At 40.1% G+C, this 144,179-nt stretch overlaps 1 protein-coding gene across 2 annotated transcripts; it reads right to left on the bottom strand.

Moving 5' to 3' along the window:
- Positions 1-41,409: 41,409 nt before the first annotated feature.
- Positions 41,410-141,663, bottom strand: FLRT2 (fibronectin leucine rich transmembrane protein 2). 2 transcript variants are annotated; one of them, XM_044232488.1, is made up of 2 exons: positions 141,329-141,663; positions 41,410-50,107 (listed from the first exon to the last, which is right to left on the bottom strand). In XM_044232488.1, exon 2 carries the CDS (start codon positions 49,675-49,677, stop codon positions 47,695-47,697), a length of 1,983 nt encoding a protein of 660 aa, XP_044088423.1. In that variant the 5' UTR covers positions 49,678-50,107; positions 141,329-141,663; the 3' UTR covers positions 41,410-47,694. The 2 variants fall into 2 exon arrangements, with proteins under 2 accessions (XP_044088423.1, XP_044088422.1); XM_044232487.1 differs by lacking the exon at positions 141,329-141,663 and adding an exon at positions 137,920-138,138.
- Between the last annotated feature and the right edge of the window lie 2,516 nt (positions 141,664-144,179).

The following is a 144,179-nucleotide window of genomic DNA, read 5'->3' as shown; positions in this document are numbered from 1 at the left end:
AGCATGAGCAGGGGGAGGGGCAGAGGGACAAGAAGACTGTGTTGAACATGGATCCCACCCCCTGGGGCTCAATCGAGATGCTGAGATCAGGACCTGAGCCTGAGTCAGACATTTCACTGACTGGGAAACCCAGGCACTCTAGCATTACATGTCGGTAGTCGTTATTATCATTGCAGGCTCATCAGCCCTTTCAAAAGCTCTTCAAAATTCAGGATATTTTTGACTCTTCAAAAGTCATTTGGCCAACATTTGCTAAAAGAATAAATCTCAAGTATTCTCTCTCTTTCACACACACACACACACACACACACACACACAGGAAACTACATAAAGGGATAGATATGTTAAGTTGATTGTGGTAATCCCTTCACGATTTATTTGTATATTAAATCATCACACTGTACACCTTAAATTAAAGAAAGCTTACTGGCATCCCAGGGCAAAAAAGAAAAATTAAGTATAGCTCATTATTAGAGTTACTGGGGTCTGGGAGAGCATCTCATTATTGGTTTTTTTTTTTTTTTTAAGATTTTATTTATTTATTCATTTATTTGACAGAGAGAGAGATCACAAGTAGGCAGAGAGGCAGGCAGAGAGAGAGGAGGAAGCAGGCTCCCTGCTGAGAAGAGAGCCCGATGCGGGGCTGGATCCCAGGACTCTGAGATCATGATCTGAGCAGAAGGCAGTGGCTTAACCCACTGAGCCACCCAGGCGCCCCACAACTCATTATTAAACATAGTAATACTTTAAAGTAAATGGGCAAGCAGTCCCATTAAGTGGAATAACGACGATCTCTTGCTTCATGACAGTTTAGGACAGGTTTGCTCACAACTGAATTACAAAAACTTTTCATCTCAATCAGCTTCTCAGATTTTGAATTGCTAATGAGATATCTGTGTTAGACGCCATTCCTTCTTGGAAAGTCCAGGCAGATTCCATTTTTAAAGACCATTTTTGGAATATCTTAATGCACTGTGCACTGGGTACTGTGTGAGATCTGTTCATCAAGTTGTATGAGCACTGGGAAAGCAAAAAAAAAAAAGTAATGTGGACTTTATCAAAATTAAAAATATTTGCATATCAAAAGCCATTATCAAGAAAGTGAAAAGGCAGCCCCTATGATGGGAGAAAATCATTGCAATCATATATCTGATAGGAAATCTAGTATCGAGAATATACAAACAGTGGAAGCTCCAAGAGCTTGAAACCTGTGGAAAATATTTGTTTGGGTCCCTACTCAAATCCTGAGTTGCCACTATGAGGTTATAATTAAAAACAATAAAAATTAAAAGAAGGGGAGAAAAAAAAAGAAATGCTTCAGAAGAGATGTCTTTAAAGCTCATAATTTTGAAATGTCTCGTGCCCCTCTGTTCTGTTTGCTTCAGTTCGGGAACATACAGTGTTCATCTAACAACAGTGGAAATCTCCTCCACGGTGACAGGCAGCCCTGCTTGTGTTTTCACAGATCTTCATTTTAACATCACGCCCCACTCCGTTTTTTCTGGCTTTTTGTGTCTATCGGATATATAAAGCATTTCCAAATCGCCTTTGAAGGAAGCAGTTTGACATGCTAAATTAAACAGAGCTCCAGAGACATTTGTTTTAGGCAGCAAAACAAACTCAACTAGACAAAAAAAATGCCGAGCCCATCAGATCTGAAACCATATTTCTACTTGTCTGCGTGTTAAACGGCAATAATGTAAATGAATGCGAATCGCTTGGCGAGCTGTGAGAAAATAAGCTGCAAATTACAAAGCTGGCAAGTGAATGTTGGAATTGGTGGAATGTGATGATAACGCAATGGGTGGGGACCTGAGCCTTCATTAGAGATTCTCATTTCTCACTCATTTCATTTCCAGTTATAAAGTCCAGTGAAATGGATCTTGGTAATTGCAAAGTTGATTGCTGCCTCCGTTTAGGGGAAATGAATACTGCTTTACTTTTCCCCTTTCTCTTTCTATCTTCTCTCTCTCCTGCTCTTTTGTTACATCCATGGGATTTTCGGAGAGCTTTCCCAAACTATTGAGAGGATTAAACTCTTTAGTAGTTTTGACATTTCTATGGCCTGTGGGCACCAGTGCAATTTTCCCTTTTAAAAATGAGATGTGATAGCATCACCAGATGACAAACCAGAGCTGAAGTCTTGGTACCCAGGATATCTCACAACTCTTCTGCCTGCCAAGAAAAGAAAGAAAACAAAGAAAATCTCTACTTGTTGAAGTAAGGGCTCTATAAGGAAAAGAGAGACAAGAAGTTTACGGGATATTACTGGTGACAGAACATTGACTACAAAAACTTTCATGTCAAAGGTGTTCATTTAACTGCATTCAAAGCTCTTCTTAAATCAAATTTATTACAATTTGATAAACACTCTAAGTAGATTCTGTGTGATGGATTGTCCAGTGGCCAGTTTTTCAAATTAAACAAAGAGCAGCATTTGTGTTAAATGTTGACATCTGTTTTCTGTTGTGCTCCTAAAGTATGCTTAGAGTTGACTGGTTTATGGAAACCAAGGTACTCCTTGTTTTCAAGAGAATGGCCATATTTCAAAATGGCTGGCATGGCTCCTTTAAGGGGTATTGGAGGCAATGACGGGGTGTAAGTAAGGTAAAGGGATGTGCATAATTGTGTTTGGGGATGATATTTGTGTATTTTCAGGTGAATGTAGGTGAAACCTTAGAGTCATTACGATAGACTCTCTGCTTGGTGCATTCCATCTCTCCTGGTCACATTCCACTTTGTCTATGGGATTTGATCTTAAGTTTAAGAAAAGAAAAGCAAAATTTCAGGATGAGTGTTTACTGTCACAACTCCAGTGGGTTGGACAAGAGAATTTGAGCCTTGTTAATTATAGTGATCAGGTTTAGGGACAGCAAAGCTCAGTAGACTGTGTCTAACTTCATAGACAAGAATGAGTCTTACCTGTTTTGGTTTGCTCAAGATTAGGGGACTGTAGCCCCTGAGATTTTTCTCTTTGTCTCCTTGTAGCAACCTTCTGATTATGAAAAATAAGTCACAAGGAACACCCAACTTATACAACTTATACAGCGTTAGGCAAATTCCATTTTTCTCAAACTCTGAGCATCTATAATACTACAGTGTGATGATGAATTTATATGTCAACCTGACTGGACTATGGGATGTCCAGACATTTGGCTGAACATTTTTCTGAATATATCAGTGAGATATTTCTGGCAGAGATTAACTGAGTAAAGTAGATTATTCTCCTTAATGTAGGTGAACCTCATCCAATCAATTGAAGATCTAAACAAAACAAAAAGGCTGAACTCCTCCTGCCTTACTGTTGGGCTAGAGCATTGGTTGTTTTCTGCCTTCAGACTTGAACCAAAACACTGGCGCTTGATGGGTCTCAAGTCTGCTAACATTTGCAATGGAATTTATACCATCAGCTCTCCTGGTTCTCAGGTCCTTTGATTTGGACTGGATCTACAGCATTGGCTCTCCAGTTTACTGATAGCAGATCCTGGGACTTCTCAGCCTACACAACCATTTATTTACAATAAATATTTCTCAATAGATAGATAGATCTATCTCTCTCTCTCTCTATATATATATATAGAGAGAGAAATACATATATACTATTTATATATATACACTCGTGTATATATACACACACATAATCATGTAAATGTGAGCTTCTCATAGTACTGGGAGAGGATACCTAGAGAATATATTTTTACTTTTTTTTTTTCAAAATAGAAAACTGAATGCTCATTATGAATTTGTAAAACAATTTTTCTTTCCTTTTTTTTGTTTTTTGTTTGTTTGTTTTTGGTTTGAACAAGTACTCTAGCACCAGCAGAGATTTTCCTAAAGGGAAATGTTTTGATACACGATCATAGTAAAAATCACCACTGTTGAATATTCACTGTGTGCTTGGAATTATACTGAGATTCACACAAACTTTTTTTTTTTTAAACTTGTTCATAAACTTGTAGATGATGAGGAATTGAGGTCTGAAGTCACTCAGCAAATGGCTCATAGTCATTCATTCAGTGGTTAAAACAACATTCACATGGGTCTACTCGATACTGCACAACCCTGGCACTAGTAGAAAAATAGTGAAAGGAAGTAGCAGGGGATGTCACCTCCGATTGGAGCCAGGACAAAAAGAGCAGTAGTCAGCATGTGTTTGTCAACCACACTACTTAGCACTTTGCTTATCTCCTTATCTTATCATTTCTTTCTCCTCTATGCACACAAGATGCCACTTAGCTCTCTGATCTCCATTACCCCTACAAACTCATAGATAGAAACATGAAACTCAAGCCAAAACAAATTATAAGACTCTTCTCTTTGCGAAATGAAAATGAAAAGAAATGGAAATACCACATAGATACTTAAAAATAAGTCATTTAAAACACATATCAGATTTGGTAATATCCTCTGCTCCTGAATTTAATTTAAGACTAGGGAAAGGGGAAAATAGAAACTAGCCAAGTAATTTTACAGTATCAAAGTTTATTTTCCATTCTTATAGATAATTTGCCTGATTTGTAAAATAAAGACTTTGAGTAAGATCATTTCTAATGTTTCCAGGTTTAACACTGCTTGTTTATATACTCCTCTATTTTCCCACAAGCTTCCAGTGCTTTCATAGACTCAAATTCTCCCTTCTATACTCATTTCTAAAGTGAGTTCTGTCCAACCTTTAACAGTGAGATTTACGAAGTCCTTCTAGACAAATTTAAAGGACCTTCCTTAGCCCCATCTTCTTGAGTACCATGTAATAGTTGCACTGTGGATTATCTGACACCATATGGAGAGAGGTATTTTTATGCCTTTGTGTACTTTTCCAGTGAAAGTTCCCATAGCTTTCATAAGAATCTCAATGAATCAAATTTTGTGGCAACAAAAGATCCTTTAAATAATGTAATACTTGTTAAAAAAATTAAAAATGGGAGTCAGTGGAGACCACTGTCAAAGCAGTTCTGTGAAATATTTGATGGAACATATGCAATAGCACAGAGGACCGTAAAGGAAGGGAAGGATAACCGAAGGGCGAGAAATCAGAGAGGAAGATGAACCATGAAAGACTATGGACCCGGGAAAACAAACTGAGGGAGGGGGTTAGAGGATGGGGTAACAGGTGATGGACATTAAGGAGGGCATGAGTTGTGATGAGCACTGGGTGTTATACACAACTAATGAATCACTGAACATTATATCAAAAAATAATGATGTACTCTATAGTGGCTAACTGAACATTTAAAAAAAAGGATATTTAGCTTCTTGTAAAGAAAAAAAAAAGAAACCTATTACAAAATGACTTGAAAAATTCAAGAAAATGAATGAAGTGTGAACATCTGATGTAGTTCATACCTTTCAGAATGAGGTTTCTCTCTTTTTAATCACCTTTATTTTTATGATCAGTCTCAGTAATTTGGTACTTATATTCAGAATAGTCATCTGGAAGGATGTGTAATAGTAATTCATTTAATTCTATCATTGTACAGAATGCTTATCTGGTTTATCCAAGCTGATACAGAGAGTTGTGGCAGATCAGAGCCTTGAACTTGGCTTTCCAGACCCTTACATGTAAACTTTTTCATCATATCATATTGCTTTTTAATGCTTCACACATGGACTTATTTGTTTTTCTCCCAAACCTGAGAGTGAACTTAATATGACACAATTATGAAGAGAATTGGTTTTGACTTACAGGGCCTGAATCTGAGAAACTTTAATTTCTTCCTCTATAAAGTAGAGCTAATTATCACATTCACCTTGATGTGCTTTTGACGTGAGGATGCACTTTAAATGCTTTAGAAGGGTACAGTCTATAGGAAAATTCCATAAATGTTGGTGTCATTGTTATTATGACATTTGCATTGCTCTGAACAGTGTAATATGGTATCCTGGTCAAGAACGAGGGCTTTGAGATTAAAGAGCTGAGTTCCGGGGCACCTGGGTGGCTCAGTGGGTTAAGCCTCTGCCTTCAGCTCAGGTCATGATCTCAGGGTCTTGGGATCGAGCCATGCATCGGGCTCTCTGCTCAGCGGGGAGCCTGCTTCCCCCACTCTGTGTCTGTCTCTCTGCCTACCTATGATCTCTCTCTCTGTCAAATAAATCTTTAAAAAAAAAAAAAAAGAGGCAAGTACAAACCAGGTGTCATTCCTTTCAAGGTATGAAAATGCAGGCAAGACTTATTATCTTTACAGGAATAAAACCTATAGAACAAGAGTAAGTTAATGTTTCTAGTACTTACCATACTCATTACTACCACATTCTCACCCACGCCTGCCATGACTGTGTCATTCTGCATTTAATGTCTACCTTTTCCCTGATCTCCACAGTCACTAGCAAGAGCTGATTTGCATGTCAGACCTTGTCTCTCTCCTAAATCTCTGCAAGTAACTGCTGATTTGGTACTAACACTGCTTCTCAGGTGCAAGCCGCACATTGCCGTATCCTTTACGAATAAGCTTTTCACAAACAAAAGTAGCAAGTGCCAAATGCTTCGCGATGACAGGATACAAGGAAGCTGAGCCAAGGGAGGTGCGAAATGGGATGAGAGATAAGCTTTGCTACTGAGGATTTGAAAGTCCTCTGAGTAACACAGTCTCCATTTCTATTACTCTTCTCCTGGCCAAAATATTTTTCATCACCAGAATGATGCCAACAATCCCACAGTTGAAAGCATGAGGTCATATGGTACCGTCGTCATAAATCCACATAATTCTCACAGTACACTCTGCATATAGAGAAGAATGTGTCAGTGAAACATAGTGGTAGCTCATGGAGACCCTTCTGAAAGGAATATTTTGCAAGTATGAGAACAGCCAAGTGAAAAAGAAATCAGAAATACCCCTTATTTGATTTCATAGCGGTAAGAACTCATCTTTACAATGTCCCATTCTAGATCCTGGCAGTAACTAGCCAGTTTAACCCTGATCAACAGTTCCATGAGGTAAGTGCTATTCTTAGTCCATTTTCCAGATAAGAAATTTGAGCCGAGGACAGGTTAAGAGATTTGTCAATGCCAGTAAGTGACAGAGTCAGGTTTTCTCCCTAGTGCACATCCTGGTCTCCTGAGACTAGGCTCCACCCACTCCCCCATGTGTGCTCTATACCATAGTTCACTGTAAAAGTCAGGCGACCATTTGCATCTGGTAGCTCTCCTCATTGGCTGATTTTTGATATGTCTTCTCTGAAAAAAAATACTGAATTTCACTATCCAGGTCAAAGTCCCTCAGAAAATATCCATCTTGAAGCTGACACCAGTACTGCACTGAGTTGCTGGAGTAAGATTGAGACAACACATCTATTGAAAATAAGTCCCAGATTCCCTTTGCTTTCCTAACTCCTTAACTTTCAGACAATATGTTCAAGACTCTCAAAATTCCTCCAAGAGAGCAAAAGGAATCAAAGAACTAAATCATGGGGAAAAAATTGCTTGAGCACTTTGACTTAAGGAAAAAAAAAAAAAAAGAAAAAAGCTTTCAAATTCATTTTCTGGACTTGAGAACTTAAAATTCTTTCCCAATCAGCACCACATCTAATAAAACAAAATCAGTGTTACCCCCAGAAAAGCTCATTACCTTTCTTTCTTTGACATGCCAGGAGGGATCTTTCTTCCTCATGCCAGCTGTTTCAGAAGCCTGGGGCCTGTTTCACCTCTAGGGACATTAGCTTTAACCTTTCAATCTCTTTGATTTAATCATATAATCATGTAATTAAATTCCAATAGTCAAGTTTCAAGGGCAGGGAGGCAAAGTCTGGGCAGCTCCATTTAGCCCAAGCAGATGGCAGATACTGCTTCTGGAAGAGCGTGCTCGGATTGCGTGTGGCTAGTATTTATGTTGAGTTCTCGTTAAACACATGGAACAAAAACGTAGAGTCAATCTGCTTAAAGAATGAAAGCCTCTTCACCTGCTTCCGTGAGATAAGGTACAATGTATTTTTAATGTACACTTTTATCTCTCCTTGGCAGCAAAGATGGTTTCCACGTGATAGCCAAACCATAAGGTAAGCAAAGCTAATGGGTCTGATTTGTAGACAGCATATGGACCCCTAGGTTCAAATTAATGCATTCTTTTTTTCTTCTGTTGCCTAAAGCTTTTCAAATGTTGAGGAAGAGCTTTCAGGATTGAGTTTAGACGCTCCTTCAATTTGTTTAACTGTTGTTAATAGCCAGGTGTTATTTCAACATCTGGTTGAAGTCTGTTTTATGATTTTACCAAGAAGACATCAACAACATTGCCAGCCTTGTTACATGAACATGTGTTGGCGAGGCTAGAGTAAAATGTGGTTGTCTGCAAATTGATATAAACTGTTCAAAGAAGGTGATTACATGAAAAAAAAAAACTTAGAAGTATTCATACCTTTGCCTAATTTTCCCAATTATATGAAGTGTGCAAGCATGAAGATGTTCATGTCACCTTAAATATAATACTGAGAAAATTAATCTGAGTATCTTTCATTGGACCACTGATTAAATAACTGTTAGTACATCAGTAAGATGAAATATTCTGTTCAAAAAGTAATTTTATAAATATAAATTGCTCAAATAGGATTCAAAGCTGTCTAAATTGGATTATTCCAATTTTATTTTTTTAAAGAAGAATATATACACATATATGAAAATGGTGACATTAAGTAGCTCTGCTAGTGAGAATATGGGTTATGCTTATTTTATACTTCATGTGTTTTTTAGATTTTCCACAGTTAACATACATTACAATTACGTAGAGAAAGTTATTTATAAATCAACACATGGCATTTTCATAGCTGTCTCAAATCTATCCTATTATTCACAGAAAGATCACAAACAAAAGAGCTGGTCTCCATTTCAATCACTGCACCAGAAACTCAGCTGGTCAATATTTGGCACAAACACAAATGTCAAGGTGCTTTTGTCAACCAGCTTTTATTTTAATGTCTCTTGCATAAAGTGATATTATTCTGATTGTCATCAAATGACTTTGAAATATAAGGTACATGACACCAGATCAGTTCATGTAAAAAACATCGGTATGAGATAAGCAGTAAAATTTTAAAATTATATATTCTTAGTATTATTAAAAACAAAGGCACAGTCTCTTTGTAATTCACTTTAAAAGAAAAAATCGGCATAATTTCTCTGTTTTCTTCATTCATTTCTTAGCCTGCTACTCAGCTCAGACCTGATGATGTCTCTCTAATAACAACACGCAGAGGAGGGTTCATACACATGGACTTAAACTCAAAATGTCCCCACAACACAGGCGAAGAATGGCACTTAGAAGAGCACGAAAGTGAAGTGACTCAAAGCAACTCTGTAACTGAGCTCTTAATAGGGTCCATATTAAGAGCTCATTCATCAGCGGATGAATGTGATCCATATCACAGGGCAGCTTCCCTCCAAGGTGGCTTTGGTGAGGGGAATACAGTATACCTGGATCTCACTTTCTTTCATGTGTTTCTAGGAAAAGGCAGTGAGTCTGAGTAGCACTGTGAAGAATACTAATAGGTCCCCTAGCAGAAGCAGTTTTAGCTTGGCTGGAGATTTCCCTTAAATCTCTAAAAGTCACAGTTACATTGAGATTCTGGAGATCACTTGCTAGGAAGTTTGGTTTAAAGGACTTAATGGAGCATCCTTAGTGACTCAACCTAGAACCTCCGGAGATTCTTCACCCAGGCATGACTAGCCAAATGGCACTCTATTGATGCCACCAGAAGATTTGTCATCTAGGATGACCAAGTTGGTACCTCTCCAAGCTACATCGGTTCCTTAGAAAAACTATCCCATGTAGAGGGTTGCTTTTTAAATTTTTTTTCCTTCAACTTTGCTTGACACATTGCATTTGTATATATGACTCTGGTAATCTCTTCAGCCTAATTATGCAAACCCTCAACTGGATTACCAGTTGAAAATATTTGGGAGGGGCTATTTGTGTTTGTGTTTGTTTTATTTAAATGTGTTTTGAGTTGCCTCATTATAAATGTCTGGAACTTCTTTGCTGACTTCCTTGATGTAGGTTAATACCATTACCCTAGCCATTGTGCATTAGCTGACTTGGGCTCAAACCTTGACTTGCTCTTAATTGTTCTCATGTGGTTAATGGAGACTTCTATTCAAGGCACGGAATATGACATTCTTCAAGAAGACCAAATCAAAGGGATGAAAGTTCCACAACTCAGAGGTAAATGATTTTAGGGTGTTATTATATCCATTCATGATTGAAAAATACTTAGGTCTCTTTTCTTTCCTTGACTAAAAGGAGGGGGGAAATTTGTAAAACAAAAAGTGACCAAGTAAAGCAAATACACTGATAACTTCTAAGTTTTTGTAAATCGCTAAAAGGATTTTTATACTTATTAGTTTAGCTGTATACTCATTTTGAGAAACTTAATTTGATATAACTTAGCAGAAACAAAAAGCCAAAGGTTCAGATTTCACAATTGGTTCATTAATAGAGGAAAATTATGTTTAAGTTGTCGCCTAATAAAATACACAATCTCTTTCTCAGTTGTGTGAAAGTTTTATATTTTTCTGGGGGATTTTTAGTCAAAAAAATCAAGATACCTTTTTTGTTTACTTATCTGATGAAAAGCACAGCAAGAAGGAAATTCTTAGAAAATACTTTCTGTAGTAACAAGCAAAAAGGAAACCCCTTTCAAAATGGAAAATGCACATTGCTTCTAAAAGAAAACTTGCTATGTTTGTGGTTCTTTGATGAAAAGGAAGCATGTCAGGAAATAAAAGTCTTTCCCAAACAGAAAAACAGTTGCTTCATAGGAACATTGGGGTGCAGGTGCCCCTTTAGATCACTACAGAACCAAGATGTCCATCAGCAGATGAATGGATAAAGAAGATGTGGTGGGATGCCTGGGTGGCTCAATCAGATAAGTGTCTGTCCCATGATCCTGGGGTCCTGGGATCAAGCCCCGCAACAGGCTCTCTGCTCAGCGAGGAGTCTGCTTCTTCCTCTCCGTCTGCCACTCCTCCTGCTTGTGCTCTTTCTATCTCAAATAAATAAATCTTTAAAAAAAAAGGAGTGGTGTATGTATATTTATGTGTACATATATATGCACACATACATACAGTGGAATGGTACTCAGCCATCAGAAAGAATGAATACTTACCATTTAATTTACATCAGTGTGGATGGAGCTGGACGGTATTATGCTGAATGAAATAAGTTTATCACCAGAATGTTTATGACCAGAAAGACAATCATCTGCAGAATATGTAGAACATCACAGAATATCATAGGGGAAGGGAGAGAACTGAATGAGAAGAAATCAGAGAGGGAGACAGACCAAGAAAGACTCCTAACTCTGGGAAACAAACTGAGGGTTGCTGGAAGGGAGGTTACTGAGGGAGATGGGGTAATGGGTGATGACCATTAAGGAGGAAATGTGATGTGATGAGTACTAGGTGTCATATGCGACTGATAAATTATTGAACACTACATCTGAAACTAATGATGTACTATATGTTGGCTAATTAAATTTAAATTTAAAAAATAATATAAAAAAAAGAAAAACAGCTGCTCCTTAGTGTAAATAGATGCTCCCATCTATCAGAGCATCTAACAGTGAGTTATTTAAACATTCTCTAAATATCAGCATGAATCATTAAAACATCTTCTGAGCTAATAAGGTCATTAAAAGCAGAATTATAATTGACTTCAAATAATATGTTTGTAACAGAATTTTCAGTAACCTCAAACATACTTCTAATATCACTTTATTTTGCTTCATGTCTAAGAAATATTTGATATTCTTTGTTCACTGCTTTACTTATAAACAGTTCATTTAAGGAGACTTATCTAATTGAAATGATTTTCTTGGTATTGTTTGGAAGCCCCTATATAATATAGAAGCCTTTTTTCAGATGCACATGTGAGCTCCCAGTCCTGGTGGCAAACCACATGTAAGTAGGCAGGTGATGAAGGGCAGTAACATGTTTGAAATTCCTCTTATTTTTCAGGGGAAATAAGAAAATATTGATTAAATTGGACTTTAAGTCAAATAGGCATGCTGAGATTGTCAAGAAGCCACTTGAAAGAAATAAAAATAGAACATGCATCTTCCAAATCAGTTGTGGGGGGGAAACCTCCTAAGAGACAGTTTAAGCACTGGAGATAGGAAGCCTTAAAATAAGAGAAAAAAAAAAAAAATCACACCACCAACAAGAAAATACCGCCAAAATAAAGCTGGTATAACTATACTAACAACAAAACAGAGTTTAAGGCAAAAAAGTAAAATGTCCCTCTGAGAAATTGAATGAGCCATACATATTTATAAAAGGAAGAGCTTACCAAAAACACAGAACTTTCGAAAATCTACCTATTTAATAACAGAGTCATATATAACACTATTGAAGAAACTGAAACACTCACAATCATTTAATACATCACCCCAATAACTGATAGAACAAGCTGGTAAAAATGAGATAATCTTAGTTCAATATAATATAGTTACACAGAATTTTGTAAACAACTATCAGGGAAAAAACATTCATTTCAAGCAATAACCAAATTTTACTAAGCCATAAAACAAATCAAAACAGATACCAAGGAAAAGATACTTTTCAGGCCATATTCTCTGACTTAAATGAAGATAGTGCAGAGTAAGTCATAGATATCTATCCATAAAACAAAAAACAAAGACAAATTGGAGACATACCAAATAATTTTTGGATAAAAGAAGTTATATCAATTGGGTTCTGGAGTTAAGACGATGGAGGAATAGGAGGCTGAGATGACATTAGGTCCCAGGAGTTTAGTTAGATAGTTATCAAACCATTCCGAACATTCCAAAGAGAAGAAAAACAGCAATTCTAGAAACAGGAAATCAACCATTTTCTGAAAGGTAGGATATGCAGAGAAGTGAATCCAAAGTGACAGAAAGATAGACAGTGGGGGGATAGACAGTCCTGGCAAGTGGCAGAGCAACAGAGCACAAAATCAGAACTATTAAAAGTCTCATCCACTGAGGAACATCACTCCAGAGGCTAAGCAGAGGTGGAGCCCTTGCAGGGACAGCATGGTCTCAGGTCCCACGGGGTCACAGAAGGATCAGGTTTCTTTGAGTGTAGCAGAGCTCACAGGTATTAGAGCAGGAAAGCTGGCTACAGAGACAGAGCCAAGGAGTGAGCTCTCAGCTCAGGGTTAGGTTACCTTAAACTGTGATCTGTGGCATAATCAGACCACTGGTCTTTGAGCAGGGATCCCATAAGTGGCAGATCTGGGAGAAGACCAGAGTGGCAAGAATCTGCTTGGACTATTTGCCAGAGACAGAAATGCTTGATCACAGGCTGGGTGAGTTCAGAGTGTGGCTAGAGACCAGGGAGGTGGGAGTGACAGGCTGCTTTTCTCTGAGGGCGCACTGAGGAGTGGGGCCCCAAGATCTCAGCTCCTCAGGGCTGGAGATTGGGAGGATGTCATTTTCATTCCCCTTTTCCAGAGCTCTACAGAAAATGTTCACGGAACAAAAGCTCCCAAGAGTGAAACCACACAGATTACTTAGCCCAGACCCTGGCAAAGGTGATGTAATTCCACCTTGAACAAAGACTTGATTCACCTTGAGAATCACTACAAGAGGACCCTCTCCCAGTAGATCAGCAAGAACATTCAGCCAAGACCAAACTCACTGATCAAGAACAGTGGAATTCCAGAGGAGGGGAAAGTAAAGAATGGAACTCATGGCTTTCTCCCCATTATGCTTTAGTCTTGCAAAGTTAACTAAATTTTTTAAATTTTGATCTTTTTTCTTGTTCTAATTTTTTTTAACTTTTACTCTTTCCTCTTTTTACATTTTTAACTAGATTATCTTAACGATGCCTTTCTTAAAAATATATATTTTTTAAAGATTTTATTTATTTATTTGACAGATTGAGATCACAAGTAGGCAGAGAGAGAGAGAAGAGGAAGCAGGCTTCCTGCTGAGCAGAAAACTGGTTGTGGGGCTCGATCCCAGGACCCTGGAATCATGACCCAAGCCAAAGACGGAGGCTTTGACCCACTAAGCCACCCCAGCATCTCCTCAAAAATATTTTTGAACCTTCATTATTATAGTCATTTTTAATCCTTCATTGTACCTAACTTTATTTTTTATATACATATAGGGTTTTTTCTTCTAAAAAATTTTGGGATACAACTTCTTCTAATAGATCAAAATATACCCTAAATCTAGCACAGGGCTTTGTTCTAGTCTCCAGCATGAGCAAATTCTCTCCACTTTCTTTTTCTTTCTTTTCCCAACCAACTTATCTTACCAACTCTTTTTTTAGAATTTTTAAAAAATTTTTATCTTTATAGTCATATTCCATCCCTTCATCATGTTTACCCTTATTTTTGTATATATTCTGTGCGCATGTGTGTGTGTGTGTGTATATATATATATATATATATATATGTATATTTTCTTCTTTTCTTAAAAATTTTGGGAGGTAGTTTCTTCTAAGAGATCAAAATACACCCAAAATCAAGTCAGTGGCTCTGTTCTATTCACCAAACATATATATATAAAAAACCTTATTTTTACCCCCTTTCTTCTCCTCACAATTTGGGGTCTCTTCTAATTTGGTTAATGCACATTTTTGGGTTCTTTTTTGACACCCTTTTAGTATTTTATTCTCTCTTTCATATATCCTTATCTGGATGAAATGACAAAGCGGAAAAACTCACCACAAAAAAACAAAAAACAAAAAACAGAAAAACAAGAAGCAGTACCAAAGGCTAGGGACCTAATCAATATGGACATTATTAATATGTCAGATCTAGAGTTAAGAATGATGATTCTCAAGGTGCTAGCTAGACTCGAAAAAGGCATGGAAAATATTAGAGAAACACTCTCTGGAGAAATAAAAGCCCTTTCTGGAGAAAAAAAAGAAATCTAACCAAGCTGAAATCAAAAAAGCTATTAATGAGGTGCAATCAAAATTAGAGGCTCTTACTGCTAGGATAAATGAGGAGAAAAGAGAATTAGTCATATAGAAGACTGAATGACAGAGGATAAAGAAGCTGAACAAAAGAGAGACAAACAACTACTGGACCACTAGGGGAGAATTCGAGAGATAAGTGATACCATAAGATGAAACAATGTTAGAATAGTTGGGATTCCAGAAGAAGAAGAAAGAGAGAGGGGTCAGAAGGTATATTGGAGAGAATTATTGTAGAGAATTTCCCTAAAATGGCAAAGGGAACAAGCATCAAAATCCAGGAGGTGCATAGAACCCTCCTCAAAATCAAAAAGAGTAGGTCCACACCCCGTCATATAATAGTAAAACTTACAAGTCTTAGTGACAAAGAGAAAATCCTGAAAGCAGCTTGGGACAAGAAGTCTGTAACATAAAATGGTAAAAATATTAGATTGGCAGCAGACTTGGCATGCCAGAAAAAACTGGCATGATATATTCAGAGCACTAAATGAGAAAAACATGCAGCCAAGAATACTTTAACCAGCTAGGCTATCATTGAAAATAGAAGGAGAGATAAAAAGCTTCCAGGACAAACAAAAACTAAAAGAATTTGTAAACACCAAACCAGCTCTATAGGAAATACTGAAAGGGGTGCTCTAAGCAAAAAGAGAGCCTAAAAGTAGTACAACAGAAAGAAACAGAGACAATATACAGTAACAGTCACTTTACAGGCAATGCAATGGCACTAAATTCATCTCTGTCAATAGTTACCTTGAATGTAAATGGGCTAAATGCCCCAATCAAAAGACACAGGGTATCAGAATGGATTAAAAACAACAACAACAACAACAACAAAAACATCAATATGCTGTCTACAAGAAACTCATTTTAAACCTAAAGACACCTCCAGATTTAAAGTGAAGGGGTGGAAAACAATTTTGCCATGCTAAAAGACATCAAAAGAAAGGTGGGGTGGCAATCCTTATATCAGATAATTTAGATTTTAAACCAAAGACTATAATAAGCAAAGAGGAAGGACACTATATCATACTCAAAGTGTCTGTCCAACAAGAAGATCTAACAATTTTAAATATCTATGCCCCTAACATGGGAGCAGCAAACTATATAAACTAATTAATAACAAAATCAAGGAAACACATCGACAATAATACAATAATGGTAGGGGACTTTAATACCCCCCTCACTGAAATGGACAGATCATCCAAGCAAAAGATCAACAAGGAAATAAAGGCCTTAAATGACACACTGGACCAGATGGACATCACAGGTATATTCAGAACATTCCATCCCAAAGCAACAGAATACACATTCTTCTCTAGTGCACATGGCACATTCTCCAGAATAGATCACATCCTGGGTCACAAATCAGGTCTCAACTAGTACCAAAAGATTGGGATCATTCCCTGCATATTTTCAGACCACAATGCCCTGATGCTAGAACTCAGTCACTTAGACTGATGTATTTGGAGGCTAAATGACTGAGTTCATTTAGCCTCCAAATACATGAAGGCTAAAGAACATCCTACTGAAGAATGAATGTGTCAACCAGGAAATTAAAGAAGAAATCATTTGTTTGGAAACAAATGATAATGAAAACACAATGGTTCAAAATTTGTGGGACACAGCAAAGGCAGAGAGGAAAAATATCGCGATACAAACCTTTCTCAAGAAACAAGAAAGGTCTCAAATACACAACCTAATCCTACAACTAAAGGATCTGGAGAAAGAACAGCAAAGAAAGCCTAAGCCCAGCAGAAGAAGAGAAATAATAAAGATCAGAGCAGAAATCAATGAAACAGAAACAACAACAACAACAACAAAAACAATAGAACAAATCAATGAAACTAGGAACTGGTTCTTTGAAAGAATTAATCAGATTGATAAACCCCTGGCCAGACTTATCAAAAAGAAAAGAGAAAGGACCCAAATTAATAAAATCATGAATGAAAGAGGGGAGATCTCAACCAACACCAAAAAAATACAAACAATTATAAGAACATATTATGAGCAATTATACACCCGCAAATTTGACAATCTGGAAGAAATGGATGCATTCTTAGAGACCTATAGACTACCAAAACTGAACCAGGAAGAAATAGAAAATGTGAACAGACCCATAACCAATAAGGAGATTGAAACAGTCATCAAAAATCTCCCAAAAGACAAGAGCCCAGGGCCAGGTGGCTTCCCAGGGGAATTCTACCAAGCATTTAAAGAATTAATTCTTATTCTCCTGAAGCTGTTCCAAAAAACAGAACTGGAAGAAAAATGTCCAAACTCATTTTATAAGGCCAGCATCACCTTGATCCCAAAACCAGACAAAGATGCCACCAAAAAGGAGAATTACAGACCAATATCCCTGATGAAGATGGATGCAAAAATTCTCACCAAAATATGCACCAATAGGATCCAACAGTACATTAAAAGGATTATTCACCATGACCAAATGGGATTTAATACTGGGCTGCAAGGTTGTTTTAACATCCACAAATCAATCAATGTGATAAAACACAATACGAGAAAGAACAAGAACTATATGATACTCTCAGTAGACACTGAAAAAGCATTTGACAAAGTACAGCATCCTTTCTTGATCAAAACTCTTCACAGTATATAGATGGAGGGTACATACCTCAATCTCATCAACCCATCTATGAAAAACCCACAGTGAATATCACCCTCAATGGGGAAAAAGTGAGACCTTTTCCCCTAAGGTCAGGAACATGGCAGAGATGTCCACAATCATCACTGCTATTCAACATAGTACCAAAAGTCCTAGTCTCAGCAATCATACAACAAAAAGAAATAAAAGGCATCCAAATTGGCAAAGAAGTCAAACTCTCACTCTTTGCAGATGATATGATACTTTATGTGGAAAACCCAAGACTCCATTTTCCAAAATTACTAGAACTCATACAGGAATTCAGTAAAATGTCAGGATGTAAAATCAATGCACAGAAATCAGTTCCATTTCTGTACACAAACAGCAAGACAGAGGAAAGATAAATTAAGGAGTCAATCCTGTTTATAATTGCACCCAAAACCATAAGATACCTAGGAAAAAAACTAATGAAAGAGACAAGGAATATGTACTCAGAGAACTATAACATACTCATGAAAGAAATTGAGGAAGACACAAAGAAATAGAAAAACGTTCCATGCTCATGGATCAGAAGAACAAATTGTGAAAATGTCTATGCTACCTAAAGGAATCTACACATTTAATGCAATCCTTATCAATATACCACCAACTTTTTTCAAAGAAATGGAACAAACAATCTTAAAATTTATATGGAACCAGAAAAGTCCCTGAATAGCCAGAGGAATGTTGAAATAGAAAACCAAAGTTGGTAGCATCACAATTCCAGACTTCAAGCTCTATTTCAAAGCTGTCATCATCAAGACAGTACGGTGCTGGCACAAAAACAGAAACATAGATCAATGGAACAGAATAGAAAGCCCAGAAATAGACCCCCTATGGTCAACTAATCTTCGACAAAGCAGGAAAGAATGTCCAATGGAAAAAAGGCAGTCTCTTCAACAAATGATTTTGGGAAAATTGGATAACCACATGCAGAAAAATGAAACTGGACCATTTCCTTACACCACACACAAAAATAGACTCAAAATGGATGAAGAACCTCAATGTGAGAAAGGAATCCATCAAAATCCTTGAGGAGAACACAGGCAGCAACCTCTTCGACCTCACCCACAGCAACTTCTTCCTAAAAACATTGCCAAAGACAAGGGAAGTAAGGGTAAAAAATGAACCATTTGGACTTCCTCAAAATCAAAAGCTTTTGCACAGCAAAGAAAACAGTCAACAAAACCAAAAGACAACTGACAGAATGGGAGAAGATATTTGCAAATGACATATCAGATAGTTGGCTAGTATCCAAAATCTTTATTTATCAAACTCAACACCCAAAGAACAAATAATGCAATCAAGAAATGGGCAGAGGACATGAACAGACATTTCTGCAAAGAAGACATCCAGATGGCCAACAGACGCATGAAAAAGTGCTCCACATCACTCCGCATCAGATAAATACAAACCAAAACCACAATGAGATAGCACCTCACACCAGTCAGAATGGCTAAAATTAACAAGTCAGGAAATGACAGATGCTGGCGAGGATGCGGAGAAAGGGGAACCCTCCTACACTGTTGGTGGGGATGCAAGCTGTTGCAACCACTCTGGAAAACAGCATAGAGGTTTCTCAAATAATTGAAAATAGAGCTACCCTATGACCCAACAATTACACTACTGGATATTTACCCTAAAGATACAAATGAAGTGATCTAAAGGGGCAAGTGCACCCGAATGTTTATAGCAGCAATGTCCACTATAGCCAAATTATGGAAAGAACCTAGCTGTCCATCAACAGATGAATGGATAAAGAAGAAGTGGTATATACACACACTCACACTGGAATACTATGCAGTCATCAGAAGAAAGAAAATCTTGCCATTTGCAATGACGTGGATGGAACTAGAGAGTATTATGCCAAGCAAAGTAAGTCAATCAGAGAAAGACAATTATCATATGATCTCCCTGATCTGAAGAATTTGAGAAGCAGTGTGGGGGGTTTTAGAGAAGGCAAGGAAAAAAATTGAAACAAAATGGGATCAGGAGGGAGACAAACCAGAAGAGACTCATAATCTCACAAAACAAACTGAGGGTTCCTGGGGTGTAGGGAGAGGGTGGTTGGGTTATGGACATAGGGGAGGGTATGTGCTATGGTGAATGCTGTGAAATGTGTAAACCTGGAGATTCACAGACCTGTACCCCTGGGGCTAATGATACATTGTATGTTAATAAAAAATTAAAAAAAATAAAAAAGAAGATATCGCAATTGAATTAGAAAAATTTAGAGCTAAACATAAAATTAAAATTACACACTAAAAATTTGGAGAGGTAGCTAAATTAGTACTTAGAAAGTACTTAGAAAATACTAACCTCACTTAGTCTTGGGGTTCCTTGGGTGACTCAGTTGGTTAAATGACTGACTGCATTTAGGCTCAGGTCATGAGATTGAGCCTCAAGTTTGGCTCTGTGCTGAGTGCAGTCTGCTAAAGTTTCTCTCTCCCTCTTCTTTGGCTGTCTGCTCCTCCCCTCATCACACACACTCTCTCTCTTAAATAAATAAGTAAATACATCTATTTAAAAAAAAAGAAATTTCTATCTTATATTAAAGAACACAAAATATAAAATTATTGCAGGAAACATAACAAGCTAACAACTACTAGTCAGCATATATAGAGGACTTGAACCAATTAGGAAAAAAAATGAACAAAATTTCCTGACTGATTAAAAAAAAATTAATGAAAAGAAGCTTAAGTGAAAATTCAAACCAGAATGACACTCTCTCCATTCCTAAGATAGACAAACATTTAAATGTTTTATGATAGGAAATAGAAAGGATGTGGAAATGAGAACTGTTTAACTGGTGGTAATTAAAATTTTTACAAACACTTAGGAGAACAATTTGGTAATATCTAGTACCGTCACAAATGAAAATTGAGTCTTCAATCTAGCGATTTAAAACTTAGATATATATGATCAAGGAATTCCAGTATATGCCTAAGGTATTAAAAGAATGTTCAATGAACAAGATTTTATAATCCCCCAAAACATAAAACGGCTTAAAAGTTCATCAACATTCTAAAGTAAAATCTGAATTCTTATATATTTCTGAAATGATATATTTATATGACAGAATATCAAAGTGTATTGAGAATGAGTGAATGAAAACAACATAGGGACATTTCACAAATGTTATATGAATACAACAGTGCAGAATGATTCATAGAGTTTGAAATCCTTTATTTATAAATTTAAACTATGTCAAATGGCACTATATACAGTGTATTGATTCATGTGAACATAGTAAATATTTGAGAAAGGAAAAGAGACTAGTCTGATAGGTAAGATGCATGAAATCTTCAATTGCATTTGTGATTTTTTTAATAAATAAAAGATCTGAAGCAAATGTAGAATAATATTAAGATCAGACAAAGGCAATTGATGGGTACATGACTGTTCCTACTATCCCTCTCTTTATTTTCCTGTGTGGTTAAATAACAATAATTTTCCAATAAAAATAAAATAATCATAAATAATGAAATAACAGAGCAACAAATTTTATAATCAACTAACACAGAAATCCTACATTCTTCCTCAGAATATGAGAAAGTTTCTATATATGTATAGGGTGTATATTTTTAAAAAAGGAACTCAATGCCTTTGCCCAAAATGAGGTTTCTTCTCTTGAAATTGTTGACAAAATTCCAATAAAGACAACTGAAGAATTCAAAGACAACACAAAATATCAATGATACAAAATTCATTAAATTTTATAGTAATGAAAAATATAGATACTATCCAAAATTCCATTTTGATAGAATTCATCATAAAATCTTTTACCTAAAACTATTATGATAGAAACAAAATCCTGGTTTTGTTCCTCAGTTTCTTGTCGTCAGGATCAATCTGACACCATCCTTGCACATTATTCAAAAAACTTAATCCAATATATTTTGTGCCACTGCTAACAAATGTGGTTAAAGAGTTCCTCTGACAAAACATTTTGTACAATTTTGAGTTAAGTTCTGCCTCGAGACATACATATCTATCTTGGTTCCTGATTATCTTCTTGTTTTTCAAATTATTAAAGCACATAAACTGAAAGACCAATGAATGCAAATAGGAGTTATAGCATCTGCAACAGATTTTGTTATCAGCTTCAGGCTAGTTCTTTCAATGAGCTATTAAATCATCAAAATTTGGGTCAAGTGATTTCTGCTCAAATAAATTGTTACCCAAAATAAATATGTTGAGCTTTCTGGAGGAAACTGTAGAATAGAAAATTAATAATTAGCACATTTTCAAATTCTTAACATCATGCCAAAATGAATACATTTACAGTTAGGATTCTGGAACCAGACTTCAAGGCAATCTTACGTCCCATTGAAGCACCACATGTGGTGATGAGAACAATACCAAAATTCCCTCAGAGATATGAATTTTTGTCCACATTAGTTATGGAGCACTGTCTGTGAACAAAATACTCTACATAGGTGCTATGAGCCAAAGAAACTAGTCAGTTATAAGATAGAAATACAAATTCTGTACCTGCTAAAATCTATGCATTCAAAAATTTGTTTTATTTTTTTATTTTTTTTTCTGATAAGTGCTACTTTAATTACTATTAGTTTTCAAAGATTCTGCCATTTTTTTTGTTTCTTCTTTTTTTTATTAATTATTTTTATTAACATATAATGTATTATTTGCCCCAGGGGTACAGGTTTGTGAATTGTCAGGCTTACACACTTCATAGCACTCACCATATCACATACCCTCCCCAATGTCCATATCACAGCACTCACAATACCACATACTCTCCCCAACCACTCTCTCCACAGGCCCCCTCTCCCAGCAAACCTCAGTTTGTTTTGTGAAATTAGGAGTCTCTTATGGTTTGTCTCCCTCTCAATCCCATCTTGTTTCATTTTTTCCTTTCCTACCCCTTTATCCTCCACTCTTCCTCTCAAATTCCTCATATCAGGGAGATCATATGATAATTGTCTTTCTCTTATTGACGTATTTCGCTCAGCATAGCTCTAGTTCCACCCACATCATTGCAAATGGCAAGATTTCATTTCTTTTGATGGCTGCATAGTATTCCATTGTATATATATACCATATCTTCTTTATCCATTTATTTGTTGATAAACATCTTGACATCAGGGAAATACAAATCAAAACCACAATGAGATAGCACCTCCCACCAGTCAGAATGGCTAAAATTAACAAGTCAGGAAATGACAGATGCTGGCGAGGATGCGGAGAAAGGGGAACCCTCCTACACTGTTGGTGGGGATGCAAGCTGTTGCAACCACTCTGGAAAACAGCATGGAGGTTTCTCAAATAATTGAAAATAGAGCTACCCTATGACCCAACAATTGCACTACTGGGTATTTACCCTAAAGATTGAAATGCAGTGATCCAAAGGGGCATGTGCACCTGAATGTTTATAGCAGGAATGTCCACAATAGCCAACCTAAGGAAAGTATCAAGGTTTTTGTTGTTGTTGTTTGTTGTTGTTGTTTTAGGTCTTATTATGTGTGATAGTCTCTCTCATTGAGTCAACCTTTAGAGAGTTTCCTCTGAATCTTTGTTTCAATGAAGCCTCATCCTTGAGCCTTGTCATTGAGCCTGCCTAGCCCACTTGTAGCAAGCATACTGCTAATTCAAGTTTGTGAGAATCTTCCACACTTGATATGTGATTACCTTGACCTGCCTATAGCAGGAATCCTAAATCTGTTTAATTAGATACACCTGCTATGGACATTTCCTCTTAGTAACTGCCTATCACTGACACTTCATTGCCATCCTTTGCTATATTCACAACTCCTGTCCTTGCTCTATTCACAACTGAGGCCAGTTCTACACTGAGATTTCTGTCCCTTTGTTGCAATAGTTCCTAAATAAAATCTGTTTTTACAAATTTGCTATCTGCTGCTTCAGGTTCTCTTTACAATGTGAAGCATTGTGCTAAGTTCTGAGCAAAACAACGGCTGTCCCTATTTTCATGGATCTTGCAATTAAATGGGAGATGGGTGTGAAACACATATTAACAGAGACAGATGACCACTTAAAGCTAGTGTCCTTAATGTAGTTCTGGGGGCAGTTAAGGAGCCAGACAGAACTTAATATTGATATCTAGTCAGAGGTACAGTTCAATAAATAAAACCTACCCTAGTATTTAGACAAGAAAGGAAATTAAGTACGTAGGAAATTGTAGGGAGAATGGTAGAGGAGCAGAGAAAGGGGAATGCCAGTGCAAGTAATGACAGTCAGTTCTATAGTACATCCGAGTGATTATTCTCTGGGAATTAGAGAAACTGCTGCTTGGGCACTACCACTATTCCATCTCAGCTGCTTTGGCAGTCATGTCTCAGTGAACTAGCTAACTGAAACAGCAACATAAGCATGGCCATGGCCTCATATTGCCTTCAAAAATGTTTATCTCATGGCAATACCTAAATCGCCATGGGGGAGGAGGGTCTGGAAATGCCTTTTTAGGTTCATAGCTTCTCTAATACAGGATGGCACCCAGAAGGATATGAGAATGGAAGCTGTGTGCCAATTCACTGTATCCTGTACAGTACACCCTTTGGCAACCCAAGACCCATACTTAAAAAAGAAAAAAAAAAAAAGCAATTTCAACATGCACCTGCTGGTCTTTATACGAATCTTCATACGAATAGGAATATTTATATTTCTCCCCCAATTTCTTTGTCACTGTATCCATAGCTGGTTTTTCATTATCCTTCAGCTCCAGTCATCATCCTAACCTGATAGTCTGTAACTGGAGGACCAAATTACAAACATCACAGTGTGTATAAAATGTTGGGGAAAAGAAAAGAGGCAAAAAGGAAAGTCAGTACATACATAACAAAGCAAGGAAGACAATAGGAATGGTCATGGATTCCTTATTCTGCAATTGGTCCTGAGCTTACAAATGTCTTTGACGATAGCTTTTATCCTCCTCCCATTCCCCTTAATTTTGAGTTCCTCTGTGAGCACTGAAATTGGTCAGAGATTTATGCCCAGTAGAGGAATTAAACCTTCATTGCTGAATCATCTTTATTCTTGGTGGTTCTTCCTATATTGGGTTGTTATAACCTCCCATTTATATTTTGACCAAGAAGTATAGAAGTACTAACAGGTGATCCTATAAAATTTTCTGGGCTCTACATATATATCTCTTTGTCTGTGTAGAAACAACTCTGTTTTTCCTTAATATCCAGGATCAATTGTGCCAGCCAAAGGAGTTAACTTCTTCACCTATTTGTTAAGTGGCATGAAAAGACCAAATTATTCCATTGTAATCTTAAGAGTTCACAGGAATTGCTGGGTGTCATCTTGGACAGGAAGCAATCTTCCTTGAGGGCTAAGATCTATAAACCATCACAGCCCAAGGTCATGTGAATGGAAAGCTGAATATTCTGAGTAGTCTTTAGATGAAAAATAATGTTTCCTCTCTCAGTTCCATCTCTCGGTTTCCAGAATTGTATGAGTTACATATGTTATATTATTATTATATTATTACACAATATTCAATTCTGCTATACAAAACACTAAAAACTCATAAAATATGTTAGTAAGTCGGTAACCTATGAGCCATGTTAAACATAAAGCAAGAATGTTTTGAGTGTGCTGAACATAGATATAAAGGGATGGGAAGACCAAGAGCCACCTAACATTTATAATATGCTAAATATACATGAGGTATCTGAGGCACCATATGTTCTTGACACACTGAATGTACATAAAGAAAATGGGGTACTCAAAATTTATAAAGTTGAGATTTAGCCACACATTAGTGAAACTCCTCCTGAACCCATGTGTTCTGTGTCCCATAACTGCAACAAAATCCATAGGTGTTGGTGCAGTAATTGGCCAGCTATAGCTTTGGCCAAGTGTACATGCTTCTTAGATACAGTATATTGACCCCAGAAACTTCTGTCTGTTAGAGAACTTTCCTTAAGCCTTAAGTGCACTTGCACCTTATTTTAAGAATAGCCCTTTCCCCTTGCTTTCTGCCATGTGTTTTAAGTTGAATTAGCCATGTGAGATTTGGGCATCTTCATTTGGTCTCTGAAACTCCTCTGTGTTCAATGACCTCTAGGACATATTAAGATAATTCCCACACAACTTTTAACTATAAACAAAAAGGTACCATATATTGGTCAGTAATTTAGATCATATTTCTTGTTCTGGAAGACTCGTCCCAGAGCGCCCTTATTCTCCAACAGCGTTTTCTTCCAAGTGGTGCCATAACTGAGTCTTCAATAGTACATTATAATCTTTTAAAAAGCCAGTTGCTTCAGGCAGCTTGTGGCATATGATAACACAAGTATATGCAATTGATTTGAGTCCATTTTTTCAACCTTTGCATTATAAACAAATGCATTGTTCAAAAACAATGTTATATGGGTCACTCAGTTGCTGTCCCATTAAGTAAGTCAACAGATGCAGAGGCATGGTCACAAAAAAGATAAATCTGTATGCAGAATGATTGTCTATTCCAATTTGGATAAATAGTTGCCCTTTCCATAATGGAAGGAATCCAGTGTCATAACCTGTCATCAGATGGATGACTGGCCCCCTAGTGGATGGTGAATTGTGAGAATGTTGATAAGGTCAGCAGCTTGGGTACTCAGCATTGGCTGTATCAAATAATCCATGTTGTTGAATCCATGTCCTAACCTATCTTCTTGCTGTTATAAATTCTTTATTTATGAAACTATTGAGCAAGCAAGGGAAAGTGGCTATTGAAAGTAGCTGCTTAATAGTCACATAATTGGTCACTTTATTCTCATAGTCACATAATTATTGAGAGTTTCTTCAGCTAGGAGTATTTCCTGAAGAGAAGTCATATGGGCATTAATATCCACAGAGATTCTACCAGTTCTGAAAGGTCCTTCCACATATCTCTTTCCCTTTATCTTCTTATTACCAATCCTCCAAATCACATCCATGCTTTGTTTCCACACAAAGGGAGCAAACAGATGTACCACTCAATGATCTGCCCAATTGGAAGATGTCTCTTCTCTATGATTTTTCTGGGCAATAGACATAGATGAAAGAAGTGCCAAAGCAACAACATAAAACTCATTGGTAGGGTAAACAATTGTTCAAGCAACAAATTTGAGCATAGAGCCAATCTTATATATAACATTTCCTCTGTGTATAGGTCTTTTGTTGTCCAAGCTTAGCTTTATAGTTAGTTAATTAAAACAAAACAAAAAAAAATGATGATAATGTTTGCATGGCCACTTGGGGGTCCAGTGGTCCAGTGTTTGGTCTCTCTTAGCATCCATTAACAAAATAGAATCTTTTTCTCAAAATGATAGTAATAAATCAGTCTCAGGAAAAAGGCCTGATTTTGTTTTGGTACTCCAAACGTCTACCTTATTAATCTCCTATTAGATTTGCAAGATTTTCCAAACTACAAACCCATCTGCTTCAAACACTATAGGCATCATTGAATTTGCTGAATCATTATGACCAAATGGCAGAGAGAACAGCTTATACTATATAGCCTGAATAAGCTTGAGAGTCTACTCTTATTCTGGGATAAACTGAAAATTCACAGATGTAGCAATTACTTGATAAAAGTATTGAAACAGCACATCCAAAAATTGTGTATGTTGTTTTCAAACATCCAGGAAGCCCACTAAGAACTGGACCAATTCTTTTGGAAGGGATGTTCAGACATGTCTCACTGAACTTTCAGAAATATGAAAAAGATTGTAGGTCCTAAATTTTCATGGTGCATAGGGTAGTTTCTTCTACCTTCTGGCATGTATGCAAATTACAAAGTTAACTTAGATATATTGTATTCCCAGCTCTCCAATTTTAGTCACCTGATGTCATTAAATAGTAGACCTGTGTAATATCCTCTGGTATGGTGAGAAATCAAGGTCCCTGGAAGTAATTTATGATAGAAATGTTAATTAAGTTGAAAACAAACCACTCCAGTGTTCTTTGCTTATTGAGATAAAACAAGAAGATACTTTATAACTATTTCTAGATCAATAGCTGAATATAAGATGTCACAACTCAGTTGATTTTTTCCAATAGATACCACATCTTTTATTATTATTATTATTATTATTATGTTCAGTTGGCCACTATATAGCAAGTACATCATTAGTTTTGATGTAATGTTCAATGATTCACCCAGTGCTCATCACAACACATGCCCTCCTTAATACCCATCACCCTGTTACCCCCTCCCCCAACTCCCTTCTCCTCTGAAACCCTCAGTTTATTTCCCAGGGTCCATAGATGACCCTCGACAGATGAATGGATAAAGAAGATGTGGTACATATACACAGTGGAATATTACTCAGCCATCAGAAGGGACGAACACCCACCATTTGCATCGATATGCATGGGACTGGAGGGGATTATACTAAATGAGTAAGTCAAGCAGAGACATATGATTATCATATGGTTTCACTCATATGTGGAACATAAGAAATAGCACAGAGGACTGTAGGGAAATGGAGGGAAATCAGAAGGGGGAGAAATCAGAAAGGGAGATGAATCATGAGATACCACATCTTCTACAATAGTAGCTGCTGAAGTCTTCACTTGATTAGATGTACACTGACCTGCTTTTCTCCAAAACATAGCCAACTTCTTCTTGGATGAAAGAAGCAAGTGAAATGGGGATAACATAGAATCACTACCCCTACAACTTAACTCTTGGAATTGGTAAGTGGCTGTGATACTCCAACCTGATTATTAAAGTCAGGCTACCATTTGTCACACCTGGGTCATTTCTTCAGTTGAACAATTTAACAAAAGTTAAGTTGGCTGGATATCTAATTTATTCATGAAGTTATGGTGAGCGATTATCTACTCCTACAGAATGGGTTAAGTCATTTACCTCCTGCTATACTCTTGATGCCTATTATAATCATGCCTATTATAATCATAATCCTATACCTGATAATAAGTGTTGTCATTTGACCTCCCCCACTCCAGGATTCCATCATTCTCACTTAAACATGGAGCCCATTTCAAGGTCAGCATCTGTACCTTCCTCTCTGTCCAAAAGTGATAGCCTCATCAATGTATTGGTAAAAGCTTTAGTGAAGAAAATACCTTGGACTCTCTTAGAAGACAGATTAGAAGTTAAAGAAAGTCAGATGATAAATCACTCCTCTGTTCATATGCCTATAAGTCTCAGATTCTACAATACACCAAGAAATTCCTTGTCTTGCACCTTCACTTGGTGTGAGCCATCATGGAGCCCACACTTCAGGCAACCAATCTCGCTGGCACTTAGAGTCACTCTGGGCTGCTTGGGCAAGCACATTAGATACAAGCTCTGGTGTACACACCCATATTGGGGAATTTTGACCAATGTGTTTTTTATTTTTCCCACCTGGTGAAGCTCCTTTCAAATCCTATTGCCACACACACTCCCCAGTTATTTGCTAATAAAAGCCAACAAATACTTGGCATTTTTTCATATTTTAACCTTTTCACACTTTGGCCTCTACTAAAACCCTGGGACAGGATTCTAATTCTAGGTCCTAGGCAGGAAGGTAATAAGGACAGGCCAAGCAGAGAAATGCCATTCCTTATACACCTCAGGCAAGTTAGTACCCTAAAAAAGGAAGAACCAATTTTCTACAACAGGGATAAGGGGCTGTTAATGGCAAGAAGGTTTAATCAGATTTGGACATTTGGTATCGTCACACTAATCTATATCTACTTAACATTTCCATCTGAATTTTCTGGGTTCTCAGTCTTTCCCAACCAAGGCCTTAACTTTCACAGAGGAGACCTGGTGAGGCTATGATTCAGGCCACATTATAATTCAGCAATAAACAGGATCAGACACCATGTGCTTTTTTTTTTTTTTCCCCAACAGCTGCCCTGCAGCTCCAAGATATAAAAGACTGTGGGAAATAGTCATGGATGCTCCCTGGGCCTCTGACTTGCCTTAAGCAAAGTATTTAAAACCCTGAGTTGTTGATTTCTTTCTCTGCATATTTCAGTCCAGTCAGAAAAAGCTAGCCTACCCCACAATTATTATATTTATATTCTTATCATAAAATTCTATTGAAGAAATCATACAGCTTACCAAAACTTAGACTTCATGGGTATTTAATTCCAAGTACCTCAGGTAATAATTTTAGTAACTGATTTTTTTTTTTTCACTTCAAGCCAAGAATCGCCAATGTTCCATCACACACTAATATAATTGTCTCTCTTATAACCGGGTTAGGCAACCAATACCAAATTTATATCCTTGAATAAATAGACTTGCAGCCAGTTTGGGTACCAAAAACTTCATCCAACAAGAATAAAATGCTAGAGATAGAAAATACTGGAGAGGACTTAATACAAATATTAGGTCTGAACAACATATTATGTGTGCATAATATTTGGACTATTTATAGGTTATTTTATTTAACATCTTCACTACCAACCTTCATTGTAACAAAACCATGGTTTACCAACATTTAGAACAAACACTATTTTTAAATTATTTCTATGTCACCCCATATAAAAACTCTTCCTTCCATTGCCTATTTAAGAGGTGAACTTAAGGGCACCTGGGTGATTCAATCATTTAAGCATCTGCCTTTGGCTCAGGTCAAGATCCCGGTGTCCCAGGATCAAGCCTCACATCGGGGCTCCCTGTTCAGTCTCCCTCTCCTTCTGCCCCTTCCCCTTCCTCTTCTCTCTTCGACTTACTCTCTCTCTCTCTTCAAATAAATTAAAAAATAATAATTATAATAAAAGGTAATTTAACAAAAAATTCTATTGTCTATGGCGGCTGACATTAGCTCCAGAAGAAAAGTAAAAATAGTTAAGTGAGGAGAAGTCTGGGACCACTCACCCCTTACACTGTTGTGTGCAAAGACTTTTTATTGTAGCTGTTATCCAGAAATCAGGGTTCTCCTGCTATTGCCTCTTGACCCCAGGGAAGTTAATGACCAGACACTGGAACCCTATTTGTAGCTACATGGGCGGGCTGCCTCTGTACCTGTGACCCAATATTGATAGGAAGATAGTCTCCACTTCAGGATTGTCTTGAAAACTTTGTGTATGTGCATATAATTGGCAAGCTTAACTGGCATACAGAATCCTACATGCAAAGATGTCCTATACATGTGCCATATTTCTTCCAGAAAAAAAAGAAAAAAAGTTTTATGGAAGGAATTAGGAATCACACCTAGAGCTTTGTCAAAAAAGTTAACTCTTACAGTGTGTACCCCAGCATTCATTACTGCATTTCCTGCTTTTATTTTATCCTTGGAAGTTGTAATACTTTGAAAAGTCCTATCATTAGTTTTCATTTTAGTTTTATTTAGTTTTAGCAGAAATGTATTTTATTGGGATAGCAAGGCACTAGAAGTAAATCATAGACCAAGTGCACCGTGGAGGGATTAGAATATTGCAACCCACATTATAGAAATCTGGATGTAGTACGTGCTTTATATGCATTTAAACTCATTTAGTACTCACACCAAATCTATGAGGAAATTATGGCTACAGTTTAAGCAACTTGACCAAGGTCACATGGTGAGTAAAAAGCTAGGTCAAGATTTCCACCCATGCACTCAGCTATGCTGCAGAAAAGCCTAAGGTAAGTAGGATCTATACTTTGGGAACATTCACACTAATTCTCTCAAACTTTTTTAAAGAATAAGAGGTGGCTTCTAATGACGTGTTTTCTGGGTTGTTTGAGTCATTTGCTGTGTTCCAGTCAAGGGGTTTAAACTTTTTTCAGAGATGCTAGACTCCAACAGAAAAGACAAAGCAAGACCAGTGGGAATCTAGCATATGTATCTAAATACAGTAATATTCACAAAGCATATTTATTAAAAAGTAGGAAATTTATGGCAGCAAATGCTAGTATAATGGCAAAGGTCTTAAAGAGAGAACTCAGTCATCATCATCATCATTATTATTATTAATGAACTCTCCCTCTTCTAATTTGCTTCTATAGAGAAGGTTTTCAATGGCTTTCTCAAAGATGTAAGAAAATAACAAAATAATTCTCGAGGATATCTTATATATTTATCTTATCTATATGCTATATATTTGTTGGTGACTAAACCTTACTTTTTACTTGCCAAGGAAAACTGGGTCAAGGTCTGCATTAAAACCTAGTAATTGCATGATTCTAAAAGTAGTCAGCATGTTGGTCTGGTCATTAATCCACCAAGTACCTCACTGTTCTGATAAAATACACAATTTCGGGAATCCAATGCTCAGATTGGTCATTTCCAGATATTTTTGGCTTCATCTGCAGAACGGCTCACCACAGGCTCATAGCAGAGTCAGCACAGTTAGGTAATTAGACAACAACAATGACCACAAGAAAACCTACTAGTCAAGTAACACAATGTAGTAGAAGGAAGCACCTGGTTTGAAATTCTAAGCCTTATGTTTCAAAGCTTCCAAGCTGCCTCCACCATTCATGGTCAGATCTTCCCTAATTCTTTCAGGGGGCTTCAATTTTCCCTTCTCTGAGATAGATGATACATTTAATGATAGCAAAAGAATCTATAAATATAAATCCTATTAACGAGCACTCTAATCTTAGCCAAAATCAGAAGGGAAAATTCAGCAGCTCTCCAGCATGGTTGAGTCACTCATTCATCGTTGTCATTCTTTGGGCATATTGAAAACTAATGGAAGAAAGTAAAATCAGAAGTCTTAGGATTTCTGGTGGAGTCCAGAATTGTACTTGCATTATAGAAGGTAAATTTCGTGCCCTGAATACCTGATAGCTTTTCATTCTCATCCTCTCTTTGTCCTATGGGCCACCGCTTTTGAGGAAAGCCGCTTATGTTAGAATCATAAACCACTCCAAAAACAGAATTCAGCTCTTTTACTATTGTCAATATTTTGTCAATACAATGAGAAGGTTGCTGTCTAGTTAGCTGCATCTGTCAAGAAGTACTGTGGCTGGAAGAAGGACACCTGACCACAATAAGTGAGAGTCACCCATTTTCCCAGTGTTCAGCCAATGATTAAGAACATTTCCGGGATATTGCAGGTATAGTTGAAATAATCAGATCATGAGAGAATGTTGTTACAGAGTAAAGACTGCCTGCTCTAGAAATTGTTTTCAGTTTACTTTAGTTTTTTTCTGTCCACAGAAAACACTTATTCTAAGGAAACCAGTAACCAAAGGGTCAATGGGACGAATCCCAGCTACAGATTTATTACTGTGGCTATGACTTTTGAACCAGATCTTTTCCCTTTGACTGTAAATTTCCCTGCCTCCTCTCCTTCTGGGAGGTGGATCTGAGGCTTGCTCTCCTGTCTTCTCTGGCTACCTCTCCAAAAAGCCCTTTCCTGGCTACATATCCCTATGGCTCAATGATTGTCTTTTCTGTGCATCCAGCAGACAGACTAGGATTTAGTTACAGTAGACCACCAATCCTTTTGGTTATCTTTTCTTTTTTTTTAACATTTTATTTATTTTCTTATTTGACAGAGAGAGAGTGAGAGAGAGCAAGCATAAGAAGGTAGAGTGGCAGAGGGAGAAGCTAACTCCCCACAGAGCAGGGACCCTGATATGGGGCTTGATCCTAGGATCTGAGCTGAAGGCAGATGCTTAACTGACATAGCCGCCCAGACACCCCAATTGTCTTTTTCTTATACATTTTTTTTCATATGGAGTTGAGAAATTTTGGTTTTTTTTGGCTTTAAAGAATTGAATGTTGAGGCACCTGAGTAGCTCAGATGGTTAGGATTCTGCCTTCCGTTCAGGTCATGGCCTCTGGGTCTGGGAATCCAGTCCCACATGGGTCTCCCTGGTCAGTGGGGAGCCTGCTTCTCCTTCTCCCTCTGTCCCACCCCCCTACTTGTGTGTGTGTGTGTGTGTGTGTGTGTGTGTGTGTGAGTGTGTATAAAAGAATTGAACAATAGCTTTTTTTTTTAACAGCTGGTGTTTTTTTTTAATTTTTATTTTTAAGTTATATTTGGGCTATTTTCTCAGAAATTGGACAATCATCAAAGAAGGGGAAAGGTTAAATATTGATTAGCTAAACGAGGTTTGCCATAAACATGCAGCAAGATTTGGGCCTCGTGTGTAGGTGCTCATGTGTCTCATTCAAATTCTAGAAGTAAACCATCAGGGGTTATGACTTGAAGTTAATTTTATTTCATGTTGTTCAATGAGTAGGGAACACCTTCGGGTTCAGTCTTACACCTTCCTATAATTATAGTCCTACTTCTGGTGAAGTTTAGCCTTGAGCAGAAGTGTGAAGCAGGCTGTGGCAGGTTGGGGTGTCAGGGAAGCAAACTCAGACGGAGATGAGCACGCCCGCATAGACAAGGCTCTTGCAATTGACAGCTGTGAAAGTGGTGAGTGCGGAGGAAGGGCAGGGTGGAGGGGGAAGTGAACCCAAGATGAAATCTCAGCTGAAGCTGAAATTGAACCTGCAGCCCATTTGTGAGCCAAGGTGCCTACCAGTCATCAGGCAAGAGTGGTGGCCTGGGGAAGAGGGTAGAACCTTAGAATCTTAGCGAATACTTTCTCTTCAGCCTCAGGCTCTCTACCAAGAGTACTAGGGCATTTCATAGAATACCAAACATGCAGGCAAAACTTGTTCCCCTTGATGCTGTCCCCAAATTTGGGGACATGGCTGTCCATCCTAATGGCCTGTGCTCTAAACTCTTCCATTTCTCCTTTCTCCAGCCATACTCGACCGTCTTTTGCCCCATCCTCTACTGGTCTTTGCTATATTTGAGTAAGACACATATTCCTAGCCCCCATCATAATGATTAATAAACACTCCACTTCTTGAAAATCGAGGTATCACCTCGCTGTTTCAATGAGGATGCCCGGAATCAAAGGAGAGAAGAAACTCGTGGGCATTTTAAGCAAAGTGGAGGGTGATCGTGCAAAGGGTAAGAGCCACAGGGAATTTAAGCTTTTTGTAAATGACCTGGTTACATGGGTACACATGGTTAACTCCACTGTTAATAATTCTGAAAACTTTGCAGAAGTGTGTGCCCACCAGCTCTCCCACAAATACCTACAGAAGCTCACAAGGAAGCTACTATGTTTTAAAATGTCATTTGAATCAAACAGTACATGAGCATGCCCAAAGTCTGGTGGGACTGGTAGATCCATGCTCAAACCTTGTCACTTACAGGTCACATGAGATAGCATCTCTCTCTCTTTCCGAAAATCTCATGGAAGAACAGACTGTGAGATGTCTGTACTCATTACAGGAGTACAAGAAGCATTTGGTTATCATCCCTGAATGATAGAAAAGAAAAGAGACAGGAAATGACAGGAAGGAATTTGATGGAGTTAACACAGCTAAGCAACCACTATGTACTAGGTGCTGTGATGGTAACATTTTTTTTTTTTTAAGATCTTATTTATTTATGAGAGAGAGAGAGAGAGAGCACACATGAGTGAGGGGAGAGCCAGAGGCAGAAGGAGAGGGACAAGCAGACTCCCTGCTGTGCACAGAGCCTGAGGGTTAGGGGCCTTGATCCCAGGACCCAGAGGTCATGACCTGAGCTGAAATCAAGAGTCAGATGCTTCTCAACGGACTGAGCCACCCAGGTGTCCCTGTGCTGGTAACGTTAAATGAACTCTCATACCAACACTATAGTAGGGGTTTTTATTATACCACTTTCAAGATAAGAAACCAAATATTACAGAGGTCAGTTATTTGGCTAGGGACACAGCTGATAAGTCAATAAGCCAATATTTGAACTCCGAAGTCAATGCCATTTTCACCCTCTCATGTGGCATGGATTCTCGAATAACTTTTAATAAAAGCAGTTCAAATTTCTAGTATTCGGATGGTTAATATTTTGAACTACTTGTTAATTCTTTTGATAGCTTCTTGGTCTAGATTTTTTAATTATTATATTTTCTAAACTAAACCTGATTAACTTATACCCATGCCACAAATAATTTGCATATTTAAGTGTGTTTATTCATATCTCCACAAACATGTTGCTTATTTTTCCCTAAAAAACATCTGCAAAACATATTTTTAAAGTGTTTATGGTTTTGGTTTGGTTTGTGTTGGTTTTTTGTTGTTGTTGCTACTGCTGTTAAAATGTTGGTACTTTTATATAAAATTTTATTGATTGATTGATTTTTTTTTTTCCTTACGTTGGTTTGTTTATTGTTTACTCTTCAGGCTGCACTGACTTTTTAAAACAGACTCACTTTTTAGTAATTATTTCATTAGTGAAAGCTATCTTTGTTAAAATAAATTATTTCAAGAACATGCCTTTGAAAATTTAAACTTCTTTCACTATGCAAAAATAGATAAAATTAACAGCAATGTGCTTTTCCCTCCAGATAACGTCATCTTTGATTTACTTATAAGTTCCTAAACTGCCTGGTAGAATTTTAATGTTTAGAAAAAAAAATACTACTAAATGATTTTGAAATATTTGCTTTGTTAAATTCCTTTTAAAATGGTATGTATTTTGGTCCTTTAGAGAGGTAACATAATCCTTAACTAACTTTTGAAAATGAAATTTTACTAACTTGATTACATTTTATTTGATTCTCTTTATATATTCAACAAGCTTAAAATTTCATAATAAGGACCTAATGAAAGAATGAGATTGTAAAAGAAGTGAATACATAATGATACCTCAATTTGTGTCCCCTGATTCACTTTCTAACTACACAGCTAAAAGCCATTCATTTAAAGCAGCCATTACTAGATTGAAAACTCTGAATTATATAAAAATCTTTAATAGAGCAATGTTTCATTATTAAATTCAGATATATGATGTAATCAATTGAATCTATTACATACTGTTATGGATTCTTAACCACTTTAAGGCCAAATATTAACATCCAGTGCTACCTGGTAAGCAGCAGTTCTATAAATTTATTGAATGTCCTGGAAAGAAGTATTTTCTGATTATTCTAAAAATTCGTTCTTTATTTTTAAGATCATAATTATATCCTTTTTCAAGATTCAAAGATAAGAAGTGGCACAGTCAGTGTTAAAATCTGTTCTATTTCATCAAAAATAAAGCACATTTATCATTCAGCATTTTCCTGGGTATTCTTCTCATAATTTCTTTTCTGTTGAATATTTAAAGTTTAATAGCTATTACATAAAAGGCTTACAAAGATAGAAGATGCACTCAATATTTTAAGAAACAATCTTGCTTTATACAAGTTTTATTGTAGGGAAATCTATCTTTAATAATTTTAATTGAAATAAAGTATTTTATAAATATGTCTACTTAGTAACATAGTATGAACTTCCCTCTTTTGAGGGAAAGATAATTGAGTTAATAAGAATGAGTTTTGTTTCCACTTGCTTCTCTATTCATTTGCAATTTTTCAGCCACAATGAGTTTGAATGAGTCCATCACTGCACCAAACACTTGACATAAGTTATCTTGTTGACTCTGCACAAGTACTGTTTCCCCATTTCACATTTAAGGAGAGTGAGACTTAGAAACATTAAATAATAACACACAGGTACAAAGTGGCAGTTCTTTGTGATTCCATAGCTCTTTTGATAATTGTGCATATTGCTTCCCAAACATACTGAGCTTACTGTCATTGTCACCAATGGGGGCATGCTAGTCTTTATAATAAAGTCAAAGAAACTGGGTGTTTGCATGCTCCCTGTTTTCAATCCTATACGCATCTTCCTAAAATTTATAAAAATGTATAACAAAAATCAGCCCAATTCACCACAGCTGCACTTCATTGAAAATTGACATGGATGAAATAAAATTTAAGTCCAAAAGAACTTAAGAATCAACCAAAGTCTTATGCGCTCCACTAGAAGAAACAAACCAGAGAGATGAATGGTCTTACCCGTGATCCAAGGGAGACCCAAGCCACGTAACCCAACTTTCTGGACATTAACTCCACATATTTGCAGTAAGTACCTGACATTGAGTATGTGTCAGGCCCTGTGCTGGACAATTGCTGTTGAGGTAAGTATCATAGTTACCCCCATGAACAAAAAAGGAAACTGAATCATAAATATGCTCAAGGCCCAAGGTTAGTATGGACTGGAGTAAGGCTAACTCTAGCTCTGGACAGCTTTGAACTCAGACTCAGAGGAATTCCTCCTGTTCAATAATTAGCCCCCATAAAATAGTCTGTATAGAAACTACTGTTCTCTATCAAAGGTGATTGGCTTTCATTGCAAAGCAACTGGTTCCCACTTATTCCAGATATATAGTGGAGTGTGCTGTGTTCCAACTAAGGATGGCCAATATGTAAAATATTTAACAATAGAAAGAGCTGGGCGGGGGGGGCAATCTATCAAAACAGACACCAGATCAAATACAAGAGAAATTGGCTCTAGACCACGGGAATGCCAGTATTGATTTATACCTGTGGAATAACTGCCTTGAAACCCATTAAACTCCGCAGTCAAGAACTAGAAGAGAAAGCATTTTTCCCCCTAGCATCTCACCTCCTGCATTTGTTAAATGAGGAAAGTCTGGATAAAAAGGAAAATAATGCTAATATGGACGCCAGTGACTGCGCTGCTTTGAGACTATCTTGTCTACCACCAGCGGAAAGTGTACAGAAGGAAAATACATGACCTGTCTGAAGAGGACGCATGCATTGGTTACAAAGAGTTAGCAGGGAGTCAACTGGTACATGTTCACATCTGCACTGCAAAACCATTAAAATGTCCTTCCAGTTGGTGTCCTTCCAGTTGGTGTCCTTCCAGCCCCAATAGCAGCCAGCCAAGTGCAGTTGTAGATCGTATGGTTGGCCATAGAGTAAAATGAAATAACACTATACCATTTAACATTATAGTTTCCAGAACAGAAAGTTATTATCTTGAATTTTTTTAATGTTTTAATCTCCCAGTGTTTTCTGAACACTCCATTCTGGAGTGCATTTGATACTTCTGAATAAATTTTCATCAATAATCCCATGCATATGTTTTGAAGATCAGAGAGGAAACATGCTAACTACACTACAAAGAAGTCTATTCTTTTCTCCATTCAATAGTGCTGCTCAGTGGTCCCACCCATCATCAGACAGAGGGCCCGGTATGATGCTGTGCTGCCTGATGGCACCTCCTTTTCCCCAACTTTTCCAGGAAAAAAGAGAGAAAGAAAGAAAGGAAGAAAGAAAGAAAGGAAAGAAGGAAGGAAGGAAGGAAGGAAGGAAGGAAGGAAGGAAGGAAGGAAGAAAGAGATAGATAGATAGATAGGGAAAATGGAAAAAGCCCTGTCAACTTGTATCGATAATGGTTGTACAGTTATGTGGAACTTGGGATGCTAATTTATTCTTTTGAATAGTTGACTCTTACATATAATTCTGATCTTAATACTCACAAAGTTTGGTTTTTTCATAGAAAGTTGGCAATATGTCACCCTGTGCTCGCGAACGACGTTTGTCTGGAAAATACGTGGTGCTCAGTGCTATGTATTCAATGCTTGCCTTAGTCTGAGACTGCCAGCTGCTCTCCAGGCCCGCAGTTCTGACATCCTCCATACATGTTCAAATTCACTGTCTCTATTTCAGGTCAAAGAAACGGATGGCCATAAAGCATAAGCTATTAACAAGGTCAATGGGCAGAGACCGGTTTCCAAAATAAGTCAGCCTGTTTCAGGTGTGAGTTCCTACTAAATACCCCCTCTCCTGCCTCCTTCTTTATGGGGATATCATCTCTAGAAGATAACTATGTCTTCTTGTAACAAATAACTGAGATAATAGTATGTGAACCCCTAAATGATGCATACCATATTTTAGATACAAGATATGACACAGTGAATAATGACTGTCCCGTTTGATATTGCTGATGGAAACAAAAAAATAAAATAAAAAGAGATCTTCTTCTATGTTTTACATGTGAAAAATTCATCCTGACTAGAAAACTGTCAAAGTGTTTTACTTTGACTTTATGTCTACTCATATGTCAGGTACTTCCCATATGATGACATTTTGTGTTAAGACAATTCTTCAAGATATCTCTTTACATTCCTTTCTGAAAGTTAGTTCAGAGCTTTTAGATTGTCTGCAAAATATTAAAAAAAAAGTATGTTCTTCAAATAATTTGAACAGTTCTTTCAGCCTTTCTTGTGGGTGGAGACATATTCTGATTTTCTAATATAGCTTTCAAATCAGACACATGTGTGGTCACCAAATAATCATGAAAGCAATAATTGCTACAGAAATTGCCATGGGTAAACAAGAGTTTTGTTTTGTTTTATTTTTGTGTTTGTTTTTGCTTAGAAAAATGTATGTTTTGTTGATTCTTGTAAAGTATATATTGTGGAATTTGAACAAGGTTAATTATACATTTCCAGTATTTCATAGAACATTCTGGGGCTTTTTAGAAAGGTATCGAGCCATAGAAGATTGACAAGGTAGATATCATTTGAGCAGTTGCTGTTCGGGGATGCCTGAACCCACAGGGAGCCTGCTATCATGGCAGGGTCTCATGTGTTCTACTCTCATTTTACCCAAAAGCATGTACTAAACACCTGCCAAGGTCTGGATACTATACTCAGCACTGGATGACATATAGTAATTGACAGAATGTGTAGTCTGTCCTCAGGGGGGTTGGAGCATAGGCATGAAACAGACCCATGAAAACCATGATGTATAGATGCCATAACTAAAAGTATTTTAAAGTTATGTTAGCTGCACAGAAGTCTCAGATAATTGACAGATATTATTTGAGAAATTTCCCAAAGGTGGGGGCACTTGAATTGTATCTTGAGGAAGAAACAAGTCACTGAGCAAAGGAGAAAGTGCATGTCATAGGATAAAAGGCCTTGAGCAAAACTACGAGAGTCAGGAGTTGGAGATTCCTTAGAGATAGACTCTGTTTCTATCAAATTTGGATCTAGTCTAGAGCACATAATGAACGAGGGGGACACTCTGGCAAGGAATGTCAGAGAGCAATGTATATATGGCACATATGTCATACAAAGAGTTTGAATTCTCCCTTAAAGTCATGGCAATGGAAGATTTTGAAACCAAGACAGTGTCACAGTCAGGCATTCTTTATGGATCTTTGTCCTTTGTCCCACAGTGTGTAGGAAAAATGTAAGTGGACTAGAGACCACAGGAATTGTCTTAGCCATGCCAGAGTGTGGAAACTGAGAGAAGAAAATACATTCGTGAACTCTTACAACTGTTGGAAGTAGAAATGTGCCAGATTATTTAAATGTAAGAGTGTGAGCACTTAAAGAAAGCAAAGAAGTGGGAAAAGCCTAACCCATGTATTGAATGCCAGTAACTTCCAGGGAAGATTTTCAATGATACAAAGTTACTGTCAGCACCAAAACTTACCAGGCCTCAGCAAATATTTGTGGATTGGGAAAAAAAAAAAAATGAAAATAACAAAGGCCCTTATTATCCAAATCACAGAGTTTAGCAGACTCTCAAAAAGCACAATTTTATATTTGGTTAAGAATAGAGTGACCCAATATGGATGTTGATTATGTAAAGTGAAATGACCAGAATCTCCTTAAAGGTGTAATAAATTTTTCATTTAGTTTAGACTTCGTACCAAGAAAATGGGTAAATGGGTTCATCAGTCGGTGTGTGTGCTAAAAAGGCATCTGTTTTAGAGTGTACCATTACAAAGTCTTTACTCTTAACTTTCAGTATAACTAATGAAAACAAAACTCCTATATCCTCTAAAACACAAGTTTTCTATTTGTGCTATTAAAAAAAAATGCGTAAATCCAGAAGCTAGTTTGCTAAGGCCCTAATAGATTCTGACATATGAGCATCTTCAGCAGGATCTACAAAATACTTCGAGCAACCTCTCAAGTATGAAACAAATTCATTACCAAAAATAACCTGACTCAGGTCCTTTTAATAGTTCTTTCAGCTCACCCTGTGGGTTTAGGCATATCTTGATTCCATCTGAAGCTTTCAAATCAGATAAATGTGCAGTCACCCAATAATAACAAGCATAGAATTTCTATTAAAAAAAAAAAAGCAGGGATATGTAACCAATGGCTTTAAAAGACAGATATATTTTAGGTTTTAAGAATGTTCCCTTGATTTGTCATGAACAATAGTTAATATCATCTATGAGTGAAGTCGTGATATCTCCATCATCACAAATTTTAACCATTGACAAAGAAGTTGCCTTGAAGCCTTGTCAGTCTTAAAGCTAGTCAATTTATTAAGAGACAAGAAATAATTAAGAGCCTAAGAGTCACGTTTAGGTTAATTCCGACTCTTGTCATTTTACAGGTTTTGTGATCATGGACCAATCACTATACTTCTCGGGAAACTGAGCTTTACAATCTGAATAATGATGATAATGTACCTTACATGGATAAAGACAAAATGTGACCACATGTATCAAAGCATTCTATATATGGTCTTACATAGGTGATCAACGATTATAAGGTGCCATTATTCTTGTTTTAGATTAGTTTATATTCAGGTGCCCAAAGGAAATTTAAGGTTGCATGTCTAATTACCAAACACAATTCCTAAATGTTCAATCATGTAGTATATGTTTGAAAAGTTAATTCAAATTTCATTCTAATTTTATCAATGCACTATCACTTTGTGTCATCTATTAAACACCAAGATCATCTAATATATACAACTAATGCATCATCAAATTTACCAAGAAGTACATGTATTTCTTTTGTCACCCTAGATACTGTGGTGAGTTGGAGAGAATGCAGTCTCTGAAAATCTGGAAAGTGTTAGTAAATGAGCTTATTGCATGATCTATGAGCTCCTTAGCAGCAGAGTCATATTTTTCTCCAAATCCCCAGAAGGATCTAACATAGTACTCTGTAGAAAGTAGATAAGGAGTAAACACTTTGGATGGACAGATTTCTTTAGGAGCACAGGGAAGTGGAAGATATAGATTTGCCAAAGACTACATTTTATTCCTCTCTGAAAACTCTATACTCACCCAGGTGCCTGGAACAAAGTAGAAGGATCTTAATAACCTTTTCTTTTTCTTTTGGTATGAATTGTATTCCTTGACTAAGGGTCTGATTTTCACAGAGTAAGGTCTGTAATTCTTGGTAAAAGTAACTAGGAGTTGCCTGAACATTACTTGACATAAAATCTCCCAAATGTAATGTGAATCATCTGTTACCACTGTCTTTCATACTTAATTTTCCAACAGAGTCTACAAATAATTAACACTAGTTAACTGAAGTGTCGTGATTTTATTTCCTGATTTAATCTCTGTCAAATACATTATTAGTGAAATGGTCAAGAAGAGTTAGAGAAAGGGCTCTGGCAAACTTTGAGATTAATCTGAGTTGAAGTGGAGCATATGAATAGATACATTTTCATGACTGCTCATTAGAAGTATGTGTACATGAGCTGTAAACAGATCTGAAGTAGAAATGTACCATGAAACTATGTTAAAGAAAATTGACATTTAAAACCAATAGCTTATGTGTTGAAATAGGAAAAAAAAAGATTATTCTGATTGGATAACTACATTGGTATTTATCTCTACCCTAAACAACATGGATTTTACAAATACAAAACAATATGTTTGATGTATGTGTGTATACTAAAAAGATATTCATAGAAACACACAATCTAGTTGGGAAATAGAAAAGAACATGAAGATGTCATAGAAATCCCTCACACAAAAAGGCTCACATGGCCTTAAAAAACACTTCTTTAAGGTAGGAGAAAGGGAAAGATCCTACTACTTTCTTCATCCCTGCCATCCTCCTGCATCATCAGGAAGCATCCCATATTTCTTTTTAACATTAAGAATGCAAGTGTTGGTAGAACCCCAATGAACTTACTCAGATAAACACAATGTGGTTTTCTTTTAAAATAAGCCTTTACTGAATATATCAACAAGGTACTGTATAGTGTGGAGTGAAGTTGATAGTTAACAAAGTGTGTGACATGGTAGGTCTCAGAGGGTGTGTAATGCAGAATCTTCCAGCCTCTTGCAGTCCCTTGTCACACTAAACGTAAACCGGAAGCAAATCAACGTATGGTTCAAACAATAACAAATCACTGGAATTAACTTTCAGTGAATATATACTGGTCCTAGGAGGAACAGACAGTGGCGACAGCTTCACCTTACCTCAAAAAGGTTATAAATCTTACATCCTATGGATATCTTTATAAATGCCTCGGGGTGTGCATTTGTGTGTGTGTGTGTGCACACGCACGTGTGTGTTTCATACTCATTTAAAAATGTCTGTTGCAATGGTCTTGCTTTGTGCTCTTCGGTGAATGTGCCGCTAGAAAAAGGAAAATGAAAACCATAGCACAAGACTCTGATCCATTTCTTACAACAACAGTATCATACATGTACAAATCTTTCTCCCCACAATCTGTGACAAACATCCCCGATGCCAGTAATTGTCTTTTGACCCTGCTGAAGAAATCAGAGAAGGATATAAGCTACAGCTTTCTTCATTAGTATTTTGACTGAAAAAAACAAAAACAAAAACAACAAACAAACAAACAAACAAAAATCAGGCCAGTTTTGACTATGATTAAGAACTAGGAGAGTGTTTTGTTTGTATCTCTTTCCCTTGTATCTCTTTCCCTTCGGGGCACAAAGAAACCGCTTTGCTTTCCCATGAAGCAGGAAAATCATGGGCAAAACCATTCTTCTCATGTTCTAAAGTAAAGTCTTCTTGTTGTAGGTTCAAGAAAAACGCTATACACAAAGAAAGCAACGGAAACGAACCACTTCATGGTCAAAAGTTGCACTGAGCTCTCCAGCTGACGTTCCCCAGACTAGTGCAGCAACTGTTCTGTGTAAGTTGTGTTTGGACTGGGTGTTCTGCTGGCCTCATGCAGAGCAGGTTTTCCACAAAGAGGAAGGAAGTTGTGATCTTGTGAAATGACTAAGACATCATGATCTGCACTCATAGGAAATGGGGACTTAGAATTAGCTACTTCGTTAATAATTTTGCCAGAACTGGTCACATTACAGGTTTTTTGTTTTTGTTTTTGTTTTTACCTCAGGGAACATATCTAATATATTTTCAACAAGCATCCAGATAACTAGAAATTGCATTATTTCTCCTGGGATGGAATGTTTTCCACTTCTTACACAGGGAAACACTTTTTGTCTCTGCCCGTGGTTGTGCATTGCAAAGACTGTTAATGCATTTGAGAGTTTTGTGGGAAGCCCAGAGCCTCTCTCCATTCAAGCATGTCTCCCCAAACAAATAGGTATTAATGACAACCCTGGGTATGAATAACGATCCATAATATCTGTGTGATCATGGCTATATCTTTTCCTTTTAGAATTTCCCCTGCACAGTGACAGTCCCCTAGCTCTGAAAGTGGCTGTGTATTATCTGATCATCTTGTTTGGTCGAACAGCATCAAGCTCTTTACAAGCCAGTCCCTTGTGTTCACGAACTGGGCCTGCACCTTTAACTGTGACTCTTGACTAATCTCAAAATACAAAACAATGACAGCAAAAGAAGCTCGAATACAGAGTAGAACACATTCCTGTGACCGTAAATGCCAGTCAAACCCTAATCCAACACCTCTGGTTGGTTATTCAGCAGTTTTCCTAAGACACATAAGACATTACAAATACAGTGATGTGCTTTCTATCCTGGTATAAGCGAGAGCCCCAGGTATGCCATGACAAATGACACATTGATATGAATTTTAGCAGTCTCTGCCATATTGTGTGCAAGAGCAAAGGGAAGCCTATAACTACATTCTATCTCTTCAGGAACATCTTCTAGCAAAGGAACCACTTCAAGTGACTAGGTCTTCATTGTACCAGTTAAGCCCCAAATAATTTTATGAATCCCATAAGACGTCATAGAAACCTCTCCAACATTGGTCTTCTTGGCCCAAAGCAAAAATGTCTCAGCAGCTAGGGTTATACACACAATAGAAATAAATGAAAATGAGTATTTTGTGGATAAGAGAGAAAAAAACCCTCAAAAGTCCAAGTACCATCATTTGAACACATAGTTTTATCTACACAGCCAAGGGGAAGAGGACAGTGGAAGGGAATTATCCAGGTAAGTACACAAAATCCCATGTCATTGTCCTGCACCGTACATGGCTTACCGTTTACACGGATCACCTTCACAGACTGTCTTGTCCCTTTGCCATGTGGAATTAGGTTTAAAATAGCAACAGCCAAAATTTGCTAGCTAATAGACTAAAAGGGAAACCTAAGCCACTTTAGAATTAATTCAAATTAATTTGTAGCTAATTTCAGCTCAACTGACTGCAGTTTTGATTCTTGCTTCTACAACATTGTAACTTCAGTTATATTTTCTGCTTATTCTGAGGGACAAGGGAGATTAAAACATAGAAGTTGGGGGTACATTATTAAAGAAAATAAAGCTCTTACTATAAAGAAAAACTTGCATAGCATTTTATACCTAAACTCTTACAAAGAAGACACATCACAGTTCTATTTTGTTAAAAGTGAGAGAGAGAGAGAGAGAGAGAAAATGATTGTGACATTAACTTCATAGGTCCCTATAAAAATGGCCAGCGGTAAAGGAAATATGCAACACAGGATGAAATTTGATTTTATAAGGAATTTTCCAAGGGTGTGTGTGTTTTAGATAATGTATGCAATCGATAGCCCTTCTACATCTAAGGGATGAAAAGGAGTAAGTTATACATACTTTGTGAAGATGGGCATTGCTTCAAAAATATCTAGAATTAAACACAGACATCCCTCCCTTCCCTGTGCCCTCTGCTGTATGCCCCACTCTGCCAAGATTAGGGGAACAAGCTCACACTCCCTGACTTGTTCATTTTTCATGTTATCCTGTTAATAAAAGATTGATCATCCCTCCATGATTCCCAAACAAGAGGGACATCCAAGACTGAAAAGGAATAAATGAAATTTCAAAACTGGAACAGGGTCAAAGTCAGTTCAAGGTGGAAACTCAGTATTCCTTTACAAGAAAAAAAAAAAATCATCCAGCTTTGATGTGTCCCCATAGAATTATAAACACTGAAAATTAGTATACATTTTAAAGTGTTAAGTATATATGGATATTTTGTGCAACCAAAACTGTCATCTAAAATTTTCTTTCAAATTTTAAGCAGAGTGGGGAAAAAAATCAAACAAATGTAGCATAAATAGCTAATTACGAAAATATATGTGAGGTGATTGGAAGACAAATTTGCGAGGGGATAAAGGTATTAATTCAAGCTATTTCAACATGATACGTGTTAACACAGTCATTTGATAAAGTACAGCAGAACCGCTCATCACTTGCTTTTGTCTAAATGGTATCAATAGTTTTTAAATAACAAGTTCAGCATATTCCAAATACTAACCTCTTGTTGGTCTAAATATCATGTTGACATAGCTGCAGTGAATCTACCCAAATAATTCTCATTATCAAAAATAATTCCATTCAATATAATTCTTCCCATTATTTTATTAGCCTCTTCTAAAAAAGTATTCTAGAATATATCTCTGTTGAATGTGATTCAGCCTGACATATAATTTGAATAGTAACACTTTTAAAGGGAGTTTTCTTGCTGGAACATCCTACCTGTCCCTGCAGATGACTGAAATCAGACTCAAGTCTCTAACTCTGTTATCATATAGGGTCAGGGAAGCATGAGGAGTGATTTTTAAGCTCCCGGTCAGAAAGCCAACACCCGAGTTTGAAGTTCTTTTCCAAAATGTCTTTTGCTGGGTTCTGACGGGTTGGGTTAACTTATCTTACAGGAACGGGCTTCCTCATGATGCTTTTCTCTATTTCCTGCTTTGGGTCAACTCAGGGTAACTACCTCCTTTCTTCTATTTCAAGATTTTTAACTTCTCTTCCAGACTAGGAAGGGCAGAAATAGCATGAAGGTATCTGGGCCATTTCTTGTTTCCCCCACATCACTTAGCCTACCCTGATGAGCTCTTCTAATCTGCCCTTTCATCTAACCACCGACCGACTGTGAGAAAGGAATTTACTCTGACAGCTTCCACAGCAAAAATGGTTAATGTGCCTCATGAGGAAGAATCACTCCGTCTTTTGCCTTGGCGTTGGGTTCTCCTTGTACAACCCTGTACAGTACTTCAGCGACTATTTTTTTTTTTTTAAGATTTAAAAAGCAAAGAGTTACAAAACTGTTTGTAATTAACTTGAAATAGAAAAGATAGCACTTTTTTTTTTTAAATCCCATTATATAGTACACCGTATAAATTACAGAGTATTCAAATGCACAAATGCATCTGGGTAACATTTATCAAATGTAATTCGCGTGTCTCTAGGCGCACACACGTGTGTGTTCTCGAGAGTCTCACCGTCCGCCTTCCTAGCGCCGGGGCTCTGGCTGTCACGTGTGGCAGTGCTCCAGATCCGGAACGCTGCTGTTGCAGTATCGCATGTTGTTGGGGATGTGGCAGTCTGTGTAATTAATGCCCCCATTCGGGGTGTAAATGGGCTGCAGTCTGAAATCTCCTTTAAGGAGCTGATCGTTATTTAAGGAGACGATCTGAAAGCTGGTTTCGGTCATCTCCAGGATGGAATTGTCCTTCTTGGTGCCGGCCTCGCAATAGTCATCTTTCCGCCGGCCTCGGTTGTACTTCCACTTCTGGGACGTGTAACGCCCCTTTTTGTGCATGTGCCAGCAAAACACGCTGAGCAAGACCACGAGCACGAATATCACTGCCCCCCCGATCAGGCCGGCCAGCAGAAAAGGGGAGCCCATGCTGTGGGAAGTCGTCTGCTCGTGGCTGGAAGCAGTGTTGCTGCCGTTGTTCAAATAGGAGGCGTGGGTGGTGGCCTCAGAACAAATGGTATCTTCCACAGCTCGGTAGTTAAAAGCATCCAGGGGCACCAAACAAATCCGGTAGGTGGATCTGGGCTCCAGGTTCACCAGGCTCAAGTGCTGCTTCTCACCGCTGACGATGCGTTCCTGGACGATGCCGCCCACCAAACTGTGGCCCATTTTCACCCATGTGAGTTTGTATGCCATCACCGTAAAGAGAGAGAGCCAGCTGACTTGAATGGACGTGTCGTTCACAAAATGGATAGAGAGCTGGATCCGTTCAGAAATTGGCGGGGTCGCTCTTTCCCTGCCGTCCCAGTCAGGAATGGTGGGCAGTCGGGAGGTGGTGGGAGTCAGGGGGGTATCGCTTCTGCTGGGGGTTGGGGCAGAGAGGGTGGGGGGCTGAGTCGTTGGAGAGGCTGTACTTGGGGCCGGGGTGAAGACGGGCAGCCCAGGGGTCGTGGTGGGGCACGATAAAAGATTCATATTCAGCTCCCTGACGGCCATCCCCCGGACTTGCTCGGGCCCCTGGCACATGAAACCTCGCACGTTGAGAGATGAAGGGATGTATCTGAGCCATTCCGTGACCCATTTAATGCTGCAGTCACAAAACCAGGGGTTATTCCGAGCAGTGAGCTGCTTCAGGTTGGAGAGGTTATCAAAGACCCCTTGAGTCAACACGCGCAGCTGGTTGTTGGATATATCCAGCCGTTCCAGCTTGCGCAGGTTTGAGAAGGCTGTCAGAGGGATGTGGTTGATCTGGTTGTCCTGCAGGTAGAGCTTGATCAGATGTGTACCTGGGAGATCGGGAGGGGGGTGGGAGAGGGAATTCCGCACGATGGAAAATTCCTTGAGCTTGGTGAGGTGACTGAAGGTGCCCTCAGCAATACCCTTGTTGGTCAGGAGGTTGCCGTCCACGATCAGACGCTCCAAACTCGTGAGGTTCTGAAAGGCCATGTCTGATATGACAGCGATTCGATTTTCATCCACTCTCAGCTCTTGCAAATCCACAGGAAGCCCCACAGGCACACTGCTCAGGTGATTCTTGGATAGAAACAACAGTTTGAGGCTAATAGCCTCCCGGAAGGCCCCGTCCTCCACCCCCACTGTGGATATCGAGTTGTCATCCAAGTGAAGCTCCTCGAGCTTCAAGAGCTGGGCCAGAGCAGCCCGTGAAATGGTCTGAATGTTGTTTTCCTGCAAATGGAGAACTCTGACGTTCTTGGGAAGGTTCATGGGGAATTCATCCAGTTGGTTGCCATAAAGGTAGACCGTGTGCACGGACCGGACGTTGTGCAGTTCTGCAGGAAATCCAGCATTATTAATTTGGTTGTTGTGGAGGTAGAGTACGGTTACGCCCTCCGGGATCCCAAGAGGCACTGAGGTCAAGCTTCGCTCATTACAGTAGACAAAGTTCCTATCGCAGCGGCACACGCTAGGGCAGGCCAAGATTTCTGACACTTGTGAGTAGAGCCCCAAGGAGATAAGAAGCCAAGATTTCAGGAAAAAAGCCCCATGGTTGGGCCACTGTGTGGTCTGTAGGCCCATTTCTGAAGTACAGAAACAAAATACAAGGTGGTAGGGAAACTAAAAAGAGGAGAAAAAAAAAATATATATATATATAGCAAAACCAAAATGATTGGACAGGGTTCTGTTAAAGTCCAGAACTCCAAGTAGAGGAAAAGTCTTGAAGGCCTGTGGTAAAAGAATTCTCCTATGGTCTCTGGTCTTATCAGCCTGTGTTGTCTTCTTTGTTATTGTCCTCCATGTGAAGAAAAAAAAAAAAGAAAGAAAGAAAAAAGAAAAAAAGAAAAAATTCAAGAGGGAGAATTTTCCACACAGGCAATGAGTGAAGCCAAGTTTTCAGCGGTCACCAGGGACCCAGCTGGGCAGGCAGAACTGAAACTCCCTTCTCGTATTGTAGATCAGGTCAGCGTTGATCAGACTCTGAACTTCTTGGTTAAGCTCAATCTGCAATCTGTTGTAGGAAAGCAAAGAGAAAAAAGTCAGCTAAGGTCCTAATGGATGAAAGGCTAATCTGATTCTTTGCCCTTCAAGAGCTGGGACCAAGTGACCAGAGAGGCAGGAGCTGGCTTAAAGTGATGTTTTAAGTAACAGTAATTTGGTTGAAAAGGTATACGAGAAAGGAACATGATTCAATGTTGCCTCTCACACTCAGGGGTCATCCTGTGAAATTTACATCCCCATCAGTACCTTCTCTTACATATCCATTTGCATAACCAAATAGAAAAGAGCAAGGCTCACTGTTGAATCCACTGAATCAATCCTGATGATCACCTACAAATCCAATTGGTCACATCTTGTTTCAAGACAGCACAAGTGACCGAGTAATTAATACAATTTGAGGGCAAAGGCATGAAACCCTTTCTAGTTATAAATAAACAAAGGCAAGACAGGGACTGATGAAGTCCTTTAAAAAGATGTGTCCTTTTGATATGATGCTAAATGAAATAAAGTCAGAGAAAGTAAAATACCATATGATCACTCATATGTATACAGAAATTTAAGAAATAAAATAGATGAACACTGGGGAAGGGAAGGAAAATGAAACAGGAGGAAAATTGAGAGGGAGGCATAACATGAGAAATGCTGAAGTCTAGGAAGCAAACAGGGTTACGGGACAGGAGGTGGCTGGGGTGGTGGAGTAACCGGGCAATGGGCATTAAGGAGGGCACGTAATGGAAAGAACACTGGGTATTATATGCAGTTGATGGATCACTAAATTCTACCTCTGAAACTAATTTAAAAAAAATAAAATAAAATAAAAAGATGTGTCCTTTCGATCTGACACTGTGAGGGAGAGGGATAAAAGTAACACACAGAAGCATGCATGAAGGCAAAGAGAAGATTTCTCTTTTCTTCCCCACTTTTTGCCTCTTTTCATCTTCGCCCTTTTCCAAAATAGTTTACGCTTGAGTTACCAAGGAGAACGACTAGGCTCCAATCCATGATAACGTTTCTATTTATTCCCCCTTTCGGGACCTCCACGTACAGATGCCACATACAGATGAGATACACCCTTCCAACCTCCTTGAGGGCTGCCAAGCTCATGACTGGGAATAAGTTATTTTTCACCTCTACCACGTTCCTCTCATCTGTGAGGGCTTTTTTTTCTACTTTTCAAGAAGGACCTTCAGCAGACTTTGAAATGATAACACACCCAGTTGGGTAAGTAAAGGCAATCCACAGATAGTAATGATGGCCTTCCTGCTCTGTGTGTTCTGTTTTTAGATCAGAGAGGTAAAGCAGTTAATTGAAAGGTGCCAGATTTGATTTCCTTACAAAATAAGCTAACATGACAGGACATGGCAAGCTATGAGTTTCTTAATTCTCACCAACAGACAGAAACTCAAAACAACTTACATCTAGAAGCACAGAGGAACTACTTGAAATTGTTCCCTTAGTTATCTTTAGAAACATAATTTAAAAAAGAAAAAAAAAAAAACACTGTAAATGCTGTTTAAGTGTCAAGGATATTGTAAATTTGTTCCACAACTTTAAAAAAAAAAAAAAAATGCCTCTGGTGACCTGAAACAGCAAAATGCATGTCCTACTATTCAAAGCTTTTAAAGGGAAAGGGGTGGGATAAGGAATGTTTGTCTAGGCAAAAACTGCCTGAGGTATGATACTGCATGTAAAAACCAAACATAATTCAATTTGTTAAGACTTAAAAATATACGTTTCCCACTAGACAGGAGCCATGCCCCCGCGCCAGCAAAAATCTCCCTATCTGCTTAAAGAATAATTTATAATACAAATGGGATAGTACAGGAAAAATGAGTTTAATGTCATCACCCTGATGTCATCCTTAGCTCAGATTTCAAATTTTAAAACCATCTCAGTGTTCCCCAATAGCGTGCTACTCGAAGGTGATCCTGGTCCAGGAATGTGAACTCAAGCTGGGAAGTTGTTGGAAAAGCAGAATCTGCATGTTAGCAAAAACCTAAGATGTGCACCTTAACATCTGAGAGGCATTCCCCTAAACACAGTAACATCTTATTTATTCATTCAAACGTTTTACTTTATTAAATATAAAACAAATGCAAGAGCATGTCAAATAACTCTTAAGGAGGAGTAAAAGCATAAGGCACATTGATCACTTTGGTCCCCAGGAGATAGTCTCAAATGGTATCTTCTACATAAAAGACATCTTGTAGAAGAAGTAGTGCAATGACATACTATACACTTGGCCTCAGCATACCCTTGAAAATGTATGTCTGAGTGACAAGCACTAATGCCCAGTAGAAGCTTAAAAAGTTTTTTTGTAATCAGGGAAGCCCGATTGATACAGCAGGATTTATTTAAGAACAAACATTTTGTTTGGTGCCATTCGCATTTACTCCTCACAGGAGGTAAGAAAGCGAGACCCATAGAACCATAGAACAGAACCTAGCCCAGTTCTGAGTATTCCACAGGAATCTTCGACATGGGATGCCAGCACAGAATAAATAGAATCTCCGAAGAGAGAAAAACAGCTGCTCCAGAGTTCTAAGTTCCTAAGTAGAAAGAATGGATGGTTCTTAACTATGTTTATAGCCAAGTTTTAGAGCCCTGGAAACAAGAACTACTAGTACTTGAGGATGATCGAATTTACTTAGAAAGGTCATCAGGTAACAACCACAAAGCAATAATCACTGGGAGGTAACCAAGTACTTGGGTTTTGGTCCTGGAAACTATCATGTTCCCAAATTATACATTTCCCATTTGTCTGCACCTCGTCTTCTGTACGGAAGGGGAAAAGCTGCACCCCCCTCACCCTTTGCCCCAGGCCTTGCTCTCCTGCTGACAGACTCTACTTAGGAGTGCTTCTTTTGTAATTATGTAAGAGGAGGATGTAGTCCTGAAGAAATCCTCTAATAGGATTACTTCCCACAAACTGTCAGGGTTTATCCACCTTAACAGAAGAAAAGTCCCATCGAGATCACAATAGGTTGATCAGCTATGACAACTTCAGTTCTGAATGAAAACAAACTCTCGGGGTTTTCTTTGAACTTCTTGAGAATTCCACAAAATTACAGCAAATAGCAGATTTGTTGTAATCCTTGCATCAATGACAGCCTATATATGTCTGTCAATATACTGTATCTTTGCATTCTTTACACTTTGCATTCAAATTAATGCAAGTGTAAAATTACAAATATCTAGGCAATAATGACTTGTTTTTCTTTTTTTTTTTCCACTGAAGTAGTCTAAAATTTCCTCTATATTTTCAGGCTAATTCCTATGTAATACTGAGAGCAGAAATGCTTTCAGACCTTAGCTGGAGACTCTATTCTTAAAAGAAAGATGGGACCCAGAGGGAGACAAAGTATAAGAGACAGGAACAAACTGACGGTTGCTGGGGGGTGGGGGCTAGAGATGGGGGGGTTGGGTGATGGACAGTGGGGAGGGTATGTACAATGGTGAGGGCTGTGAATTGTGTAAGACTGATGAATCACAGACCTGTACCCCTGAAGCAAATAAATACATTATATGTTAATTTAAGGAAAAGAAAAAAAGAAAAAGAAAAGGAGGGAAAAAAAGGAAAAAAGAAAGCCTTCTAGTAGAATGGTCAAAAGCATAGCCCCCAGTTCTCATCCCACTCCTGACAAGGAGTAGCCTCAGGATCTTGACCTTTGACACCTTCCTTCCCTCACCTGAAAGATTAGGATAATAAATAGCTCCTAACTCGTATTATTCTTGAGAGAATTAAATAGGATAGTATTTGCAGAAAGCTTTCGTGATGTCTGACACAGGCAAGAACATAATAAATAAATAGAAACTATTATTCTCTTCCTAATTATGATTATTTATGTTGTCCAAAGAGGTAAACTCCAACATGTACTGCAAAATAAAATCACCTTGAACCTGCTAAGTTCTATGGCTTTCCATATACTCCAGAATTTCTCAACCTCAGCACTATTGACATTTTGGGCTGGATAATTCTGTGTGGGGCTGCCATGAACATCCAAAAATGTTTCCAGTCACACTGTCATAACATATGTCCCCTGGGGTGACAAATCATTCCCAGTTACGAACCACTGACCCACAGCATCTTATATCTTAAAAGTGCCTTAGAAGATTAGCATTATTATTCTAATTTTATAGAAAAAATTGAGCATAGATTTCTAATAAACAGAAGCTAAAAATGCTTCTTGTCATGGACACCAAAAAAACCATGAAAATGTAACATGTTTTTCATTTATTTATTCAACCAATATTTCTTGGGCACTAGAATGAGAATACAGACTGAGGCGGAGCTAATGTGGGTTTTGGCTTCACGTGCTTGACTAAAGTCAGTGAGGGGAGAGAAATTAATAAGCAGGGAATTACGGTACGATGTAAAGTATCCCACTCTTGGGGTATCAGAGGATTACGGTACTGCATAAAGAGCTCTAACCTAGTCCCTGGGGTATCAGGAAATGCTGCAGGACAGAGATTGTTTATGTGCTGGTCTGAAGGCTAAAAAGTTGCAAGCAAGGGAAGAGATTCCAGAAGTTCTGTACATGGACCCAAGCTGGTTGTAACAGGAATCAAAAGGTGAAAGCCAGCGCAGCCGAGAAAAGAAATAAAACTTGGACAGCACGTTCTCCCAACTCTGCCTGCTTCTCACTTGTGGAGTCCTCCTTCCAGAAGATAATAAATAAACCCAGGTTTCAAGTTCACTGGCCATTTCCATTTATAAGTCTCTAAATATTGGGAATAAAAGATTTTGCTTACAAGATGAGTTTCAAATATCAAGGGCAAAAATTGTTTTTTGTTTGGTTGGTTCTGTTTCTCCTTTCCTATTTGTTTGAATATTGCACTGAATATGCTTCCTTTCCAGGAGAACTAGAGATTGTGAAGAATGATTTAATGGAAGGTGCTAAGGAAAAACAGGAATTTTCACTGAAAATAGAAAACACAGTTTCCAAAGGTTGAGTATAAATCAACACGGAACAAACGCTCTTTGGAGACTCCAAGAACCTGGCCCTGCCATTCTGTTAAAGCTGACCGTAATGGCAGTAGTTATTCTGGGCTACTTTACTCTAATTTAATTCTTTTCATAGGGACTGAGACTCAAAGCATATAAATCACGTAAAAGCTTTCAGCAAAGTGTTTCCCTCCCAGTGCTGCATAAGAAGATTTTTTTTTGTAATTAATTCCAGGAGCCTGTATTCCAGGAGCGCTTAATAAACTCAGACTATAAAAATCATAGTACAGAAAATAAGAATTGTCAATAAGCACTGCCGATTACATAATATAATGACACCAGGACAAACCCAATAAAACCTTAATGGTCTCAGCATTGGCTGGATTGTGACAAGACAGCCCAGTGCATGAAAGGCTATGAATGAGAAAGCTAACCCAAAGAGGGATTCTCTACAAAAGTTTCCCTGGGTACCTGGGACTTAGCACTTCTGGGTTAGACACTTTGTGCTTAAAATCAGACACACAGGTGCAGAATCCATAGCCCCAACTATACTACAAGTGTCTCTGTTACAATCTGGAAACACTAAAACAATTTATAGATCTTGTGCACATTTCCACATTCCGGAAGATAGGTTATAAATACTGTTCTTACAACAGTCAGGAGAGTTCTATAGTTAGCGGGCCAAGATGTGGGGATTAGCAGAGGAATTTGGGGGAAAATATAACAATAGCCGCCCCTAACTTGAAGCCATTTTTCCATCTCATTCACTGACACTTAACCAAGCCCCTTGAAGTTTCTCATTAGATGAACATTTTTATTTGCTGAAGAAAAGAAGGGAAGAGGGAGAGAAGGAGGAAAAGAGGAAAGGAAGGAAAGGAAACACTTTATATAAATAGTTGACAATTCCCTGGCTCCAGTCAGTCTAGAATTGAAAACATTAAAATTGGACCAAAAAAAAAAAAAAAAAAAAAAAAAAGCTATTCTCCTGGCAAGCATAAAATTCTCTAACACATTTGAAGAGTTGTTCCCACATGGCTTCCAATGCAGTTGGTTCAAATAATAAGTTTAGAACAAGCAACCAATGTTAAAAACTCAAGTGCACAAACTTTGAGGACACATGCGTTACTGTCACTGGCTGTTCTTCACCCGCTCAGAGCTCCCACTGACCAGTTCTCGGTTCCACCAAAATCTTCATATCTGAATGCAAGACTGGGGCTTCATGATGTTTAAACTTGGGGGTGAACAGACACTAATAGAGAAGAATTCTACTGAGATAGGACCAAGAGGACTAAAAAAAAGAAACAAGTATACCGTTCATAAAGGATGGACCCCCTAGAGCCCATATCTATCTATTTTTCAATCCATTTCCAAAGAAGATCGTTCGCTCAATTATACATTCATTCATTTGCTCAAACAAATGTATACTGAGAACCTCACGGTTCAAGCAAGGAAAACAGCTGGTTTCCAAGGCTCTTCTCTCTGATAGGACTTTGCCTTAGCATCTGATTCAGAGATTCTCCAACCCCAAGGGTCATCAAAACCCCTAGGGAAAGATGGTGAAAAAAGGAGGTTTCTAGGTAAATCTACAAATGTTTGGTTTGATAGGTCTTCAAAGAAGGCTGTGCATGTGCCTTTTGTTAATATTCTCCAGAGGGATCTGATGATCAACCACGTTAGGGTTTGACTGCCCAAATACCCACGATAAGGGCATGGAGACAACCAGTTTTTCTCTTTTTCTGGATCAAATTGACTTTGAGAGGTGGAGCAGTAGAGGTGGTGGCCTGGCAAAAGCAAAGGGTTTGGGGTAAGTTACAGTTTGGTTTTGACCTCAGCTCAGCGACTCCTCCAAAGCATGACAATAGGCACTTGACTTAACCTCCCTCTCTTTATTCATCTCAAGAGGGGTAATAAGGCATGCTCACAAAATCCTTGGGAAGACTAGAGATCACACACGTGAAGTAACGAAGAATACCAAGTCGGCCCTCAATAAACTGTGCTGGGCTCTGGCGACAGGTACCCAGACAGTTTTCTGACTTGCCGGTAGTGTTAATCTGGGCGAATCACTTCCCCTCCCTTGTTAACTGATTTGTCAAATGGAGAAGTTGGTAGTATAATTTTCTTACAGTTGTTAGGCTGCAAATCATTTCAAGTATAATCGAACATGTGGAAAACATCCGCTCGTTATGTGTTGGCCATTCCCATTTTTAGCTTTAAAAACCCAGCAGCAATAGCAAAAAGCCTCCTGCTCAGGGAGCTTTTGTTCTGAATTTAGCAGAGAGTTGGTTCTTTTGAATCCATCAAATTTTACTTTCCTCTTCTGTTTACCGATCATAGTTCTTTCCTTTGGAGATATGCACATATAGCTTCCCACCCATGAACGCTGCAAATATGTGGAGACATGTACTGGGTCCCTCAGATGTTCTCCTTTCCTATGTAAATGTCCCATTTCTTTCCTTTGCTTCGGAATCTTAGCAACGCTGATGCCTCCGTTTCTTGATATGTGCTGTCTGGAATGGAAAACAAGACTCATGTGGTGAGACCAGCACCACGTACAGCCTAGCCAACCCGTGGGGAGTACCCACTCCCTGCCAGGCATAGACCCGGTTACTAGAAAGATATCTATGGCGCAGGCTCCATGTTTGAGTATCTATTCACATCAGATCAAATAACTCTGTGCATGAAGCTCTTTATAATTCTAAAAAGCATTTTAATATGTTTCCTTTCTTGTAATCCCACAACAACCCATAGGAGATAGGCATATCAACCTCAAATGAAGTCTACAGAGATGAAGTAGTTTGCTTGAAGCCATATTGATGGAATGAACAGAGGGTGGTATTATAAATTTTCCCCAAGAAAATACTAGCTACTGGCATGATTTTATGAATGGCGTTAGTTATGATGGTATTAAAACCAACATGCACGTTCCTGTAAAAAACAAAAGCCTCTCCCTACTGATTAAATATACAAAACTATCAGTAGCCTGGCATCTGAAGTGAGTAAAACTGCCAAGATGGACTGATGCGTAAATAAAGGGTAATTATCCCAGGGATCCCATTGTCTGTTCTTCCCTGTGACTCCAGGACTCAGCAGGAGTGGGAAACTAAGCTGTGGTTCAGCTGGTGGCCAGCATCAAGGTGCCAAGGAAGGGAGGAGTCTGAAGGACTTGAGGCTACTGATAGGCTGCTACCAAAATGATCAGCAAAGCTTCCTTTTCCACTTGATCTCAAAGAACCCCAAGTTGGCCGCCACCACATTCTACAGCTTGGGAAGGTCTTTAAGTGGGGCCACTGTGGCAAAAGCTGTTGAAGCAGTAAAGCCAGTCACCAATTGCCCAACATATGGACACCTGCTGCATACTAACAGCTTGGGATGAGATGTCGTAGGTATCAAGAATTCCTTGAATTCCAAGGGGGGGGGAAATCTGTAGAAAATGAGATCAGCATTCTAACAGACAATAATTTTAAGGAAGATCTTGCTAGATCTTTTTTTTTTTTTCCTTCTGTAGGGTACTGTTTCTAAACAATCCCATAAGAACACTTGACTCCAGAAAAGTCAAAGATTTCTTCTTCTGTCTTCTGCCCTATGAACCAGACATGCAGTGCTCACTCTGAATACTTGTGTTCCTTTCCACGCTGTCCCCCAGTCTGTCATGCCCCCAAGCATTCACCAAGAGTGGGGAAGAGGAGAATGAGAAGTCATCTTCTTTTCTTCCCTTCTTCCCCCCGACCCCCCCTTTTCTTTTTTTTGAAAGGAAAGCTATGTTGGGACAGGACAAGAGATTGTAGCTCTTAATAATTCACACTGCTCTTAATAATTCAACAGAAGAAATAAGCAAATGACTATAATCACTTTATGCACCCCTAGACTCTGGTGCATTTCCAACTTGAGTTTAAATTCAGCTAAATAGTCAAATACCTATTAAGAGCTAACCACTGCTAGTATGGTGCAATACTCACAGAGCCATGAGAAATAAGTCATTATTATGTCAAATTTGCAAATGATGAGACAACCTTGGAGAAATCCGTGACTTACTCAAGTTCAAACAGTAGCAAATCCTAGCCATAGAATCCCAGGTCAGTTTTTCTGATAAGATTTTAAAAAGAGAGAGAGAGAGAGAAGAAAAGAAAAAAAAGAAAAAGAACAATTTGGTGCTCTTCCCACCACATTTCCCTCCTATCTTATTGGTTTAGGGTATACGACCTCTTATTTCAAAAATCCTTCTGCCCTCTATTCTTTCACCGCATTTTGAATCAAGCAGACAAACCCACTCAATCACAAACTCAGTCTCCCCTGCGCCTGCCCGAGTTTCAGATTCTCACCAGAGAAAGTCACCTAATAGCCCACATGAGATCTACTTTAAATAAGGGATCACTCATCTACAGTGAGGCTGCCCCCCCCATCTAGCAACCGTGTTCTACTTCTCTGAAAAACTCCTCCCTCATTCTCCTCAAAGATGGAGTCAGTCTTCACTCTCCTTATATCACTAACTTCTCTCGCTTTTAGTAGACAACCTGACCTTAATCTGAAGACAGGCAGAAGACATCAGACAGATGTCCCACGTCTTCTCGTTGCCAAACATCTGAGTCCATCTGTGTCTGCACCTACTTTCTTTTCCTTAAAAGCTGACCACTCCATCTCTCCTGTGGGGCCTTACCCTACAGGCCTCTCTAGAATCTATCTCTCTGTGTTCTCCTCCCCTCTGCATGCAAACTCTCTGTCTCAGACTGGATCTATTTCTAAACATTCTCTGGGGGCGACGGGGTGGTTCTGTCAGTTGGGTGCCCGACTCTTGATTTTGGCTCAGGTCATGATCTCAGGGTCATGGGATCGAGCCCTGCCTGCAATTCTGTGCGTAATGCAGGGTCTGCTTGTCCTCTCCCTCTGCACCTCCCCTGCTCGCACTCTATCTCTAAAATAAAATAAATAAAAAAAATTTAAAAAGTCTTTAGTATTTTGCACTTAAAAATAACGCTTCCTCCAGCTGTTGCCCTATTTTTCTCTTGACGTGTAGCCAAACTTCTAGAAAGAATGGGTAGAAACTGAATCTCTGTTGTGTCACCTCCCACCCATCTCCACCACGGCTCTCCACACTGGTTCCTGGCTTTACTTTCACACCAGCATGTCTCACTGACGTCAACAATCAGCCCCAGATTGGTAAATCCAAGGGCTCTTGCCTGCCTCTTTCTTTATCTCATAGCATCATTTAGACCTGCTGTGTGTGCCTTTCCTAAAATGTTCTTATTCTCTGATCGCTATGACATCATAGTCTGCTGAGTTTCCTCCTGCGCCTCCTATCTGCTATTTTTCAGGCTTCCCCTCCTCTATCCAGGTATTCAGTGGGAGTCTAGTAAGCTCAGATCCAGGTGCTGCTCTCCTCTTTCTGTAGGACATGGCGTCCAACCCCAAGTTTAAATTGTCATCTGCACAAGCAAATGAATCATAAACGACAATCTCCATCCTAGCCTGTCCTCTTAGTTCCTCCCCTGTACAGCCAAACGCCCACTTGACTTATTCATTGCAGTGTTTTAAGAGCATTTCTACCTTAGCATTTGCAGTTTCAGATACTTTTTAAGAACCTATGTACTGATTCATAATAAAGCAATAATTTTTTTTTTTTTTTTTGTAAAGATTTCATTTATTTACTTGACGGAGAGAGATCTCAAGTAGGTAGAGAGGCAGGCAGAGGGATCCGGGAAGCAGACTCCCCGCTGAGCAGGGAGCCCCATGCAGGACTCAATCCCAGGACCCTGAGATCATGACTGAGCCCAAGACAGATGCTTCACCATCTGAGCCACCCAGGTGCCCCAAAGCAATGCATTTGATATGGTTATTACCCCCACAGAGAGGAAGAGTACCAAGTTAGGTAGCTTCTCCTAGGCCAATCATCAGATAAGGGACAGGAAAGGACGGAATTTGAATTTATGTATAAGCTTCAGGGTCTTGCTTGTAACCCCTTTCTTGCTTCCCTGTAAACTCTATATGGGCAGAGGTTGGACTGCTTTTGCTCACTCTTGTTTCCCCAGAGCCTACAAAGCAGACACTACATACAAGAAGTGTTTATAGAAAAAAAAATAGATGAATCAAAAAACAACCTTCAGATGATTACTTTGCTTGAAGAGACAGTCTGTTAAAACTCTTTGACATTTCAATCTGAGGTTCCATAAGGAACCATACCCAGCTAATATTTTGGAAAAGGCTTCACAGGTTTTAAGCAACAGGTTTTAACCTATGTGGAGAGATTGAGGTACAGATAGAGAGATGGATGAATAGTTTTTAGATACAAAGAAACTAGATGACCTGAGCAAGGGCATAAAACATAAAACATGCAACTAGAAAATTGTGATTGCTACAGCACTACACTTGTTTTGCAAAATAACTTCAAATTCTGTGCTATTATTGACTGAAATGGGGTCAGTCTGACCCATTATTACAAACTTGGCTTGATGAAGGCACATCTGATCACCCTAGATACATACCCTTTCCGTTCTATGAAGTTCTGACCCGAATTCAGGTAAGTCCTTATGCTCTACTACAGAAACTCTATGTTTCTTTAACAACAACAACAACAACAACAACAAAAAACAAAAAAAAAACACAAAAGAAACAAAACCAACAAAAATCCAAAACAAAAACGACAACAAAAAAATCCAAGTGTTGTGTTTCTTCTCCTATAATGCCAATAGCTTATAAATATTTACACCAATTTCAGAGTGACAGTTCAACTGTGCTTTAATTGCACGGCACTTTACCATTCCTCATAGTTAGAATCCATACAAAATAGGCCGGGAACTTTGAGAGCTATAAGAAAGCTCGTGAAAAAAAATAAATTGAATCCAAAAATATAAACATGACCCATTTTCCCACCAAAATACTGCACCACATATGTAATATGCATAAAGAAACAGAAAATCTTCTTGTCTCCTTCACACGGAGAATACAGATTTCAGGCAGTGATACTGATCAGGCACATGAAATGAAATTACATAGTATGTATTTGCAGGTGAGTTATCTGGTTTTGAGTTTAAAAAATGAAAAATTCATTGCATGAGCCTATTTTGGTATCATAGGGATGGCTCTGAATGCAAATGGTACAAAATATCCTAACTGAATAAACAGGTTTTACAGAGCGCCTCCTCGTCTTCAGAACACCTGTCACGCTGAAGTGTCAGGCTATGTTCAGGAGACTATTTCTGGATTTGAGGCATGAAAGGGAAAAAGAAACAAAAGAAAGATGATGATTTCTTATCCTTGACCTTCTTCTCTCAACGGCATCTCCCCCAGCACGGTCAGATATGGGATAAGATAAAATCAAGCGATTTCCCAGACTGAAAATTAAACCCCATTAGTATTGTCTGGTATAAACTCCACACGACACAAAAAGAATCATTCAAAACAAAATATTAAAAATACACAGCAGATTTTAAAAGCTATCTTTGAAAAACCTACACTAGCAGATTTTCTCATTTGAACGAAATGTTGATGTTTCCCAAACAAAGGAGAATTTAAATGTCGCACAGATCCTGTTACAGGTTTATACACAGTCAGAGCACTCCTTTCATTTATGAACCCTGCAGGCTTCAAACTTGATCCCCAATGCAGAAAGTTTGTATTTTCTTAATTATATGCTGTCAATCAATTTCAATCACTTAATTCTTTGTTTAAAAAAAAATGCTTCCCCCAACCCCTGACGAACACATACACACACACATATACACACACTCATTAGAACATAGTGACTTTTTCTTTCTTTTTATTAAGAAAGCAAACTACAGTCTGACCCAATGCCACCCATGTCCATGTACACAAAGCCGCCACCAGAGGGAGGCATCGCAGCCGAAAGTGGTCTCAGTAACACACACCCACACCCCACCACACACCCCCACACACAACCACACCATGCAAGACCATTTTTTTCCCATCTTTGTCTCAGCTGCTTGATAGTTGTCCAGAAAAGAGTTCCAATCTTCACTTCTAAATAAAATTAAAAACTCAAGTATTAGAAAGTACCATGATGTTTGGGATGATAAAGCAGATTAAAATACTGAGATCGATGAGGGTAGCATACATGTATGAAATAAGAGCAGATTACTCTTTGCTTCATTAGCTACATTCTCATTCTTGACTAAAATATGGGCTCCCCAGACCCTTGGCAGTATCAAGATTGGTCTAACAAGGTCTGTCTTCTAAAGGATTACATCTAAATGGCAGGTCTGCTCTCTGAGACAAAACATTCAAGAAATAGGTCGAGGAAAAATACACATTGAACGGGCAACCACTTAACATGATGTAGTTTCCTCCAAAACCTTTCCTCATCAGGTCCCTGATGCTTAAAATTTTATAATTATAAACCTTTGGTTGCTTTGGTTCCTTTCATTCCTTGGGTTGAGAATGCTACTTTCTCCAGAAATCGAAACATTCTTGACAGACATTCTAATAATGCGTGTATCTGACCTTTTCTTAGAGCTAGTATTTCTCACTCATTCATTCAGCAAACAATTGTTGAGTGGCCCCTTACTGTGTCTGGTATATGGTGGGGTCTTTGTGATGCAAAGATGAGAAAGATAAAGTCCTTAGAGTCAGGAAAGTGACATGTTTAGGAAGTAAGACAGAAAAGGGAAAAAACAAGACAAACAAACAAACAAAAACACAGGAGACAAGAATAATAAAGCCCTGAGCAAGGTCATGAAGGAAATAAAGAAAGAGGACAGAGAATATCAATCACTGTGGATGACAGATGTGGGTTTAGATATGGTGGCCATGGATGACATCTTGGAGAATGGGATTCCCAAAGAATGAAGAGTTGTAATGAATTAGAGACCTGGGACAAGGAAGGACAGTGAGTGGGGAGAGGTCAACTCAACGTCTGAGCGTAGTAAGAGCAGGTGCAAAGGTTCAAGGGAGGAAAAGCCTAACCTCTTCCTGGAACAAGAAAACCAATGTGGGTGGCATCTATTTGTGAGGAGGGAGTGAACAGAGGCCCTCTGATGGGCCTGGTCACACAAAGTCTCATGGCTCTGGCAAGCCATTTGGATTTTATTCTAAGGGCAATGGGAAGCCCAAGATTCAAGGGACTAGAACATGGAGGGTGTGGTGAGAGAAGGTAAAGATGGAAAGCGATAACAGCAAAGAGCTGAAAGAAGTTTTGGGAGAAGGATAAAGTAGAACAGAAAATGTTATTGAGGAGCTTGGAGAGAAAAAGTAAGCTCTGTCCTCGGTCACAATTTTTTCTTTCAATGTCCTGTTTCAGGATAAATAACCCCTACATTTTTCAGTTGTCTCAAATTCTCTTTGGAAAGAGATGAAGTATAAATAATAAATAAAAGAAATAGCTTTGACTAAATAAGAACTTTAAAGACAAAGCGAGGTACCCACGCTGGGTAAAGACAGCCACATAATTAATTAGAAGGGTCTCTCCCCTTCTATCCTGAGTACTGAAGCAAGCCACCCTGGTTAGCATAATGTCCCTTTCGCTGAGAAAGGTACAGACCACCCGCTGTTTCCTAGCAAATAAATTGGTCCCTACTATAAATTATTCTATGTGGTAAGGAAAAGCACTGACTTTTAAATTATTTATTTATTTATTTATTTATTTACTTTTTCCTGCCGCTCTGAAGGCTTGGAAAACAACCTTAAATAATTTGAAAAAAAACAAAAAACAAAAAACAAAAAACAAAAAAACAGCTTTTAGTGGCCCTAGTGGCAAAAATATTTGCCAGTGTTGTCCAGGTTGGGCAGGGCTGCATCATTCCAGAAAGGTTGTTCTGTCTCACCTGAGGGGTTGGACACTGCTGCTTCGATCCTTGCGGTGACAGTGGGCCCCACTCAAGGGGGGCAGGAACCTGGGTATTGTCTGCATCCACCTGAAAGCTCAGATGCTTCTAGACCCAAGTTTGTTTGTTTGTTTGTTTGTTTGCAAGTGGTGAGTTGGTCTTTTGTGGGACTTATGGGGCCAAAAACTGAAGACTTAGGGTCAGGACTTAATGGAGAGATTCTCAGGTGAAATGACAAACTCCGTTAGCTTCCTTTGGCTGCCACTAAGACCTGACCCTAGTATTTCCTCAGAATGTTCTTTCCCCTCTCTTGCTCACTCTTCAGGGAAGTCAGAGTATGAGAACAATCTCAAAATTTGTGGGAGTTCCTTTAACCATGAATGACCACAGTACCACCGTCAGACCTGTGACTTGCACCCTCCTACCAGGTCAAGATGTGCTCTGGGCCAAAGGCCAGGACCACGTGAAGCCTGGATGGCCCCCTCCAGGCTATGCCTTCGAGCACCCAGGTTGCAGAAACCTTGTCCCGTGGCCTGGACTGGCTTCTCAGCGGGGGCGGTCTTCCTGAGGTTACAGCACCTCCAGGTCTGTTTCTCTGGTGCGGGAAGCACCGAGCTGGTGTGTGTGTTATACGTGTGTGTGTGTGTGCATGCGTACGTGGGTGCACACACAAGGCCCCGTGGGGCTCAGGATGGGACCTCTGAGGGAACAGAAGATGCTTGGTACCAGTTCTGTCTATATTGTCCCTTTCCATGCAGAATGTGGTGGAGTTGGGGCACCTGGGTTGTTCAGTGGGTTAAAGCCTCTGCTTTCAGCTCAGGTCCTGATCACAGGACCCTGCCCCTCGGGCTCTCTGCTCAGCGAGGAGCCTTGCCTCCCTTCTCTTTCTGTCTGCCTCTCTGCCTACTTGTGATCTCTGTCTGTTAAATAAATAAAATCTTAAAAAAACAAAAACAGAACAAAACAAAGAATATGGTGCAGTTTGAGAATTCTAAAGTTAAACCTGACTGGCCTTCCAGGACATTCTAAAAGGCAGATCAGTCACATAGGAGAATAGTACACAATTTTTAAGCAATTTGTTAATAAGATTTACAATTTTTGAGAGATTAACTCTGTGGTGGGCCTCTCTGTAACCCTTGAGCAGGGCCCTGCATATGTCTAGGGCTACCTGCTGGCATCAGTGGCTCTCCAGGGGAGAATGGGTCCTGCCTTCAAGGAGGGAGCAACTGAGCATAGTTATTTAAAAAAACACAAATAACCCCATGGGATTTAGTCCCTTTCAGGGTAAAATAAATATAAAAATTTTAAGAAACTTAATAATAACTCACAAGTATTGATGGAATTGCTAATTCAAATTTGGCAAATCAAAGCAAAAATGAAAATCCATTCATTCATTCATCCGTTCACTGTTGAATGTCCACACACCACAGGTAGTGAGTTGTGTCCCACAAAACTCTTTGTTAAAGTCCTAACTTCTCGAACCTCAGAATGTGTCCATATGTGGAGACAAAGTCTTTAAAGAAGTAACTAAGTTAAAATTAGGTCATTAGGGTTGTCCAAATCCCATAGGACTGGTATCTCTCCAAGAAGAGGCGATCAGGGCACAGTTACACAGAGGGGAACCATGTGAAGACACAGGAAGAAGAAGGCCATCCACAAGCTGAGGAGAGAGGCCACAGAATCCTGCTGACATCTCGATTTCAGATGTCCAGCCTCCAGGATTGTGAGAAGATAAATTTCTGTGGTTTGCCCAGTCTGTGGGGTTTAGCTATGACAGCCTGCCCAGTCTGGTGAATAATTCCCTTCAAGGGTTCACAGTCCGGTGGAAAAGAACGATACGCCAGAGTCAGTCATACAATGAGAGGAGTAAGAAGCAGCTCACTCATACCTCACTCTCAGAGCAGGACCGCAAAGCAATTTGTTTGTACACCCCTGGGAAGTCTTCCTTCCAGAACTCCACTCTGCACCGAACTTCAGCTTCAAGGCCTTAAGCTTTCTCAGTCGTGAAGCTAAAATCTTCTTTTCTCAAGTGCCATGGTCACATAACCCCAGCCGTTCCAAGAATCCATCCACTCCCTATTTTTCAGGCCAGCGAATAATGACTTCATACCTTTGACGACAATCCATTAATAAAAAATGAAAACTGCTAGGAGGTTATTAAGAAAAGTATATTATGTAACTCTAATTGCTCGTTCAGGTTCTAAAGGTCCATGATGTGCTTCAAGCCTTTACCCGGTTCTTTGCATCAACACCTTCCAAATCGAAGTGTAAATCTCAGGACGGGCTTCCTCTGGCGGGGCAGAGAGCATGGCTCCCGGGTCAACTTGCCCAGTCTCATACCGAGCCAGCCCCACTCCGAAACAGTGCCCCACAGCCTGGGGTGGAGGAAAGCACAATTACCTGACATACAGTAGATCAGATCATACATTCTCTACAAGGGTAATATCACCCCCAAAGTGGGTAAAAATTGGTTTTTGGGAAAAAACAAAACAAAACAAACTTAGATATTACGATAGTCCGTGGCCTTTCAAATGACCACATGACACAAACGGACATACTGTAGATCGCAGTTCTAAAATGTCACAAGGGAAAGGGAACTTTAGGAAAAGAAAATATCTAGGCAACCTTCTTAAGGAAGCAATAAAAATAAAGTTTGAGAGATACTTGTATAGACTGGAAGTAAGAGTACCAAGCATGGAAGTAAGAAGACTAACAACTAACATGTGCTGAGTGCCATGTAAAACTGGAATGTACAATGCCACATGCTTGAGCTTTGTCAACACCTTTAAGTCTCGCCCCAACCAAAGAAGTAAATATTATTATTATACCGCCATTCTAGTGATGTAGCTATGGAGGCCTTAAGTGTTTAATTTTGTGAAGGTTACACATCTTAGATCTATAGTGGCTGGGATATAGGTAGCAGAAAGCTCCTTACCAGTAGGCCACTTAATAATACACCTAAAAATACTATGCTCTCATTCTCTCACTGACGGTACCAACGGCATACGGGGCATTAGTGGCTTCTTAGATGTTCTTCTCGTACATCTGTACCTGCTCTGGACTTCGGAGTTCTATGCCTACCAAGAGTTCCAAACCATATTATGCTAGTTACACTTCTGTACTTTAATTACACAATTAGAATAAGGATTTTGCAAAACAATATAAGAGAAGTACAAGAAAGGAGTTACTCCTATGAAAACATGGTTGAATGGTTTAGAAAAACTAGTTTTGTTTGTTGGTTTGTTTGTTTTGTTTTTTAATGGCAAGTCAGTTAAAGGTGCCAGCACATTAGGTAAGACAAAAAATGGAGAGAGCAGAATCTTAAGAATCTGTGACTCAGATTATTCTCCTAGATTCTGATTGTTTTATTTCCAATATAAGAAAGGAAACCAGAAATCAGAGTTGCTGCACTTGGGGAAGAAAAGTGTATTAATCCAATCAGGTTCCCCATGAAGATGGAACCCTGGTGCCTACATCAAAAATTGCAAATTAATGTCCACTTAAATAGTTTTGTTTTATGTGTGTACAAGTTATTATTCACTTTTTAATTATTTCTTAAATAAAATGATTTCTTAAATAAAATGAACTAATTGACCCAGTTTTGCCTGTTACAGTTATCTTGTACACTATGGACATTTTCAAAAGCATACTGTCATTCTATCAGCCCGAAAACCTAGAAAAGCTGAAATTTATTACTGAGGCAAAAACTTAAGCAAAACTGAAGAGCACCATACAATGGGAGACAGCTACCACTGCCAAAATAAATAATGCTCTTTATTTCCAACTCAAGTTGTGAGTTCTTGAAAGGCACAATGTAGCTAAAAGAAAACAAAACACTGCACTCCCTAAATGATCTTTCTTTTTTGTTCCTGAATGAACTTTCTTGATGAAAAAAGAAAAGAGAGAAAGAGATGGAAGAGGAAGAGAAGGGAGGAAGGGAGAAAGGAGAGAAAGAAAGAAAGAAAAGAAGGGAAGGAGAGAGGGACAGAGGGATGGAGGGGGAGAGAAAAAGGGGGGGGGAGATAGGACAGACAATTGAAAGGAGGGTATAAATTTAATTAAATCAGATGGAAAGTCTGGGATGTTATTAAAGGAAAAGATGAAGAAGCACATGTAAAGGCTGCCCTACCCAGGCACTTCTGACTACCTGAATTATTTATCAGGTGCACTGCAGTTAGGCTCCAAAGGTCTATGAATTCTTAGTGGTGTTTTTTTGACCTGTAATGATTCTGAACCCTCCGTGTCAAAGCGTCCTGCCTTTGCTAACCAGCACTGACAGCCAGACTGAGGCTGGGAGGGCCACTGTGGTCTTCCCATTCTCTTTCCTAATCCCCCAGGTCCACCGCTCTGCACAGAGGCACAGCAGGAAAGACTAATTTCTTTCGCATTTTCTAAACCCTCTTTGAAGGTATTTCTCTAGCACAGCTCTGAACTGTGGTGATTTAGAGCAATTTAGCTTATCTGCATCTTTTTATTTCCTCTGCCATTAGTCCAATTTCAAAAACAATAAGAACAAAAAGAAATCCTTCTCAGTTTTAAAAACAATCCTTAGGCTTATTTATCTTGCTTATGATTTTTTTTTCCACTTTTGGTGGAGTTTTCCAACTCTCAATTTCTTTATCCACAGCAATTTGTGCAAACAAATGCTGCCCACAGCCACCATTAATCCTTGAAGGGTGACCTACTGTGAATAATAATGTTCAAAAACTCGGGCTTGCTTGTGCAAGGTCAAAAGAAGTCAAAGATATGATCCGAGTCCTTGAAAAGTTCACAAATTGGTTGGGTAAATAAATGTGCACAATAGAAAAGATTACAGGCAACAGAAAAACACGGTGGAAAACACATGAAATAAGGTATAACTAAAGGAAGACCTGGATAAGATTTTGGAGATCCTGATTTTACCCCTACATGTCCCACCAACAGAGGCATGTCACTTAACTCCCCTAGGCATTGTGTCCTACACAACTTTATGGAAGGAGCTGGACTCACTTCTATCTAAGCTCCTTTCCAATGTCAAAATAAATGACAAATTCACACCCCCCCCAAATCGACAACAAAAACTCCACCAAAAAAAAAAAATGGTTCAAAAAAATCAAAACAGTAAAACAGGGTGGTATTAATTTAGGTAAGGTTGCTTTTGAAGTTCTCGAGTTCACAGAAGTAATATTAATGAAAGCAATGATGTGAGCTTGAACAAAAACAGTTTGCTGGAACACAATCAAAATGGTCCCATCAAAAATAGTGGAGGCATTCTTTCTGTTAACCCAGAAATCTGTACAGTGTTAATTTCTGACTTTTTTCACCATTCTAATCCTGGTTCTCAATTACCTGCCAAGATCTGACAAAAAGACAAGAAAAGGAAAAATAAGGAGTGAAACCCTTCATCTACAATCAGAAGTCATTTATCTGGACGTATCATCTCCTCAAGCAGAAGGATTTACTTATCAATGAACAATAAGACAGAGTCATTCTTTATATGCTGGTTTTGAGTTTATCAGTTATTCAGTCAATGCCATTATTCTAGAAAGCATTATGACACAAGCCCCCCCCTTCCCCGTTTAATAATCGATGCCCAGAACCTCAACTTTCATCCTTCCTACAGACTCAAGCAAAGAGGCCTCTATCTACTGTTCTCTGGGGTTTGCCTCAATGGAACGGCTGCAGCAGCTACCAAGTGAGCGAAAGCTAAGTGGAGGGCTCTGTACTAAGTGCCTTCGGGGAATTCAGAAATAAATCAGTTCAAGTCCTTGCCTGCACGTTACTTAAGAGAGAAGAAGGCAAAGAAGATGGATAAATGAATAAATGAAGGCAGAAGGTCATAAAGGCCATAAAAAGGGGGCATCAACAAAATTATATCCAGGCTGGTAAGAAAGAGGGATATTTCCAAATAGCTGAAGGCCTTGGAAGGGAAGTGGCCTTTGAGACTGGCTTTATTTTCAACTCCCCATCTAGTTGTAAAGAAGAAAATCACCTCAAGATCCCCTCAAAATAAACCAAAGAGCGGAGATGATCATTTATCTTGGGTTATGGCATATATATCTTCCAAATGGTTATTAGTTTCATTTTCAACAGGAATGAAGGATCTCCACACAGAATTCTCATACATCAAAGGATATGCCATCCATTTATGACATTGTAGAAACTCATTTCCTAATAAATAAGTTGAAAGATCCATTCCACTACAGGGCAAATGAAGTCATTGATGTGAAGGTATGGCTCTTAGAGCAAAATTACGCTCATCCTTTCCATTTTACTTTCCATAATGATTGCAGCTTTTACGAAATCACAGTCTTCTGCACTGAATGTAGAGCCCCCTTAAGCTACTCTCACTTTGAAAACTCTAACTTGGCTTTGAACAAATCCTGATGAAGACAAAGAGAGCACAGAATGTAATCAATCCTGATTTCTCCAATTTGTTCTCTGAGCTACAGGGTGCTTTAATGAAATCGGAAGTGCCATCTAGCCTTCCACTAGAGGAGCTGGCCTGGGAGAGGAGCCAGAAGCATACCAGGAATGATTCTGCAGCAGTAACTCCAAATCTGAGCACAGGGACTATTCCAAGGTTGTTATAGCAAGATGGTTACTTTGAGAAACTGGAATAAATGTATCATCATTTTAGAAAACAGCTTTGTAGGCTAGAGCAAAGAAAACCAGGTAAGTATATATATATATATTTTTTTTTTCATGTAACAAACATGTAGAATTTTATATGCATTTACAGAGTATGTATGTGTATATATGTGCAAATATATTTATACCCATAAAATACACTTCTCTGCCCTTTCCTAGAAATAAATAATAAATTTATTTACTTATTTATGTATTTATTTATTTTTAAAGATTTATTTATTTTTAGAGAGAGAGCATAAGCAGGAGGGGCAGATGGGGAGGGAGAGAGCATCTCAGGCAAATCCCATGCTAAGCGCAGAGCCTGATGTGGGACTCAATCTCACAACCCTGAGATCATGACCTGAGCAGAAATCAAGAGTCAGACACTTACCCAACTGCATCACGCAGGTGCCCCTAGAAACAAGTATTTCCTGATAAATTTTAGAATACGGTTAAAAAATTCACATCTCTATTGTGAAAAGAGCCTTTCATCCATATAAACCAAGAAGCACAATTTGACATAGACACTAACGTCTTCCACTTGACTTCCAGTAACAACCATTCGTACAGCCTCACATTCAGAACATTCCATGGTGGACTTAAGGACAAGTACATTTCTGAGATACGGGGTAATCCTCCTGCTAGTACTGTTCTTAGCCATTCATATCTCCGGGCTTTACCAACAATCATGACACTTACGAAAGAGATAATATTTGCATCGATCTTGCAATTTTTCATGCACTCCCCTCCATACATCTCCTTTGATCTTCCCATTTCTAGAAGACAAGGCTTACAGTTGGGCCATTTTATAAAGGGCAAAACTGAGGCTCAGGAAGTTCCAGGGATTTCAACCTTATCTAGGTCGTGGGTAGAGGGGCTGGGATTTAAACCTAAGTTTAAACCTAAGTTCTCATGCCAAGGTTAAGCTCTTTCCTCTGGGATGGAAAGATCTTTAGAGCTTTTCTCCCAGGCCGTCCATCCACTGCGGCCATTACGCAGCTGCTGGGGAAGCCTGCGGTCTTCCATTATCTAGAGGCCTGTAGTCTCTCTAGGGAATTGGTGATGTTGGGCATAATTTTAGTCTTGGCAGCCTGGCTATGCTCCAGGACCTCTTTATTAGGATCACGCTGTGTCATTCAAAGTTCAAAGGGGCTTGTAAGCAATGCTGACAAAATGGCTCAACAATGGTCTACAGCCCAGGGAGAGTTCAACCTGGCCCTGATGGTTTTGGCACCGTTAGTCTGCAGACGGTCCTGGGCGACATTCTGTCAGGTGGTCTCTTTCACGTTTCGCTTCCTTTAAATCTCACCGTGTGTCCCTTCAGCAATCAGCCTCTGTCCCTCTCTCTCTTCAGTGCCTTCCTCAGCGGCAGCCTCTGCTTGGCCATGAGTGAAGCTTCTTTCTGAACTTAGCCTGCTGCTCTCCTTCCAACCTCCTCCCCTCCTTTCTGCCTGCCTGAGGACATGGCTTCCCTTTGTTTATATGACTCCATGCTGTTTTTAATAACTAAAATGAGAGTAATACCCATCTTTCTAAATCTGTAAAAGTCTAAGCGACAGCACTCAATTAACAAACGTCTCCTGAGCACTGGGAATGGATAAGGCACCAGGCAGCTTAATGGTAAGACAAAGGCTTGACCTCCAGCTAGATCTTCCTTGATGACAAAGTTGATCAGGTCTTCGTTATTCCAAAACCTCTGTCCCAATACAAGCTCCCACTTTGCCTTTCTCTTTGCATTTATGTAAATTGTATTATCTCTATGTCTTACCCTCTGGTTACCAACATCCGGCTTACACTATTTGAAACTCTCTCTAAAAAGTTCACATTTGGGGGGCACCTGGGTGACTCAGTGGCTTAAGCCTCTGCCTTCTGCTCAGGCCATGATCTCAGGGTCCTGGGATGGAGCCCTGCATCGGGCTCTCTGCTCAGCGGGGATCCTGCTTCCCCCTCTCTCTCTGCCTGCCTGTCTGCCTACTTGTGATCTCTCTCTCTTTCTGTCAAATAAATAAGAAAATCTATTAAAAATAAAAAACAAAAACTTCTTTTAAAAAGTCCACATTATGATTTCCAAATATAAAATCTAATGGTCTGTCTTCCTTCACCTTGATTCTCCACAAGCAATGCTGTGCCTGACCACATTTCCTTTCCCTAAACTCTCCCTTCCGTCAGTTTCTCGGATATCCTGTGAGTCTTCTTTTTACGTTTCTGACCACATCTGTTTCCTCCCAACCCCTCAACGTGGACAGTCCTTATAGTTCTACCCTCATGGACCTTCTCTTCAATATTTGATTAAATGTATAAAGCTGGGTTCCAATCTTCAGCCCAGTTCCAATAGTGATACATCTGAACCGATTTCCAAACCCACAGACACTAGCAGCCATACATCCATCTGGAACTTCAATCTCTCAAGCTCTTCTGACTTCCCTGTTTCAACCAATGACATCAACATCCTCTTAGTTACCCATAGTAATGGCACCCACTCTTTCTACTTCCTCCTAACTTACCACCCACGTGAGATCAATTCTTCCTTCATAATTCCCTCTTCATATATTGGCTGCTACCCCCATAAAGACCTAAACTGCACTTGTCTCCTATCTCCCTGCCCTTGTCTCCCCTCTCTAGCCACTCTCCACTCATATGAATATCTTGAGCATATCCTAGTATTACCTCACTCAAAATTTTACTTCTACTGTTTGCGACGGTTATAGTCATTTAAACTTTTTCAGAGCTGGATGCAGCCTATCTTTTTTATTTGGGTCTTGGGTTGAAATCCCAGATTTGCCACTTTCTGGCTGTGTGACCTTGGGGAAGTTACTTAATCTTACCATGACCTGATTTCCTCACTTGTAAAATATATAGGCTTTTGTTAACTCACTGATAAGGCAGAGAAAAGATAGATGAATGAATGATTAAACTGAATGTCTAAGGTGCAATTTAAGAAGCAAGGATTAAAAAAAAAAGAAGCAGGAATTAATTTTGTTGTAAATGGCATTGTTAGACGTACTTTATAATTCTTAAACATTAATTAACTTTAATTTTGTTAGGCCAACGTAGTACAAAGGGAAACATGTAAGCTTTATAGTCAGAGAAACCAGTGTTCAACTCCTGAATATTCTGATAAGTAGCTATATGACATTGTAAAAATCATTTATCTAAACTGAGTCATGGTTTTCACCCCATAACTAGGGATAATGATATCTACCTTACAGAGTTACTTTAAAAATTAGCAATAGCAATATGGTTTATCTACAGTTGCCACCAGCTTGATGGTGGCTATTAACACTATTCTTGAGCATGGTCTACGGATGAAGCAGCTGGAACATGGCCATCTCTGACACTGGAAAATAATTTTAGCCTACTGAGTCAAGAGTATTTCATGGGGTCAAAAGCTGTTTGCATTGCCATCTGAATTTAAAATAAACAAACAGAAACCCACTTTTCCTGTTCATCCTAGTGCATAGTTGTATACATATGTTGTATATGATTAATTAATGTGTATGATCTATTACTCAACAATATTTTTTAAAGGAAGGCTTTCTGAATAGTAGGAAGAGGTAAATCCATGGATTCCAGAGACTTGGGTCTTTGTCGTAGTGTTGTCACTAACTAGATGCATAGCCTTGAGGGAAGTCATTTAATTTCTCTTCTTGAGTATTAAAACCATAATAGGAAGAAGATTTTTACAACACCTTAAGTCTCTTTCAGCTTGAAAATCCCATGAGTCCCAGGAGTGGAGTGCCACCTGTCGGGTCCAACTGAGAATTAGCTTTGAGATTTAAAGAAATTTCTCAGAGCATCTGAATGTTGCCATCAGAAGCCAAACCCCACAATACATAGACTCAATATGATGTGTCCATGAGGATAACAGACAAGACTTGATTTCCTGAATCTGCGTCTAGAACCTGGGTTCTGATAAGTACGGCTTACACTCTGCAATCTAAATTTTCAATCATTTGAAAATCTAAGGACGTTTATAATTCCAGTAGAATGGCTTAACTCAATTAAAAAAAATGTTTAATTCAAGGATGGATAAATAGAGTCAGACAGACTTGGATGTCCAGACACCCTCTCTGTCATTAATGAGCAGTGGGCAAACATTCAGCAAATCCTTTAATTCCTCTAATCCAAAAATTCCTCAGAAGGTGGGTATAAAGATTAAACGAGGAGATCTATACAAAATCTTTACTTAGTAAATGGCCTGAATGGACTGAGTGCACAATAAATGATAATCATTACTTTCATCATTGGATGTAAGCGGTTTTACATGAACTAACTAGAGTAAAAGAGTTTCGAAGGAGACAACTACAGCGGAACAGTAACAAGTATAGAGTTACCAATGCGAGTCTACAACAGAGGCGATCGAAAGCTTCTTCCCCAACTGCAGAAATTATATTTATGACTGTAAATAAACCAATTTTGTTGGTGTAAAAAATGCCACCAGAGCATATCCTCTCTGCGATCCCACTGAGCTGCAACATCCTATCAGTATATAATTTTAAGCCACACATCTGATGTATAATTCGCTGATATCTTTAGATTTCTGCAGAAGTGGAAGTGAGTGAGCTGTACAGAAGTGTAGCGCCTCCCTCGATCTGTGAACAGACGGGACTTCTCACGAGTTGTTTCAGCTCTGAAATCTCTTGAAAACCAACTGCACTTTATTTCCAGTATTAAGTTTAAACTATGAAAATAGAACAATTTAAGAAAAAGTAACTCCACAGATTTTCGTTATTTAGCTGGGAACGGCAGTCAGTAAAATCTAGTAGAACAAATGAAACAAACTTGGTAATGAAATGGCGAAAAACCGCCATGATGTTTTTCCTCATGAAGAGAGCAAGTATCTCGAAGTGGCTCATCTCATTTACTCACATACTTCTCTCAGTTAATAAGAGACTATGCACCGCGTACTATATACATAAATGTAGTTCATGCCTAAATAGCTAATATTTCTCTTCATCTTTCTTTCACAGCATGAACACATTTTCTCTCATTTTCCAGCTCCTTGAACTACATTTTTCCTTATTATATTTTAATTGACTTTTCATATTAAATTTTGCTTGAAAGGATGATTTGAGTTCAAAGCACCAAAGGAGTCATACCTTTTGAGCAAAGCCTTATGTCATATTTAATTTGATTCAAACTTCGATAGCAAATTCTGGTTTTCTCTTTATTTTTTCATATTAACACAATAACATATAATCAAGGCACAGCTGAAAAAAATACAGAGGGAAGACACAGTTTCTGTCATTCAAACACTCAGATTTCACCTTGACTTCGCTATCAAGAAACTCTATCATTTTTAAATGTTTTCTTGGTTTCTGAGAATCAAATCGTTAAAGCCATATGCTATCTCCCATCTCCGCATTCTCATTACCATTTAGAGTGTGCTTAAAATCAATTGAAAGTCAACATATCACATAACAAGCAAGGCACTGCTAGCGTGTTCTGATCTGTACAGTTGCATGGTAACTGCTCGCATACGAAATATCCAAATTCTCCCAGGTACCATGGTGATAGGCAGAAAGGGTTTAAATACTGAAAATGCTAAAAAAAAAAAAATTAAAAAAATTAAAAAATCTTTCAAACGATGATGCATTCAGCTACTTCAGGGTTTTTAAGTCTAAAATTCTTTTATTTATTTCTGCATTAGAAAAAAAAAAACCTAAAAAAAAATTTTCACATTGAAATCCTTTTTCCACATTAAGAAAAGGAAAGAGAAAGGAAGAAGAAATTACTTAAAAAAAGAAAAAAAAAAAGGTGTCTTGTGTTTGTGTCTAATCTCCTTTGGTCTCTGACTCTACAAGGCAGAGGGGTGACAAACAGCAAATATGCTAGAAAATCACAAAAAGAGAAAACAAAAACAAACTACATGAAAAGGGTGTGTCCAACTATTTTAATATTTATAGAAATGCTGGATTCATCGTAACTTACTTGTGAAGTCGAGGGCTAATGACTCTTTAAGTGACCCTACCCCCACCTCGATCTGTGCAGACAGGTTCTCCATCATACTCCAGATCTGGAAAAGTGGATAGCAAGTGAAAACCCCTACAGGACTTCAGGGAAGCCAGTTCCTGGCCTCTGGGGGAGACACTGTCTTCCTGACCTGTACAGGGAGAGACAGTTTGCTTGTTGGATGCTAATATTTTAAAAGGTCCTTCCTGAAGAGTCAAAAAATGAACTGTAATTTCAGTTTTCAGAGAGACGAAGGCCTACAGCCTGTCTGAAAATGAGCCCAATCCCAAATGCAGAATTCTCAAAGACCCCCCCCCAAGCCTGCCCTTAGGGTATATGTGGAAGTTTACTGTAAGCACCAGACCAAGCAAGGAACACACTCACCTCTCACGAGTCAACTGAACCTTGCTCAACCCTCTTCACAGCACCGAGAGAATGTATATGTAAAGACAGGAAAAAACAGCAAAGCAGAAATGGCCTAGTTTTCCCGCTGGGCCTGTTACTTGATATTAAGAAGTGATCCCCCTATAGAAATAGCTATGGGTTTCATTTCCAGGCCCTTCTGTATTAGGACTTCAAAGAAAATTCTGAATATTAATCCTATTGATGCTCTTTGAACATGGGAGGCACTTATACCTTGGATAAAAGAGGGACATTAATTCCTAAGCTCTTTTCATATAGACTTCAAAGGGTTCTTTCTTCTGTATGTATCTTTGAAATCCATGATTTCTCATAGCTATGTGCATATATACAAACATAAAATAAATAAGCATACACACACACACACACACACACATACTCAAAATGTGTGCCTGCCAGCTACTAAGCATGTTCTTAATGACAAGTGCACCTTCTCAGTCACTTTTTTACATCTCACCACTAATACTCACAAATCACTTGTAGGACATTATGACTAACCCAATTTTGAGATTTAAAAAAAAAAAAAAAAAAACAACAACACTAAATTTAAAACAAATGAAATAATGTGCTCAAATTCACACAGATTATAACCATCAGCCATCAGCTCTTGAATCTAGGATTATGCAACTTCCAAAACCCAGGGTCATTCTGACATATCACACACATCTCCTACTAACTTAGTGTGGGTGTGTATGGAACTATTAAAACAAAACAAAACAGTTTTTTTTTTCAGGACTATATAAAATAAGACAGGAGCTTTGAATCAAAAGTACCAAAATATAAAAGCCTTGTGTATGTTCCTCAAATGGAAATGACAGAGTCTGGGGCAACTGTAAAGGCTGAACTTCTTTCAGAGTACAGGGAGCAAATTCCCTATTTCTTTTTGAGCAAATACCACAGTAAGAGGGATTTAGGGTGTGTGATGAAGGGCTGAGTGGGTGCATTTTATTTTAAGATTCATTTTTTATTTGGGAGAGAGTGTGTGCATGAGAGCTGGGTGTGAAGTTGGGTGGGAGGGGGTGGCAATGCAGAGGGAGAGAGGGAGGAGGAAGGAGAGGGGTTGGTGATGCAGAGGGAGAGGGGGAGGGAGGATCCTTAAGCCGACTAACCACTGACTGCGGAGCTCAACATGGGGCTCCATCCCAGGACCCTGTGATCAGGACCTGAGCCAAAACCAAGAGTCAGAGTTGGACACTTAACCAACTGAGCCACCCAGATACCCTGAAGCACGTACATTTTCAACAGGACATCTGAGCTGAGACTCGTAGGTGGGAGGGAACTGGGCACAGGGATCCCAGGGGAAGCAGTTCAAAAAAGCTCTACTCAGGCAAACATCATACTCAAAAGACACACATGCACATACATTCCACATACAAGACAAATCCCCACTGTTTAGTAATCATGGCCTAGTCCCTCCCCTGAAGCAAACTTAAAATACAGGTGGGACCTGAGCAAGATCCTAGCCAAGACCTGCAGTCTCTCATCCTGGAATTGCGTTTTTAATTCCCTGCTAATGGGTCACTTCCTTTCACAGACTTGCAACTTTCCTTAGGGTCAAGACTCTGCCTGTTGACAGGCTTAGGGTGTGTCTGTGGAATTTCTTCTCTTATTATTTCTTTGCTGTCCCTGTGGGTCAGATGGATAGTTCCAACTGGCCTCTCCTTTCTGCAGATACTTTTCCTGGGCTTTTTCTTATTCTAAATTGGAAGCCAACATCATCCCAATCAAAGGTTCTTTGCCAACTTCATCCCAATCAAAGGTTCTTTACCTTCCTAATCAAGATTAATTTTTATTTTAGACTTGGGGCACCTGGGTAGCTCAGGCGGTTGAGCATATGCCTTCAGCTCAGGTCATGATCTCAGGGCCTGGGATAGAGCCTCACCTTGAGTTCCCTGCCCAGTGGACAGTGTTTCTTCCTCTGGCCCTCCCCCTACTTGTGTTTTCTCTTTCTCTCTCTAATAAAAAAAATAAATAAATAAAATTTTTAAAAGACTAATAAATAAATATCCTTATTTTTGGAGATCTAATGGAAGGAAGCCACGCTAACAGGTACCAGACAGTGGAGCTGAAGGACATTCAGCCTTATGTGTCTCCTCCCCCCTCCCGCCCCCACCACATTTCACATTCTCAACCATAGAAAGAGGCTCATCTTGGTTACATGATGACAGAACTTTGTCTGTGTTTCATGGGGCTGTTGGATTACCTGAGTCTATCAACTGCAATATGAATCTTCTTGACAAAGTAGATTGAGGGACTTGGGTCTAGAGTCAGTTCTCAGAAGACCACAATTTGAGCAGACTTAAAATCACATTACTGTTCAAAATATAAATTTCAGCTCATTGTTTCAGGTAAAAAATAATTATGATCATTCACTTACTATCAGTTAAAACTTTAATCACTTGTTTGCTTCATAGAATTTAAATAATTTTCAAATATTATATACTCCATTTTGACTAACACTGTTTTTAGATAAATTTGGAAACAATTATTAAGAGATACTTGTATCCAACTTTTGTAGCAACATGGACGGGACTGGAAGAGATTATGCTGAGTGAAATCAGTCAAGCAGAGAGAGTCAATTATCATATGGTTTCACTCATTTGTGGAGCATAACCAATAGCATGGAGGACAAGGGGCGTTAGAGAGGAGTAGGGAATTTGGGTAAATTGGAAGGGGAGGTGAACCATGAGAGACTATGGACTCTGAAAAACAGTCTGAGGGGTTTGAAGTGGCAGGGGGGGGTGGGAGGTTGGGGTACCAGGTGGTGGGTATTATAGAGGGCACAGCTTGCATGGAGCACTGGGTGTGGTGAAAAAATAATGAATACTGTTTTTCTGAAAATAAATAAATTGGGGGAAAAAAAAAGAGATACTTGTGATCTTCATATTCTAAATAAGCAGAGAAATGATGAGATCCCTAGGATATAAGGTGAATATGGATGTTATATAAAATATAATTTTTAAAAATCAGAGACTGAGTACCTTTAATGCTTAGAGCCAGGTATAAAGTTATCTCAGTTCCAGGAGGAAAAAAAAAAAATTTAAAAAGGTAACTAAGAGCCATGTAAATAATGCAAAATAATCAAAAGAATAATTAAAGGTGGGGAATGGTATAAAAAGTCCCAAAACTATAAAACATTATTAGTTTCCAAGTAGACTTATAAATATTCAATAATATTCCTTCAATATTTCCAATCCCCAGAAAGTACATGACCTATTTAAAATTCTGATGGCACCTACTGTTTTTGGCTCAACATGTTTCAATCTTATCAAATCAATAGGGTTCCAATTGTATCAAAAAAATCATATGAAAGTTTTGGTAAACCTTAAATTAGCCGATTGGCCATGCAGCCAGGAGATGAGGCGCAAACACAGAGTTTGAATATCATGAAGAAGACACAGCTGTTATCTTCATGGAATTTCAAAATCAATACAGAATAGAGCCACGCAGGCATCACAAAACAAAACCCTTAGAAGTTTCGAGAAAAGTCTAAAAACTCACTAGTTAACCATTTGAAAGCTAGGCTCAAATAAATGGAAACTCAATCTAGATATTTTATATAGACATCTAACCAAAATCACCTTTTCCTCCTTTCTTCTGAAAATCAACGTTCTTAATAAATCCTACTATAAGCCAGTGGCAACTGTACAGGAAAAGAAAATGTTACCCATATCCAGATGTGAATTGACATATAGTATATACAGTAGAAGAAGACATATTTTGTGTATTTCCCATCCACGGATTTGAAAATATTGTGCAAAATATTTATGTAATTTTAAAATATTATGGATTGGCTGCAGAGAAGGCCTGAGCTCGTGGAACTGGCGAAGCAGCATATCCTCCACTTCTAGATCCCCCAGGGCGCTCTGTATGGCATCCTGCAGGAACAGGTGCAGAATTCACGTGGTTAGTTTTTGACGGAGCAAGTTATGCCAATACTTCTTCACACATACCAGACCCCATTTATTCTGAGTTGATGCACTTTTATCACCAAGTGGGAAAGCGTGTGCCAACTCTTCTGACCTGTTAAAGAAGGAAGAAGGGTGGAGGTCACCAGATACCGTGTGTCCCACAATTGGCAGTCTAACTGCTATCAGATGGGGAGAGAATGCGGTCATGTGACCCCTGGGATGATGTAAAAGACAGAGGAAAGGAGGGGCTGTCTCCTTCCTTCTCTAGAGTCATTTCCTTCCCTTTCTCTTCCCTTGTCACAGGGTATATTGATTAACTTTAAGAAATAAGAAAGCCATCTTTATCTTATCACGTGTTTTCTCCTAAAAAAAGAAACTTATAAAAGATTTTTGTTTTCTTCCTGTCCCTATCTATTTTAATGACCCATTTCAGGCAGGGTAAAATCAACTACTATGTAGACAAATATTTAATTTGACACTTAAAAAAATCAATTTGTAATTAACTTTGTTATTTCAATTTAGTGGAGTGAGTCATTCCTTTCTTGACGGTTATATGTGCTTAAAACAACAAGATAAATGTATATTAAATTTATATAGCATTCTCCGTAAACACAATGTCCCTTTATTTCTCACATCCATAAGAGTCAAGGCTTAGCTCAAGAAATATTTATTAAGCAATAAAAATGCTATATATTAAGTAGACAAAACTGAATCTCATTTATAAATTAGGTACTCATGTACACCTGCCACTCAATAAATCAAAAGCAATTAAGAAGAACCATTCAGTTGCTTACTAACCTAGGCATATAAAGATTTGTTTTATTCTCAGCTATTTTATATGCTAATTGGCAAGAACATTTTGATGGCTGTTGTGCAGGCTGAAGGTGATGGGATTTCTGATCACCGAAGCATTTACCTAAGTTACCTTTCAAGTGCTAATAAGAACCCGCTCCCTAACCCACAAAGCAACAGGCAGGGCTGTGGTCCTTCCTCTGCCTGTGCATCTTCAGAATCTCAGAGTTCAGATTCTTCTTCACAGCAGACTTTCTGTGGAGAAGGAATTCCCACAGGACAATGCATTTCAAACACACTTACACGGGAAGAGGGCAAGATATGTGCTCAGCTTCTGTGAAATGAACAGATGATACCAATATCAAGACACCACTGATGTGTCCTTTCATTGCATTTTTTTTTCAAAATGATATTTGTCCAAATCCTCAGTGACTATAAAGTCTGAAAAAGTGTCTAATCCTGAGAAAACTGAATCTAGAAGAATAGGATAGCTGAGGATAGTTTAGCAGAGCCTTGAGTCGCTACCTCCCGGCTTTCTTCAACTTTATATATCAATGGCGGACAATTGGACCATTTCATCTTGAAAATCAATTCCACTGTATAATGATTTGTCTTTCAAAAATTACATTTAGTTTTCAATTAATTGGATGCCTCAGAATTCTTTTCAAAGTGTTTTGCAGCTAACATTGCACCGCTCTCCGAAGTCAACGGTAAGAGGCATTTTGACAGAGGATGGTTCTCATTTTGTCAAAACAACAAAGAGGACACACCACACGGATGATGCAGGGACTTGCTCAGGGCCACCCAGCAATTCATAAGAAACCGTGATTAGACGTCTACTCTGTGAACGCATGACTACTACATCACCCAAGCACATACCAAGCAAAGCGAGTGAGACGAACAATTTAAAAAATGCTCACTGTATGCTTCTTCCTGCGTGCTGCCTTGCGTGTGCGGCTCCTCGGGACTGTAGACCCCTACCCCTTTTTTCACCAGCTACACCCACAAAAAGGAAAGGAAGGTGTTTATCACGGCACTTAACCCATCATTGAGATGAACAAGGAGACATAGTAAACACTTATTAAGGGCCACAACTCCAAGTTCATAAAAAAAGAAAGGGGAGGGGAGCTGAAGCTATGCGCTTTATGAACAGAGAGAAGCAGTACAACAGAGAGCGAAGAGAAGGGGATTAACCCAAGACACTCCCAAGCTGTGCCACATAACCAGGCCATTTTGCTCCCGTCCCATAGAGGATATCTGGCAATGTTGGAGACATTTCCAACAGTCATGATGACTGGGAGCACTGTTCGGTGGGTAGGGTCCGAGGACCCTGCTCAGTCTCCTGCAGGAAGCAGCATCGCACCCCACAACACTGAGCTCCTTAGGTCAAATTGTCGATTACACTGTTGTGAAGAAACCCTGAACTAGTCATAGGACACTGAACAAGATAATGACCTTCTGGAAGCCCAGGTGACCTGATCTGCATAAAGGTAATAATAATGTAAGAGAACCTATCTTGAAAGGTGGTGAAGATGTTGTAAAGACAAAAGGCAAAAGCACTTCATCCAGTTCCTAGAAGGTGGATTGGATTAGAAGTATTTTTCTATTAATTTGTATTAATAACAGTGCTTGCGTCTTTCATTTAATAATGCATGAAGACAGGGGCGCCTGGGTGGCTCAGTGGGTTAAGCCACTGCCTTTGGCTCAGGTCATGATCGCAGGGTCCTGGGATCGAGTCCTGCATCAGACTCTCTGCTCAGCGGGGAGTCTGCTTCCTCCTCTCTCTCTGCCTGCCTCTCTGCCTACATGTGATCTCTCTCTGTCAAATAAATAAACAAATTCTTAAAAAAAAAAAATGCATGAAGACAGAACACCTAAGAGGCCACAAGAGGAATCACTCATTTCAAGTTGTAATAGTATTACAAAATAAAATTCAGCACATAAATAGTCAAATTTGGTTCATTTCAGAATATCTTCATCTAATTCCATCATCAAAAATAAAAAAGGAAGCTAAAATGAAAGCAGTCCCCTAGAAGGTTTCCTCATCATTCACCACACAAGGGTTCCAGAGATCTCACTAAAGGATGATGAAGACAATATAGCCTTGTGGGTAGCGTTTAATCAGGAAAAATTTATGCTAAAAGGAGATATTAAAAATTACTATCATTTTAATATCATCTTTGAAATATGAGCTCTTCTTCCAAGGATGAGTTTTTATTTCAGGCCTTAAAGTGTTTTGATTTCGTTCTTTTGAACTGTCAACTGTGACCACATCCAAAGAGACAGTTTGCATTTGTCTGTTGACCCTGTGGTAGGGTTTGAGGAACAGCAAACTATTCACATTTAAAAGAAAAAACAAAAAATTCTAGTCAAGTCCTTTAATTTGTTGAAATAGAACTTGAAGAGCAAGTTTCAATTAAAATGACCTAAGAATCCAGTATGTTTTTCTGCTTTAGATGGCGAAAGGGGGCCAGAAACCACAAGATTATACATCAAATGAGCAAACAAAACAAATCAGGAAAACCTCGGACAGCAGAAGTCGTTCTTCCACAAGAATTCTTTGGAGCTGTTGGCACACTGGTGTCTGCTGTCGGGGTCAATTAGAGTGACCAAGATGAACTTATTTTTTTTTTTTCTTTCATTCCTTAGCCATCTACAAACCAGATGACCAAGCAGTTTCAAGCTTAACATGTACTTCTGCCTATTTTCTGAAACACTGGAAGAATGTAAATGTGTTTTTATAATATCATTTTGAAAACAGCATAAAACTGAGCTTTCTTATTTGATGGTAAAACCGAAAATTATAACACCTTACCTAAGATGTAACCAAAGGCCCAAAATCGAGTAAGATATTGGAGTGACTGTCCCCTATAGCCAAATTGGGGAATACTGATTCCTGAAGGAAAGCCAACTCCAAAAAAAAAAAAAAAAAAGAAGGAAAGAAAAAAATCTCTTCTATCATTAATATTTACACACTACCTGGGAATTACTTTGATTCACCTCAATTTCATGAGAACCAGCTTATCTTCCTGTGTTGACCTTTTGGATGTGAACTTCACCCTGACTTTGAGAAATATCATGGCCCCATTGTACAGATGACAGGATCATTACTAAATTGATTCCATGTCTACCATGCCCAGAGAATTTGCCTGACCAGTGTTCTAACTTCACCTCTTTAAAAAAAAAAATAAACAAAGACCCCGTTTTATCTTTTACTTTTTACTTTGAAATAAATAGAACAAAACATCATATTTTCAATTCTCAATTTTCAAACTATGGAATAATTGACATGTTAAGTAGAGGTGAGTTTTCTCAGGATTATGAAACACCAATTTGGGACATTGTTTATTTTCTTCTTTAAATTTAAAAAAAAATTTTTTATTTTTTAAAGATTTTTTAAATTTACTTGACAGAGAGAGATCACAAGTAGGCAGAGAGTCAGGCAGAGAGAAGGGGGAAGCAGGATCCCCACTGAGCAGAGAGCCTGATGCAGGGCTCGATCCCAGAACCCTGGGAGCATGACCTGAGCTGAAGGCAGAGGCTTTAACCCACTAAGCCATCCAGGCGCCCCTCTTTTCTTAAAAAAAAAAAAGTCACTTTATTGGGATAAGAAAATGATCCCTCTTAACAAAAGTTAAGTGTATCATACTCTATTATAAACTATCAGTGCAAAGTTATACAGCAGATCTCTGGAACGTATTCATTCTGCAGAATAGAAACTTTATGCCCATTCATTGAGCATTATTTTTGACACCAGAACTGTCAATGAGGTCAGTGAATTTGATAAAAGTTCAAGTTGCATAGCCCCTTGTGGTTGAAGCCTGGTTCCACTGCTCACTGTCTGTGTGACTTGTGGGCAGGTTACTTAACCTCTCTGTGCCTCACTTAGCTCTTCTATAAAAATAATTATATATAAATCATATGTATGTGTGTATATATAAATCATACGCATGTATATATGTGTATTATATAAATGTGTGTGTGACAAGTAGAACCAATGCCAAAGAGGTAAATGATATAAAGGTATTTGCTGTCATTATTGTTGGCTAGCAGCAAAGCTGAAACAAAGATATTCCTAAAGAACATTAAGAAACGTTAATGTACACACAACTGTATTTGTCAGTTATACCTCAGTAAAGTTAGGGGAAGAAAAGAAAAGAAAATGGCAACTGCCCATCCTTGGTTTCTCAGCTCTCCAGGTAAACCTTGTCACAGCTTCCAGGATCCGATGGCATTATCAAATTCCTGACGATTTAAATATATCTAAATCTGAAGAAAATAAAATTCACCCCTCCTTAATCTCAATGAACTTTATTTTGCAGAATCCAGAACTCCAAATACACATTAAGTAAATCATATCTAATAAAATACCCACCACATATACCCTCCTGCATATATAATGCACACACACACACACACACACACACACAACACACACACACAACGATTCTCTGTAGTGAGATTACAACTGCTGGCTATTTTCCTCTTTGACTCTGGATTTCTTTATGTATCTGCAAATCAATTTATCATATTTGCGATCAGAAATAAGTTTTGCGTTTTTTGAAACACAGATAATTTTAGTATTTCTCTTAGAACCAAACACTACTGAGCCCCCTCTGAGTGGGGAAGGCAGGATCAGCACACCGATAATATAAAAACTGGCCTAAAAAATGACAGTCCGGACAAGATGGGATTGGGAGGGAGACAAACAGTAAGTGACTCTTAATCTCACAAAACAAACTGAGGGTTGCTGGGGGGAGGGGGGTTGGGAGAAGGGGGGTGGGGTTATGGACATGGGGGAGGGTATGTGCTTTGGTGAGTGCTGTGAAGTGTGTAAACCTGGCGATTCACAGACCTGTACCCCTGGGGATAAAAATATATTATATGTTTTTAAAAAATAAAAAAATAAAAATTAAAAAAAAAATGACAGTCCGGGATAAACCAAATCTGAGGAAGATTAATAAGAGAAATAAAACCTTTGAACAAGCAGTATTGCTCTTTCAATCCAGAGGGGAGATTCTGGGAGGGATGGCTTCCGAAGGCTGCGGGACAGGGGACACTTACTGAGTGTTGATGACAGATAACTCCACAAGCCTTGTATCTCCTTTCATCTCACCCCTACCTTGCAGGTCGCTATTTAGACCACCGTCTGACAAGTAAGGAAACGGGGGTTCAAGGTCACTGGGCCAGTCCCCAGCCGCAGTAGAAGGCCAACCACATTTCCTGCCTCTAGTTAAATTTCCTTTCACTCCGCCACAGAAGCCTTTGCCTGTCTCTTGCCTTTCCTCAGTCCTCTTCTATCTTTATTCATGGTCTCCCCCGTGGCCCCCACCCCCACTTCCAGCCCACCCCGTCCATGCTTTTTTGGATGATGCCCCATTTGCCATGAAAAGGAACACGGGGCACAAAAGCCTCATATAGCTCCCACACAGAGGGCCTGACGGAGGTAGGGCCGGCGATGCCCGCACACACCAGTCTTCTCACAGACGCGCAGCTGCGGACATGCACACCGACTCTGCGAGGCTCATAAAGCAGCTTTCAGCGCCGCTCCGAAGCCTGTGTGAGCGGGCATCTGCCGCCGGCTCCGGCACAGAGACCGATTCTCTGCTGAACCCCAGCGGGCCTGCCCTGTGAGCCGAGATGCGGCCACAGGAGCCCGGAGAAGAATGTCTTTCCTCTGCGGCTCTGGAGGGCATATTGTCATGTCCCAAAAGACAGGAAGGGAAGAAGGCCCTGCAGGAATGGCAAAGGAAGAAACTCCGAGTCCGACCGTGTCCAGTCACCCAACCTGGGCACTCAACGTCGGCCGCTTTACGCAACTACAGAACGAAGACACCACTCAAAAAGGCCTTTCGTGGCTTTCACTGACCCCACATTTTTCTCATTTATACCTTCCAGCATTTCTTTCCCCTGTCATTTCTTCTGCTAATTATTGAAACAGGGACATGCGCGCAAGGCCCCCGGGTCGATACCATGCAGCCTGGTATGCGCATGCCCCATTCATGAAAGACATTGCCTAGTCCTGTGCAAATACTAACAAACGCTTGCACTTTGTAAGGCAGCCTGAGTTCCCCGGTGCTTAAACAGAGAGGTTGAGATAAGAGAACGATTTAATTATGGAGGCGTCCCTAAATTGGAAGCTCACACGTTCCAGGGAACGGGGAGCCCTTATTCTCAGAGGGATAAATAAATCAATCCCAGTGCAGGGATGAAGACAGTCCAGTGCACGACAGGAGCCAGTCAATACCAAAAAACTAGCTCTAGTCACTGCCTATTCCTTTTAAATATTTTATTTATTTATTTGACAGACAGAGATCACAAGTAGGCAGAGAGGCAGGCAGAGAGAGAGGAGGAAGCAGGCTCCCTGCTGAGTAGAGAGCACCATGCGGGGCTTGATCCCAGGACTCTGAGATCATGACAGCTGAAGGCAGAGGTTTAAGCCACTGAGCCACCCAGGCGCCCCATCACTGCCTATTCTTAAAACATCCACCCGTCTCTCCTCAGATTCTGATCAGCTTAAGAAAGGCCCACTTCCTCTTCCTTCTGTCCTTGGTTTTTCAGGAGGTTCCAGCTTTTGCTCTCTCCAGAGCACGGTAATCAACATGCAGTGCTCATGTTATAAAAAGGAAGTGATATTTTCTTCTTCGCACACAATGTCCTTAAGAAATACCCCTTCCGTGGACCTGGAGTCTGATCTTGATCTCGTCCTGGAGGAGTTCTGGGATAGGCTTGGAGCTTCTCCCTAAAGGGATCCACTGCCTTCTTCTGGGTGTATCTGGAGTTTCCGGAGCTGCTGCCAAACTGGGAATGTTCTGCTCCCCAAATTCATTGCTTTAACCCACATTTTGAATTCTGTTCACGGTGAAGACTACCCACCAGTCACTCAACGGATTCCTTGATTGCTACTATGTGGGGAATCTGCCCATTCAGCTCACCAACAGCGAGGATTCTGAAAGGGTTAAAAGTGTCTCCTTACTTTCCAACTTAACAAAATGCATGGACCTTCTATATTTCTTCTCATTACCTCTGCTTCTTTAAGTATTACAGCGGGGTGTAAACATTATATGAATAAAAAATTAATTTATCACACACAAACAAGTGTCCCTCAAGTATTTATTTTTGGAAATACTGGAGAGGCAGTTTCACTTTCAGGGTCAATCTCCCCACCCCCACCAAGTAATTTTCAGCATCTTGTGGAGACTATCTTTCAAAGGTTTTCTGCATACAGGTGCTAGAGCCCTAACCCTTCATAAGGACAACCTCACTCCTCACATGGGAATTTTCTGTAGGTTCTTTTCTTTCAGAGAGTCATTTTCAATAAGTCATGGGAGGGCAGGAGGATGGTGTGCAGCAAGTTTAGCTGTAACCTCTGAAACTGTGCAGTGAAACAATATACAATTTTTATTCTGAAAAAAATTATATAGAATACTATAGAAATAAATTAAACAATTAAACTATATCTAACATACACAAAACCCTTTAAGACGGTGTTCTTTTCCACAATCACTACTTAGCATCTCTCAAAATTCGGTGCCTTCATTCTGAGTTAATAATAAAAATGGCTAGACTTTACTGACTGCCTTCTTCGCAGGACAAATCAGTGCATGGCTACCTCATGTAACCCTCACAATGACTGCATGCGATCAAACTATTATCCCCATCATACATATCATAGTAATGATTACAGCAACAGTAGCCATGATTTTTTATTGAGTGCTTCACTATGTGCCAGGCGCCTCCCCTCAGATGTCTTTATTTAATCTGTGCAAAAGCATTACAGAGTCAGTTCTCCAGTTATCCCCCATTACACCAATGAAGAAACCGAGCTCACAGTGGTTAAGTCACTGACTCAAGATAAATACTAATAAATGCCAGAATTTCAACCCAGATTGGCCTGATTCAGGACTTCTTAACCATTTTGCTCTACTGTCTCAAACAAGTACGAAGTACAAATGAAAATCAGTGAGTGGGGACGATAAAGATTTCCAAGAATAATTGAGCAAATCATTTCTACCTTTTTCTTAGTTTCCACAACTCAAGCTTTCTATCAATTTCATAAAGGCTCCTAAGTCAAAACAAACCATTACACCCCTCCCCCCACCCTCTCTCACTCTCACACAGGCACATACACACACATCATATAACTGTAAGAGCTTCTTATATCAAAGAGATGCTCATCTAGTTATTGGACAGAATGGTATCAAAACTCCGTTCATTCTGCTTTACCACCAGCCTGTACATCTAAGAGCAGGACGCGGGCATACCTTAAGCCTGGTATATCATACAGGGTATGGGGTGGTAGCTGTTAGGAAGTAAATATCTTCCATTGTTAGGGATGCTATTTCCTATAAATATCCTCTCATTTAAACTTCCTAAGAGTATTCCAGAAGGATTGTTAGTACTATTATTATTATTATTTTAAGATTTCATTTGTGAGAAAGAGCCTGAGCTGGGGTGAGGGGCAAAGGGAGAGGGAGAAGCAGATCTCCTTGAGCAGGAAGCCTGATGTAGGACTTGATCCTAGGACCTGGAGATCACAACCTGAGCCCAAGCCCAACGCTTAACCAACTGCACCACCCAGGTGCCTTCCAGAAGGACCTCTTAGGTATTTTCAGAAAAAATAATGGTCAAATATGCATTTAAAATTAGTTCTTCCTCCAAAGCCTGTGCTCTTTCCACTGATAGACTACACTGACAATACTCTCCATTTGCCGACCCTCTAAAAAAACAAAAACAAAAACAAAACAAAACCAGTCAGGGTAAATGAAGATATCCACAAAAAGAAAACCATACTGCTTACTATAGTGAGACACAAATTAATGCCAGACTGCATGCATGTTCACAGGTACATCTGTCCTCCACAGCCAAGGCTTCATCCCTTCAAAGGCTACAACCCAAGTTGAAATGAAATGACAGAATCGTTTTTGTCACACATCCTATTTGTGGATGACATAATATGAAGAAATAACCCTGCAAAATGACCCCAAATACTGGAACTTTGTTTCCATTCCAGTGAAATGTGGCAAAGGAAATCTGGGCACCATCTTCATGATCCCCATAAATGTGCACACTTTTTTCCCGAATAAAAATTAAAAACTGTATTATTGAAACGGATTTCTATAAATTTAAAAACATTTGATACCATAAAACAAACTTTATCACCACTGCAAAAGGAGAATTTCATCTTTTATTCCAGAGGAAAATGGAAGTCTTCATCCTGGATCAAACCCCAATGCTCACATCACTACTCATCACTATGAATGTCCATGAGGACGAGGGCTTTGAACCAAAGGAAGGGAACAGCCATCAATTTGTTCCGAGAAGTGGAGACGTGGTAGAATTTTCTAAACTGTTTAAACTGGGATTCAATGGCACTGTCAAACTATTGTTTTCCTTCCTTTGACCACTAAATATAGAGGCTGGGCCTCTCTGGGTTAAGCGGCGTCCTATAACTAGCCATGTGAAGCCGTGGGCTTGTCATTCAGAGCACCGCTTGCTCTATTCTAGAATCTTGGAATACTCCATGACTGCTGCTGCCCTGACCATCTCCGAACAAATGGGAAGCTAATTTGCATAAGCCTCATTTCCATTTTATTCATCCTTTGCCCAAATCTAGATCAGATGTTTAATATCATCCCGCTGTGGGAGGTCACAGGAATTTAAAGGGCATTCCTGGTCAAGGATTAGAAAGCATAGGTTCCAGAGTTGAGTTTCTATTTGAAATCCAAAGCTGAAACAAGAGAAAGACTGTTGCAAGACACAGGGTAAGAAAAACAAAAAGACCAACTAAATATATAAGCAGGGAAGAAACCAGAACCATCGCTGTGTTCTTCTCTCCCCACAGATGAGCTAGAAAGCCACCACTGAGGAATGTACACCAGCTACCTAACTTGCATTTCCATATTCAGTCTTTTTTGACTCCCTGATACAGAAGTAAAGAAGGGGTTGGGGGTGGATGGTGCCAACGGGCTGGGGAGGTCAAAAGGCAGATTGTTTTCTCAATGTTAAACATCCTCTACAGGGCAGAAGCAAGACTGAAACATAGCAGTCTCTCGGTTTAACTCTATTTCCTTTACTCAGGGGACCTCCCTTCTGTGGACCCGTTGTGTTCTGACATTGCTCTTCATACAACAGGAACCGGTCCTGATAAGGGTAAGCAAAACCCTCAGGGGCTCACTCAGTGTTTGAGTGACTTCTTCTTGAACATTAAACAGTCCAGAGACAAGCTGTTAAGTGAGATGCAACCTTATTGAGGTTGAGGAGCCCGATTATTGAGGTGTGTGAGTTTGATTCCCAAACATAAATCAGCTTGATGTCACAGTGAACATACACGCATACAACACACACACACACACACACACACACACGCACAGGCACAGACACAGACACAGATGTCTTTCGCAAACACGATCCCATTAGAAGAAGAAACAAAAGTACTTCTGAAAACTCTGCAAAAACCCTGCAACCCCAACAGCACCTTCTCTGGCTCATTAATTCTGGCCTAAATTTGCTACTGTCAGGCAAATCAGGCACACTGTCCAGCAGACACCCACCTGCTATTAGGCTGAATGTGCCTGGCATCTTGACATTCTATTGATTCCGATCCAAGGCTTATGTGAAAAAAAAGCAGCCTCAGAGTCCAAAAGGAATTTTAGCCACAAATACTTTGGGAGAAATCCAAACAAGTAAAAACAGAAAGAAAGACAAGATGCAAATCTGAGTGACAAAACTGAGACAACCCAAGCCGGACTGCTGAGCGTTCAAGGACAAATCTACAAATGACCCAGGAACCCCCTTATGAGAGAGACTTATTTTAGGAAATGCCAATAGCCTGGGCATTAGATGACCACTCCCTCCTCGTCTAGACTATTGGCCTATAGATTCTCAAGGGTATTCATTATTATTCCAATGATATTGCTTTTAAGGATGACCCTGTCAATTCTTGCCTTCTAGATCCCTGTACATTTTCAGTGAAAACATTCTACACTCTAAACACGGTCTTGATAATGACTAAGGATTCAGGTTCTTCAGTTGTTAAAATAAACCAGAAACTACTTAAAGGGCTTTAAAAGACTGTGTCCTTTCGTTTTCAAAACAGGCCTTTGAGCTAAGAGTTTGATTTCCATTTTATAACTAAGGAAGACTGAGGTCCTGAGAGGGAATGCAATTTTTCCTGGTAGCTGGAAAACAAGATACTAGAGAAGAGAGAGCATCAAGATTCATTTATAAATTTTCTGACGTCTCCCAGCCCTTGTCCACGCGCCAAATAACCTAAGTAAAAGGGGTCTATATCTAATTTCCAAATCCTGGCACTGATGACTTAGGTGGCAGCTGCTTGTCACAGTCAACTATGCTTAAACAGGATGGCTCTGGGGGAGTTCTTTAAACCCAGAGCAGCTCTCTCTTACTTTAGCCAAGAAAAGGCATACATTTCAAAATAAAAGCGAATATATATATTTTAAAAAGTAAGAGAGATTGAGAGAGAGAAGAAACCTGTAATCCCACCGAGAAGCATGAATTTCAGCTGGCTCCCAGTCTTCCCCCCGGCCCCCCACGCCCACCAGCCTCTACTTCAAAGACAGCTCTGGGAGGAAGGGGAGCAAGAGATCCATGCAGGCCAGCTGGAAGAAGGACCTCATGCTTAGGGGAGAGTAGAAGAGGAGTGGAGATGCACTGCCCATGTCAGTCATCTCAAAAAAAGAATTCAAAGTGGTTTCCAAAAGCTGATTTCTATCAGGGCTGCCAGGAGGTTCAGAAGATTCAGAGTTTTAAGTGGGAGGGAGGTTACTGGTGCACAGCTATTTCCAAAGCTTTTAGGACAGTTGCCGGTTTTTGAGTGCTGGGCCAACCATCGACATTTCAATGAGACTCGACTTACCCCTGTGACCATGACAAGACGGGAGTATTTTACCCTGCAATACAGCAACTCTGCGTGACTCTTGAGCATTCCTTCTGTGACTTTGTGCGTGTCTGAACTTTGAAGCTATACTCTTTTTTTTTTTTTTTTTTTTTTTTTTTTTTTGTAAAAGAATGCTCCTACATTGAGCTGCATAGAGTAAACACGTGAAATAACCAAGCAGTTCCTTCAAAGGGCTTGTTGCGGTTCCTGATCCCCATCTGCCCTAGTCTGCGGTGGTATCTATTTTTTCCTGCCGGTATCAGGGGTAGGAGGTTCTGCCTGCAAGTCCGGCCAAGGCATCCTTCCTGCCGCTCTGCCTCTGATTTACAAGGTGACTTCTCAGAGACAGCCACTTAGCCACCCCGGCCTGGGTTTATCATCCATCAGTGATCATGGTTACTGCTGCCATTATTATCCAAAATGGTTATAGACTTATAAAGATGTTCTCATCTGATAATAATGTTTGCAATATGCTTTTTACACTGCCTAGTTAACAAAGCGATTTTCGGTCCAGCACAAGTCACAAAAGCTGCTGCTATGGAATGGTCAGCGGCTTTCCGAAGGGTTACTCCTAGAAATGGGGGTGGGGGACGGGGAAGGTGGCAATGTATTAAAAAAATAAAAAAGACTGAGTATCCTTTTGTACATGGTGACAACAAAAAAGGCAGCACCCCAGGCAATCATAAATATATCTGACTCCTTCCTCCTCAACTCAGAGCTTGATAAACTCTCTCCAAAGGCAGTGATTGCCATTAGCCAGTCTGTCCTTGACCTTCTCACTCAAGCCCTATTGACAGCAGAGGAAGTAGAACACACATATTGAAGGCAGAGCCTGGTCCTTGGAGGCTAATAAGCTGACTAATAAAGGGCATACTGCCTAGAAAGCAGAACACTGAAGGGGAGCACGGATGCAGGGAATTAATAAAAATCCGTGCACCTTCTTTGTAATGACAGCAACAGTGGGCTTGTGACTAGAATTCTCTTCTTCCTCATGCACTCACCTCTCTTGAATGTCAACAGGAGTTTAGAAAAAGCACATCAGGAGAAAATGGATTCCTAGGTCATTTATAATGAGCCCTTTCACTTCCTCTCTTCTGTATTTACATATACAGACAAAATATAAAAATGCATTTTAAAAAATCGATTCAGCTTTGTAGTTTTCTACTCCAACAGCAAACGGAGACATCAGAATTATGAGAGCTGATAGCCTTTGAATAATTATTTAAATGGGGTCACCCACAATGGAATCCCACGGGCCTCTGATTTGCCAACCCCAGATGAAAAATGCAAGTGGCAATGCGTTACAAATCGCTCCTCATTTATGGTGAGATTTGAATTTCCATTTTGTGTTTAACAAGAGCGTCCCAGTTCGCTGACAAATGTCCCGAGCTATATTTAGAGGAATAACAATATTTAAGATCAGGGGCAGAGTTGGCTTTTCACTTTTTCTAAACAGAAATACGAACCACTGCTCTTTCTGTGACTTTCAGGTCAAGGATTCAGGTTGGCCCTCAGAATGTCTGCTGCCTTCTGAGCCCAGTGCATCCCTGCTCTTGGGGATCTGGAATGCCTTCGAGGTGAGTGGAGAAGACTCTTCCTCCACTGCAATAGAATAAAACCATCAAGCAAGCAACTGGTTTTAATATGGAGAGCTGTAAATCTGAATGAGTTTGATAACAAAAAAGACAAATGGATTGTTAACTTACCCCCAAAAGGTACAAGCAATTTGTACTGCCATTGCTTTAGGGATTAGATTCTCAGAAATTGGAAAACACAATCTTTGGCTTTCCTTGAAAGAATGCTAGAGGCAATATGCTGATTGTTTTTCAAAGGAGGGAAAGAAGGTGTTGAAAGCTCTTAACAACATGTAAAGTTCTGAGTTTGCAAGCACCAAACACAAAACAATGATAATGTTTTAGCACTTTATAAATGAAAGTCACTCTGTCTACTCTTTGGAGACAGTAAATACTTTCAAAGTACAGCATCCCTGCCTCTAAGCTCAAATACAGGAAAACAGCCAAATACTTTTAAGCATCAGAAGATAACCATGGTGATGAAAATACATAGCTCTTGTCCTGAAAGGAAAATAAGAAAACACATGTAATTAAAATAGCAGTGAATCTGAAAGAAACCCAAAAAAGTACAGTTTTGGTCATGAGTTTCCAAGACTGTCTCTGACAGCCAGAATTTCAAGTTACAGCACAGACTGTCAGGAAAGGAACACCATTTTAGCTCAAGACTGGACATCGGTGAACCCAACGAAAGGGAGATCAGTAATCAGAGAAAGTGCAGACGATAAACAAACAAGGCTGTGCATGATCTGTTAAAGAGTTAGTGCAATAAGCATTCTTTCCAATGCTAGAATACCCCCTCATAAATGCAGTTTTACAGGCAAGAGGGAATTAAGGTTTACTGAACTCCTTAAAAGCTATGTGTCTCCCAGACATCGTGCTAACGTATATGATTTGCTCTAATCTCCTGGATAGCCCAGCCAAGTAGGTAGTATTATCACCTTTTTACAGATGAACAATTTGACCCTAGGAAATGAAGGCGCTGAGCAATGGAAGTAGGGCTAGAAACTGGCTGAGTTGTAACAAAGGCAGCCCCCATTCTGTCTCCCTTGTGCACACAGTCACTGGAGCTGGGCACTGCTGCTATGGTTGGCTTCTGCAATGTCTTTTGCCCCAGGGGAAGGAAGGGTACGAGGACAGTCTGAGGCAGGGTTTTCCATACTTGCAGTAAGCAATGTTGGTTGGGTGTCTTGGGAATCCCAACTGTTCCTCTCCCATATAATCCAGTGGGCTGCCCTCTGCATAGGATTCCTACCGGGGAAGCCCATGTGCCGATCCCAAAACAGAGAACTATTTTCACTTCCTTAGTTCCAACCTAATTTGTACCCAAAAATGGTGAGTCAATTTGGGGACACCCATCTTGTCCTTCTTGAGCTGCAGAAGCCCTTAATCCATTCTAAAACAATGTTTTGAGGAAACGGAGGTACTAGTAGATACTGTTTGAGTTTGAAGAAATATTTATGTAAGAACTTAATCAAATTGTCATCAGCTCCAGAAAATGAGAAATGGGGTTCTAAGTCAAAAAATCACTTGCTCCAAGCACCCATACTCCACTCCAAGGCACCCAGAAGTATCAGAAATATTTACCCGCGGTATAACATTGCACCGTTTCACACAAGAGGACTGTCTAGGATGATCCGGGCGTTCGTTTTGAGATCTCTATGAGATGGCAAAAGCCAGGATCAAAGGTTGGGAATTAACAACTTTTAGGGTGATGATAAGGTTGGGTCCAGCCAGCTGAACTATTTCCTTCACAATTACAAACATCTATTACAGGCTCTGCGCTAGTATCTACTATATTCACAAGACAAGTGTACCCACTAGGTACATTGAAAATCACATCTGAGAACTTTATTAAATAAAAACCAAAGGGAAAGTATTTGCTTACCCAATGACTACAGGCCTTCCCTGTTGAGTCAGTCTATAATCAGGTGGGCAGCCCCCAGAGATCAGTTTCAGTGGAAATGAATCTTAGTGGTGTTGGCAACGACCTGGTCTCCTCTTGAATTATGGCCAATGCCTTTGTAGACTACCGTACCCAGTTATGACCTGGGTAAATTTTTTCCGAAGGAGAGTAAAGAGATGCAATTCAATGACAGTGCAAAACATTCTGTTTGGAAGAATAACTATTTGGGAAGACAACAAATTGGTCAACAGGGAGGTCTTAGGTTCCTCATAAGCCTCACACCAAAATAGAGCTCTGTAATTTAGGAAAAGGTGGTTGTACCCACATGAGAGGCCTTGGAACAAATTTCCACATGAAGTGATGTCTTAATAGGAGCCATGCGGCTAAATTCCTTTGCACTCTAAAAATCCCCTCAATTCGTTAAAGAAATAAAAGTGAACGCAACAGTGGCACAACGCAGCATAAAGGCATGAAAATCAATAAAAGATTAAGAAAGGCATCTTCAAATTTCTTTCTAATATAATGCTTCTCAAAAGGATCAAGATACAAGTTTATAGGCAGTACCAAAGACTCCACAAACCTTTTCGTATCAGGATCCTTTCCGACCTCTCAGGACTGACCGTTGGGAAAGAATCAAGATACCCTTGAATTTCTATAGCCAGAAAGGTTGTCAGATAAAATAAAATAACATAAACAGAGCACAGGACATATGCATGCAAAAAAAAAAAAAAAGGCACTGTTTACTAAGAATTCAAATTTAACTGGGCATCCTATATTTTTATTTATTAAATTTATTAACCTTATTATGATCAAGCAGTCAAGAGCAAATTTTGAATGAACTGCTTTGGAGCTGGTGAATGGTGTAACCAGAGGTCCTTAATCACTAATGCGCTCTGTGGTTTCTTGAGAAGCTCTTTGAAAATGCTGACTCCTGAGACTTTCCTTTACAGATTCGTTCTCCAGTTGGCCAAACAGCGCAATGTTTACCTGCTCCCAGGTGAGCCCTAATACACACACATTTGAGAATGACTGTTTCAACCCAGACTAATACAAAGAAATGAGAAAGACACAACAAGCTTGATTTCTCTGATGGCTGAAGTCACTCTGTTAAGCCTTCGGAGGTACGTCAGATGTCTGAAATCTTATGACAACTTGAGGAACTACCTGAGTGGCTCAGTCGATTAAGCATCTGCTTTCTGCTCAGGTCATGATCCCAGGGTTCTGGGATCGACTCCAGAATTGGCTCCCTGGCCAGCAGGGAGTCTGCTTCTCCCCCTGACCCTCCCCTTCTTGTGCTCTCTCTCTCTAATAAATAAACAAAATCTTAAAAAGGCAGGGTTAACTTGAGAATGTCAAAAGGAGTTCACGGAAACCCAAATATTGCTTAAGAAAATATCATCATGGACCATTTCTTCACTATCCAGATGAAGACACTGAGGAAAAATCACTCACTTTAAATTAGCAATCCAGAAGCACAACCAAGAATAGAATCTCTGATACCTGATGCCAGAATTCACCCCATGCTGTCATCTTTAAACAATTCCTCCTTCCCTCCTTTCTGTAACAGCTGAAAGAGTTGGCACACCCAACAGGAGGAGCTGAGATATTTTTCTATCCTTAGCTAATGTGTAAACTCCTTAGCTACAAAATAACTGTCCAATCACAATAAAACATAAAGAAATCCACATTTGAATCAGAAATTATCTCAACAGATGTAAGCTGTTTCTTCATTGTATCAGTAAATGTTAACATAGCATTAAAAGTGAGTAAAGAAAAAGTTAACTGCACTTCACTGAATAAAAAACTCAATTACTTTTTGCTTCCAAGGATAGTGTGTGTGTGGGTGTGTGTTCATGTGTACACGTGTGTATGTGTGTATGTTCTGTGTCTGTGGTAGGAGTGATGGAGGAAAAAGTGTTTCCTTCTTTTACTATCGGCAGAATTTCTTTCCTGTGATATTCTGCCCATTCGATGTAAGTTCCCAACACCCCTCCACTTACAATGAATGAGATCTTACTTCCCATGGAGGCCATGTTTGACAATTTTAGGTGACTAACAATGGAGTTCAAAATGTCTAAAAACATGACTCAGCCATGAAAGATGTCAACATAGAATCTATGGCTTATCAGTTAGTTGTAAGAGTGGAGAACGGGAAGCTAAAACTGCAGCATGGCCTATATGCGATAGGTGTTCAGTCGAGTGGAAAGTGTTGATAAAAGCTCACTCTTCAGAGTTGCTCAGACCTCGGTTCAAATCCAAGCTCCACCGTGATGACTGTGAGACCTTGGGCGGGTTATTCAAGCCTTCTGAGCCCCTTTACCGTCTGTAAAATGTAAATAACAGCATCTAGCTAAAAAGAAGTCCGTTTTTTAGTTTAAAAATCCCACCATGACCATGAGGCTTAGTTAAATTCATAGGTGTGCCGTACCTACTGCAGGGCCGGGCACATGGCTCACTAAATGGAGAGAATGAGAAGCACAAGTGTGCGTTTCTGTGGGTCCATTGGTTTACCACGTATCTGCTCGTACTGGGGTACAAACCAGCTCTGTGCCTGGCTAAGGGCAGAACCAATGAGCAACGAAAGAATACCGACCTACTCACCCCCTGCAGATAACTGTCTGATAATCAGTTAACCTACACAAGCTCTTCCACCACTGCCAGGAACATCGGACCTGATTAATAAATGCCAATAATACCCCAAATCCCAAGATGTGCTTCCCTGGAACTCCAGGTCTCCGTTAAGGGGGTGACCCATACCTGTGTGAGAAGTTAATGAAAATGACGCCATTTAAATACCATCAAAGGACAACACAGAAGTACAAATGGCAGTTGATGACTGGCTGATGGAGAGTGGGAGACAGGGTGTAACTGATAAGGCCTCGGAGCTCAGGGGAAACGGAACTAAGACAGTTGATGCCGTTGGGGAATTCTTCATGGAAGATAAGCCACTTGAGACTGGCCTGGAAAGACAAGTGGGATTTAGATAAGCAGAGAAGAGGAAAGCCTCGATTTCTGATACAAGTAAAGCTGCAGACAGGAGAAAACGCAGGGCTAAGTGATGACTTATTGGTAGACACTACGTCTTCCACATCATTGGCAGCACTGAATACCAGGCACAAAAGCTGGACCATCGTTATTTACACCTGTGGTGCTCAAGATTTTAGCGTTTGTTCTCAGCACTGCACAATTGTCAGATAATCACAGTGACCATTTTCAAGACCCAAACATATTTGGGGTTGTTTAGGAAAGATTGGCTATAGAGTACACACAATCCTAGTAAACTGACACTAGCACCTTCTTCCCCCAGTCATTTCCATTTTATTGACTACAAAAACAATGCGGTCTCTTGACAAATGGTTTATATCACGGGAAACAGGAGCCATGAAGAACTTTGGCAAACCCAGTCAAGAAGACACTTGATAAGGAAGGTGCTAACTGTATGTTTCAGAGGTCAAATGCAGAGTCAGAAAAGAGCCCCACTATAGTTCTGCCCCAGTGGCTTCACCTCAGCCCACCTTGCTACTCCCTTACCTTGTTACTCGCTTCCCATTCCACCACAGTAGGAAAGTTAATGAAGTACCAGACAAATAATGATCATCTTTGATTCCCCTTTATTTGGCATCCATCTTTGGCATACCCTTTGGACATGTCAGTGGAAGGGACGAGCTTAGAGTTTAGACAAACGATTTCTTCCTTCTTCCACATCAACCAGCCCATCCTCCGGTATACACTCTTCAATGGTCAGTTAAGCACCATTAAATGAAGATGCCATAGCAGGCACTGTCTGGCCCCCTAATAATTTAATATTGTCCCTATCCCATAGCATTCTTTATGCTTATAGTTTGTTAAAGTTTCTGAAACCAATATATAAGTGTGAGAATTTCCATTTTAAAATAAATCATAGAATTAAAAAAAAAATTATAACAGATCCAAATACAGAAAACATTATAGCCAACCCTGAGCTAATACCATTGTGAGTATTAAAATGCTATATACTTCTACGCCTGGGTGGCTCAGTTGGTTGAGCGACTGCTTTCAGCTCTGGAGTCCCGGGATTGAGTCCCACATAGGGCTCCCTGCTAGACAGGGAATCTGCTTCACCCACTGACCTTTCTCCACTCATGCTTTCTGTCTCTCCTCCTCTCTCTCTCACTCAAATAAATAAAGAAAATCTTAAAAAGAAAAAAAAAAAAAAGATGTACACTTCTAGAGAAGAAACATAAGCAGATAGCATCCCATAGTGAAATAAGTCTAGCCATTTTAAACCACTCAGACTTGAGCAAAATAGATGCAAAAAAGCTCTGGATTCCAAGTCTTTAGGATGTCACTAGGGCCCAAGATACACAGCTACCACTTTATGCCACCCAAACAAAATACCACTGACAAACATAAACACTTTCTTAAGAGCTAGGTCTTACAAACACTTGAAGAAACAAGGTTTTAAAATCTAAACTCTTGACTCAGTATAGAGTGCAATGGAAAAAAAACCTTAAAAATTATAATAGAATATATTAAGCTACCAGAGTTGTTTTCAAAGAAATAATGAGAATTTAAGACAAAACACAAACATAAAGAATTCATTAAAACCATACAGTTCACTCTTGGCTCTTTCATTAAGAGTACAAATTAAAGCACAGCTATTTGATGTTTTAAAAAATAATTGACCTCTAAATGTGAATTCATTTAGCTGCTTCCAATGCTGTGGTCAGTTTGAGGTAAGAAAGTACAACAATGAATCGTAATGCCTAAAATGAAAAAGGAGTTGAATTATTGCATGTTCAGTTTTCATACCTACTGAGTTATTTACAATAACCTCACATAGATTCTAATCTGCAGCTGAAATGTGAAACTTAATAAAAACCAAGAGCTTTCACTTTTAATGGTCAATGCAAACTTGGCAAAAGAAAAGAGAACATCTTTAAAGGAGCCAAGGTATAATTTATGTGTCAAAGTGACAACTCTCCCCTCTTGGACGATGGCTGTCAATGCCAGAAGTTAGAGAAGGAATGGTAGAGATAAACAGTCTTATTTGGTGCGAAGGCAGCTTGTCACTTTCCATGCTTGACTTTTTTCTTATGTTGAAAGACCATGTGCCCATTTGGAGAACACCTGTTTGAGGAATACTGTGGTAGGTGAAATGGACATACCAACATCTTAAAAAAACCACTAAGATTTCACTGTCGCATTTAACCAGTGTGATCCCCAAATTGTACTGATGGAAACTTTTAAGAGAAAACATCTTGGTAATGACAGCACTTGCGATTATTTGTATTGCTAATGCAACATCCCTCCAAAAGCACAGAAAAAGAATGCTTTCATAACATCACTTCGAGATTGGTTTTCTGCCATTGGCTCGTCAGTGTTTAGCAAGAGAAATGTATTTTTCAGTAGCTCTGATAAAACCCAAACAAACCATGGTAACCAAAGGGCTTGGGGACAAAATAAACTTCATTTGAAATTCTTAAAACACATTTCCCACTGTGACTGTCTGCAGACTTTTATTAGAACTCTCAAGTGCCTTCACTGTGTCCTGGCTCCTTAGGTCTCTTTGTCTCTAACTTTCCTCCCTAAGGGCCAAGCTGAATGCCTCCAGTGTGGTGTTGGGTGCTGGAAATGATCTCTTGCCCAGGTGTTGTCCTGGCCCTGCCCTGGTTCCATGGTCCCAGCCCAGAGAACTCCACGCTGGGTTCTGCACTACTGGTTGTTTCTTGTGCCGTTTTCTTTTTTTCTTGTCACCTCTGGGAGCTCACATTTCCCCCTCACTCCACCCCAGACTAGAGAAAGGAAGCCTGTACAGAGACTCAGTAGCCTTTACAATAGATGGTCAGCTGCCAAGGATGTGTGCTAATGCCAGAGCTGCTTTGGGCAGGGTTCTTTTCTATCTAGAAATCCCAAAGTCATGCTCAAAGGCAAAACGGTAATCACCAGTACCAGCTAAGGTGGCCTCCTTCTGCCCCAGAGTCTTCACGAGTCTGCTACAAGCCCCAAAGGTCCATCATTATACAGTCCGTCTGTTTCAGCGAAGGAGTGTGGTTGCCAGGAAATTGCTGTTAAAATGTTAACTATTTCTCATGAAAAGGTTTACTGATGAGTTTGTATCATAGCTGCAATTTCAAAGATAAAAGATAGACTGGGCTGCACATCTTTAACAGAATTATGAAGCAGGGAGAGGCGATAAAGATACGCCAGGCACTTTCATACCATGTCTGTTAACCTCTGAAGTCAGTAAAAGCTGTTCCATTTTATAGGCCATGAAACTGGGTTTCGAAAGATTATAAGAGAAAGGTAACTATCCCAAGAAGAACAGGAGAGAGCAACCAAGGTGAGGTTCCACAGGGAAGTGTCCCATTAACGGGAAGGCAGGGGAGGTCGGATTGGGAGCCTGGGTCCCGGGCAATCGCCATGGAAATGAAGGAGAAAAGATAAAGAAACATCAGGAAATCATCACACCGAGAGTGTGAAGCTCAGTCACCATTTTTCTGTGCCCCTCTGCTCTACAGTTGCTTCAAGCATCCCAAACGTGAGCACATTTTGAAAGAAAAGCCCCATTTACATTATATAACGCAAGGAAAGTTAAGTTAATTAGGAAATACACCTAGCAAGGATCGTTATCTCGGTATATTCTTGTCTCACACATGGTCATTAAGGTTTTCCAATCATCTTTTAATTTCAGTGTTCATTCGTACAATAGCACTTTTGATTGCCCAAGCAGGGCACTCCCACCCCCTGAGAACATGAGTGACTTGGCTAGGCCCCAAGAACAAAGCCATGTGCCTTGCCCCACGGGCCCGTGTTCTTCCCCAGCACCGGCTTCTCCCAACTCAACACGGTTCTGTTTTCACTATATCATCTTTATTTGCCCCATTATGAAACAAAGAAGGGGCCAAACTCCCAAGGGCCCAACCCCAAGGAGAACAGGGATGACTAATTTCCAAATAAGTGGGAAGACCTTGCTTTGCGGCTCTCTACAGCCCTTCTGTATCTCACCTGCTGGGGGAGTGTAAACCATGCTGTTCCCAGAAATTAATCATGCTAAGCGCTCCCCTGATCCCTACAGGAAAACAAAATTCACTCATCAAGTTATTTACTTTGTGCAAGGTTCCATTCTAGCCTGTTGCAGAAATCAACTCATTCAACCCCTACAACAACTCCAAGAGTAGGTACTATAATTATCTGCGTTGTACAGGGTAGGATACCAAGGCAGAGTGATAAAGGAACTTGTCCAGTCTCCTACATGAATAACCGGCAGAGCTGAGGTCTGAGTCGAGACAGTCTGGCTCCAGAATTCAAGCTCTTAATCCACACAATATGGCCACAGGGCAAACACACACAGGACATAGAAAGACAGCGCCTGCTTTCCTAGAAAGTGCCACTTAGTCTAATAGGAATGGTATGGAAGGAAGCTCAGAGGTCTAAATCCTTTTGGAGTTTCTATTAGGTCAGGCACCACACAGCGATGGGAAAACTGTGATGTTCACAGCACAGCTGAGGTGCCCACAGAGCTCTGAGTGGACACGTCAGTGTGGCCGCCAAACTAGGATGGTCCTACCAGTTCTGCAAAGCTTGAATCCACAATCCTGCTTGCAATTTATGGATGTATTTGCACACAATTTCCCCAGGCCAGCTGCTTTGAAAAGGGGGAAAAAAAAAAAACCCAAAACCTGAGCATTTTTTATTTAAACAGGTTCCAATAGAGGTATCCTTCCTCCAACTTCCAGAGACACAAGTTGAATCATGAGAAGCTCTGTGTGACCCGTGGAAACTATTGTTATTAATTTTTAGTCATAGCACAAATATTAATACTGCTTGAAAGTCCTGCCCCATATTACGCTTCATCTGGCAGAAATGGACTGTTTTTTTTCATCATGACTAATTCGCAAACGACCAAACTGAAAAGTATTTACACTTGCTTCATTCCTGGGAAGCTGATCCATGGAAGGGATATATTTCCTTTTATTCATGCCAAAGATTTGATAGAACCCAATACTGAGATTATTTTTCAGCCACCAGATGACATTTTCTTTTGCAGCAACTAGGCCAGGAATATAAATCCTGTGTATTCTACCATACATATTTGGATCAACTACTGAATAATACCAAATACTGCATTTTCCAAAACACTTTCACCAAAACAGAAGCAGAAATGTCCACCTTTCTTAAGCAAACACACACACACACACACACACACACACACACACACACACGTACACATTTACAGAGTGGTGAGCATGGCTCCTTTAGGATTAGCCTGAACTTACCAAGTGTTATCTTATGGGTTGAAAAATCAAGATGATCCCTTGGATTCCTTTACAAAGCCATTTTATTCTTGGAGAGCAGAGCCTGATTTCAGTCTCGAATGGAGAAAGAATCTGTTAAATTTATCTCCCAATGACAAATGTTTCTTGTAAATTTCTACAATGAGATCCGGCCGTCATCCACTGAATACCATCTCCCCTGACCCATGCATGCATGGCTCTTCAGGGTACCTCTGTCCACAACACAGACTCTTCCTCCCCTCTAACACATCTAGAACCTATTTTTGGCTCATGTGCCCTCTTTAAGGCCTTCAACCACAGGGAATTAGGTAAGTGCCAATATGAAAGTGCATCTCTCTCCAATTATACCTTCCCTTGTCCTCCGGTCTCCATTGTATGAATAATCAGGATACTTCATCAGAAAACTACTGACACAGTAGCATTTGTAAATTTCCCTCCATTTGTGGTTTTACTACTCTGATTCACCTGGGAGCATGGCCTAGATTTGACAGAGGGCAAAGACCCATCTTTTTTTTTTTTTTTTTTTAAGATTTTATTTATGTATTTGACAGAGAGAGATCACAAGTAGGCAGAGAGGCAGGCAGAGAGAGAGAGAGGAGGAAGCAGGCTCCCTGCTGAGCAGAGAGCCCGATGCGGGACTCGATCCCAGGACCCTGAGATCATGACCTGAGCCGAAGGCAGCGGCTTAACCCACTGAGCCACCCAGGTGCCCCCATCTTTTTTATTCTAATGGTTGGGAATTGAGAAAAATCTTATGAAAGTTTATGCATTTTCCTTATTCATCCTCTACTAAAAGCACTCCACAAGCAGCGAAGTTTCTGTCTGGAGGACTAACAAAGAAAGGACATTTTCCTCCCTAGATATGGCCTGTTGGTTGGCATTTTGTAATAAATTCCATTACAGGTTCTAAACCTTCCCAAGGACCCACGGATTCAATAGGTATGAATACATCAGTGTCATGTCAAGCACATTCTCCCTCATGACTTGCAATGGCTCTTTCAATGTAGGAGTCTTTTTATTTTTAATTCTATTTCCAAGTGTCTTTTAAGCATGACAACCCAAAATAGCAACTTTTTAAGAAGCAAACCACCTATATTTTAAAACCAATAACCCGAGCACAAGAACTCTCAAGCATGTGCATCTTAATACATCCCCATGTATATGGTTCCTGAAATGACTTGAAAATTTTAAAAGTAAAGAAATTTGGTCATTGGTTATGCACATCCTGGAGAGCTGGTAATAATCCTATGAATAAGACCAAGGAACTACTGGGGTTCCCGATGCTATGTAACACTCAGAATAGCTCCATCAAGGTCATTATTTTTACACCCAGCCCATTAAAACAACTGCAGAATCCACTTATCTCATACTCACATTGTAACTTAAAACGAATGTGACAGATTTCTTATGAGAAGAGGAACAGCACACAAGAGATATTATGACAAAAGCTATTTTTATGACTCCATACATACTGGAGGTATTAATATCACTCTTCCTATGCAAAAGCAATATATGACATCCCAGATTACATGTCATTTGGATCAGGAAGATTTTCATTATCCTCAGCCTACTCCTGTACCCCTCAAAAGAAGGAACAGTTTTTTAAAACAGGATTTCATTCATATTTTCCCAAGATCCTTGAAAAGAAAGAAGCAACAGAAATGGCAGTCTGGTTTAAAATAAAACTCTGGGGTGGGGGTGGTGCGGCTGGCTGGTTCAGTCAGTAGAGCATGTGACTCTTGATCTCCAGGCCATGAGTTCAAGCCTCATGGTGGTGTAGAGCTTACTTTAAAAAATGAAAACAAAAACAAAACTCTACGATTTCTATTGCTATGTACCTTGACTGCTGTATATAATATCTTATCAGTTCTGTTTTAACAACTGGTATAGCTTATGACTCCACTACCCTTTTCTTGCTGTCATAGGAATGGTAAGACAGGGATAAGATAAAACTAGGGGTCACATGATTGATTTCTTATCTCTTCCTTATTATGAAATGACCAGTGTATGTTCAATAGCTTCCTTTTTAATATTATATAAATTATGTTCAACCCATCAGTTCAGGAGTTTGAATTCTCTTTAATATTAAGGAAGCAAGAGGTGCCTGGGTAGTTCAGTGGGATAAGCCTCTGCTTTCGGCTCAGGTTATGATCCCAGAGTCCTGGGATCGAGCCCTGCATCGGGCTCTCTGCTCAGAGGGGAGCCTGCTTCCCCCTCTCTCTCTGCCTGCCTCTCTGCCTACTTGGGATCTCTGTCTGTCAAATAAATAAATAAAATCTTAAAAAAACATATTGAGGAAGGAACATTTAAAAATCTCCAATTCCTGATTATATTATAAAATTAAATTGTTTGCTTTTTGGTAAGGCCAGGATCGCATGCGAGAACTAACTCTTGGTTACACAGGAAATATGAGACAGTAAATTAGTGAAACCAAAGGAAATAGATTTAAATTGGGAATTATTATACATACTTCTTATGACAAGACAGGCCACATGAAATACAGCTTAATGTATGAACTACCCTGTAGATGAGAATAATCACCACTACTAGAACTTCCACATGAATAGTACCCTTCAACTTGCAAATCACTTTTAGATACAGTCTCACATCTGATCACTACAAAAAAATCCTTTGAAATCAGCACTATTACAATCCTTACCATATAGATGAAGAAGCTGATCTGTAGGACAATACAGAGCTGCTCAGTTTAAGAACTATTACATTAAATTACATATCATTTGTTTCAATCATGACAGGCAGAGTCATATTTTTCTGTAATAGTGTTACCTATGTCTACGAAAGACATAGAAAATGGTTTTCTATGGTCTACAAAAGACACAGAAAATGACAAAACCCTACTTTCAAATATTTTATTTTTATACTACCTATGAGTCCAGTGGCACACTCAGAATACCAACCCTTTTTGCCAAAGACAAAAATGTCTTCACACAGATCCTCCATAAGTACATTTGGAGTAGCCTTGGTTGGTCCAATGGAGATATAATGATGTAGGCTTCTAATTATCTTAGTATGTTTCTAACTCAGGTGGTTAGTGATGGATATTGTTTGTTGAATTTTTTATTATCCCCTATTTCTCTGAGTTAACCCATTTGTAATAAATGAAGGAAAACAGTGTGAATTTTAACATTACCAAACTGTTACTCACTGTGAGTTCTTAAAAATAAAAAATAAAAAATAAAATCACTAAAGTTTCTAAACGTATCCATCCAACTCAAGGAATACACAGTCGTTGACCAAATAAATTCATGAGACATGGAGAAAAAAATGCCATTTGGCTATAATGTTCTGCATGTACAGGCAGAGAAGAGTAAGTATCCAAGTGCCACTTTGGTTTCCTGCCATGTAAATATTGAAAACAGAGCCACCGAGGTGCCCATACCTGTCCTTCACTTCCTTTGATAAAGATCATCTACAAAGAGTATCAGTGCCCTGACTTCTGGCTATCCATTCAAGTGCCACATGAAGGACTGCTTTTTTAAGGATTTTTTTTTTTTTTGGCTAAGATTTTTACATGTGTCAACACCATCTCCTTTTCAACTACAGTATCTTCATTGACATTTTAAGTCAATTATCATCTGTTAAGTTATGTACAAATAATTGCCAGACACATCCATACTCTCCACCTAGGACATTTCACGTTTTTTGCAAGAGGAGTCCACTCTGTTTTTGTTTATCTTTTCTAAGATCACGTAAATATTGAGGTTTAGAGATTTCAGAAGATCTGAACCAAATCAGTTACAAAAGGTGGGACTTGGGATAGGGTGGCATTCGGTATATCTCCCATTTGTTAAATAGCATAGACTCTCGAGTCAGATGCATTCCAATTTCATCATTTCCTGGTTGTGTGGCCCTGGTGACAAAAGTAACTGCTATGATATCATTTGGGCATGACGATGACAATTCATAATTCTTAAGCCTTCTGTAATGATTCAACTGAGTAGGGCAACAGTGGCTAGAAAACTGTATTTCTCAAAAATTAATACATGCTATAGATGCTTCTGGATGTCTAATTTTATGCAAGAAAAATGGATTTAAAATACATATGTTTATTATTTAGCTCTACATTTAACAGTGTGAAAATAGTCTTAGAAAAGTAAACCAAAAAGTCCTGGCTCCTCTGGTCCACATGGCTTCTCTAGGTCTCCGGGACTCAAGAGCTCTGTCCCTCCACGTAGGGTTGTGTTACAATCCATTGATTTTTCCTCACAGTATAAAATTTCCTTTGTTTAATTTCATTGGGCTGTTTCCCCTGGGTCATTCTGACCAATTATGTTCCTTGTTGTTTATACTGTTCAACCATCAATAGATTACATTTTAAAGAACATGATGTAATCATGTGATGGCATTCTTTCCAGTTATTAAACTATTGTTGCCTGAAGAATGTCCTGAAGAACAGGAAAATAACTGATGCCCGTGACCATCATAATCTTCAAGATAATTATGAAATAGGTTTGAGATCTTTTATCTAGATTAAAAAAAAAAAAAAAAGGGTGCAACAGGGGGTCAAGTTGGTACCAGCTACAACTACCTGATGTTTCATGCCCATCTACTCTCTCCCTTTCTCCACTACTTAAAAACATCTCATCTGATCTTCAGAACAAGTCTATGATGGGGTATTATAAACCTCAATTAACAGAGGAAGAGACCACCCTGCTAGAAAATCAAGTAACCCGCATTAGGTCCTCAAAGCCAAAAAGTGATGAAGACTGCACTCAACCTGGGTCCTCCTGACACCAACTAACTACCAGACATGCTCTCTGGGAAACCCAGGGATCGTTAAATATGTTCAACTTTTTTTTTTTTTTTTTTTACATAACATTCCAAATACTTTGGGTGTGAATTTCAGATATGTCTATGTGAAATGAAATACCCTTTTGAAAAACTGAGTGAGACCTATAGATTTTAAGAAGCTGACCTGGTATTCAGGGAACTTTCACAAGGAAACGATGCCTTTCCAGCCATGAACACTCTTCCCTGTTAGTTGCTCAGACTCTGCCAAACATTCCATTTCAGAAACAACTTGCATTTAGCCCAAGGCTTTACTCATAGTTTTTAAGATGTAAATGTTTTAAAAATAGTGACCTTTAGCACTGATGGCACTTATATTCCCTAGGGGAATAAGTTACCAACTTATCTTGAGACCGGTTTTGTTGGTAGAAGCTTGAGGACAGAAAAATAACAAAAAAGTGATGACCAAAAAAAAAAAAAAAGTGATGACCAAAGTGTCCCATAGAAGTAAAATTGGGGACTTCTGGAATTTTAAGGGCACTAGAGGCAGACAACAGCAAAATCAAAGACAACAATAACAACCACCCCCAAGATTTCATGATTTTACTAAAGTCTGAGGCTGTTTACAGAACTGGGCTACATTATTACATGTTTTAAAATAAGGGACACTTACCATTCTGTTTGGAAGTATTTCTGTTATGACTCTATTTCATCTCGCCCCTACATTAGCATTATAAACCAGGCAGCCATTCTGCAACTTTATTGGTTGTCAGCAGTATCATCTGGTATAAAAACGGATGGAGAATTTCCACACAGGCAAGACTCATGCATCAGGATGCCGTGGTGTCTACCTGCCAGCGTTCTGTGAGTGTTCGAGTCGAATCCCAGCACTCACTCTGCACAGTTCACAGACTAACAGATGGCACCATCAAGCCAATGTCCCTAGTAGTCCGTCTCTTTGAAAACAAGGGCAAAGAAATGCAGGCTAAAATTAAGTCGACTAGAAGAAGGTACGTCCTTATTCCTTACAGTATGTTGACAATGGCTGACAAATTTCTAGCGGATATAATCTCACAGAACATGCACAGTAACGTTTTACAACAACATGAACTGAGATTGTAAGATACCTTGATAAATAGCTACTTTTTACCCCAGGCTGTGCGCTCCTCTCTCCAGATACAGGGACAGTTCCTGTCACCATCAAACAGCCAGGGGAGAATTACAGACTGCTCCAGAGATAGCTTCGGAAGCTGTGAGGAGCTGTTGCAAAGTTGCATTCAAATCATGGGGTGGTGGAACACAAATGCGTTCTACAGAATCAAACATCATTTTCGGAGGGGAGGAAAAAAAAAAAAACACTGTTACCAAAAGGTAATGAGAAAAAAAAATTTAGTGTTCTACACACCGACAGTGAGCTGTTAACAAGGTAAAATTACCAAATATTGGTGCAATTTGGAGCTTGCATTTTCTGTTTGGGAAATTATGATAATGTGACAAGGTTATCGTTATAATTAGGAGAGTAATTAAAGTAACGGAGTAATTGCTCTTCTGCATTTTTTCTTAGTCAAAAAGATCTTAATTGTAGGGGGAAAAAAAAAGAGAAAAGATATTCTTCATTTTTTTTTTTTTAATGTCTCACAAGCATCACAGAATCCCAAATCAGGCAGACTAGTCACATTGCTACATATAACATCTTTCAACTTTCTTCTTATGGGCAACTGGGTTTTTTGTTGTTGTTGTTGTTGTTGTTTTTTGTTTTTTTTGTTTTTTTTGTTTTTTTAGCTAGCTGTTACAAATTTTTTGCTAAAGAGCATGGATTCTACCTGTGAAGATTGTCTTTATTAGCAGGCAGTCCCTTTTTGTGTGATATCACTTTTAATTTTTATAGGTTACGGGGTTTTTCTCTTCCATGCTTCCTGATTCCAGACTTAGTTTCGGTTAATTACATGGTCACACGGTCGCGCCTGTACAAATGAGGAAAATCAAAATCGTTCCTCCTGGATGGGTGTTAAGTCCATAGGTAGTAGACAAATAACAATTAAAAAAAAAAAAAAAGAAAAAAGAAAGAAACCTACCCATCCCTGAAGAGTCAGAGCTAGGGCAAGGTCTGTCTGGCAGAAATACTTTGAAGTACGGAAATGAGGATGCAGCATTAAGAGATCTGTTTAAATTCCTGTGGGGAGAAGGGAAGCGGACCTGGCAGAGCTACGAGAAAGTCAACATTTTTGCTCAAATCCTATGGGCTTCCTGAAATAGATAAAAAGCCTTGCCAATTTTGCATGAAGTGAGAGCGATCAAGACTGGCCCACTGACTCATGTTAACTAGTTATCCATCACTAGTGACTAATGATGACTGAATGCTGCCAATGTGGGAGATCCTGGGGTCCTTAATTAAACCTGGAATTCACCACCCCTCTCAGGTGGCAAGGGTCAGTGTTGACCCGGGTGCCGGTGGTGAGTCCCTCACTGGAGGGAAACCCAACCTATGACCTTGTGCACATGATTAACCACTTCTGTGAGCCTCCCTTTTCTGACCTGAGAAATAATGTCCCAATTCATGTAATGCTGAACTACTATGAGGTGAAAATACAAATAAATAAATAAATAATTTTATAAAAGGCTTTATTTATTCCATATAGATGTATATATACACAGAGTACATATTGCATATAATCTTTATAAGAAGCTGCGGTTTGCCTCAGGGACTCCCCTTCATTTGGGCAGTGAGCACAATGTATTCAAAGAATACTGAAACTGTTTATAAACAAAAGAGCTCACATTCATTTTGGTGTCTACTTGGTCCTGAAGTGATAGACCTCTTTCTGTTTATCTGCTTAGCTGTTCCTTCATCAAAGATCAGCTCATAGGTCACTTCCTCCTGAAGTCTTCCTGGGTCCCAGAGGGGAAATGGAGCTTTTACTTGTTTCAACTGCAGCACACATACCGCCCCCCGCCACTACCATCACAGTTTTTAATAACCTGCTCACCCGTGTGTCTCCCTCCAGCCACAAGCAACCTGAGACAGAGGCTGAGTCACTCCTTTGAATCTCTGCCACCCTAGGCTGAGCAAATGTTCAAGGTATATACTGATGGGGCTTGAATAATAAATTCTTCAGCAGGAGTAACTAGGACCCTTATAAATGCATGGATATGCATGCATCGGCATAGGTAAGTACGGACCTGTGTGTACTTATGGGCTTACCTGTGTCTTCATCGGCTTATACCTAGATCTAGATCTGTATCTATCTTTTTAAATACAGGCTTCTTTGATTAGGATACTAAACTCTTAGGAAGTCACTAGCCACCCACATTACCCGATCCCGAGAAGACCATGGGAATAAACAGTGCCTTTATTCCAGGAAACGTTATTTCCTGAAGGTTATTATCTGTTCAGGCAATAGCAATATCATGGCAATTACTCTAAAGAAACATTATGTCCAATATGCATGATGCAAAAGCATTTCAAAAACAAAATGTTGATCTGTAAAGGAATCATGTACCGGGAACTCCCCGGTGACTAGACACCTCGAAGCTGATGTTAAGCCTGTTGTTCATCAGAGCGGCTGCATCTTCCCCTCTCTTTTGTGATGTGATTTTAAACTGGAAGCATTAGGTAGCAAGAGGCACTGTAATTAAAGCTTCAAACAGAAAATGATTGAAGAAACGCTGAAAGAGATGTCTCTTTTGAAAATGCATTTCAATTCTCCCCATGTCTCCAGAAGAAAAATGCCTCTGACAGTCTATATTTTACCACTGTTTCACTTAATAATGCATATCGACATTGATCCGGGAACATCGGCCGTTGCTTTGCTTCTTATTAAAGTCAGCTAAACATCTGCCCTTGACTCATTGTCCCCCCAACACACATACTACCCTCCCCACTTCATTTTCTCTGTTTGTTCTCATTTCCTTGTTTTGAAAATGAACTTTTGAAGCAAGGAAAAATGGAGCAAGGATGGAGACACGATTTCCCTGGAAAACTGGAGGATAACTCAGGGGGGAACTGAATGCTCTTTGCCTCTTGTTCTGTTTGCAAAACGAAAATTTCATCACCCACGTGGAAACACATACAGGCTGAGGACATGTATATTCCAAGAATCTAACAAACCACACGGAGGGTTCATTATCCTTATGCTCTGTGCTTAGAACATCTGAAGAGACACTTTTTACAGATGCCCACTCCCTGCTTTACTTTCTAAAAAAGGGCTCATATCAACTATTTGTACAATCATCACTTTCTTTCTAATGTGAACTATTGCTATATAAAAAGAAGCAATTGTGAGAAGTGTCTTTGTGTTTGCCTTTTTTTTTTTTTTTAAAGATTGTATGTATTTATTTGACAAGTAGGCAGAGAGGCAGGCAGAGACGGGGTGGGAGGGGGGTGGGAAGCAAGCTCCAGGCTGAGCTGAGAGCCTGATGCAGGGCTCGATCCCAGGACCCTGAGACCATGACCTGAGCTGAAGGCAGAGGCTTAACCCATGGAGCCACCCAGGCATCCCTACCTTAGATTTTATAACCTCTGGGTCTGCAGAGGGACCTCACCTGGTTTATCTCCTTTTGGAAAATTAAGGTATTCTCCTCATAAAACCTAGTATCCATGGTGTAAACCTAGAGAAGAAGTAGTTCAGGCAGACTGATTCATCACAGCGTTCATACTTAGTTAGGAGTTATAGAAGTATTACGAGATGAATGTACTGTGCCCAGTGCTCTCAAGGTATCTGCAAACTAATAATGTAGTTATCTAATTAAAAAAAGATTTACAAAAGAACACTGTAAATTAGTCATGACTTTAGCTTCTAATTGAATAACAGGGTCTGTGTTTTTTTAGGTTTATCACTTAGAAAATAAGAGGAGTTCACAAAGTCTTTTACTAGACGATTACAAATGGTACAGAAATGGTGCCAGCAAAGCATTATTTAGAGCTCATCAAAATAGCTAATGATGTGCACATACTACATGCCGGGCCCTGTTCAGAGCACACTGTATGTATCGATTCATTAAAACTCCCCAACAACTTTATAAGGTAGACATTATTTCCTTGCTGTAGATAAGAAAACTAAGCCACCAAAATGCGGTAACTTGTCTAAGTCACCAAGTAACAAGAAAGAGATGGGATTTGAACCCAAGGAGTCTGACCCCAGGACGAGCTTGACCATTTTCTACAAGTCTGTCTAGGTGCGGGTGCACCCCTGCACAGGAAAGCAGGTGAAACACTACTGGACTGAAAATAAAATTCTTTCCAAGGAACGTGTGGTTCTCAGACCAGGCTCTGGCGATGATTCCATTTTTAAAACTAAAACATTTTCCCAATATAATTTTACCACCAGCTTTTTGACGTGAGTAGAGTACCACTTGTAGGTAAAATTTAGGGAAAGAAAGCAGGGTGTTTGAGGTGTAGGCTAGAGCTTGTCAAAAGGTTAAGCTAACTATCTCCAATAAAGCTCCTACCAACAAAATTGCAGTGCCTTGCACATTCCCCTTTATGCTTAATTTTCAACAACCCATTCTCTCAAACTGACAAATATTGCAGATAAAAATCTATAAAACTGTCTCTAGAATACCAGACTTTGAAGCTATTTTAAATATCCAAACAGCACTGCCTCTTACTATTGCTTTCATTTTAAAAGAATCATCTGCATACTCCAGAGTTTTAAGTACAAAATATCTATTTTCATAAAATCTAATTTATCAGCTTAATAGTAAATGTCTTAGTAATCTGCCTTCTATCCATATTGTATTAACATCTCACTGCTAGAAAATAGAAACATGTATACATCTTAACACTTATTTTCATCCTCTAATAAAATTTCGAGCAGCTATTTCTTCTCTAGTTTTCAAACAGTTGGCGTTCTTCCCCTCTGGTACTCTTCTTACCAGATTCATTTTAAGATTTTCACATAGGGAAGAAATAGTTTTGTTGCCGACCTGCAGCGAGATACAGGACTCTGGGCATAGTCTAGCAGACTGACTAGTTCCTTTCTGAAAGCACAGCAAGAATATGAGGGCTGCCAGCCTCCTTTGGCCCCTTACATCACGTTCTGAATCTACTGTGACATTTGATGTGAAAAGCCTTCAATACCTCACCACCTGTAAATTTTCCGTCTCTCTGTTTCAATAAATATCGCTCTTACACGAGGAGTAAAATCAAATTTCTAACTTGTAAGTGTCTAAGGACCACAATTACATTACCAGAATGATGGCCTATCTCCATTAGACAGGCTTTATTAAATGATGTTATAGGTCTCTAATCCACATCAGTGCCTTCTGCAGGGCTGATGTGTACCCAGGGGGTGAGGGCGTGTGAGGCTAGCTCAGGACCATGCTGCCTCTGACTCTACTCTAGGGCAAAGCCAACCTGGAAGGGGGGCGGGAGGAAGAAAACTCAGACTCACCTTACCAGCTTCCTGCAGTGGTAGAATACTGCTCTCTGAACCAAGCCAGATTTATTGAAATTCACAGCAGCAGCTCTCTGTTGATACGTTCAAAAAGAAATGGCTACAAAGACATAACGGTTTCTTGGATCAGGTTAAGCACGATGCTCCTATTCACAATGCTAACTGTTTGGTCAAAGACAAAGAGCTGAATTTTACTAAGAATGGATCAAGTGGAAATAGTGCAATTTTAAGAGGGAGGGATTCTCAGCTCTACTGAGTTGAATTCATCGTTGGCTTTAATTGGAATGTCAGCTTTCAGTTCAGGAAAAGGGTGGAGGAGTCAAAATGGGTTTTCAAGCAGCGAAGACCTGGTCTGAGAGGAACTTGGAGTCATCTGTATGCTCCAACAAGCTTAAAAAAAAAATGTTGTACATTCTGGACTGTATTTCTTAGCCGGACTAATATTCCAGGAAAGGAAGCACATAATACTTCCATTCTGTAGAAAGGGCATTTGCAGCCTGTGATCGCTCCCTGACAAAATGTTTGTCTCCTACAGTATTTTTCTTTTCTTTTTGCAAGATGACAGTTTATTAAATCCCTCAAGAAGACAACTAAACTGGCAGTTGGAACTTTCTGTCATTTGGGACTTCAATAAATAGTTGTTGATTGCTGGCTCCATTTTGCGTCTTTCGTTAAAGTTTTGTAGTGTTCTGCAGAGCTTAATGAAGCCCTTTAATAGGTAAGTTAAGTGCTTTGAAGAAGAATAAAATAAAATGTATTCTCCTTTCTTCTATATGCGAAAGGAAAGAGAAAGGAGGCTTGACTTTCTACGCCTGATAAGATTTTCTTTCCAATTTAAACCCTCAAAATCATGTCTGAAAAGTATGTCTCCTGCCCTATAAGCTGATGAATATAAAATTGAATTTATCCTCTTTGTATAGTAATTTGGATAACCGGGCCAAGCATAGAGGCAGAGCAGAATTTCAACACACTCCAGAAGTCATCTGTATGCTACTTCTTCAACAGGACAAAAAGGCTCTGTCCTTTTCCAAATTTATAGTGCAAAACCACCACCAACAACAAAACTGTTTATAATCACCTGTTGGGGCGCCTGGGTGGCTCAGTGGGTTAAGCCGCTGCCTTCGGCTCAGGTCATGATCTCAGGGTCCTGGGATCGAGTCCCGCATCGGGCTCTCTGCTCAGCAGGGAGCCTGCTTCCTCCTCTCTCTCTCTCTGCCTGCCTCTCTGCCTACTTGTAATCTCTCTCTGCCAAATAAATAAATAAAATCTTTATAATCACCTGTTGGAAGTAAGCTGAAATCTGTTTTTTTCCCTCTTCCTCTATCTTTCCTTCTTTTCCCTTCCTCCTGTGATTCCTTCTTGCCTTCCACAAGTATGTGTCAAATCCCTAACCATGTACCCGATCACAGGGATAAAATGGGGATAAAATCATGGGGATATCATGGGGATAAAATGAATTACACAGCTGTCGTTCTCAGGGGTTCAACAAGGAGAAATGACTCTTGGATGATCCTATTGGTATCACCAGGAAAGATACACACACACACACACACACACACACAGCATGTGAAATATTGGGGGCAAGCATTTGAAATTTGGCCACTACTAAATACCTTGTTTGCATTATAAGGAGATTTGATCATCACATTCTGTTCTGATTTCATGTTTCTTGGCCGATAAACTTTTATGGCTGCATTATCCATTGCATCCTTTGTCTGAAGGCTGCAAAGGAGAGTGGGAGTGTATTTCATAAGAATGACTAAGGCAGATACCCATACCACCTTACTGGAATCAAAGGAAAAGAGCTACCAAGTGGAAGGTGGCTGCTCTGCCTTATTTGCTGTATGTGTGGAAGCTGAACATCTTTAATTTGAAAAAAAAAAAAAATCCCGTAGTCAAAATTAAATGCAAGAGCCATATCCTGAGCCTGGCATCAAAAAATGTCATTACCTCTGCAGTCTTCTGAAACTAGATCTGGGCGGTTAGGCTGGTAAATTTCCAGAGATTTAATGCATGGCAGAAGCATCAGATATAAGAGAAACAAGACTTGTTAGTTAAGCAGTTTAGGACTCTTGGCAGGATTTCTGGAATAGCTCGCTCACAACAAAGTTTTCGCAATCAGCCTTCCAGATCCTGCCAGAAACCAAAAAAGGTCTCCATGTCTTACCTGTGTGCACCAGTAAACTCCGAGCTATGACAATCATCAACATTATCACCGTCAAACATTTACTGAGCTTCTACAGGGAACTAGAGGAACTGTATCTCTCTTTGAGAGGCCAGTAGGATGTTCCTCTGTGATCATCTCCCTTTGGTAGCTTTGAGGGCATGACTGAAGCTGTTGGGTCAGGAATGTGGGGACACATTAAGGTCTGCTGCTTTTTGAAATCATCAGAGATACTTAACCATACTTATTTTTTGAATAAACCATGTTGGAAATACCTGTCAGTATCTATTGAGCACGGAATTCGACCACGTATGATGCTAGATGCTTTCCATGTATACCTCATTGAATCCTAAGGCAACTCTTTAAGGAGGTTTTAATTTGGCTATTTCCCCTGCACCGATGAAGAAAAGGAGGCTTATACAGTTTAAGTTCCTTGCCAAGGCGCCAAAGCTGTCAAGTAGGGAAGGCACCTCTAAGCCCGAGCAGACAAAAACCAAAGCCAAGCTCCCAATCACTAATGCTAGCTCCTTAGATTCTAATAACTAATGAATTACAGGAACTGCCTGGTGTTGAGCAGAGGAAGAAACTGAGGTTCAACAATACTGAGTTCAAAGGGGTTTTTAGAGATAGCACAAAAACTAGAACTCCGTCCTTCCGCCCACCCACCTAATTGATAGCCCATTCAATTCATGGCATCAGCTGTTCATAGGGTGACAGTTTAGGACACAGTGACACAAAACAGAAAGGGGCATGGCCTTAAGCATTCCATTTTCCTCTTGGTGATGCTACGAGGAATGATAATGACACACACCTGCTACAGGAAACAGGGAAGTAAGACCAAATGAGTGGTTTAAATTTAAATACGAGTTACAACAATGACAAGGAATACAAAGCATGGTTCCCATCTCTGAATGTCTCCCTTCGTACTTTCTCTCTGGTGATGATTAAATCAAATTTTCATGTATTTCACTAGAGTCCATTGCAATCTTAAGTAAAATGAATCTTCTAGACATTTCAGGGAAGAACCTCTACACATATTCATCCAATCCATGCATCTCTCCAACCTTTTTTTTTTTTTAAGAAAGAACTTAGGATACAGTGATAATTCATCAAACACAGAAAACCAACAACAATACACTAAGATCCTATTGTGTATAATGCTTTTCATCTCTTATGTCACTTAATCTTTACAAGAACACTAAAAAAATTAGTATCTTCATTTTACAGAAGAGGCTTACATAAGATGCATAATTTGCCCCCAGTTTCACAGTCAGTTAACAGTACAGCTGCGATTCGAACTCCAGCCCACCCACTTCCACTCTGAACCACGACGCTGTTCTTGAGATGCCCTCCGTATGCGGTTGTTCTTGGATGTGCCCATGACCACAAGGACCTGCTCCCCCATCCCTTCCTATTAAACAGGACAAGTGGAAATGACCCTGGAACCTCTATTCCTGTCACTTGGGCTTCACAAAGTTAAATTATGGAGTTCCATGAAAAAAACAAACAGTTCACGTTTTTATGAATTCCCAGTACTTATCCATTGGAGAAGGATAAGAGCCACTGTACCCAGAAAAAAGAGATTCTGGGATGTTATCTCTACTCGTGATATGCCTGGATCTTTCTTAAGCTTCTGTCCCCTGGATTCCATTTCCTAACTTTCCCAAACAATCCCATTCCTTATGCCAATTAGGACCTATGGGCCCTCCTCACCAGAGTTCACAGATACCAGCTACCACTCCTTCATGTGCAATGTGCTCTTAATTTTGAAGAAAGAAGGACATGGCCCTTAAAGTTCAATCCTTTCATCATGTTAGAAGTCCCAGTAAAAAGGTGGAGTGAGAATCAAACCCAACTACCAGTTACATGAATTTAGAGATTTCCTCCAGGTTTCATTATTTTTAAGTCTCTCCATCACTTAAAGACAAAGAATTGTCTGAATATTCTTTTTTTTTTAGAAAGATATTTGTTATATATTTTCACCGAAATTCTGGTAATAATTTAAAAATACAAAATCATAGAATAGGAAGGGCAATGTCAAGTCAGCTTGTTTCCATGCCTATCACAAAAACACCAAACTTAAACTAAACCAGCAGGATAATTAGGCTTGTTATTCTCATCACTGATAAAGGGAATGCTACGATTTTCCTTTTTTTTTTGAAGTATCTTTTTTTTTTTAAGATTTTATTTATTTATTTGACAGATCTCACAGTAGGAAGAAAGGCAGGGAGAGAGAGAGAGGAGGAAGCAGTCTCCCTGCTGGGCAGAGAGCCGGGTGTGGGGCTTGATCCCAGGACCCTGGGATCATGACCTGAGCTGAAGGCAGAGGCTTTAACCCACTGAGACACCCAGGCGCCTGGAATGCTACAATTTTCTCATGAATCCCTTCCAGGTTTCCAGAGTATTTTGCATAAGGAGACCAACATCTCCACACAAAGAAAAGTATCTTCGAGGGTTAAGTTCCAATACCTGTGTATTATAGGTTGAAAAAACAATCATGCTGTATAGTGTAGATCTTTCTTTATCTTCTAACATTGCATTTCCAGACTATGGATAAGCCTTTAAATGGAATTCTAGGTAAAGGCTAAAACAACACTGATTTTTCACCAGGAAAGAGACTGATAAATATAATTTTGCACGGCTGTGGTGTTTTGATATGAAAAACACCTCCATAACTAGGGATGACACTAATATTATGCAGAAAAAGAAAAAAAATCATTAGCCAGTTATAATTACAGTGGTCATTCAGGGTAAACGAACTGTGACTCTATCACATCATATTTTCCACAATGTGGTCTGCAATGAAATTATTTACTTAATTTGCCTTTTTCTTCCCTCTTTGTCATGGTTTTCATTTTGTTGTTTACCTGTTTCTTAATAGACATTCCCTGGGGTTCTTGGAGAGTTCATGTTCATTCTTAGAAGCTGTTCCTTGAGAATTTCACCTAGTGGAAACATTCACAGCCTTGTCCCCAAAGAATATATTATGAATGTTGCTATTTTCATGTTTGTAGTGACAAGCTGAAATTTAGTAGAAATTTTTTTTTTTTTTTTGCCTGTTGATAAACCAGACTCTGCAGGCAGTTGTCTTCAAGAGCACTTCCTTTGGATAATTCCTTTCTAATAATCCATGATACCTACTGTTTTTGAGGCGATGAGCCTGTTGGAAAGATTTTTTTTTTTTTTCCTATAAAAGGACGTGATTTTAAGAGTTTTTCATCAGTGAGTATCCTAAGTCAGACAGCGTAATGATTATTTCTGGGGTACTATATCCTCTTCTGGACCCTAGAAATAAATAGTGTTCTAGAGAAACTGGGCGGGAGGTAAACTGTGTCCCTACAGAGATCCTTCGGGGGAAAGTGACACGGTATTACAAAACTGCCTTATCTGTGCAGGAAAAAATAGTCACTTATAAGCCGCAGAATTCGTATTATTTTAAGTCAGAGGGCAAGGGGGAAGGGAACTAAAGCTTATCATACTTCATGTGTATCAGGCATCACCTGCTCTATTTGCTACAACGAAAGTGATCCTATGAGACATATATCATTTTTCCTTATTTAAAAATTGAAAGAGTAGATGCAAAGACAACAAAAACAGAAACAAAAACAAAACATACTCTAGTTGCCCTGCTGGCTGAGGTAGAACCAGGATTCAAATCCATCTGTCTGAATCCAAACTCTGTGGCCTTCCATTACCCCCTGCCCTATGCCTTTATGCAGCTCCCTTTAAAAAAGAATACATTATGAAGATAATAAAAAACATGTGATTGCTGTATTTTTCAAAACATCCAGATGTCGTCAAAGATTCCAGCAAGCTGAAGTCTATGGTTTTGGAATAACACAAGCATCTCTTTCAGTATAAACTAGCACACCACTAATTTTGGCTATCAAGCCTCAGTTATAAGAATCCAATTCAACATAATCAAGTTCTAATGCCTCTGATTATGTCTATTTGCTCTTGCCTAGAGGCCTGGAAAGACTACAGGTTTTACAAATATAAACAGAGGGTTCATGATGCTGTTGGAATGTTCTACCTTCCTGTTTTCAAAGCAAGAGTACACTGCTTTGACAAAGAATTCCACAGACGGAACAAAGAGAGCTTATTTCATTAAATAACTTTAAAACTCAAATATGGGAGGGTTCTCTCTGCAAACGTTGTTAATATTAATTTGTCCCATATTTAAAATCTTTTGGAAAGTAGTACAGATAGAGGGAGACACAGAATTGTGCTGTAAGGGAATTTCACAGAGGCAGGTTGGGGTCAGCTGCCTGAAGTCAGTTTAGCGCCTCAAACATTTATTGGGCATGACCTTTGCCCTGGGTCAGCTCACAGATCATAGAGACAAAGCATTTGGTAAAATTTTACACAACAATACTACTACAAAGATAAAAATAAGGACGTACTCCAAATTTAGTTCAGAAGAGAAGAAGATAAACTTTCTTTGGGAAGATTAAGGAGAGCTACAGAAGGAACAGCCTTGAGTAGCAAGCTAAGAAGTTTAGACTTGACCTTGTACGTAGTGGAAAGTAATGCCATCAGCACCGGAATGAGTAAGGTAACTACGGTGTGCAAGTCAGGGGAGGAAAGGCCTATCTGGGCCACGATGGAACCAACAAGGGTAAGAAGGCCAGGGTTTTGAAAAGATGCATAAAACTGAGATAGAATACTTGAAAATGAATGAATGGGAGTAATCAAATATGGCTCAAAGTAGTGGTTCTAGACAATATAGCTTGTTTAATAAAGAAATACGAATTAAGTTCTTTGTTGGAATTCCATTGCAAGCAATCAGCTCGTGCTGACACACACCCACACTGAAGTCCCACAGAAAACGCAATCAGGTCAGCTCTCAGAGTGGAGAGGAAAGAGTGACATGGGGTCATAGGCTGATCTGTTACAGACTCAGGTGGTCCAGACAAGTCAGGCAACCATTCCTGGTAGGAGCAACACTGGTATGTTTACATTTATTTTACATGATCTGATCGCTTCTCAGTTGCAAACTGCAGATAGCAAATGTTTGGTTCCACCTAAGTCAGCCAAATTCAGACCATCACGGACAGAAATGTCACAGAGTTTCCCGAAGGGCCAAACAGAGCTAGTGTGTTCAATGTGGTTCTTGGAGCGCGCTGGCCATGGGGCCATTCACCAATCTGCTCTCGTGCCTGGGCAGAGCCTGCTTTCATAACTTCATCAATGATCTCATCTAGACTGAGTCTACGATGTCACCCATCTAGAGTTGCGTCATGACAGAGAGCAGCCATATGGGGACAGAAGGACACAGAAACCCCGAGAGCCATGGTCTAGCTGTCTAAAGGGAAATGGAGGAATTAAGGAGTGGGAAATAAGGAATTAAGGCGGCACAGATAATATTCACATGAAATTAGAAAGGACAGATCATTGGGAGGTCTTCACTCCAATCCCTGAATTCATAAAACACAACTTTGCTACCTACAGAGATGAGTGTATCAGTACAAATGCAGAAAGGGAAGGATGACCAAAAGGAGGAGGAGGAGGAGGTGGGGCAAAGGAAGGAAGGAAGGAAGGGAGGGAGGGAGACAGAGGGATAGACAGATGGATGGATGGCCAAACATCCATGACTTTCAAATACATCTGTGCTTCTTTTCAAACCACCAATGGAGTACAGCCTTTTCCAGCCCATCTCAGGGTCACTCTTTTTCCCCAATAAAGCCTACAGCCTGAGCAATTACATAGATCTAGAAAAGGAGAGAATCGGACCTATTTGTAATGCAGTCAGTTCTCCATTATTTTCAGGCTCTCTTAGAGGCCACTAACTTTACGCTATTATCCGCCCTCTGGTCATTCCATTGTCCATTATCACCTTCACAGGAAAAAATCAATTCATTTAACTATTTATTAGTAGTACTAAAGGAAAGAATGGAGATGGGCACCTGGGTGGCTCTGTTATTAGGTGTCTGGCTTCAGCTCAGGTCATGATCCCAGGGTCCTGCATCAGGCTCGCTGCTCAGCGGGAAGCCTGCTTCTGCCTCTCTCACTTCCCCTGCTTGTGTTCCCTCTCACTGTGTCTCTCTCTGTCACATAAATAAAATCTTAAAAAAAAAAAAAGAAAGAAGAGTATCACCTGCAATACATATACTCTACAATCTGGTACTTATCTACAGACTTCCATTAGTACAGAAAATAAGATCACAATTGTCACACTTTATTTCAAACTAGCAATTCTTCCCTCTTCCCATTTTACAGGAACACCTTTAGAGACCCAAGAACTTCTTTCACTCGAAAATGGCAAAGAGCAAATAATGACTTCTTACAAAGTTATCTACTAAAAAATATCCAATACGATGAGCTGTGTCACAGATTACTTCCTGGACCATGAGCAATCACCTCTGAAATTGATTTTCAAGGTATGGAAAAGTAAATGCAGAGTTAATTTTGAAAATTACTCAGTGCTCACCTATCCTATAAAGATAAGTAATAGCTACAAAATAAGGTAAGCAACCTGAGGCAATTCTTTCTAATTCAGTGTCCCTGTGTGTAAAACTGAGTTATGAGCAGTATTGCTAAACAGAGCCCACTTTAAAGGGGTTCATGAAAATTTTAATGTGATAGTATCCATGAACTGCCTAAGTAACACTCCAAATAAACCTTATCTATGATCCATATCTTCATGTATTATTTACTATTATTATTATATAATCCACAGGTGAGAATATGGCCTTGCTGATACTCAGTGTGATTCAGTAACAAGGAGAGCATACTGTTTCTAAACAGCCCCATTAATTAACATTATAAGATCTTCTGGGTGGTGTTCTAAGCATCTTACATTAAAGCATAGTGGCTAACAAAAATCATCTGAGGTGTCATGCCATGTATTTCCTATTGACACTGAGTGTGTAGTCAACATACAGGCACCCCAGAGGGAACCAAGGGTTAAGGGAGGAACATATCAAAATATGATCCACCATCTTCTACTCCAGAAATTTTGCTGAAATTCTGCACACAACCTGGCCACATGCATGCAAGTCATCTCTGTTCGTCAATTGATGATTCGCTGTGAAAGTAGCCAAGTATTGTTAGAATCACGTTTTGGCAAGGAAGAAGGGATGAAGGTCCAACTTTTGTCACCGTTATGACCACATTAAACCAAATACTTTTGTTTAATTTATTGTACCCTTCAAATATTCTTCGATGTGCACATCATGAAGACTAAGCTGGGTCCTGTTTTGTGGAGACAGAACGATTAAGAAGTTATGATTTCTAGTCTTCTTTTCTCCTCTCTGGAGAGCCCTGGCTCCTCAGAGATCTCCATCAGGAAATAATGTGCCTATGATAAAATCAACAACATCAAAGCAAAGGGTAAACAAATGAAAAATGAGAGTGCACACGCACAAAATTTTCACAAGTTCTTTGCTCTCCTTAATTATGCCAAGAAAGATACATAAAGTTAATTCTATGAGCGAAATTTCTCATCCTATGGTTAACCACATCTGTGTGTACAACTGCTTAACGGATGGTTTCACTCTGTGGCAAGAAGCTATATCATCAAGTGGAATTACCTCTTCTTTAAACAGATCTTCCAGTGTGGCATCTGAATCGCCTCACATATGGTTTGGAGTGTTTGATGATGATCAGGATTGGGTTAACCAGCTGGCATTGACCTGACAAACTCGCTCAGAGGAAGGCAGAAAGTGGTGGTTGTATTTTTTCCCCATTGGGCAACCAATCTATGGGATTGGAGGAGGGAGTCCCTGCCACTAGGTAAAACCTAGTGGCAGGGAAGACCTAGGTAAGACCTAGTGGCAGGGACTCCCTCCTCCAATCCCATAGATTGGTTGCCCAATGGGGAAAAGCCCAATTATGCATTTATTCATTCAACTACATTTATGCAGAATCCCAAAGCCCAATTATGCATTTATTCATTCAACTACATTTATGCAGAACCTGGTGCACAGAGCATTATTGACAACACTAGGGAGATAGAATGAATGAGCCAAGGTTCTTAGAGTTCAGTGGAAAAAACAGACATTAGAACTGGCACATTACAAAACAATACGAGTAGGGAAATAATAAAGGTACAAACAAAAACCTGTAGAAGCCTAGAGAAAGGACTGAGTAATTTTGACTGGGAGGGAAGGTGACATTCACGTGGGTCCTAAAGGAGAAGAGTTTGCCAAATGTAGAGTGAGAGGTCATATTCTACATAAAGGGTAAGCAGCATGGGAAAGGCTAAGCGTCACAAAGCCATGCTTTACCATGAACGTGGATGCAGGAGATGGGTGTGGCTTGAGAGAATGAGGCTTGATGATAGCTTGAGACCCAGATGGTCATGGATCTCACATGTCCTGATAAGAAGTTTAAATGGGCTTTATCCACAGGGACAGGGAATCTGAGTGGTAGGTGACTGAAGTAATATAATTTGTTTGTTAGGAGAATGACTTTGGGGATATCAAAACCAGCACAGTGACCAGTGTAAGGGACACAGATGCCTGGTGGTGGCATCACACAGAAGACTGTGGTACCGAGAGAGAAGCCAGTCCTGATGTCTGGCCCCTCAAAAGGTTCTTTACTAGAACAGTTGGGTTAAATCAACCAATACTTTGTAAGTGACAAAACACACAGAAAAAAAAAAAATACCATCAGAAATTCACAATTGACTATAAACCAGATGATTATAAAACTACTGAGTCTCTGGGCCAGAAAAAATTCTAAAAATTATGGAGGTCGGTAAACTCCAATCCTGAAGGGTTTTGCACATCCGCATTTCCAGGCTTCATCAGGGGCTTAACAAATCAAAACCTCTGGGCCTACGTCCCAAGAATCTGGGTTTTTAACCAACTTCTCCAGTTAATCCAGACCGATGAGTCAAGTTTGGAAGAGGGTATCTCTAGGCCAACCCATCACATTTCTTGATGAACAGGATGAGGTCTTCTTTGAAAAAAATATCACAAAAGCCAAAACAACATGGTGCTTGGCACTCGGTAAGGATTCAACTTTTGTCAAATCCCCGGTTACAAGCACGTGAGCAGAACAAATGTCTGCCGTGCATTCCTTCAGGACTCAGAGATTATTAGACTTTAGTTTTAAATTCCACTGCTCTCAGCACTACTGGACTTGTTTCTTACCTATTTGAGTAAAATAAAATTTTTAAACCATTTTCCAAAGAATTTTAATCTCTCTTACATGTTCTAAAGTAGCAAAACAAGGTCTTATTGTTTTATGCTGGGTGGAATGTTGGGTCGGAAGCTACTTACTAAGATAACACCTTACAAAATATACTCTAGTGCCTGCTTCTCTCTGCTCAATTTGATTAATTTTATGTGTATGTATTACATATATATATTAGATGTTCTTACCAGGAAAAGCTTCTGCGCTTCTGGGCTTGGAGGTCTGGGATATGCCTAACATCTTGTTAAGTATAACTTTCTTATAGCAATGAATTTACAGACCCATAGTGGGGGGGAAAAAAACAAAACGTAGTGCTGAGTAGAAAGCAAAAAATTATACTACATATTCATCCAATTACAATGACAAATGAACAATAATCCCAGCATTTCGTATTTTGACCAGTGCCTTTGAGTTGGGTACTTGTTCAGAATATCTTCCACAGATGTCATTAGAAGTCCCTTTACTTAAATTAACTGAAAATTACTTTCTGAAAGAAATAATTCCATGTTAAACTGATAATCTAACAGCATCATTCTGATTCAGACATCTGTCATTATACCAGCAAGGTACAATCATTCCATAAGTACAGACTAAGCATTATATAACAATAATTTGTATGTTAATCTTCTACAACAAAATAGTTTCACGACTCTGCCAAGAGGCATGTGTGAGACGAATTGTGTGAAGTAAGCATTTAAATTCATTTTGATAAAAATCTCGGTGTAGAGTAATAAGCACAGTTCCGTGTGCCCAGCGTCATAGTCTGGACACAGGACGTGTTGTCGCAAGCTACTGGTATTGGTCTGCCATGGAAGGGTGCATAGAGGAGGGGTGGGGAGATGTGCATGAAGAAGCATTCCTGGCTCAGTGGGTTAAGCCGCTGCCTTCGGCTCAGGTCATGATCTCAGGGTCCTGGGATTGAGTCCCGCGTCGGGCGCTCTGCTCAGCCGGGAGCCTGCTTCCCCCCTCTCTCTCTCTGCCTGCCTCTCTCTCTACTTGTGATCTCTGTCTGTCAAATAAACAAATAAAATCTTTAAAAAAAAAAATAGAAGCATTCCTCAAGTGTCAAAGCCTGCACTTTCAATGAACAGTAGCAACAGCAAGGACAACAGACTACAAGATGGACACTACTTTCTGATTCCCCAAACTGCGATGAGTCCTCTTTTATGTTCTCCCTCCCTTCTCTGGCCCCTATCACACCAGTAGCCTGCCCTGTATATACTACTAGCTCTGAGCTCATCCTGCCACCGTGCAAAGTCCTTATTTCCCTTACTGTCCTTTTCATGATCTGTTACACGCATAAATACTGAAATTTTATTTTGCAGAAGAGGCTGTGTCCTGTGAGTGAATAGGTTCAAGGGGTCCAAAGCCTTCTTGGGGATTCCAGAGAAATGGCAAAGATATTTGTTGAAGGCAAAAGTAACATAATGAAATCATTATCATTTCAGAGAAAGAAGGATCTGCAGTCAGCATTTATTAGGCCTCTACTGTGTGCCAGACAGGCAGACATTTTGCATAATTATCTCAGTCCTCCGAAGGACAGCCCTATGAGTATACAGTGTTTTCTCCCATTTTAGACTAGACACAGAGATTGAAAGACATTTAAAATTTTGCTCAAGTTTATCAAATTAACAAGTGAGAGCCCGAGACTATCCTTCTCCAAACATAAAGGTTTCTTCATTAGCACTACGTATCCCTGGTACACTTACTAGGATTGACTGTCTTCAGTCACGTACAAACCAAATGCAATTAGGTTTGTGTCTCCCTCTTTCCTCCCCAGCCTAGGCAGCCTCAAGTGGAGGGATCCTGCATTACCATTTGCCTCTCCAATCTTACTCTGCCAGGCATACAGCAAATGCTAAAAATCACCCCTCGGATGAATGGAAAAGCTTTCTTTATCATCTGGTATATACCCTCTGCCTCTAAAAGGATCCTATCTCCTTCATGAGTACCAAGCCATTCACAGAGAAATAAATTCCTCATTGCATTTTGTGCTTTTCTTTATTTAGAGCTTCCTTAGGACCTATTTGGAAAAGAAAATGTCCAATTAAAAATAACTTGGGCTATCTCATTCTTCTATTCTGTTAGGAACATATGGGCTAAATTAGCACCACCCAGCTGAAGAGTAAAAGAAGCACCCCTCTCCCCATGGTATCTAAGACTGAGATTTCTTTGTGCCTTTCTAACTCCCCACACGTATACCTCCAGACTCTTCCCGTTTTATGAGCAGAACTCTTCAGAGGAGTGATAAACATTTCTCTTCTTCAAATATTATTATTGCATTATTCAGCACTGCCAGAACAAAAAGCACTCAGATTAATTTTGCCAAACTACCAAAGTAATTTGTCATGTAAAAACAGAGTTACATAGTCAGGTGTTTTACAACGTACTGCTTAAATTCTCATCAACTTAAAAAAAAATGGGGTTGATGTAAGTGTCAGAACTTTGGCAAATAGTAAGTCAAAAATGGAAAAGAACACCATGGGATACACACTGTCGTGTATCCAAATAATGGATAAAAACATTCCTTCTGATCAAGAGTCACAACCTAATCATACGTTTTATAAATACAGTTCACATATGCATGTGTTTTCTGCAAGCTTCATTTAAGCAACCTTAAAATGATTAAAAATTAACCTTTACAAAGGCCTACATGTATACAAATCAGGAAAGTAAAATAAACATGCTCGCTCTTGGAACATTTAAAATTAAAACTGTCTCAGATTCGACAATTATAAAAATATAACTGAACGAAGTATGGGGAAATAAGTTGTAAAAAAAAAAAAAAAACTGCCCCACAAAGATTTTGTGATACTCACAATGTTAAAATAAGGCCAAGCTTTGGAAAGTATGTCGGTGTTGTAATAAATCAAGTCTTTCCATTCACTGAGAAGGAGCTCAGGAGGTTTGCCCTACCAAAAAGGCAATCCTTTGCACCAGCCTGCCTCATGTTGCAGAACCAAAATTTTAAACATCATCATATATTCTATTAATGGCTTATGTTTTTGTGAAAGGTAACTTGGACGACTCAAGTATAAATCCAGCCAAAAGGAGAAACGACGTTACTGCAGGGAATGTGGAAGGTTTCTTCCCAAAAGAGCCCCGCTGGAATCCATGTGTGATAAATTCAGTTTCCAAAAACAAGCCAGCCTGTCAAGGATGGAAAGTTTGGCCCTTGCGTAGATCTTATCCTAATTACCCTTGATCCTTGAAAAGAATACTTTGTTCGAAACAGAGCAAACTCACAAGAGAAGATGAGGCCCCGTTAAATGAATGGAAGAAATGGTATAGAGGGCCACCAGACACTTGATGACATTCACAAACACCAGAGTTCCTATAGGGAAGGGCACTCTGTCTTAGTATAAGACTTAGAACTATTCTGGCACATGAAAGTCCTATGGGGATAAATGTTATCAACTTGAATAATGCATCTTTATAGGTATATAACACTGTATGACTATCAAGGTATTTTCCCACGCATTAATCTCATCTGACCCTTCAACAACCCTCTTGAACTCTGCAGAAAGGAAACTAAGTCTCCTGGAGATTAAGTAATTTGTCCAAGGTCATCAGTGTACAAAGGAGTGTGCTGACAGAAGAATGCAAGTTTTCTTCATATAAGCACATATTTTCTTTCCTCCAAAGCAACCTCTCTACCGTTCACTCCCCACCCACGTTAAGGTCCCAAGTCACCAGACCTCTACATCATAAAATTATACTCATCCATAACAGGAAAAACTTGTACCTACTATAATGGTGGAGAGACAATGAAATGCTATTTTTTATAGTTACACATTTTTGTGATTGAAATTACTGCTACTATTTTAAATGAGAAATCATTTCAGGTAAGTTGGTAAAGGGAAAAACTTATAAACTTCATCTGGAGAATTCAAACATCTATGTGATTGAATGTAACGTTCATCCTTTTGTGCAAAGCCAAATGGTCTGAGGGAGAACTCGGTGCAGCCATGGGTAACCTTCAACCTGTTTGGCTCTAGTCACCCCATGGAGGCCAGGCTAATAGGGTTTTCTCCGACCAACTCACAGACGCGGTTGTGAGCCATAAAATCCTGCATGCGAGAATTAGGAAAGGTAAAAGAGGAGGTGGTCAAGGCTAGGTATGAATCAGTTTCATCCCTTGGGCCTAGAGAGAATTTCCTGGCACCTGAATGGCAAATGCTTAACCAGTCTATTCCCATGACCTTCATATCCTCTTTATCTCTGAGATATTATAATTCCCTGTATTATATCTTTCTTCAAAATATTTCATTCCGAGTTGTGGAGCAAAGTGGGAGAGGAAACGATCACAGAGGCTATTTTAACACTGGATTTCATGAAAAGTGACGCCCATAGGCAGCTGGGGATAAGTGACACCAGCACATGGACCTATTTCGGGACTGATGGGAGTCTAATGTTTTCCATTCAGCTCATGACCTCTGTTGACTTCAAGGGACACTATATTTGTGAACAGACTCTGGGAGCCACTCTTCCTTCACTCCCTGTTGAGGGGGGTTTCGATATTCCAAGGACCTCACAGCCATCGATGAACTTTGAGACACGATGGTTTTTTTGGTGGGTTTAAATCCAAAAGCCCTCAGGTTCTTAAAAGGTTCAGATGGAAGATACTTTTATCTGTGTCTTGAAAGCTCTAATAAAAAGAACTGAAATAACACACATGACCTGTGAACTGAGGGGGACAGAGGACCTTTTGCCAAGTTTCCTGCACATTCCCTTAAAAGCAACCTGGGAAGAAAGTGAGAAAAACTGCTCAGCTCTAATGAGCGCCTAATGGGTAGGGGCACCAGAGATTTATTTCTTGAATGCTTCAAAAAATGGCTGAGGTCTTTAACCACTAAACTGCCGGAAAACGTGTGGTCTTATTAAGCATCAGCAGAATAACTGACCAGTGTTTGAGAATCATGAATGTGGCCTTTCTGACTTCCCAAAGTATACAAGGATATTTTCTTTGACTTTCCCTTCTTGCAGATTCATAAAAACGACACTGCTTTGTTCAGGAGACCCGGGACACATGGGGCTGCCTGCTTCTGCAGACACACATCCCACATTAAATTAAGTTAGAGGTGGTATTTGAAAAATAAATAAATAACGGAGTTCCAATTCACTGCAAATGGTACAGGAGGCCCGTAAGTGGGAAGCCTACAAGAAAAGGACTTCTTTTAGAAAGATGTTTTACAGGACTTTTTCTGCATCATTAACTCTTCTGGAATCCTGAATATAACATGATGAATTTCCCTAAAAAAAGTAGCTACTGTTTAATTTTGAATCACTTCAAAGAGCCTCAGTAGAAGGAATCAAAGAAAACCAAAAAGACCAGTAGATGTGAAATTCGCCAAGAAAAAAAAAAAAAAGTTTCTAACAGATTTGACCATGTACTGAAAATACCACTGATTATTTTGCTAATACAGTATTTTACTGTTCCATGCGGCTGAAATAAGTCTCTGTATTCATCGGAACGCAGGATATTTTTATTACAATATTTGTGTCATAGCTCTTTAAAAAGAAACATATTTAAAACCTTGAAAAGAATCTCTGTCTTAAAATGGTTCTTGATGTGTAGGTGAGTACGTGTGTTTTACTATAAACAGATACTTAATGGGAGTTTACTTTGCTAAAAAGAGTAAAAAAATACTGGTAGTCTTAGTCCTATCCCCAACACGTAGTTCTAGAAAAAAAAATACCTAATTTTTAAAAACTAAAGCAATTTGGAAGGTGGGGAAAGGAAAGAAAGTTGGCTGGGGTATTATAATGGTTGCCTGATAATCACCATCATCATCATCATCATTGGTCTTTAAAAATGTCTTTTACATAAAACCTGCCCAAGGGAAAAGAAAGAAAACCTCCTAAAAATTCCACATCCCTGAACACCACTACATCAAAAACCATCTGGAAAATGTCAGATAATGGTATCCACCCACCTAAGAAATTCAGCAAACTTTGTCTTCAATTACCATTTAGAATAATCAACTCAAATTGAAATTTCAATTTGAAAACCCTCAGAAGACAAAGCTGGGATTAGGAATCAGATTTTAAAAGTCTCCTTAAAAGACCATCTGTTTAAGACACCCTTCTCACATCCCACCTCGTCCTTGATCTGTACCATAAGTTCACAGCAGAAGCACAGCTGAATTTAAAGACACATACACACGGCTGCTATGAAGTCTAGTTATCACATATATGTTCTGAGCTTGTTTCAAGTTTCTCTTGTTATGTAAGCACTTGGGGCAATAAAATTTCACTCACATTCAGCAGCATTGTGAGTCTCAAAACATTAGTCTACCTGACTGTACAATCCTTTTACTGGCAGTGGATAGCCCTGGTATTTTATTTATATTGATCATATTGTCAATGCTATATGGAATAACCATTTAGTAGCCTATTAGCCTGTAACATTTTATTACTGTTTTTAAATATCATTACCCATTCTGAACTCCATATTAGAAAAATCAGGTTGGAAAATCTCAATATTCAGGAAGAACTACAGAGCTTTGGGGTCCCCCCCCCCACATAATTTGCAGACTGATGAGAAGAAAGGAAAACAATGAGTATCCACTTCTCACAGATAGAGGTCACTAATGGACTGAATTTGAATCACTGTGGCAGAAACCACAAAGTTATTAAAGTAATCTAGTGAAAAGTGAACTTGAATTAAAATTAAAGTAAAAATACCAAAAGATGATTTTTCAGAAAGGTCTGACCTGAACAGAAACAAAGTTGCATCACCTGGCTCTAAACAATCTTGTTTAGAGCTGTTTTCTAAAACCAGTGAGCAAAACTGAGAGCACACTATCCTTTGCTGTTTTTTAACTTCAGTCACTTCTGATTGCAGAAGCAGCAATTCTTCCTTGTAGGGTACAAGACTGAAGAGTCAAACTAGATCAGATGTTCACCCTGAGTCTCTACAGAATAAGGTTTCTGGACATACATACTTGAGCCTTTCTTGAAACCACAGCTTCAGACTGGGAAGATATAAGGTTGCTTCAGGGAGATATGTCTAAATCCTAAATCAAACTCTCCAGCAGGCCAGAATATAAATGTAACAGGCATCAGAGGAGGTTCAAATTAGATCCAGCCGGTCAAAGTCAAACTGGGATAAGATCACATCATCTGAAACCTAGCATTCAGGGGAAAAACCATGACTGCCTAGGGGACCTCAAGGCAGCCCAGCATGGTGTCATTTGGGAATCTACTTTCTTCTGTTAAAAGCATCTCCTGGAATTTCTAAAACTGCAGTGAAACTACTGAAGTGTTAAGACATGGGCATCTTGTTTAAAATCAGCATTCTTTCCATGCTAGGTTTGTAATAGGTTCTGCTACTAGGCTAGTCCACTTCTTACAAGTTCTTGTATCTACTGGCAGAGACATGGAATAATGCTTGAAATTTCATCTTCCAACCTCCTCCACTCGATATTTGCAACTCAGCATGACAGTATGAGGCTGAACCTCCATCAGTGATTATTAAAAATTCTTAAATGGTTTAACCCTATCCTGTTTGGGGCTTTTGAGGAGGGAAGGAAGAAAAGTTGTATTTGGAGGAGCAATAACATCATGGGGAAATAAGCAACTTTTCATGGAATGTGTATTTCCCAAAGATTTATTCTCTTCTAATATAGCCTGTCGATATTCTATATCTGGTGCATACTGCTTAGTTTAAAAAAAAAAAAAGTCCAGTTCTAACATTTTAAATACCTAAAATTTTACATTCATACAGCAACAACCCATATACCTCCCTGGGCAAATGCCAACCTGCATTCTCTTACCCCCAATTATTGGGGGATCCTCTCACTGGAGAATTGGGAAGGTCATATCACTTAAATACACAGACAATACGGGTTCCTATATGGAAGCTAGCCTACATATTAGCTTTTGGCTAGGAGAAGTTAGATGTAATAAATTTAACAATAAGCCTGTGTGAGCAAGGGGACATGCCCCAAAGCTCCCTGAAACCCTGTGTGATTTAAGAGCCTCCCAGCTGAGTGGTAAGCAATAGCTCCCATTTAGATGGGGCTTTGCATAGAGCAAATGCAGCATGTGAAGAAATCTAATCAGCACCTTGCACTCTTGTGCGAGCATTTACACGGATTTGTGCCCTGCACTCGATTAGCTTACTGCAAGCTTTACAAGAGATCTCCTCCACTAAAATTAATCAAAAGCTCTTGGAGACTGCTTTCCATTTACAAGAGAAGTCAAGATGAGCTTCCAGGTGAATAAATAATGATCATACTAATGATGACAGCAGCAGCAAATGCTGAGCTGCTCTGAAACTCAGCTGGGGGAAAGGGGATGGTGGGAAATTGGGGCTGGAATATTTCTGTAGCTCTCTGAGGGAAAAGCAGGAGCTATTTTCTCAGTTAACCTAAGTAAGGCTGCTGTTTGGGAAAGGTGACCATATTTTCTCTCCACTGCCCCTGGCCCCAAGTGCACCCAGGAGACCACTGTCTCCCCCCACACCACCGTGTATCAGGCCATTGAGGAACAACATGCCTTTCCACAACACCATTAACCACCACCCACAACACACACACACGCACACACACGCACACACACACACACACACGGTAAAAAAAAAAAAAAATCATGGTAAATTCACGTCGCCAAAGGCTAATGCGTTTCATCTCATACTGCAATAAATACGAGACTTCTAAAGTTTTTATTTTATGACGCCAGAAGGTGAATGGAAGGAGGGAGGAAGGGAAGGCTCCGGGGATGTCAAAGTGGGAAATGGAAATTTTTCCCTTTACTTGATATTCTTCTCTCTCGCTCTCTTTCTCTCTCTCTCACACACACACACGCGCGCGCGCGCGCGCGCACACACACACACACTCACACACACATTTGCTTTGCTTTCCTGCACAAGCTAAATGAGGTGGGCTTCTATCATTTTTAAAAGGTGCTAAGCTAAACAGAGCTGAGAGAGTGAGAGGGTGAAGGTGAGGGGGGGAGGGGGGGAGGGAGTGAAATCTATGCACCATTTCCCCGAGTTGAAGAACACTAAAAGCCCCTGAATCCACATTCTCAGTTTCCGAGGAGCTACAAGATGAGGCTCCAGCTGGGGCCGAGGTTTCTCACCCATCCCCAGAGGAGCCTCACCTCCCTGCACAGCTGCCCACCGAGGGCAGAGAAGAGCCGCGGGCCCCTCGAACCTGACTGTAGATCTCCCTGCGCCGCGTGCCCATCCCCGGGATCTTGAACTTCGCCTCCCTCTTACTTTGACTCAGATCTGTCGAGCGTCAGGAAAGGCGCTGGGAAGAAGCAGGAGCTCAGCGGCGGGGCAAGGAAGGAGAGGGTTGGGGGTGCGCGTTACCTGCGAAGGTTCTCGAGGTCTCCTTCCAGCCTCGGTGGTAATCTCGCTCAGCGCCGCGTCCTCCCCCAGATCCAAACTTTTGCTAGGTCCTCCGGGTGGCGGCGGCGGCGACGGTGGCGGGTGCTGAAGCCCAGCCTTGTCTCCCGCAGCGTCGGGGCGCGGGGGTGCGGAGGCCGGAGCCTCAGAGCGGCGCGCGCCTCCCCGCAGCCTGCCGGAGCCCGGGCGCCCGGCTCGCCTAGCTCGCTCTCGCCTTTCTCCTCTACGGAGCCGCGGCATCGTCTTCCCCCGTCCTCCGCCACCTCCGCCTCCAGGGCTCGGGCATGCCACTTTCTCTCGGCTCCGGCCGCCGCGGCCCCCGCCTCCTTTCCTTCTGAGCCTCCCCCTCTCCGCCTAGACCAAGCCACGAGTTCCGAAAGAAGCAGAGAGAGCGGGGAAGGCAGCGGAAAGAGGCCCCGCAGCGCCGGGGCTCCTCAGAGACCGGAGGACCTCGGGGGTCAGCCGGAGAGCCGGGCGGGCGCGCCGCGGGCGCTTAAGAACCCACCGCGCGGAGCCCGGAGCAGGGCGCTGCGCGGGGCTGCGCGGGGGCGGGCGCGGGGCTCGCTCCAAGTGCTGCGCCGGCAGGGCGTGGGTCCCGAGGCTGCTCCGACCTCACTGCTGCCTCGATCGGTTGCGGCGGGGCTAATGTAGACGCCGCGGCCCCCACCCCCACCCCTCCTGACACCCCCGGGAGATGTTTACAGTAATGAATTCGCGGGATCGCCTGCGCCGCTCCCGCGCTCCTCTCACTCTGTCCCTCGCGCTCTGGCGCGCTCCCCTCCTCGAGCCCTCTTTCTCTGCCCCCCTCCTTTACTCCCTCCCTTTCGGAGTCCCTCCCACATTTCTGGTTTAAAGAATGCTTGGGAGGCGCGGCTGCAACCCTAAGCTTTCCAAGAGGCAAAGTCGGTCTCGGTTTTTAACCCTCTCCTCCCCAAAGAGAGTTGCAGAGTGCCTGGACCAACACCATGGATGCCACCCTGACCGAGCACGCCTTCTCGCTCTAGCCAGCCCTATCCCACCCCCAACTCTTAGGGAGAATTCCACCGTCTGAGCTCTGAAAGTCGATTTCCCCCATGCCCTCCAAGCCAGAGGATCTATTACTTAGACAGTGAGAAATGATCGAAACGTGAGATTAGAGGGTAAAAAATATAACAAGTCTCTCAACCAAGATGGCGTTATTTCAAATGAAGGCAACCCTGATGATGTGCTCCCCCACCCCCACCCATCATCAGTTAGCTCCCTTATCCCGGACCTTATTAAATAACTCTAATTGGGAAAATAATCGGAAGTTTAGTATGATTATCTTGAATACCTATTTTCTCCCCTCACTCTAGCTGCTGGAAAAAAAAAAAAAATGATTGTTCACTTTCCCCATACATTGCAACGGACAACTAAATTCAGCCTCAAAGATTCAGGAAACAGACTTAGCAAAAGGAGCCTGATTTGTATACGGGCAACGTATCCACTTCTCAATCTCTTTGCAAAGGTTGAAGAGTAAAGTAAGAAAACCAGGTGCGCGTCTCTTTCTTGGAAAACATATTTTAAAAGGTTCTGTTTTATTCCTCTCATCTCATTGTCGCTCCTCCTTTCTCCAGTAAGTTGCTGTCACGTTTTAACAAGTCTGTGGAGAGGCTGAATGTGAACAGAAGAGGGAGAGCGAGCTCGCGCCAAGCTCCAAGCAGCGCCAGAGACGCGCCGTCGGTGGAGAGAAGCACAGATCGAGCTTGAAACTAGCTCAGTACCAACTCCCTAGGGATCCGCGGGGCTGTCTCGGACGAAAGGTTGGGCAGGGGCGGTGGCCTCGACTGACTCAGGAGGATTTCCCCGTCTTCAGTTCAAAGTCTGAGTCACTTGGCGCCACTTTCCCAATTGTTTTTATTTCCTTCGCATCCCTGTTGTGTCTACCGCCTTCACTTATTTGAGTGCCTTAGTTGCGTTAAGGGGACTTGCAGAAACGCCCCATTTGCCTCCCAAGCACAAGCCACGCATGGATCCACCCAGACGCACGGCCGAGACGCACGCTGGCACACGCTCTCTCAGGAGCGCACACACGCACACACGACCTGGGTTTGTGCCCGAGGGTCGCTGTTTCTGTTGCATTATGCAGTGGTGAGGAAAATACTTTGATTTACATCTACATAACAGCTCTTCTCCCCAAACTCAGTGTGTGACTAACAAATACCCTGAAGAGGAGGGGGCACGGCGGGGGTAGTTAATTGGACCAGGACAGTGAATGCCATCTTGCTGGGAGGTTCCAGGAGCAAGGCGCCAGCGTCGACTGCCGCGGTGGCCTCCACCTCCGCCTGCAACAGCAGCTGCCGCTGGCTTGAGCCCCACGCGATCCAGGAGTTTCCCTGGCATCGCTGAGAGTCCAGACGGCCCCAGTCACCCTCTTTCCCGATCCTTAATTTCTTTGGTTAATGCCCCGACCTCAACTGACAACCTTGATCTTGGGCCTGATTAGAAATGAGAAGTGACCGCGCCGGCGCTGAAGGCATGGAGACAAACCCGGGACTGGTCAGCGCGGCAGAGGGATCTTTGCAAGCGACTCCGAGCCCGCGCGGGGACACGGTGGCAGCCGGCCAGGCTCTGCTCCCTACTTCCTGGCCGCAGCCGGCCCCCGGCACTCAGCGCCAGTGGGGGGCCCGGCACTTTCCGCCCCCTCTCCGCCTTCCACGCACGAGGCTCAAACAAGGCAACGGGAGTTCAGCCTGGTGCGCTGCCTGCGCCTTCATCACCCACGCTGGCGCGCCGGGAAAGACGCTCCGGCCACAGCTCGGTGCCCGGCCACTGAAGACCCGCAGAGCTGAAGACTTGGTAACCCTCTCCCCAACTCGAAGGAAAATGTACTGGCATCCTCGGCATCTTCTTAGCCACGAATCAATCCCGGATTGCGGGCGGGGCGGGGGGGGGCGGGCTGGTGGCTTTAGATGTAACCGCTTGATTACATCGGCGACATTATCAACAGACGGAGTGGGCGCGGGGGTGGAGGAGTAAGGGGTGTTACTCCTAGAAGTTATCATATTCATCCTGGGAAAGTGAGACGCTGGATTACAGCAAGCTTAATGGTTCTAGAACCGCGATTTGAGATCTATTCTCCCAGCACACTGACAAATGTGTGTTTTGACCCAGAGCTCAGTTACAAAACTCTTTCGAGGAGACGAATTCTACCTGCAAATAGACCTCCCTAAAGTCGGGGGGGGGGGAGATTTAAGCAGCTATGCTCTTTCTGGAGGCAAGAAAAAAAGCTAAAAACATCCCATCCCGTTGACCACCCTACGCTGGTTCCAAAAAATATATTATCTTCCCCCCAACCGCGTAGCAGCAGCCCCGGCGGTTCCTGAAAGCCCACCTGGCACCTCTGTCCCTTTACCTGGCGGCCGCCGTGTCTCCTCGCAGTGGGCTCATCCGAATCCGACCGGGTCGGGGAGGTGGAAAGGGAAGAAGCTGGCGCGGCAGCAGCGGGGCTCCCGGGGCATGGTATTGTTTTAGGGGTCACCGCCAAGGTCCCTCCTGCCCATCGTTGAAAACGGTCAACCTGATCCCGGGTCTGGGTGGACACGGCGGCAGGCGCAGTGCTGCCGCCTCGCAGCTGCTAGACACCCGGAACCGAGGGTGAAAGACGCACCCCGGGCGGAAGCAGCGCCTTGGCGCGGAGACTGTGGCCACTGATGTTATCTCTGAGCGCTCGTTCTTCTGCGGTGACAATGGAAGATGACAAACTCGCCAAGTGACAGCGACAGGTTTCGAACGTACAACTAACTACAAGGTACCCAGCCCGAGACCGTAGGCTGCTTCCCCCCGCCCCCTTCTCTCCCTCCTACTGGGGAGGGAACTAATTTAACCCTGTGTGCGTCCTATTCTCCCTGGAGAAGCTGGAATCGACTCGGAAACCGCAAGCGGCGGCTCCCGGGGCAAGAGCTTTGTTCACGTGCGTTTCCAGTGGGTGTGTTGCTGTCTGGGGGCATTCGCGTGGCAAGACGCCAGTGGCAGGCTTCCAGCGCCAGACTCCGGCATGGGAAGGAGACCTAGCGTTTCATCCGGACCAGACCCAGCCCTCGGAATCTATTTTTTGCCTCCAGTTACCCGATTTATTGAAGTTGCCAGCAAAGTTGGGTTTTATTCCTTTATTTCTTCCTCTCTCCCGCCCCCCGTATTATTTCCTTTCCTAGCGATGCTTTGAAGAAGTGGAACTCTCCCCTCATTCTAATTCTAGCTTATAACTGTTTTGCGTGTGCGAGACGAATGGTGGAGGGTACCCATCCACCCACGCAAAATTTAAATGAAACCGCAGGGAAAGCTGTCTCCCACCAACTCACCCAGTGTGGGCAATGGCAAATGACCACATATTCAAATAAGACCTAGACGCCCGGAAGATGAAGGGGAGGGTTTGGAGGAGTTAGAGCTGGGCGAATAGGGAGATGGAAAGGAGAGAGAATGCGCCTTAGAATGGAATAAGCAGGGGAAACACAGACAAGAATGATGATGCAGAAAATATACCTGAGTCCCAACACTGAAAACAGCAGGTCAGCTTTAAGTGCCTGGATTTTGATGGGCAATATTTCCCCGGCTCCTTGGAAGCAGAATGAATGAAAGAATGAATGAATGAACGAATGAATTTGGGAATTTGTTTTGTTGTTGTTGTTGTTGTTTTTTAATGAGAGGGAGAAAGTGAATATGTGAGGCTCAGCCCTGGCAACCCAGATGCTTTGTTTTATAAACAGCTTTGTCTAAGTGCTCTGAACTCCGGAAAGTAAACTGGAGTTGGAGGTCAGTCATCTCCTAGACATGGAATGGAAACTTAGACAAGAGAAAGTGACAGCTCTAGCTTCTGCTGTCATTGTCACACCCAAATGATCCAGATTGTTGCCCACAGTGCAAACTCAGACAATCTTCAACAGATTCCCTTTTTCTCCACCTCCATACTGAACTAAAGAAAGAAAGAAAGACTGAGTCTTTAAAAATCATTTAGAGGGTAACACTTGGATCTTGCAAAACCTGAGTTATTTTTAAAAGAAAAAAAATGTGTTTCTCCATGGGATAGATGTTCTAAGTTCTCTCTGCAACATACCCAAGCCAATGGGAATCTGTAATACCCATTTTAAACACCCCCGGAGCCGGGTCTGCCCACGGAGGCAATGGGAACAGTTTCCAGCCAGCCTGGTGCAAAATTTTGTTGTAAATCCTTCTAGTTTGCCAAGGTGGCAGCAAAGCATAGGGAGAGCTTGTCAGGCAGCAGCATCGACACTGAAGACCACATTTTAGGACAAATACTCATCTACCTGCTTTTTAATACTCATCTTCGTGTCTATAAGTGTACATAAGTATCCACATGAGATTCTTTGAAATCTTGATCTGAGATAACAGTATAATTATTTCATCTTTAAGAATACGTTTTTGTTTAAAAAAAAATGGAACTCCGTATACGTTTCACTTTCTGATTTATGCTGCCGGAAATTGACTAAGATTAAAAAAGAGAGACGAGGTGGCTGCAGATGTACAAATTTTCTATTTTAGATTACTGTTGTTCATAAATTGTAAGGAAACACTATCATCTGGCTGTGCTCCCTGTGATAGACTGTTGATGGGATGACTGTAATCAGGACATGGAAAACAAAGTACAGAAAACCATCACATCAGATATATGAAGACAATAACTGTAACACATTTCTTAACCACACGACCCACAAGTCAACTTTAGAAATGTGTGCTGGTGGAGCCAGAGAAAGTGACAGAATAGTAAATGTGGTTCAGGGGCTCCAGAGAGTAATAATTTTGCAGACACACAAAACTGGGATAATTAGGTTACTTTATTTTTATTAAGAAGCCATCACTAATACAAAAGGATAGAAGAGTAGAGAAACAAAAAGCAAATCTGTGAGCCTCAAAACATGGAAAGTCATGGGGTGCCTGGGTGGGTTAGTCAGTTAAGTGACCGACTCTTAATTTTGTCTCAGGTCATGATCTCAGAGTACTGAGTTCTAACCCACTGAGGGGCTCTACACTCAGCAGGGAGTCTGCTTGAAGATTCTCTGTCCTTCTCCCTCTGCCCCTCCCGCCACCTGTGCACTCTCTCTGGGGTGCACTCTCTATCTCAAATAAATAAATAATAAATAAAACCTAAAACAAAAAACAAAACAACAACAACAAAAAGACCCAGAAAGTTAGCTCATTTGTTATTCTTTGGACTTCATTTCTTCATGGAGTTTTCACATCAGCCGAAA

This window comes from Neovison vison, chromosome 13 (genome assembly GCF_020171115.1).
Source record: "Neovison vison isolate M4711 chromosome 13, ASM_NN_V1, whole genome shotgun sequence".
Taxonomy (NCBI): Eukaryota; Metazoa; Chordata; class Mammalia; order Carnivora; family Mustelidae; genus Neogale; species Neogale vison.
The sequence above is the reverse complement of the archived record's forward strand: the minus strand, read 5'-3'. Positions and strand labels throughout refer to the sequence as shown.

Excerpts from the sequence above, each read along its gene's own strand:
- FLRT2 (XM_044232488.1), bottom strand. The coding sequence starts at position 49,677 with ATGGGCCTACAGACCACACAGTGGCCCAACCATGGGGCTTTTTTCCTG.